The 144,179-nt window shown below is 40.4% G+C and overlaps 1 protein-coding gene across 1 annotated transcript; it reads left to right on the forward strand.

The window, feature by feature from the left end:
- The first annotated feature begins 4,505 nt into the window (after window positions 1-4,505).
- On the forward strand, window positions 4,506-96,112 carry IPMK (inositol polyphosphate multikinase). The gene is made up of 6 exons (XM_072628916.1): window positions 4,506-4,893; window positions 41,197-41,282; window positions 58,117-58,213; window positions 77,027-77,199; window positions 88,487-88,568; window positions 90,451-96,112. The coding sequence occupies exons 1-6, from the start codon at window positions 4,734-4,736 to the stop codon at window positions 91,071-91,073; spliced, it is 1,221 nt and encodes a 406-aa protein (XP_072485017.1). The 5' UTR covers window positions 4,506-4,733; the 3' UTR covers window positions 91,074-96,112.
- The last annotated feature ends 48,067 nt before the right edge of the window (window positions 96,113-144,179 follow it).

Below are 144,179 nucleotides of genomic sequence, written 5' to 3' on the forward strand. Positions count from 1 at the left end.
TCCCCTTAACTCATTGTATAATCAAGCCAAAAGGCCTTGCTGCTGTTCCTTGGATAAGAGGCTTCATCTCCTCTGTTTGTGACTTGGGCATAGCTCTTCTTTAGAATGTCCATGCTCTTTATCTTTTGGAATCTGTAGATTCTCTGAAAGCTCAGATCAAATATCACTGTTTACATGATGCCTTTGCTGATCCTTCTAGTACTATCATCTTGACTCGATGTATATGCTTATATATGTCCATAGAGTCACCCCTAAGAGAATGGAGACTCATTTTTTGGGGTACTTCTTTGGGATTTTTGGGATTCTTCTTGAGTTCCTCAGAGGCAAGGGTGGTCCATATCTTGCTGCCATACAGCAACATTGGTTAAATACTTTTATTATGTTCTTTGTATATTGAAATGATTATATATTTTGATGATTTTTTCTTTAATAATTTATTATTTTTTAATTTTAACATTCTTTTTAATTTTGAGTTCCTGATTCTCTTTCTCCCCTCTACCCATTCCTTACCCACTAAGAAGGCAAACAATTTATCAGTTATGCATGTGGAGTTATGCAAAACATATTTCCATATTAGCTGTATTGCAAAAAAATGCAAAAAATAAAGTAAGAAAATTTTACTTCAATTTGCATTCAGAGTTCATCAGTCCTGTCTATGGAAATAGCATTTTTCATCACAGGTCCTTTGGAATTGTCTTGGATCATTGTTTCATATCAGTCAGGGTAGCCAAGTCTTTCACAGCTGATCATCATCATGACATTGTTGTTACTGTGCACAATGATCTCCTGATTCTGCTTACTTCACTTTGCATCAATTCATTTAATCTTACCACATTTTTCTGACACCACTCCTTTCATCATTTCTTATAGCACAAGAGCATTCCATCATAGTCATATACCATAACTTGTTCAGCCATTTCCCAATCAATGGGCATCCCCTCAATTTCCAATTCTTTGCTACCACAAAAAGTGCTGGTATAACTATTTTGTATATTTTTCTTGGATTTCTTTGGGGTACAGATTTAGTAGTGGTATTACTGGATCAAAGTATATGCACGATTTTGTAGCCTTTTGGGCATAGTTCCAGATTGTTCTCCAAAAGGGTTGGACCAGTTCCACTACTCCGCCAGCATTTTATTAATGTACCTATTTTTCCTCTCTAACAAATGTCATTTTTGATAGTTGTGAGGTGGTACCTCAGAGTTGTTTTAATTTGCCTTTCTCTAACCAATAGTGATTTAGAGCATTTTTTAAATAAGGCAATAGATAGCTTTGATTTCTTCTTCTGAAAGTTGCCTGTTCATATCCTCTGACTACTTATTAATTCAGGAATGGCTCTTATTTTTATAAATTTGATTCAGTTTCCTATCTATTTGAGTAATGAAGCCTTTGTCAGAGAAATGTGTTGTAAAATTTTTGATATTACTTCATTGTCTGTGATACCTTTTAGCAAAATGTAGTTTCCTTAATTACCTCTTTTTATTAGGTCTATTTTTGCTTTATCTGGGATCATGATTGCTACCCCTGTCTTTTTTTTTTTTTTTTACTTCAGGTAAAGCATAATAGATTCTGCTCCAACCCTTTATTTTATGTGTATATCTTTCTGTTATGTACATATTTTTCTGTGTCAAACGTGTCTCTTATATATAGCATACTGTTGGATTCTAGTTTTTAATCCATTTTTCTATCTACTTCCTTTTTACGGGTTAGCTCTCATCCCATTTCCATTCTCAGTTATAATTACTGTGTATTTACTTGGATCCTATTTTCTTCTGTTTATCCCTCTCTCTTTTTATTCTATCCCTCCTCAAAACTCTTTTTTTTGCTTCTGACCAGTCCCTTAATATAACATTCCCGTTACCATTCCTCCCCACCCCCCAATCTCTTATTTCCTTCCCCTCCTATTACCCTGTTGGATAAAATAGATTTCTATTCCCAACCGAATGTCTATAGATACTCTTCCCTCTTTGAACCAATTCTGATGAGATTGAGGTTCAAGCCTTGCTCCCCTCCCCCACTCTGTTCACCTGCGCTATAAGAACTCTTCCTTGCACATCTATTTCACATGAGAAAAATTTTCCCCATTCTACGTCTCCCTTCCTTTTTCTCCCAGTGCATTGCACTTTATCACCTTGACATTTTATTTTTGGAGATTATCCCAACATAGTTGACTCACGTTGATGTCCTCTGTCTATGAAGACTCCTCTTAACTGCCCTAGTGATGACAAAGTTCTTAGGAGTTACATCTGTTTTCTTCCCACAGAGGAATGTAAACAGTTTAACTTTATTGAGTTCCTTATGATCACTCTTTCATGTTTACATTTTATGCTTCTCTTGAGTCTTCTTTTGTCAAATTTTCTATTCAGCTCTGGTATTCTCATCAGGAATGCATGGAACTCCTCTATTTCATTAAATATCAGTTTTTCCTCTGGAAGATTACAAATTCTCAGTTTTGCTGGGCAAGCTATCTTTGGTTGTAATCCTAACTCCTTTGCCTTCTAGAATGTCAGCCTTCTGCTCCTTTAAAATGGAAACTGATTTAAAATGGAATCTTGTGTGACACTGACTGTGGCCTACAATATTAAATTGCTTCTTTCTTGCTGCTTGCAAAATTTTCTCCTTGACCTGGAAGCTTTAGAATTTGCCAAAATATTCCTGGAAATTTTCATTTTGGGGAAGTGATCTTTTCAATTTCTGTTTTACCCTCTGGATCTACAATATCGGGGCAGTTTTCCTTTGTAATTCCTTGAAATATAACATCTATGCCCCTTTTAAAATTATGGCTTTTTAGGTAGTTCTAATAATTTTTAAGTTATCTGTCCTTGATCTGTTTTCCAGGTCAGTTGCTTTTCCAATGAGATATTTTACATTTTCTTCTATTTTTTCATCCTTTTGACTTTGTTTTGAGATGAATGAAAAGCTGGAGAGACAGAGTTTCTGTGTAATAAATAATCAATTTTTAAATTAAGCTAACTGATAATCAACAAGTTGATGGTAAGTGATTTCTCTTGGTAATCAAAGACCACCTAAAGGAGATACTTCAAAGGGGATACTCCTGACAGGTGAAAAATAACAATTAATGAGGGGTTGGGCATATTAATGAGAAGGTAGGCTAAAAGTCTTCAGCTCTTCCTGCTAAGAATGTGGCTTGATGGGGGAGATACCAGCAGTCTGGACAAAGGAATCCATTCCTCCCCAGCCCACTCTGGTTGGTTTTCTCCTTCATGAGTTGGGTTACCTTGTCTAATGGAAGGGTACAAGGACATGAGCTTAACGTTTTGGGGATGGAATTCATGTATATTAGATTCTGTTTACATCCTTAACAGAAGTAAGGTCTCCTAGTTGGGTGGGGTCCTGCCTAAGATTTCCAAGCATTTTTGCCAGGGCATTTTGGGCAGTATCATTTATTAGCAATGTCCTTCGGAGACTGACTGGGTGACTGTAAATCAGGGGCTGTTCCCTGAATGAGGAAGTAAAGAGAAAAAGCTTTAATCCTAATCCTTTATATTTGATTATTAATAGAAAAATAATTCACTCAGTTTTATTTTTTCATGCAGTCTCATGGAGTCCCTAGTTTCCATTTGCCAAATTCTAATTTTTAAAGAATTATTTTCTTCTGTGAACTTTTGAATCTCTTTTCCCATATGGCCAGTTCTTCTTTTTAAGAAGTTCTTTATTGAATTTTTGTGCCTCTTTTTACTAAGCTGTTAATTTTTTTCATAGTTTTCTTGCGTTCTTATTTCATTTCCCAGTTTTTCCTCTAGCACTCTTATCTCTTTAACTCCTTCAGAAATTCTGACTAGCCTTGGTTCAGTTAGTATTTTTCTTTGAGGCTTTGCTTGTAGGTTTTCATATTGTCTTCTGAGTTTGTCTTAGTCTTCCTGGCCCCATAGAAGCTTTTAATGGTCAAGTTCTTTTTTTGTTGTTTGCTCATTTTCAGTCTGTTTCTTTTTTGGCTATTTTTATTTATTAATAATAATTAGCAATAGTTGTTAGTAACAATCGATGTTTATTGATGAATTGACACCCTGCCACCCTTAGGGGCAGAGACTGCTACCTTCTGGGCATGCTTAGAAACCGCTAGTCGTCAGGGATGCTGTGGGAGGTTAGGCTGTCCCCTTCACTGGGGTGAGCCTTCCTGAGCATGCTCAGTAGCTGCGAGGTGGCTGGCTGGGAGTGTGTCCACAGAAGAGGGATTTTTTTTTCTGTCCCTTCGAGAAGGGGGAGGGGAGTTACAGGCGGCGGGGCTACTCCCTCAGGCATGCTCAGTGGCAGCATTCCACCCCTCCACCCCAGGGCATGCCCAGTAGCCGCAGGGCAGCTGCGCGAAGAGGCTGGGCCGGGACGCACACGCGACACACCTCCGTCCTCCCCACAACCGCCGAAGGGGCGGGGCCTGGGCCCGCACGCAGAGGGCGGAGCCGGACGGGGCGGGGTCAGGCCGGGCTAGGGGCGGGGCCTCCTCCGCGGCCCTGAGGGCTATCGTGGGGCCGCCCGAGCGGCCGCTTGTGTTCAGCTTTCCTCGCGGCGGCAGCAGCAGCTCCAGCAGCCGCCGGCGGACGCAGCCGGAGCCCCGCGGGTGCCGGGCGCGTCATGGGCGCCGGCCCCGCGCCCCAGCGTGCGCCCCAGGCAGCGGAGGCGGCAGCGGTCACGGTCACGGCCCCGGCGGGCTCCCCGGGGCCTGGGCGTCGGGCACCCCCGCGGCGCGGAGCCTGAGCCGCCCCCGGCACGCCATGGCCACCGAGCCCCCAGCCCTGCGGCTGCGCCAGGCCGCCCCGGCGCCCGCGCACCCCAGTCCGCCGCCCCCGCCGACCCCCCCGCCGCCGCTCCTCAACGGCTGCGTGCCCCTTTCGCACCAGGTGGCCGGGCACATGTACGGCAAGGACAAAGTGGGTGAGTCCGCCCCCGGCCCGCCACACGCCGCGCGGCGCCCCCTCTCCCGGGCCCAGGCTTCCGCCTCGGGGGCCTCGGGGCTGCGGAAGCCGGAGCCGCCCCTTGTGCCCAGCCCCGGGCTCCGCGGGAGGTCGGGCAGTGCCTCGGGCTGTGGCAGGCGCCGCGCCCCCTTGTCGGGGACCCCTGCGCCGCCACAACCGGATCTCCCTTTGTCACCTGCAGGGTTGGGGCTGTAAAAGGATGAAATGTTGGACCTGAGTCCGAAGGAGCTGATTGGGCCTCTCTGGACCAGTCACTCCTCGCCTGCCTCAGTTTCCTCCCCAGTAAATTGGGAATAGAGATAGCATCTACCTCCCAGGATCCTCGCCAGGCTAAAATGAGAATATATGTCAAGTGTCTTTCAGGCCTAAAAGTGCGCAATCAGTGCGATAGTCAGGGCAGCATCCCGGGCCTGGTGCGGGCCCCTTGGGGCCGGCAGCTCCTAGGGAAGGGCTGGGCCTTTGCCTTTACGCATCCAAGGTGCTCAGTACCACACCTGGCGAGTAGTAGGCGCTTAATAAATGCCCATGGACTGACAGCCCCGACCAGAGGAGGTTGCATCTGAGGACTCGGTGCAGGTGGACACTACTGACCTCCACCTCCCGGAGACTGAGACAGCAGCGCCTTCTCTTTGTGGCTGGGGAGCCGAGATCCAGACGGGATGGGGATTTCTGTGACCCACTTCTCAGAGAATAAGGATTCATAGAACACCTGCTTGCTCCCTGCCAGGCGCTGTGCTAAGCACTTTACAAGTTTTATCTCATGTGACCCACACAACGCTGTTGTGATCCCCATTGCACAGTTGAGGTAACTGAGACAGAGGAGGTGGCTTGCTCAGGTTCACACAACTTGTAAGTGTCTTGAGGCTGGATCTGAACTCAGTTCTTGACTCCAAACCCAGTGCTCTAAGCTGCTCCCCTTAAGTCATGTAGTCCAGACATTTTTACACAGAAGGAAACTGAGGCCCACAGAGGTAGAGAGTTTTGACTTGGAAAGTGGAGGTAACTCTCCAGGCCTGGGGTATCTGTGCATGAAGTGGGGGAGAGAATTGCCCAGCTGTCCCCCAGAGAGGAGGGGGTGGGGAATTGAAACTCTTGTCCTCCTTGTGACAGGCAGGAACTTCCCTTTCCTGGGCTGGGTAAGGAAGTAGGTTCTGTCCGAGCCCCGGAATGAGCCTGGGTTGGGAGGCCAGGGGCTGGGTTGGGAGGCCATTTGGCATCTGCAGAGCTGGAGAGGCCTTTTTTTTTTTGGTTTGTTTTTGTTTTTTAATTGCGGTGAGTCAGCCTTATCTTGACTCCTCCAGCTTTTCTCTTCCCCTCCACCTCCTCTTTCTTCAGGGTATTCTTAGCAAAGCCTTGATTTTCCTGGTAGGGATAGCGGAGGTGGTACTGAAGCCCCAGTTGGTAATACCCCTCCTTAGGTAGCATTGACCCCCTACCTATGGCCAGGAGGGAGAGGATGAACGTCTAATCAAAGAGTGTTCCGCTTCTGACAAGGCAGAAGAAGCACATTTCATTTAATTCTCCCTTTGTCTGACACTTTGACTTTCAGTCCAGAATTATACATTGTTGTTTCCTCTGGGGAAAGGTGGGAGTAGTAGGATTTAATGATGATTATTAAAAGAAACAATGTTGATGTATTTAAAAGTAGCATCTTTTTTTGCTACTCCTCCAAGTTCATTCCTTGGTTGGTGAGGGACTTTGAAGCCTGAATCAACTTGTGAATTTAAAACTTTTCTGTATGGCACGATTCAGCTTATTCCTTTTCCATATAGCCTTTTTTTTTTTTGTCAGAAAAAGCTGGATTTTGTAAAGGTTTTTCATTCTTGCTTTTCCCCACTAAGGTTGTCCCTGCCCTGAGGTGCCTGGGTACAAGGAGGGGCTTATTTAGAGAATGATTATGGATCTGGGGGAGTTACAGTATTGTAGAGTTGGACTCCTCTTGAGAGGTGACTTGCAGACACCTGTAGCAAACACCTCCAAGCCTGTGATCCTTGAGTGCAGGTCACAAGCAGTTTGCATGAGTGTCAGCCTTCCACTTCTAGGGTAGTCATGGAAAAGACAAACTTAAATGTCTGTTGCTCTTGGTCCTTAGCTCTGGAAGAGGCCAGGACTTTGGGAAGGTGATATCATGACTTGCAAGTGAATTGGATTTAAGTGAGGCAGGGCTGTGCAAACGCACTAGGCTTTCTTTCTCCTCAGAAGCTGTCTGGGTCCAGTGGCAGATAGAGATCACCAAGACTGGAGATGGCCCCAGATTTAGTGGGAGAGCTTGCAGTTTGTCTGAGTGTCAGCCTTCCACTTCAAGGGTGGTCATGGAAAAGAGAAACTAAGTGGCTCACAAGTGTTGAATCCCTGACCTTGATCCCTTTATGCAACTCGTTAAATCAGATAAGCTAATCAACTCAGGAGGAAGGCAGAAGCATGAAAAGCCCAATTGCAGATCATAATACCAAGTCAGATTTGGAAGGCAGCCTGCTGTTTTATGTGGGCTAATTAAACATTATTCCCTGAGTATGTACTGCCAGGTAATAGGGCAGGGTGGGGGAGATACTAGAAAGGTGTTGATTATAGAGGCTGTGCTAACTATCTCTCAAACGGCTGCTGAGAGTCCATATACAGGTGAACATTGACTACAATTTGACAGAAAAAACCCAAGACTTCTGGTTCAATTATTGTGGAATAAATCACTTATTAGTTTGATTCTTCTGTAAAAAGGGAGCTCTGTCTTACCCGGCTGGATCTTGTCATGATGGCCATTTTAGTCGTTTGTATATTGTCTCTCCCATTAAACTGTGCACTTCTTGAGATCAGGGACTATCTTTTGCCTTTGTATCCCTGGAGCTAGTGCAGTGCCTGGCATATATATAGTAGGTGCTTAGTAAATGCTTATTGACTTGACTTAGTCATTCAGTTTCAGAGTAAAGACTTGTGGTAGTCTGAGTGTAGCTGTGTCACCCAACCTTCGGGTCACCCAACCACATGCCTCCAGTTCATTATCTATAGAGAGAGGGAGAGTTGGACTTGATGACTTCGAAGATTCTACCTCCAAGTCAATATTCTATCCTTCTGAGGCAGCTGACTTCACATTTCAGTATGTGAACCCAAACTCTCCCTTTGTTCTTAGTTCTCCCCTTTGGCATTAAAGAAAGCTCTTCTCTCTTGAAGGCAGCTATCATGTCCCTTGTTAACGTTCTTCCTTAGGCTAAGCATTCCCAGTTGCTTGTATATAATATTTTAACCTCAGTTCATACCAAAATCAAATTACTGCAGCAGCTTTGGGATGTAGTGTGCTTTATTCACTTATATTAAAGAACTGCAAATGTGTTTCTACTTCATTTGAACTTTTGTACTTTAGACTAAAGTTCTCATATTTAGCCTGTGGATAGCTTGTATGTATTCAGTTATTTTTTATATGTTGGTAATCCCTTTCCCCACAAGCCCTTACCAAGCACCCTATAAAGCCAAACTTGTTGCCCATTATATAAAACTGTTTTGTCTTTGTTAGGGAGGCATCTTCATGAAGAATTGGAAGGCATTTGAAAAGCAGGACCTACTTTAATAGCTGGTTTTTTAGTGACTTGAGTTCAGGCCAGAGCAGTCTTAGTCTTTGATACATAATGGAGATTTTCCTTTGTTTCTGTCCTAAACTCTTATAGTTTTACTTGTGAAAAATGAAAATGGTATTATATCATTATGGAAATCTTTGTAAACAGTAGAAGCTTGTGTGAAAATCGTCCTTTATTTTATAATAATAGGTCTTCCATAGTCAGGTGTGTGTCATCCTTTTAAGCTGTGAAGAATCTTCTTAATGAGATGTCAGTGTAGCCTGAAACACAAATCTCAAACTTATACTTCAAGTGTACAAAGTGTGAAGCTGCAGCCAAATCCATGTGTCTTACATCCTCAAAGAACCCTTCATTGCTGCTTGCTGTGGTCCTGTTGGTCTTACTTCGGGGGCTCACCTCCTCTTCCTCACCTCTCCCTTTCTTAATTCTTTTCGGTCTGGCTTCCACCTTTATGCAACTGAAGCTACTCTTTCTAAAGTTACCAATGGTCTCCTAATTGACAAGTCTAAGATAAGAGCCTTTTCTTAATCTTCATCCTCCTTGACCCTCTCCGACTTTTGACATTGTCAGTCATCCTCTCTTCTTGATTCTCTCTTCTCCAGGATTTCAGGACACCACTTTCTGAATGGTAACTGTTTCTCTTTTGCCCAGGGACCTTGAGAGTCTTCTCTTCCCAATGTGATTTTTTTTTTTTAATTAAAGGTGCCATCCCTTGAGTAACCACTTAAAGAAGCCTATTCATTGAATGGGTGTTTCTCACTCAAAGGGAGAATCTGATAAGACCTTAGCCTAAAATGGCCAAGGTCCCACATTGCATCCTGGGCCATCTTTAGTCTTCCTGATGAATATCTGGCCACTAGACCCAGATGGTTCTGGAGGAGAAAGTTAGGCTGGTGACCTTCTACAGCCCTCCCTCTCTCAATCAAACTGCAAGTCATGTCATCATCTTGATGTCAGGGTCATCTTCAAGAATGAAGGACAAACACAAGGATACCACTCTCTCCTGGTTGTCTTCCTACTTATCAGATTGTTCCTTCTCTGTTTCCTTGGCTGGGTCTTCATCTAAAGTCATGCCTGCTAATAGTAGGGATTCTCCAAGGATTCATCCTGGAACCTCTTCTCTTCTCCCTCTCTGGTGATCTCATCAGCTCTCTCCTGGTTTAAATTACCATCTCATTCAGATGCCTCTCAATTTATTTGTCCGGCCCTCATCTCTCGCCCAAGCTTCAGTTTCCAGCTGTCTAGTAGATGTCTTGAATTAGTTGTCCCAATAGATATCTATAATTTCACATGTCCAAAACTGAGCTTTTTATCTTTATTCCAAAACCCTTCCTTCTTCCTAACTTGCATATTATTGTTGAGGGTGCCACTGTCCTTCTAATCAACCAAACTTATAACTCAGGCGTCATCTTTGACTTATGGGTCATGTCCCATAAACTTTTGTAATATCTTTTCTATGTTCCCTCTATTCTCCTTTGACACTGCCAGCATTCTAGTGTAGGCTCTCATCACCTCACACCTGAACTATCAAAGTAACCTATTGGTGGATTTCCCTGCCTCAAGTCTCTCCCTACATTTTATCTTCTAATCGTTTGTCAAATTAATATTCTTAAAGTGTAGATCTCAACATGTGACCCATTGCTCAGTAAATTCAAGTAGGTCCCAATTACACCAGGATCAATATAAAGTCTTAAATGCTTAGGTGGCACAGTGGAGTCAGAAAGACTAGAGTTCAAATTTTGCCTCAGAAACTTACCAACTGTATGACTCTTGGTAAATCACTTAACTTGTTTGCCTTAGTTTCCTCAGCTATAAAATGAAGATGATAATAGCACCTACTTTGTTAGGGTTCTTGTGAGAATCAAAGGAGATAACATTTCTAAAACACTTAACGCAGTTTCTGGCACATAGTAGGAGTTATATAAATGCTTATTTCCTTCCCCTACCTCTTTGCTGTTCCTCAGATGCAACATTCCATCTCTGGTCTCCAAGCGTTTTCACTGGCTGACCCCCGTGACTGGAACCCTTTCCTTCATTTCTACTCTTGGCTTCCTTCAAGTCTCAGCTAAAATCTGTCTTCTGCAAAAAGCCTTTCCAAGTCCTCCTTAATAATTAAAAAAAAAAAAAACAAACTTAAAAAAAAATTTAATGGTATTTTATTTTTTCCAATTACATGTGAAGATAATTTTTTATTTTTTAATTTTTTTTAATTTTTTTAATTCATTTTTTAATTCATTTTTTTATTAATTCATTTTTTAATAAGATTTTGAGTTTCAAATTTTTTCTCCCTTCATCCCATTCCTCCTTCCCAAGATGACAAGCAATATGATATAGGCTATACATGTGCAATAATGTAAAACGTATTTCCACATTAATCATGTTGTGAAAAAAGAAACAGAACAAAAGGAAAAACCAAAAAAAATAAAAACAAGTGAAAATAGTATACTTCTATCTGTACTCCGACTCCATAGTTCTTTCTGTGGATGTGAACAGCATTTTCCATCAGGAGTCTTTTGAAATTGTCTTAGATCATTGTATTGCTGAGAAGAGCTAAATCTACTAAAGGTGATCATCGAACAGTGTTGCTGTTACTATGTACAGTGTTCTCCCGGTTTCTCTCACTTCACTCAGTATCAGTTCGTATCAGTCTTTTCCAGGTTTTTCTGAAATCCACCTGCTCATCATTTCTCATAGCACCACAGTATTCCACTACATTTATATACCACATTTTCTTCAGCCATTCCCCAGTTGATGGGCATCCATCTCCCCAGTGTCCAATTCTTTGCCACTACAAAAAAGAGCTGCTCTAAATATTTTTGTACATTTAGGTCCTTTTCTCTTTTTTTATGATTTCTTTAGTCCTTCTTAATCTCAATACCTTTCCTCTGAGGCTACTCCCATTTTTCTTCCTGTCTATATTTTGTGTATGCTTAGTTCTTTGCATGTTGTTTCCTTTATTAGACTATATGTGCCTAAAGCAGGTCTTTTGCCTTTCTTGGTATCCCCCAGTGCCTTAACATAGTGCTTGGTACCTATTAGGCACTTAATAGATGCTAGTTGATTGGTATATTGATCTGGATGCAGGGGTCAATGTTTACTGAGAAAGTGACATAGGGAAAAAGCCCAGCTCTAAACTTGTCCAATGAGAGAACTCTCTTGGATTCAGTTGTCTGATAAGACACCTGGCTCAGCAATTTTTTATCTTCCTTATTTACTCCCAGAGTTTGAAGAGAAAATGAACTAGAAGGAACAGGCAAACCAGGGGGCAATCTATCTGGCTCTTGCACCATTGTCCCCTTCCTTCACTGGAGGATCGGTGGGAAAGTACAAGGCCATGCTGTGCATTTTTAAGCAGTCAGAGTTAACATTTGCACAACAATGGAGAAAGATGGTCAAAGGGCAATTTCTGAGTTTCTCTAAGTTTTCTTATGGTAAAGGATAAAAATTTCCTGCTGAGGATGTAAAGTGATCAGAATTTTGAAAAAGTCTGATTCTGAGCCTTATTTCCAGAAGAATCAGTCTTTTTTTATTTAGACGTGAATGGAATAGAAATGTTCTCATCAGTGATAATGATTCTTGGTAGCTTTTTGGAAATAAATATTTGGATATTTGAGGCCACAGTAAGCTGCTTCACTTAAAAAAAAATTACTGAAAGAATTAATGAAATAAAGTAGATGTGGTTTGTAGTATAGGAAACTATAACAGAAACCTTGCTTTTACTTGGACATATTGAATGGTTTTATTTATTTGAGAGTTGGTAACTTGAGTAAGAGTTTTGTTTGCACTCTTATTGAATACTGCCTTTGAGTTCTCCTTGCACTTTATTAAAATTTTACCTTTATCTTTGGAGTGCAAAACCCTTAAAAAGTTAAAATTTGCAGTAATTTTATGGTAATATTGACCATCCATAAAAATCCATTAAAACAGGCAATTTGTGTCTTTTGTATAGTGTGATTGGCTTAAAAAAAAGCCAGAGCATTCACCTATCACATTTTGACATCACTAAGACATTGTATGGTGGAGCTCTTCTCCTTAGGTAGTTAGTCTAAGCCAGTTATCCTAAAGAGAAGACCAAAATTAAGACAAGAAGAAATTTTCACGTGGGAGTTGAGTGTAGTGTACAGTTCTCTCACTTTTTGGTCCCAGGAATGATCCAAGACCCATATATACCCCTAAAAATTATTGAGACTGAGATAAATGATTATTAATAACCAGTGATTTGGGGAAATCCCAAGTTCCCCCCCTTTTTCTAAAGTCTTCATTTCAAAAATTCAGTCTCTTAAAGGACATTGCTGGTAACGAGATTGAATTAATTCTCCTCAATCTTGGTCTGACCCCACCCAAACTTTTACTCTGTTTTGGGTGGGGATAAGTTCTTTGAGTGAATTGCCCAAAGTTGGGTTGGTGGTTTGGTTGTTGTCCTTAATTCTTGAACAGGACCAAAGTGACATTACTGTGCTAGAGTCAAGTTTCAATGTGTCCAATTGATTGATCTGACCAGTATGAGCTCGGAATGCTCTACCACAGGTTAGGCACAAATAGTCTGTGTGAACATTTGGGGTGGTTTCTCTAAATTTATACATCCTATGTTTCCTTTGAGCTATCTCAATTCTGCTTTACTCATAGAGCACAGCACCTTCTCTAACGTGGGCACACCATGCTGAGTGGTTCTGTGCCAGTGTCTCTCATGTCACACAATCAATTTCAGAGTTCTTAAGAGAGACCTTGAGAGTGTCTTTGTATTGCTTCTTCTGACCATGTGAATGTTTGCCCTGTGTGAGTTCTCCACAAAATAGTCCTTTTGGCAAGTCGATTTTGCTTTCACACAATGTGGCCAGCCCATCGGAGTTGTGCTCTCTGAAGCAGAGTTTGAATGCTTGGCAGTTCAGTTCGAGTAAGGTCCTCAGTATCTGGTACTTTGTCCTGCCAGGTCTTCAGAATCTTCCCAAAGCAATTCAAATGGAAGCAATTCAGTTTCCTGGCATGGCACTGGTATGCAACAAAGTTTCACAAGCATACAACAGGTTGCACAGGCATACAACAATAAGGTCAGCACAAATGGCTTTATAGACCTTTAGTTTGGTAGTCAGTCTGATATATCTCTTCTCTTTCATATTCTCCCTTAGAGCCTCCCAAACACTGAGCTAGCTCTGGCAATGTGTGCATCAACCTCATTATCAATGTGTACATCCCTGTAAAGTATACTATAGAGGTCAGTGAACTTATCCACAGCATTCAAAACTTCTCCATTTGCTGTAACTGATAGTTACATGTATGGATGGTATGGTGCTGGCTGGTAGAGCCCCTGTGTTTTCTTGGTGTTAATTGTTAGGCCAAAATTAGCACAAGCAGTAGAGAATTGAGCCATACTCTGTTGCATCTCAGCTTCAGAGGCTGCACAATCATCTGCAAACAGAAAATCATGCACCAACATTCCCTCCACTTTTTTCTTGACTTGTAGCCTTTTCAAGTTGAAGAATTTACCATCAGTGCAGTAGGGTAATTTAGAAGTAAATGACAATCAAAATTCATTAGTAAGTCCAGCCCCTCATTGTAATATTTATTCTCACATTAATTGTTAGCCAATCAGAGTTGATTGCCACTCTCAGGAACATATAAGGTCATATAAGCTTTGAGCCCACCTCCATGAGGGTCTTTGGCCTTCGAGAGTGCCACTGACCTTTTATTAAAATTAATAAAATTACTAGTTGTTCAGAAATTATGTCTTTTGAACTTTTTAAATGCCACAAGACTCTCCTCTCCCTCCAAGTGTTTTTGTTTATGGGAATTGTATCTAGCAATATTTATTGTTTTAAAAATGAAAATATCTTAGTATTATGAGAATATTTTTTTATCTCAAGGATCTCCTGAAAAAGTCTTGGGAACCCCTCTGTACTTCTGAACCACACCTTGAGAACCAAGGCCTTAGATTATGAAAGTTCCCCTACTCTTGGTTGGACACTTTAGGATTTTGTTGGTACTAGATCAACACTAATGCTTCCAAACCATTGAAAGGGTATGGTGGGAGTCAAGGCCTTGTAGATTAGGTTCATGTTATTTGCCCTCACCATTATTTACCCTCACTGGATTTCTTGCATTGAGAGTTTGGGGGAAGATGATGAATTGAATGTTGGGTATGATGAGGTGGTTGATATATGATCAGGTAAAGATGCCCAGAAAAGATAGGATAGTGTGGAGGGGAATTAGGCCTTGATATAGACGTTTCATAGTCCTCTGTTTAGAGATGATGAGATGCCAAGTTTGCCATGACAGTCCTTTTCTTCAGATAATATGACTGACTCTTCACATGCCTGATCAAGAGCTTCTCTCTCCTGTCCTCAGGAGATGCCCTCTCTTTTACAGAGCAGATTGAGGTCATATCTTTTTGTGAATTTCTACTTCTTTCCTACTTGATTCCTCTAAACATTTTTGCCATTTTTCCCACTCTCATCGACAAAATGAATTGGCTCTGCTTGCCAGGGCTAATCCCTTTACTTGAGCCCTCAGTCTTATCTCCTCCATCCTCCCCAGGAGCTTACCCCAGAGATCATTCTGTCTCTTGATGAGATTTTCAGTCTCTTCTTCCAGCTATCACCCTACTTCCCTTTTACTGCTAAACTCTTGGCAGAGTTGTTTATACTCTTACTAGGAATTTTGACTTTACTACCCATTGTCTCTTCAGCTCCTCCCAGGTTTTCTGATTCTCCTTTGTCTTGCCTTTTAGATTAGCCCTTGTGGGTTTTCTTATTTGTGTGACATTTTTTAGTTTGCTTTGCCCTGTCTTCCACCTCCAGTTCCCTCAGTATTGGTTTCCCTAAGGCTCTGTCCTAGACCCTTTTTACTCTTTGCATTCTGTCTCTTGGAATTATCATTTACTCATTCAGATTCACCTCTAAGCAGATGACTCATAAATATATATTTCTAGATCTAATCTTCCTGAACTCTATCCGTGGTACTTCTGGACATGCCCATCTGACCATACGTCAAATGTGGTATATTTTAGGTATCATATCCAAAACCCAGTCCCTCCTCGTCCCTTCAGACCAGTCAGCTCTCCTATTTTCCTGTTCCTGTTGATGACCCTTTTCATTATTTCAGTCAATCAGGCTTAAAACCTTGCAATCATTTTTTACTTTTTTCTCTTTTTCATATTGCATATCCAGTCACTTGCCAAGTCCTGTTGATTAGGTGTCTGAGATCTGATTTGAACTCTGGAAGGGGAGCCTTCCTGACTCTGAGCCCAACTTTATCCACTACCCACCTAGCTACCCACAGACTCCTTTGCCTGGCATTTAAGACCTGGACAGCTAGGTGCCACAGTAGATGCAGCACCAGGCCTGGAGACAGCAAGACTCCTCTTTCAGAGTTCAAATCCGGCCTTAGATACTTAGTAGCTGTGTGACCCTGAAAAGTCTTTTAAACCCATTTGCCTCTATTTCCCTATCTGTAAAATGAGCTGGAGAAGGAACATGGCAAATGGCTCCATTGCCTTTGGTAAGAAAACCCCAAATGGGGTCACAGCGAGTCTGATGGGACTGAAAAAACAACTGAACAACAAAAATAGTCGGACTTTAATGTATGCTGTCTAATCCCTCAGCCATTGAAAGGTTCCTTGTTTTTGGTGTTCAATATTTTAACCTCACTTTCTAGTTAAATAAAAATTTTCACGTTACTTGTCTTCACACAGTATATGTTTCAGCCATATTAGATTATTAGTGGTTTCCTTAATTTCATCTGCCAGGAAAGGCAGCATTTTTCAGTGGAAGTAGTGCTAGCCCTAAGGTTAAAGGACCTGAGTTTAAATTGCCCCTTTTATGCTTAGCGCTCTTTTGACCTTGGACAAGTCACTAAACCTTTCTGGGTCTCCATTTTCCTCATCTACAAAATGAGACTGTTGGAATAGGTGGTCTTTGAAGTCCCTTGTTAGATCTATAATCCTCTCTAACTTCTTGCTCCAGACATTTATGCTGATTTTTCTCTATGAGTGGAATGGACTTGGTTCTCCTCAGAATCTGCCTCTTCCTTTAAGGCTCAGCATCTTCTCTTCCACGAAGCCTTTCATAACCTCCCTCCCTGCCCCTGCCCCCACCCTTAAATTGGATCCAGGGCCCTTTTCCTGGTCTCTCCCTTGTCTCCAATCACTCCCTTCCTTATGTTGTACTTAGATTACATAACTATTATATGTATCTGGCTCTCATGCAGTAGCACATAGTAGCAGGTGGAATCTGTGATACAGTTCTTGTGAGAATTATGTCCGGTGATACAGATTTTTCTTTTATACCCTTTGGTCTTGTGCTTTTCCCATAAATTCTTCATGGGCATCTATGCCCACTGGGCATCTACCCATTATTGGAATGGGGAGGCATCTTTCTCTAGTTCCCCTGATGTGATGTGGACAGGAATGGAGCATGTGGCTCTCTGTTGGTTATTCCTCTTGCCCACCATGTGGTCTGGACAGAGCCTGACTCTGGCCAGTGCCCTGGGAGTTTAGGCTTAATATTGAAGTGAAATGAAATTAAATGCTTGAAGATCATTCAGCTGTTAACAAAAGAAGAGTTTTTTACTTTCCCTTTGCAGGGGAAGGATTTTCATTAGGGACAGCCAGGAATTGTTCCAGCTGGATGAATCTCTCCTGCTTTAAAGTCCTTCCTTGTGATATATACTAGGCCAGCTTCACAGCATGGTGGCTGGAGCCCCTTCTGGCTGTTCTGGATTCAGGGGGCCAGGAAGTGACTGCAATAGCCTGAGCCAATCAAATCTCATGGACAATTTAAAGACCATTTTAGGGAAAAATCAGATTAATTTAACTTATGTGGGAGTGGGGGGCTAGGACACTGCTACCCCCCCTCCCCTTTCCAGTTCATGTCTCTCTGATGACATCCCCTGGGTACTTCTTTTGCACATTCTTTTCTGGTATTATGTGGATACCGTCCACCATAACCTTGTATTTCCCCAGGATGACCTTCAACTTTAATGTTTTGGACACTATAATCTTCATTACCCTGCAAAATCACTAGAAAAATATGGTTAAAAAGGTGGACTTTTGTTACAGGGAGAAGCTTGGGGTCATTAATATCACTGGTCACTTTTCCAGGGCAGTTGATGCTCTTCACCTCCAGGTCAGTTCTGGGACCAGCTAATTGTTCATTTGCACTTTCTGTCCTTGATGTGTGTGTGCTTACATGCTTGTGAGTTCATAGCTCACACACAAATACACATCTACTCATGTCATTTTCTGTACAACAGACACCCTTAATTTGCTTGTTTTTTCTCTTAGGAATAATTATGTCCCTTATTTTGAATGAATGTGGACTCATTTAGGATGTTCTTCAGAGCTCTCAAGCTTAATGCAGTGGCTTCTACAAACCAGAAATCTGGAGTGTCTTGCCATTTATAAGAATGGGGCAGGGTCTAGAGTCCTTGTCATGAGGATTGGTTACTTACCTTTCCAGTCTTATTTCTTTCCTCCTGTGTAGTTAGACTGTTACCGTTCTTGCCATTCCTCATGCATGGTACTCCAGTTCCCAGGTTGGTGTCCTGGTTTCTGGAATGAATTTTCTCCTGACTTCTTCCTTCAAAGCCAGGGTCAGCTGCTACCTTCTACATGAACCTTTCCTAGAACCGTATGACTCCCAACTGCTATCACTTGCCACCCCACAGTTACCTTCTCTCTGTATTGTAGGCACTGAGTCTATACCTGTCTGTGGATGTATTGTCTCCCTTTGCTAGACTGTAGGTGCCTTGGGAGCAGTAACTTTTCTTTAGTCTTTGTATCCCCAGTGCCTGGCACATAATACATACTTTGTTAATTGTTGATTGATTAGAAGAAAGGCTGGGATGGATGGGGACAGATGCCCCTTTTGTAATTTTGTGACCAGACCTGCTCTGCTTACAAGGGCAAAACCAGAAATAGTTGGTGGAAGTTGCCATGAATTAGGTATAAGTTTGATGTCAGAAAAGACATCTGTCCCAGAGTAGAACCTGCCACTGGGTTACTGGGTTCCTCAAGCAGAAGAGGGATATCAGAAGGATTCCTTTTGGGCTTGCGTTGGCTTAAATAACACCAAGATTCTTCAAACTTTAAAATTCTGTGATTCTGGAATCCCTCTTCCATTTAGATTCTAGAATGGACATCCTGACATTTTGGACATTTTGGAGGAGCATTTAAATCTTTGCTATTTTATTTATCACAAAAAAGGTATATAGAGTACAAGATCTCACCATGCACAATTTGACTTCAAATAGGAATTTGATTTGCTAGAATAATCACTGCTTTGAAGGTTTTGTTTCCCATGCAGATATGTTATCATATACCAGATTCCATGGAAGATGTAAGGAGCTTTTTTTGATGACAATCTTCCCTCAAGGGTCAGTTCAGTTGGCACTTCCTGCAGAAAGCTTTTTCTGGTCTTTTTTGTTATTAGAGCTCTCTTCCTCTATGCTGCGTCAGTTCTCTGGTAGAATGGAAAGCTAGGTCCGTTTTCCATTTTCCATTTGTATTCCTAGTGCCCGGTGTGGAAGAAAAATATCATATTTTGTATTTTGGACACAGACGTGCCACAGATGAATTTTATTTGTTGAATTAAATCTAATTCTCATTATGTCTGCTTAGAGAGAAAATACAAAGCAACAAAATTCATCCTGCCCTTGAGAATCTATCATACAAGCCATTTTAAAGTTATTTTATAGGGGGCAGAGCCAAGATGGCAGACCAGAAAGACACACTTAAGCAGGGTCCCCCCCACAGCCCATAAAATACCTGTAGAGAGGGACTGTCAACAAATTTTGGAGCAGCAGAAGTGGAGAATAACAGAGTAGAGGAGATTTCCAGCCCACAGTGACCTGAAAGGCCCACGGAAACATCGGTTGCACTGGACACAGAGCTGAGCACGGAGCTCAGCGCAGCCTTGGCCAAGCTGTGTGCACAAGACTCTGGAAGGAGGACACCTCAGGGGCGGAATCTCCAGTTGCAGTAGTGGGTCCTCAGATCCCTGGGCCCACAGGCACCAAAGGTCAGTGACGAGGTTTTATCAGCAGGCCAGGAAGGGAGAAGTGCCTTCCCATAGCTCCAGCAGCAGGCAGCGGCCACAGAGGGTGCACAGCAGCTCATAGGGAAGCTCCATTGTTGGAGTGTAAAAACCCCTGGGGGCATTGAAGAACTGAGTCTTACCTCAGCCCTGGGTGGAGGCCCTGGGTGAGTTGGTCTTTGTCTCAAACTGAATGGTGGCCCTGCCCATCCAGCTTATCTGAAAATCAGCCCCCAGTGCTGACTTGGGAACTGGAGGCCAGGTGGCTGTGGAGAGGTATCTGCTAAGATTCTGGGTACAAAAATCCCTCTCTGCATCCAGACCAGTACACGCTTGATTGTGCCACCTTGGAGGAAGTGAGATCTCACAGATTCCCAGAGTATACCCTACTCTTGACAAAGGACCCAAAAGTCAAGTAACTGGTTGGGAAAATGCCCAAAAAAGGGGAAAAAAATAAGACCATAGAAGATTACTTTCTTGGTGAACAGATATCTCTTCCCATCCTTTCAGAGGAGGAGGAACAATACTTACCATCAGGGAAAGACTTAGAAGTCAAGGCTTCTGTATCCCAAACACCCAGAATAAATATTCAATGGGCTCAGGCCGTGGAAGAGCTCAAAAAGGATTTTGAAAATCAGGTTAGAGAGGTGGAGGAAAAACTGGGAAGAGAAATGAAAGAGATGCAAGAAAAGCATGAATAGCAGGTCAACACCTTGCTAAAGGAGATCTAAAAAAGTGCTGAAGAAAATAACACCTTGAAAAATAGGCTAACTAAATTGGCAAAAGAGGTTCAAATTGCCAGTGAGGAGAAGAATGCTTTAAAAAGCAGAATTAGCCAAATGGAAAAGGAGGTCCAAAAGCTCAATGAAGAAAATAGTTCTTTCAAAATTAGAATAGAACAGATGGAGGCTAATGACTTTATGAGAAACCAAGAAATCACAAAACAAAACCACAAGAATGAAAAAATGGAAGATAATGTGAAATATCTCATTGGAAAAACAACTGACCTAGAAAATAGATCCAGGAGAGACAATTTAAAAATTATGGGACTACCTGAAAGCCATGATCAAAAAAAGAGCCTAGACATCATCTTACATGAAATTGTCAAGGAAAACTGCCCTGATATTCTAGAACCAGAGGGCAAAATAAATATTGAAAGAATCCACTGATCACCACCTGAAAGAGATCCAAAAAGAGAAACTCCTAGGAACATTGTGGCCAAATTCCAGAGTTTCCAGGTCAAGGAGAAAATATTGCAAGCAGCTAGAAAGAAACAATTCAAGTATTGTGGAAATACAATAAGGATAACACAAGATCTAGCAGCTTCTACATTAAGGGATTGAAGGGCATGGAATATGATATTCCAGAAGTCAAAGGACCTGGGACTAAAACCAAGAATCACCTACCCAGCAAAACTGAGTATAATACTTGAGGGGGAAAAAGTGGTCTTTCAATGAAATAGAGGACTTTCAAGCATTCTTGATAAAAAGACCAGAGCTGAAAAGAAAATTTGACCTTCAAACACAAGAATAAAGAGAAGCATGAAAAGGTAAACAGCAAAGAGAAGTCATAAGGGACTTACTAAAGTTGAACTGTTTACATTCCTACATAGAAAGACAATATTTGTAACTCTTGAAACTTTTCATTATCTGGGTAGTTGGGATTACACACACACACACACACACACACACACACACACACACAGCACAGAGTGAGTTGAATAGGATGGGATCATATCTTAAAAAAATGAAATTAAGCAGTGAGAGAGAAATATATTGGGAGGAGAAAGGGAGAAATGGAATGGGGCAAATTATCTCTCATAAAAGAAGCAAGCAGAAGACTTTTCAAGTGGAGGGAAAAAGAGGGGAGGTGAGAGAAAAACATGAGGCTTACTCTCATCACATTTGACTAAAGGAAAGAATAAAATGCACACTCATTTTGGTATGAAAACCTATCTTACAATACAGGAAAGTGGGGGAGAAGGGAATAGGAGGGGTGGGGGGGATGATGGAGGGGAGGGCAGTAGGAGGAGGGAGCAATTTGAGGTTAACACTCTTGGGGAGGGACAGGATCCAAAGAGAGAACAGAAGCAATGGGGGGCAGGATAGGATGGAGGGAAATACAGTTAGTCTCACACAACATGACTATTCTGGAAGTCATTTGCAAAACTACAGAGATATGGCCTATATTGAATTGCTTGCTTCCCAAAGGGAATGGGTGGGGAGGGAGGGTTGAAGAGAAGTTGGAAGTCAAAGTTTTAGGAACAACTGTCGAGTATTGTTCTTACTAGTAGGAAATAAGAAATACAGGTAATGGGGTATAGAAAGTTATCTTGCCCTACAGGACAAAAGAGAAGATGGGGACAAAGGAAGGGAGGGATGTTAGAAGAAAGGGCAGATCAGCGATAGGGGCAATTAGAATGCTCAGCGTTTTGGGGTGGGGGGAGGGGAGAAATGGGGAGAAAATTTGGAACCTAAAATTTTGTGAAAATGAATGTTAGAAGTTAAATAAATAAATTAAAATAAAAAAAACAACTAAAAAAAAGTTATTTTATAGTTTTCCCAAGGTGAAAAATTTGTATTAAGATAGAACATAGTTATAGAGCTTCCAAGTTCAATAAACAGTTTGATTCACCAAACAGAACCATGGTCACTGAAAATGTAGGCATGCCCCAGAGAATCATTTTCCCCAAACCATCCAAACCTCTTTTAACCATTACCTTTAAGCCTTAGAGTTAAAGTTCAAAGAACTTCTTTTTGATTTGGCCAAAAGGTGAACTCAGGAGATAAACCTTTATAGACAGTAAATAGAATTCATCCTTCTCGGTCTGATCATTAATCAGCTCCTAAAGAATCCTCTAGAAATTGGTTAAGGCTTCAATAAGAATTATGCAAAACAATTTCATTATTTCCGAATTAACATGGGATTTCAGACTAAAGTGTTCTAATTTTCTTTTGTTGTATGTCCTGTAAAGGAGGAAGTTAATTGGGAAGTAGGGCTCCATATGCTTCCATACTTTGCACAGTGCCTGTGTAAAGTAAGCACATGACAAATATAAATTGAATTGAACATTGGTCTAGTTTGGTGGGTCTTAATCAAGCTCTTTTTAGCTAATTCCTCTACAAAAGATACAGATAAATAAGTTGCAATTATTTTCATGGCAGCTTTTTGTAAATCCTTATTGTGTTAGGATATGATTGAGTGATTTATGGAGTGTTGAATCCCTCTGTCCTTGGTTGCATGGTGAAACCAGCTCCAACTCTGAGGAGAAATCATCAAACAACTTCTTGGCTGCATCTCCCTTTTGTCTGGGTGTAGCCCATGTTTGATTTAGAGCAGAACTGTCAAGATTGATAGGGTTCGAGTAGGATGCCTACTTGTTGGTCTCTGGGACAAGGATCTCAGAGTACCAGCCTGCATGTTAATGTCTATAGTCAGCTGAAAAAGCCAGGTAATTCTTGTAGTATTCGCTGTCCTTGGGACTGACACGGCTCACCCTGCAATCCCTGTGGGAGCAGAAGATGCCACTGTGTGTGTGTGTGTGTGTGTGTGTGTGTGTGTGTGTGTGTGTGTGTGTGTGTGTGTGTGTGTGTGTGCGTGTGTGAGAGTGTGTGTGTGTGTGTGTGTGAGAGAGAGAGAGAGAGAGAGAGAGAGAGAGAGAGAGAGAGAGAGAGAGAGAGAGAGAGAGAGAGAGAGACGCATTGGATTTTAGTTTAAAAAAAGAACTTGGATCTAAGAGATAAGTTGATCTCATTCAGAGTAGCTAGTAATAACTGCATCTGCTCTCAGAATGGATGCTAATTTCAAAAACTCTTAGGCCCCTACATCTCCCCACCCCTTACCCTTTTTGCTAATAGATGGCTCAATACTGATTTCTCTCAGAGAGAAAGTAGATCATAAATCTTAGACTTTTTATTCTTTATTTTTTCTGGTTTGTTTGAAGATCTAATAAAGGTGTTAAATTTGCTATTCTTCATTATTCACTATCTTTACCTACTTACTTGTTTTGTGATTGAGCATTAGACATTAATAACAGTACTGATTTTTTTTTTAGACAGTCATATGCTGGAGTAAGATTTCCTCCAAAGTGCCAAGTTTTGAGTTTACCTAGCCTAGGGTGGGGAGCCTGTGACCTCGAAGCCACACTGAATCCAAACTTCACAGAACAAATCCCTGCAATAAAAGGATTTGTTCTGTAAAACTTGAGACTCATTCAAAAAGCCATACCCAAGGACCCAGAAGGCCATATTTGGCCTTGAGGTCACAGGTTCCCCACCCTTGCAGGGTCTGCCATTCCTGGTAATGTTTTGTGAGGGGGACCCATAGACAGGAACTGTTTGTTGGCCAGTAGATTATAAAAGTTGCCTCCTCTGTTATATTACATTGCAGTGTGCTGAGCTTTGAGCCGAGTAGGTAGTAAAACTATTTAGTGATTGCATTTTTTAGCTGTAGATGTAGATTTCTGTATTTCCAATAAAAGCATACTTAGATAATGTTCACCTTTTTTATCAGATCATTGTTGATGATTAAACTGTCATGATTCAAAGTACAAAAATTATGGTATACTGTCATAAGCCACTCCTAGTTGTAAAGGATCTCATTCTACTTTACTTTGCTGTGGCAACTGAATTTATTTGAGTAAATTCTGTAGATGAGACTGATCATTCAGTAAATTGTTAAGAATGTTATTTTATTAATTTATTGAAGGTAATTTAAATATTAGTCATAGATTTTAATTTCCGTGTTTTTGAGGTAATACTTGGTGGTGAGATTTTTTTTTTTATACCTTTGAAGGAAGGAGAAAATTAATTTTTTAAAAAAGTCATTCATAAACTGCTTGGTCATAAACACAATTGTACTTATGTTCCAATTTACTAGCGTAGGATTATTAAAACAATCACTAGGTGGGGAAATGAAGTCTTGAAAATAAACCTCTCAGCTGCTTCAGATGAGTGATCTTCCATTCAGTGCCCCCTGACCCTCTGAAAAGTGTGGTGTGTCACAAAGGGTGCGGGGTGAACCATCAGTTATTTTAGAAGATTTTTTTTCAATAATTAGTTCTAGAACTCTTTTAGAAAGGGTACTAAAAAATTAATGTGATATTACTGTTGCAACAGTAGCTTCTGATGTCATTTCCTGTTCCCATTTGCTGAATAATTGGCTAGAAATAGTAAACATTTTAATGGAATTAGATTCCCGTTGATAACTATTCCATTTCTATTCTCAAAAGAGGCTTTTTACATGCTTTTTTTTTGGGTCTTCCCATCAGTCATTTCAAACCCTTGCACCTCCTCCTTTGTGAACAAATACAAATGATACACACATCAACCACATCTGATCCATCTATGTACAATTCTTTGTCCTACTCCTTTGTTGAATTGTCTGATTTCTGGAATCATCTCTATTTTTTTAGTTACTCAGCATAACTATGCCATATTATTATGATATTACTGTAGTTATTGTATTATTTATTAGAATCTTTGGAATTAGAATGAACAAAATCTAAAAATGTTTCCTTGATTTTGTTATTTTCTCTATAAAATCCTTTGCCAAATGCACATTATCCAATGCAGTGCTGTGCAGTAGAAAATGGTTAAAAAAAAATTGGAGTTTATATAAGAGAAAAATCTATGATTAGGAAGAATTTGTCTCAGTGGTTATAGTGGCAGCAGGAGCCCATCGCCATGTAAGAGTCTTCATTGATGCCATTGACATACCTAATAATGATGAACAGTTGAATTTATTGGCATTCAGGTGTCCCTCCCTCTGTAACCACTCTTAGCATCTCCCATTTTCTCTTATGTTCTGTAAGTGTATTACCTTTTATAGCCTTCCCTCCTTTTCTTCTCACCAATAAATAATCCCATCAGTTTAATTGTTGATATAGATTGAGAGATGCTCATTTTTATTATTATGTATTGTCTCAATCTCACCTTGCTCTTCTGTCAGCTACCTTGCTTTTATATACAGTTTATTCACTATGAATCCTGTTAATATTTCTTGAAAGGTTCAGAGTTTCAGTGAGAGCTGCTGGCCCTTTTTATAGTATTGGAGGTGTCAAGCAGGGTTCTTGTCTCCCTACAAAGGAGAGTTCCAAGGGAAATGAAATTGGCCAGTAATCTCATCTGGAAGCAAAAGTAAGGTCTTGGTGCCTAACGGTTTGGTGACTACTGTGCCCCCCAACAGTGAGGGATGGAAACAGAGGACCATGAAGAAAGGTTTAGGAAAAAGCATGACAGTATTGCTGACAAACAGATGTGATCATCTGCACCATCCTGGAAACAGAGCACTGTCCTGGTCCCCAGAAAGGGGAGGCTCGATCTTTGGAAACCTCTCACTCTGGGTAATAATGGCAACAACAGAACTGTAATTGACTGTGTAGTTACTTATGTATGTTCTCATTTATTTCTCATAACCACTTTGTGAGATGGGTACTAGAAGTGTAATTTATAGATGAAACTGGGGCATAGGTTCTAATTTCCCCATTTCAAGTCACATCGCCAGTAAATGTCAGTTGGAATTTGAACCCAGGTCTTGACTCAGGCTGCTTCTCTTTCACTCTCCATTACTGCTTAAACCATATTTTTTTGACCAATTGAGAGGCACTCATTTTGAGCCTAATTGTTTGCACCACAAAGAGCTGCCATAAATATGTTAGTAAGATATTGGACCTTTGTTGCCATCTTTGCCTTCGTTAGGGTTGATGTCCAATAGGGGGATTGTTGGATCACAGAGTGTGGACAATCTTAGGCACTTTATTTGCATAATACCTAAGTTATGTCCAGGATGTTTGGACCATTTCACAGTCTTGTAGCGTATCAATGTGCTTGTCTTTTCCATATCTTCTTCAACATTGTTTTTCCAGTTTGTTTGGTTTATGGTGAAATCTCCTTTGTTTTCGTTTTTATTTCTCTTGCTGACAGTTATTGGGAGTGCTTTAATATGATCATTTGTATATTATCAGTCTCCTTTGGAAAACCATTCATATTGTTCACACTTTTTTACGTTCCTTACTTTTCTCATCTGTTCCAGTGACCTCTTGTCCTTATAGTGGAAGGGTTTTCTGGGGCATTCATTTGGGTCAATTCTGTCAGTTCTGTAGGTTTCAGGCACTGCCATTTCAATTCTGTTTCTGTATTGATTTGATTTGTACAGAAGCTTTTCTCATATGTATTCAAAATTGTCTGTTTTATCTTTTAAATGTGTCCTTGTTTGGTTAAAATTATTCCCCCAACCATATCTGTGTGAGGTACCTGGCCTTGTTTCTTCTAACTTTTTCTATGGTTTGACCTTTTCTATTTCGATTGCATGACAGTTGGGAAGTTTTGTATTATGGGGCCTAAGGCACGTGTGCTAAACCACATTTCTGCCAAACTACTTTTTAATTTGACCAGTGATTCTCATGAAAAAGGGAGTCCTTTCATTGTCATGAAAAAGGAGCAGTAACTTAGGTTCTTCGGTTTATCAAACACTGGACTACTGTTTTGTGTTTTTAAAAACAAACTTTTATTACTATTTTTTCATTTTTCTATCACGCACATTTTCATTCTTATCCTTTCCTCTGCCAGAGAGTCACTCCTTTATAAGAAAAAATAGGAGGGGGAGAAAAGAGTTCATTGAAATTAACCAACATTTTATATGCATTTGTATGTAAAAATATGTAATTATATTCCATGTCCCCTACCTGTAGTTCCCCAACTCAATGAAGAATATGGGGAGACCTTCTTATATCTTTGAGGTCAAGCTTGATGTATTATATATACATTGTATCTATACATGCATACCTATAATATACACATGCATATATTAAATATGTACATGTGTACATATGTGTGTATATATATATCCATATAATGGTTTTTTTTATTCTGAACTTAACAGTAAACAAAATGAGCTTTTCCATATACTTAGGAGAAAAGAAAAAGAGGATTGAAACTTCAAACCTTGGTTATGTCCAATTCTCTTTTCTTTTTAAGTATAATTGAACACATACCTCAAAGCCATTCTGCTTGCCTGGGATTCCTTCTGGCCTGATGTTCTTTTCTGTGTGATTTTAAAAAAGCTCCAATGACCTTCTTTTCTTTTCTCTTTTTAAATTTTCTTTTTCCTCCTTCCTTTCCCATGAACCCTACCTTTAGCCTTCCTTTCCCTCCTATGTCTCTCCCCCAGTTGGAGAAAGAAAAAAAGAAAAAAAAATCTTGGTAACAAATATGCAGAGTAACTTTCTATTCTCATTTTTTTGGTTTCTTTCTTTTCTCGTCTGTTCCAATGACCTACTTTTCTGTTGTTTTTTTTTTTTTAACCAGTACTAAATAGTTTTGAGTGGGTACTTCTTTGTAGTCTAGTTTTAAATCTGATAATGCTATGTTCCCTTCATATATATTTTTCTTTAATCCCTTGAGATTCTAAGGCCATTGAATCTTCCAAATGAATTTTCTTATTCTTCTAATTGTGGCCTGAGTAGTGAGTAGCTCGTTAGCTATTTAAATCTCCCTTTATTTCTGTCAAGAGTATTTTGTAGTTGTATTTATATAATTATTGTATGTGTCTTGGTAATCTGACTTCCTCTTTTTTTTATTCAGTTTGTAATTATTTTGAAATTTGTCTTTCCGTTTTTGTTATTGCTATATAGAAATGCTGATGATTTGTGGATTAATTTTGTATCCTGATGTTATTAATCATCTAAGTTTCTCTTCTGATTGTTTTTGGGGGACTTTAATGTCAGCTGTAAATGTGGATAACTTTGTTGATTTTTATATCTTTGATTTTTTCCTTATTTTATTGACACAGCTAGCATTTCTATAACTATACCAAACAGCAGTAGGGAAATGGGGCATCAACGCTTTATCCTTATTTGTACTGGGAAAATTTCTATGGTAAACTTTTCCACACTGAAAAAAATGAGTTTTTGTTTTTAAATGGATGCTTTTGATCCCACTGGAGAAGGGCTTTTCCTTTAGGGGTTAAATAAGAGGCAGTGTGGTGGAGTGTGCAGAAAGCTGGCTTTGAAGCCAGTGCGATTTGGGTTCAAGCCCTGCCAGTGGCACCTAATGACTGTCCTTTTTTGTTTTGTTTTGTATTGAATTGAAGGGCAAGTCCTTTAGTTCTTAGTGCCCTAGTTTGTTTTGTATATCTTTACTTCTTGAAGAGGACCATGGCATCAGGAAGGCAATGCCATGGCTTGCAAGGAAATTGGATTTAATCGAGGGAAGGTTGTGCAGTCACCAGCCTCAGTTTCTCTTCAGGAGCCATCTGAGTCCAGTGGCAAGATAGAAATCAGGACAATTGGAGATGGCCCCCAGTGCCCTACGCCACTCCCAAGTTATAAACTGCATAGGAAATAAGTAAGCTTTAACCTATGCCAGTGAGGTTGTAGATCTCAATGCCCTACTTAGATTTTGTGAAAAGTTTTTCTCTATCTTTTGAAATAACTTTGTAGTTTTTATTATTTTTCTTGCTATACTATTTTCCTAATGTTGAACTATCCTTGTATCCCTGGTTTGAAACCAGCTTGGTCATAGTAAATTATTTTCTGGCCATATTGCTCTTGTCTCCTTAAATCAAATTCTGTACTGAGGATTCTATTTTAAAAATTTTTTTGCATCAATATTAGCGACTTTGATCTATACATCCCTTCATCTTTGTTTGCATATCAGATCTATATTTATTTGATGAAAGGACTTTGGAATACGTTCTCTATGTTCGATAATATTTTAGTATAGATATTATTATTTAAATATTTAATAGAATGCATTTGTAGATCCATGGCTGGAGATTCTCTAGGGTATTTTAATTTGCATTTCTCTGAGAAGCAACTTGGCATAATGGATAGAACACCAGATTTAGAGCCAGGGATGTACAGAATCAAATTCCGCCTCTATTTCCAGGGAAAGTCACAATCTCTGTGTTGCCCAATTTCCTCATTAGTAAATTGAGGATCACAGTTATCTGCAGTCTCTGTCTCCCAGGATTGTGAGGCTCAAATGTATGTAAAATTCTTGACAAACCTTAAAAGGCTCTTTCCAATCCATTTCCTTTTTTTTTAAATTAATAGGTATTTATTTTTGGTTTTCACTCCCTCTCCCACTGATGAAAAACCTTTGTAACAAACATGCAGTCAAGCAGAACAAATCCCTTTACTTCCAGTCCCTGCCAAATGGGTGATCCTAAAGCCTTAAGTGATAGACTTATTATCCCTCCTCTGCTCCAAATGCTTCAGTGTCTCCAGCTGTCTCTAGGATCAAACACAAACTTCTCTGTTATCACTTGAAATCCTTTGCATTCTAGCTGCAACCAGGATTTTCAGGCTGATAATAAATTACTCCTTCATGGCTACAGGCAGTTGGGTGACCTGGTGAATAGGAAATCTACCCTGGAGTCCAGAGTACTTGAGTTCCAAATTGACCTACTGATACTTACTAGCTGTCACTTTGGGCAAACCTTTTTCTGCCTCAGCTTCCTTATCTGTAAAATAAAGATAATAATACTATCTACCTTCCAGAAATTGTTGTGGGGATAAAATGAGGTAATATAAATGAAGTATTTTGCAAATCTTAAAGTACCATGTATGTGAGCTATCATCAGTATGAACTGTGCAGTCCAGACTATTTATAGTTTCTCCACTTAAGTGCCACCTTTTAAAAAAAATTAAAGTAAAATTCTTGTTATTAATATACATGATCAAACCAGATTCTTACATTGTCCTTTATCTAAAAATATTTCTCATTCTGTACTCTGCATCCAGAACCTCTTAGGCACAGGGGCAGGTAGCATGCTTTATTATGCATTCTCTGGAATAGTGTTGGTTCAGAGTTCTTATTGCTCTCAGTTATTTGTTTTTGCAGTGTTGTACAGATTGTGCTGCTGGTTCTCGTGACAATTCTCATCAGTTCAAAAAAGGCTTTCCAGGTTTCTTTGAAATTGCTTCCTTCATAATTTCTTATGTATTCCATTACATATAAATCATAATTTGTTTATCTATTGCCTAATTGTTGGGTACTCAGTTTCCAGTTCTTTTCCTACAAAAAAGCTGCTAAAAAGATATTTGTACATTTAGGTTTCTTTCCTCTTTTTTTCTCTTTTTCAGGCATATCTCTAGTGTTGGTATTACTGGTGGTAGTGGTATCTAAGCCCATTGCAAATTTTAAAGTACTATATAAATGCTGGCTATTGATTATTATTATTGATTATTATTGGATCAAAGTAACTTTTTGGGCCTAGTTGCAAATTGCTTTACAAAATGGCTAATGCATAGCTATACCAATAGTGCATTTGTACATCTTTTTTCCTGCAGCCTCTCCAGCATTTATCATATTCATTTTATCAGCTTTGTCAATCTGGTGGGCATAAGGTGTGGAACCTCAGAGTTTCTTTAACTTGCATTTCTGTAGTTATTAGTGATTAGAAGTATTTTTTCACATGGTTACTGATAACTTGAAATTCTTCCCTTGAAAACATCATGTTCATATCCTTTGGTCACTTGACAATTGAGAAAAGGCTCTTTTTCTTATAGATTTGAGTCAATTCCTTACATGTCTTGGAAATGAAACCTTTATTAGAGAAGCTTGTTGCAAAGATTTTTTCCCCAGTTGTTTCCCTTTGCTTTTTAGCTATACTAGTTTTTTATTTAAAAACCTTTAAAATTTTATATAATCAAAGCTGTCTGTTTTAACTTATGTAATCCTCTCCATCCCATCATGAACTCTTTCCCGCTTCATAGACCTCAAAGGTAATTTCTTACTTCCTTATTTTGTTAATGATGTTGCCCTTTATACCTAGGTCAGTGTACACCTGGAGCTTATCTTGATTGGTGTGAGGAGTTGGTATAAATCTAGTTTCTGCCAGACTGCTTTCCAGTTTGCCAGCAGGTTTTGTTGAATTGTGAGTTCTTACCCCAGGAACTCAGGGCATTGGATTTATCAGTCATAGGGCTACCAAGTTAATTTGCTTCTCTGTATTTTCTACTGATTGGATTGATTGAAATCTCCCATTTCTTAACCATACCAAATTGTTTTGATATTACTGCTTGAAGTCTGGTACTGTTAGGCTCCCTTCTTTCCCACTTTTTTCATTATTTTCCTTGAGATTTTTGATATTTTATTTTTCCATATGAATTTCATTTTTTTTCTAGCTCTCTAAGGTAATCTTTTGATAGTTTTATTGGTTTGGCTTTGAAATTTAGATCGTGTTAAGCTTTTTATAATTTTTCTGGGGCTGTCCATGAGCAATTAATATTTCTCTTGTTATTTAGATCTTCATTTCCATGGAAGTTGTTATATTTTATATGTTTTATAGTTATTTTAAATGCACTTTTTTTCTGTTCAGTTTTGTTAGTAAATAAATAGAAATTAAGTAGCATTTCGTGATTGCTTCAGTTGTTGTATACCCCATTCACTTACTCTGATCACTTAGTGTTTTGTTTTTTTTTTGGAAACATATCCTGTATGTACTTATATGCTATATGAAGGTGTAGGACTGTTTTCATTTTTCTCTTTTTATCCCTTGTGCTTAGCATTTAGTAGGTACTTAATAAATGCTTGTTGATTGTGTTGTAGCCTGCTCAGTGCCCATTGTGTGCTCACGTCTCTTCTTTTGGTTGATCTTCACTTTGAACTCTTTGAAGACTGTGGTATTCCGTGACCTATTGCTATATAACATTACTAAAAGAATATAGCATATGCAGAAGAATATGGTTCCTGGATTTGGTTGTTCTGGCCAGTAATGTACATTTCTATTTATTCATGCTTTCTCATCTATGCAACTCTTGCCATGTCCTTCCATTTAAGATTTACTCCCATTTAGAGTAAATGATCTACCCAACATTTTCTAGGCCTTCTTCCCCTTTACCAAATATCAAGAGAACAGTAATGGATTATTTGGGCTGCCCATGACATCTCTCTCCCTCTTCATGGTCAACCCATCTTTTCTTCCTATCGTACGTTTTTCTAATAGTTTTTATACCTAGGAGAGTATTATTAGCAATATGAACCTTTGTTACAGGGAGATCCTCAGGGTCATTAAAAGTCCGGAAGCCACCCAGCCTGCTTGTGTTTAGTGCACTGTCCATTTGCACTTAGGTGTTGATGATCCACTTGTGGGTTGTCTCTCTACCTGCATATTGTAGTCTGGACAATAAGTGTTCTTCATCTACTTCATTTATTCATCCTGAACAGATAGGTCAAACCCTTATGAGTTATTGTGATTCTTATTTACTGTGTTGTGCCATGTTCCTGAGTCTGAAGAACAAAGCCATCCATAAACAAGAGTAGCAGGAGGGGACTCAGCTTCTAGAAGAATTATTCTTCCATTATCTCTTTTATATCTATAAAGAGATTTTGTATTATTTAGATTTATGTGTGTGAGAGACACCTTGTTGAAGGAGAGCCTCAATCTAGTGGTTTGTTCTGCTGAATCAAATGCTTTTTTTGGTAGTCAGTATACAGAAAGCACAGTGGGTTCTTGTGTTCTCCACACCTGTAAGTCAGTTATATAACTATAAAGATGTGATTTGTTATAGAATTACATATTATTATTTCTTAGTAATGAAAGTATGCTTGCTTCATTTTGAGGGTAAGGTTTGAACTAATTTCTTGCCTTGACTGGTTATGGGAATTAGTGGCTAGATACTCTTTTTGTTGGTTGAACTAATTTCTTGTGTTGACTGGTTAAGGGAATTAGTGGCTAGACACTCTTTTCGTTGGTTGAAATTAGGCTGTTAATAATGTAGCTTCCATGTGGTGAATCATAAAGCTCCCCATAGCAAGTTTTTAAAAAAAATACATTTTATTGATGTCCTTTGTTTTAACATGGACAAAATTTCTTTTAGTCTCTCCCTTTCCTCTCGGAGAGCCACCCTACATAACAAATAATGTCAGTTGTATATGTGAAGTCATACAAAACATTTCCATATTAACCACATTGCAAGAAAAATAAAGAAAGTGAAAAAAGTATATTCAGTCTGCACTTAGAGTTCCTCAGTTCTCTCTGGAGGTAGATGGCATTTTTCATCATGTGTCTTTTGGAATTGTCTTAGATCATTGTCTTGAACAGAGTAGCTAAGTCTTTCATAGTTGATCTTTTTTTAAACATTTCTGTTACTACCTATAGTGTTCTCCTGGTTATGATTACTTTACTTTGCATCGGTTGATATATCTTCCCAGAGTTTTCTGAAACCGTACACCATTTCTTATAGCACAGCAGTATTCCATCACAATCATATAACACAACTTGTTCAGCCATTCCTCAGTTGATGGGCAGCCCCTCAATTTCCCATTCTTTGCTCCTACAAAAAGAGCTGCTATAAATATTTTGTATATATAGTTTCTTTTCCTTTTTCTTTGATCTCTTTGGGATACAGACCTAGGAGTGGTATTTCTGTATCAAAGGGTATGTATGCTCAGTTTGATGGCTCTTTGGATGTAGTTCCAAATTGATCTACAGAAGGGTTGGATAAGTTAATAACTCCACTAATAGTGTATTAGTTTCCCAATTTTTCCACATCCCGTATGGCAACAAATAATATTTTTTAAAGAAAAAAAAGAGAAAGAAATTAGTAAAGCTAATGCTACATCCAGTGCTCCATGTCTGTGGACCCTTCACCTTTGCAAAGGTGTGGACTTGGGTTTGTCTTCTTATTCCCAAAGGTATGCTTGTTCTTTGCAATTTTGCAACGTTCACTTTTTTTTTTATTTAGCTTTTAGTATTCATTTTCACAAAATTTTGGGTTACAAATTTTCTCCCCTTTTCTCCCCTCCCCCCCCAAACGCCAAGCATTCTAATTGCCCCTCTGACCAATCTGCTCTCTCTTCTATCATCCCTCTCTGCCCTTGTCTCTGTCTTCTCTTTTGTCCTGTAGGGCCAGATAGCTTTCTATACCCCTTTACCTGTATTTCTTATTTCCTAGTGGTAAGAACATTACAGTTGATCCTAACGCTTTGAGTTCCAACTTCTTTAGCTCCCTCCCTCTCCACCCCTTCCCTTTGGAAGGCAAGCAATTCAATATAGGCCAAATCTGTGTAGTTTTGCAAATGATAATAGTTGTGTTGTATAGGACTAACTATATTTCCCTCCATCCTATCCTGTCCCCCATTACTTCTATTCTCTTTTGATCCTATCCCTCCCCATGAGTGTTGACCTCAAATTGCACTCTCCTCCCCATGCCCTCGCTTCTATCATCCCCCCCCACTCTGCTTATCCCCTTATCCTCCACTTTCCTGTATTGTAAGATAGGTTTTCATACCAAAATGAGTAGGCATTTTATTCTTTCCTTTAGTGGAATGTGATGAGAGTAGACTTCATGTTTTTCTCTCACCTCCCCTCTTTATCCCTCCACTAATGAGTCTTTTGCTTGCCTCTTTTATGAGAGATAATTTGCCCCATTCAATTCTCCCTTTCTCCTCCCAATATCTTTCTCTCTCACTGCTTGATTTCATTTTTTTTAAGATATGATCCCATCCTCTTCAATTCACTCTGTGCACTCTGTCTCTCTGTGTGTGTGCGTGTGTGCATGTGTGTGTGTGTAATCCCACCCAGTACCCAGATACTGAAATGTTACAAGAGTTACAAATATTGTCTTTCCATGTAGGAATGTAAACAGTTAATCTTTAGTAAGTCCCTTATGACTTCTCTTTGCTGTTCACCTTTTCATGGTTCTCTTCATTCTTGTGTTTGGAAGTCAAATTTTCTTTTCAGCTCTGGTCTTTTCATCAAGAATGCTTGAAAGTCCTCTATTTCATTGAAAGACCAATTTTTCCCCTGAAGTATTATACTCAGTTTTGCTGGGTAGGTGATTCTTGGTTTTAGTCCTAGTTCCTTTGACTTCTGGAATATCCTATTCCATGCCCTTCGATCCCTTAATGTAGAAGCTGCTAGATCTTGTGTTATCCTGATTATATTTCCACAATACTTGAATTGTTTCTTTCTAGCTGCTTGCAATATTTTCTCTTTCACCTGGGAGTTCTGGAATTTGGCCACAATGTTCCTAGGAGTTTCTCTTTTTGGATCTCTTTCATGCGGTGTTCTGTGGATTCCTTGAATATTTATTTTGCCCTCTGGTTCTAGAATCTCAGGGCAGTTTTCATTGATAATTTCATGAAAGATGATGTCTAGGCTCTTCTTTTGATCATGGCTTTCAGGTAGTCCCATAATTTTTAAATTGTCTCTCCTGGATCTATTTTCCAGGTCTGTTGTTTTTCCAATGAGATATTTCACATTATCTTCCATTTTTCTATTCTTCTCTCTTTGTTCTGTGATTTCTTGGCTTCTCATAAAGTCATTAGCCTCCATCTGTGCCATTCTAATTTTGAAAGAACTATTTTCTTCAGTGAGCTTTTGAATCTCCTTTTCCATTTGGCTAATTCTGCTTTTGAAAGCATTCTTCTCCTCATTGGCTTTTTGAACCTCTTTTGCCAATTTAGTTAGGCTAGTTTTCAAGGTGTTGTTTTCTTCAACATTTTTTTGGGTCTCCTTTAGCAGGGAGCTGATTTGCTGTTCATGCTTTGACTTCATGTCACTCATTTCTCTTCTCAGCTTTTCCTCCACCTCTCTAACTTGATTTTCAAAATTCTTTTTGAGCTCTTCCATGGCCTGAGCCCATTGAGTGGGCTGAGACACAGAAGCCTTGATTTCTGTGTCTTTGCCTGATGGTAAGCATTGTTCTTCCTCATCAGAAAGAAAGGGAGGAAATGCCTGTTCACCAAGAAAGTAACCTTCTATAGTCTTATTTCTTTTCCCTTTTCTGGGCATTTTCCCAGCCAGTGACTTGACCTCTGAATATTTTCCTCACACCCACCTCACCTCCTGATCCTCCCAGCCAGTGTTTGGGGTCTGAGATTCAAATGCTGCTTCCAGCCTCAGGGCTTTGGGCGGGGGCAGGGCTGCTATTCAGTGTGAGATTAATTCAGATGCTCAGGTGAGGGCAGGGCTGCCTCTCAGGCTCAGTTCCCTCAGGGAGTTTATGCACAGACCTTCAACAATGGATCCAGGCTCCTGCCTGCTTGGGGAGCCCTGGTCTGCCGCTGCCCCTCAGCTTCTGTCTCCCGAGGGGGCCCGAGCCATGGGGGCACCCCACTCCCTCCTCGACCCGCCAAAGGGACTCTCTCACCGACCCCCGTCACCTGTGGGTGGAGGTACTTGTGCGGCCGCTGGAGATCCCGTCCCTGAAGCCCGCTCGGATCTGTTCCTCTCGGTGCCGCGGCCACGGCAGGGCTGCACTCAGCTCCCAGTCCCGGCGCCCAGTCCGCAGCACGAAGGACCTCCCACGAGAGGTCTGCAGGTCTCTCCGGAACAGAAATCTCCCTTGCCCCAATGCTCTGTGGCCTCTGGGTGCAGAATTCGCCGTGAGTTACTTCTTTGTAGTTGTTCTATGGGTTGTGGGTTCGGAGCTATGTGTATGTGCGTCTTTCTACTACGCCATCTTGGCTCTGCCCCGGTCCTTCATTTTCAAAGAAGACCATGACATCAGAGAGATGATGACATGATTTGCCCAACGTTCACTTTTGTGGTAATGATTTTCAGTTTACATCCATGTAGTCATTGCTTATGTTTTCTTCTTGTCTTACTGACTGCCCTCTTCATCAGTTTATGTCAGTTTTTCCATGCTTCGTCATATTTGTTGTTTATTACAGCACAGTGATAATTCCATTATATTCATGTGCCACAATTTGTTTAGCCATTATCCTAGTGTCATCTACTTTGTTTCCAATTCTTTGCTACCAGAAAGAGAAAAAGGGTGTATATGGGGTGTTCAGGGAGGACTAGCACTTCTGGTATGAGGGCTGTTCATTCACCTTTGGTGTCTACCTTTCTCCCAGCTCTCACTTGTGGCTCCAAGAAGCTGTAACATATAGTGGCCACACCCTGGGAAACCATCTTGACTGATGGGCTAAACCAAGTTGAGGATAATTGATGGGCTTCAGATCTGTTGATGAAGTTAGGGGGATGTCTACCTCAATCATGTGAAGACTTCGTCCAACTGAATAGGTGGATGAGAACAGCTTGTTCCAATGACTGTGAAGGTGGCTGAAGAAGGCTTTTTGGATCATTAGAACTTGGTCAGACATTGAAGAAGTGGAGGTCATTCACTGCCTCCTGGGCCATCAGTGGTTGTCTTGACTTTTGTCTTGCCACTGGACTTTGATGACTGGGAGAGTAAGGCTAATGACTTTGTGCAATTCTGCCTCACTTAAATCCAGTTCACAATGACCCATGATGTCATTGCCCTCTTCCAAAATGAAGGATAACACACCAAAGAAAAAAATACTGCTATAAATATTTTGGTGACTACGGGCTTCTCATAGCATTATATACATTTGTTGTGTTTCATATTAGTTCCTCAGACACACCTTATCTGTTCCTTGTTATCTCTTTCCTATTGCCCAGAGGAGCTAAGCATGCTGAAAAATGTGTAAAACAAAAAGTTTTGAAATGATTGCCTCCCTGATTCCTGTATTCTACCTGCATCAGTTATGGTAGATAAAGGGTAGAGGAATTGTATAAAGAATCTAGTAAGATCCTCCAGATTAAATCAACAGACACTTTCATTCTCTATGATTAATGCTTGATTTGAATAAGGTGGAAAACATGATTCAGACAGAAGGAATGAGAGAGTCCAAAGACTTGTAGACTACATAAAAGCCTCATGCCATCTTTATATACTTTCTGTGAAAAAATTAGTAGGCCCCTAGACCTAGTGCTTATTGAGAAAAACCAATAATATCACAAAGCATGAAATTCATCTCATTATTGTTATTGGAGTCATCTCTGATTCTGTTGCCTGTTTGTATTCAGACTACTCTGCTAAAGTAAAGATAAGTAGTTAAAAGCTATAAGAAGGAATAATAAAGAGAAAAAATATGGCTTGCAATTGAAACAGCTCATTCCTAAACTATTTAAATAGGTAGTTGACAATGAAAAGTAGGTAATTTGACAGCAGAAATGACATCAGCATCAATTATAATTTTATAAGGAAGTTTTAACTGATATGAATCAATTCTCATTACAAGGACTTCAAAAGAGCCTACGTCAGCAAATAGTTGATAGAGATGGCAGCCTGAGGCAACACCAGTTTTCAATATAAACTTCTTGATAAAATTTTAAAAGGAAGAATTGATAGATGATAAGATGTGTTGCTTCATAAGTCAGAATCTTTGAAAGAAAACCAGTTCAAAGAAAGTTTGGCAAGTGATCCAACTTAGCAGCCATCCTGAGCTGAAAATGGAAGGATGAAGATTTAAAGATTTTTGTAGCTGTTTTCATCATCAAGGACAGTAGAGCCTCCATATTTGGTCTCTAACATTTTTCTGGGTGTAGAAATGATACTGAAGTTAACAAGGGGACACACTGCAGAATTGTTGCCAGAACACCACCATGGAGGAGTCCAGTGATGGAAGAGGAGAAATTAATAGTGAAGGGATCAGTTCACAAGTATCTGATCACAAGCCAAAGGTATGGAAAAAAGCCTTGGGCCTTATTAATGCTGAAAAACTATGAAGGAGAAAGCATCTACAAGGTCTGGCCTATATGTTTTTATCCTTCTATACAAATCTTTGAGATTTATCTGCACCTGGATAGTTGGTGAATGATACTTTAAAGAAGTCACACCACCAGGGTGTGACCCCATCAGGGCAGGGACAGTCTCACTTATCTTTGTATCCTTATCACATAGCTGGCATGCTGACTCATTGGATGATAATTCCAGAGCTGGAAGAGGTCTTCTATCTCAAAGCCCTCTTTTAGACCTAGCAAGTTCTTGGTAAATACTTGTGGACTGATTCACTCCTCAGTCATCTTACTACTCCTGCCCTACTCCTTCCATTCTGCAGTGTAATGGACCCCTGTTTCTGTTACTGATGCCTTTTTTCTTTTATTTGGGAAGAGGACCATTGTCATCATGGGGTGATGTCTTGACTTGCATGTGAATGGATATGAGAGGCAGAGTTACATAAAGTCGTCAGCCTCACTCTCTCTTTCAGAGTCATTAAAGTCCAGTGACCAGATAGAAGTCAAGATGTTGAACAATAGCCAGGATGCAGTGGATGACCTTGGCATTTGACCAAGCTCTAAGACATAGTCACTGGAACAAATTATTCTCATCCACCCATTCAGCTGGGGAAAGTCTTCACCTGATTGGAGTAAATATCCCCTAACTCACCCACTGGTTTGAAATCTTTCAATTACCCTCAACCTAGTTTAGCCCGTCTGCCAAGATGGTTTACTAAGGTGTGGCCACTGCACATGCTGCAGTTTCTTGAAGCCATAGGTGAGAGTTGAGTGACAAGTAGACACCAAAGGTGGAAAGCAGCCCTGGAAAGGTTTTGGCAGGCCCTCACACCAGAGGTGTTAGTCCTCCCTGAATACCCCATATACTTGTTGATATCTTTTAGTTTTATAGCACCAGTCAGTTCTGTATTTATCCCTCATCATCCTGCCTTTGTACCCTCTTGTAACAAAGAAAAACATTTAAGTGAAAGAAATACAGGTCCTGTGCCCATGCCTGACAGTGTATGGTCCATTCAAACTTTCTGCCATTCTGCTTCCCCTCTGCTCTGCTGAGATGACTGAATTTCTTGGCTGAGAATAGAGGAGGAAGGAGATGTTTTGTTTTATTCCTGTCTTGATCTTCCTCCTATTCACCTCCAGTGGCTCGCCCAAAAGATTTTTCCTCCACTGTCTCTTCTCTTCACGCTCTCTTTATCTACTGGCTGACTTTTCTGAGGAAATCAGGAGGCCTACTGTAATAGAGTGCTGGACTTTGAGTTCAAATTCTGCCTGTGAAACTTCCTACGTGTGTGACCCTGCAAGAGTCACTTAACTTTTTTGTTTGCCTCTATTTCCTCATCTGCAAAATAGGGAATAATAGTATTTACCTCATAGGGTTGTTGTAAGAATCAAAGGAGAGTATGTGAAGCACTTTGTAATCCTTGAATTACTTTTAATATGCTAGCTATTAATTATAATAATAATACTAAGACTAAAGGGGAAGGGCTGCTATGATTATTAGCACTTACTAGCTGCCTCATCTTGAGCAAATCAGTTAAGTGTTTTAAATCTTCATTTGCTTCATCTGTAAAATGGCAAATCATACCAATTCACCCAAACGAGATTTTTATTACGTTCAAATGGGAAGTGTGTAAGAGGGCTTTGCAAACCTTAAAACCTTTATAAATGGAACATCCATTATTGATTTTTGAAAACATTCTACCTCCCTTAATGTATATGTTTATGAAAGTTTTTGTAATAGGAGGTTGGTATGCAAAAAAGACTCCAAATGAAATTACTTGGGGGTAAGACATTAATTCTGCTGTGGTGGATAAAATGCTGGGCCTGGAATTAGGAATATCTGCATTTAAATCCTGCCACTGACAGCAGTTGACTTGACCACAGTCTATTCCTTTAATATCTCAGTGCCTTAGGCCCCTTCTGTGTCTTTTAAGTTATGGACCACTTGCTGATGTGCTTGGGTGGAGAGAGTTTCTATATTGGATGCCATACAGTGATGAAGCCATAGTTCTGAACAAAAAAACCAGAAAAAAACAAAGTACAAATATATATTAGTGGGGGAAAAATGAGATTTATAAAAATGTTCCATTTACTTTTTCAGCAACAGATTTCTGCATGAAAGCAAAATGTATCTATATCAAAGTGTTGACAGCATTCCTTTTTGCCTCCTAGGTATCTTGCAGCATCCAGATGGCACAGTCTTGAAGCAGTTGCAGCCACCACCTCGAGGCCCAAGGGAGCTGGATTTCTACAGCACAGTAAGAGACCTTGAATGGGATGAATTTTGTAGTTTGGAGAGGATCATTCCAATTGCCCTTTCCTAGTCTGTTTGTGAGATGGTTCAAATCCTTTTGTTACTCTAGAACTCCAGTTATTTGGGCCACATATCAAGTAGTGATTCTACTTGAAAAGTAGTTCTTTTTTTTTTTTTTTTTTTTTATTATTAAATTTATTTATTTAACTTTTAACATTCATTTTCACAAAATTTTGGGTTACAAATTTTCTCCCCTTTTATCCCCTCCCCCCCCAAACACCAAGCATTCTAATTGCCCCTATGACCAATCTGCTCTCTCTTCTATCATCCCTCTCTGCCCTTGTCTCCATCTTCTCTTTTGTCCTGTAGGGGCAGATAGCTTTCTATACCCCTTTACCTGTTTTTCTTATTTCCTAGTGGCAAGAACATTACTCGACAGTTGATCCTAACACTTTGAGTTCCAACTTCTCTTCCTCCCTCCCTCCCCACCCCTTCCCTTTGGAAGGCAAGCAATTCAATATAGGCCATATCTGTGTAGTTTTGCAAATGACTTCCATAATAGTTGTGTTGTATAGGACTAACTATATTTCCCTCCATCCTATCCTGTCCCCCATTACTTCTATTCTCTTTTGATCCTATCCCTCCCCATGAGTGTCGACCTCGAATTGCACTCTCCTCCTCATGCCCTCCCTTCTATCATCCCCCCCACTCTGCTTGTCCCCTTATCCCCCACTTTCCTATATTGTGAGATAGGTTTTCCTACCAAAATGAGTGTGCACTTTATTCTTTTCTTTAGTGGAATGTGATGAGAGTAGACTTCATGTTTTTCTCTCACCTCCCCTCTTTATCCCTCCACTAATGAGTCTTTTGATTGCCTCTTTTATGAGAGATAATTTGCCCCATTCAATTTCTCCCTTTCTCTTCCCAATATATTTCTCTCTCACTGCTTGATTTCATTTTGTTTTAAAGATATGATCCCATCCTATTCAATTCACTCTGTGCACTCTGTCTCTATGTATGTGAGCGTGTGTACATGTGTAATCCCACCCAGTACCCAGATACTGAAATGTTTCAAGAGTTACAAATATTGTCTTTCCATGTAGGAATGTAAACAGTTCAGCTTTAGTAAGTCCCTTATGACTTCACTTTGCTGTTCACCTTTTCATGGTTCTCTTCATTCTTGTGTTTGAAAGTCAAATTTTCTTTTCAGCTCTGGTCTTTTCATCAAGAATACTTGAAAATCCTCTATTTCATTGAAAGACCATTTTTTCCCCTGAAGCATTATAGTCAGTTTTGCTGGGTAGGTGATTCTTGGTTTTAGTCCTAGTTCCTTTGACTTCTGGAATGAAAAGTAGTTCTTATCTTGTGTCAGGATTGTGCATTTGGCAGCTCACATCCAAGAGGAGAGCAAATTGGTTTGTTCTGTCAGACCACTGTCAGGAGATGCCTGGTAGGCTGTTTTGGCTGAGCCATTAATGATCTTTATGATCAGAAGTCAAGGAACCTTGGTTCCTCACTTCGTTTGGGAGGCAGTTGAACTTGAAGTGCTTTTCTCCAACAGCAGTAGTAGGAAGTAGTGTCGAATGGTAGTGATGTAAGGAAATTAATGATTGGAAAGACGCCTAGAAGCTCATCCTATCAATTCTCCTGGGCCACTTTTCTTTCAGTGCTGTAAAAAGGTTCAGAATTGACTTTTTGAGTGACCTATTTTTAGCTTAGGTTTATATTGTTTTATATATATATAGTAATTCTTGTAATATGGGAGGCTCTGCTCCTGGAGCTCTGGATGAGGAAACAGGTTCTCAGTCAAGCTCTGCTATTGCATGGGTTTCATTAGCTCATCTAAGGGCTGTGAATAAATGGCAGTTTGAGAATTAAAGTGAATAGAGAGGGTAAAATGCAGGGGCTGGGCATATGAGCACAGAATGAAACACTTCCTCCTCTTGAGAAGCTTCTTTCCGACAAGGACAGACGACGAGCCCTAGGTAGTGAAGAAGGATATTTTATTTCCAGTCTTAGATCTAGGATTCTGCTGCTTCTTCCCTGAAACTGGGAGGGGTTGGGGGAAGGGGCAGGTATGGAATACATGATCTCAGAGTTTTCTTTTGTCTCATTTTCTGAGCCAAGTGATTTTGCTGGTGTGACTGTTCTTTCCTTAGGTGGTCTTTGTGAGTTGCTTTGGTTAAATAACAAAACAAAATCTCAAACTCCCCTCCGGTGGTCAGATGTTGGTGACATATTTCTTCGAATATAGTTAAATTGATTCTCAGAATACATGTGATTCATCATGTCCTTTGAACTCTTTCGAACAGCTAGGGTGGCTAAAGCACTGGACCTGGAGTCAGGAAGACCTGAGTTTAAATGTAGTCTGAGACACTTATTAGCAAAGTCATTTAACCTGACCCTTGGCAAGTTATTAACTTCAATTTGCCTCAGTTTCCTCAACTATAAAATGGGGACAACAAAGTACTTACCTCCCATGGTTGTTGTGTGGATCAAATGAGGTAACATTTGGAAAGAGTTTAGCTGTGCTTGGCGCATAGTAGGTGCTATATAAATAGCTATCATCATCATCACCAATCATCATGGTTGTCATTGTTATTATTATTTCCACCTTGGTAGGAATCATTGTAGTTTGTATTTTCCATGTTTGAAAGTTTACCTTTGTGGCATTGGAATAGTTCTTGTGCTTGTCCATGTATCCATATCTATATATATAAATTTTCTATACGAATGACATAGATTAAATTTGACTAATGTCTAGGAGCCAGGAAGAAAAATGAGAAATTTCACAATGTACAGTTGTTTCTTGGGAGAAAGGTTTTCAAATATAATCCCTTGTTAGGTACAAAAATACCTTATTCCTTCATGACAAGGGTTGGTATTAAACAGTATTTACTGAGCCTTTATTCTTTCACGAAAATGGAAGGGCATATTCTTACATAACTCAAATTCCATTTGATTATTATTTATTCACTGGGGTTAAGAACTGTAATGAAGGCAGAAAACCTTTCATTTTTATTATGACTAATACTGAATTAATCTTGCCCCCTGCCAACTTGTTCAATAACTAACTGTGACATAAGAGTTTGTCCAGCTCAGGACCTGGACATTTGGAGTAGTATATCACACCTGCATTTAATTATTTAGTGATCCAGTATGTACTTAGCTTTTCCCACTTGGTTTTCTATTTTGATGCCTTTAGTATTCGTTAGGGTGTGTCTGGGTGCATGAATGATTAGATTGTTGGCAATGTCATGAGTGTTGATGTATTTCTGTGTCTTAGCATTGTTAATTTGTTTATATAGTTAAGACTGTGACGCCCATTTATCCTTAATAATTGAAGTGGATATTTCACAAAGGAACTAGGAATGACTACTCCTGCTTTTTTGGGATCTCAGTTATAGGGTTTGCTTCTCACAAATTTAAGAGATTTTAAAAACTCTTCTGTTTGGCATTTAAAGCCCTTCACAACCAAGTTCCAGCTCACCTTTTCAGGCTTATAATACACAATGTCCCTTCACTCAGCTCTCTGATCTTGCTCTTTGTTCACTCCCTTCTATATGCCTTTGCTCTGGTTGTCTGTCCCTGTGCTCTGTACTCACTTCTGACTCTTAGAATCTGGAATTTTCTTTCAAGTTCAGCTCAAGCACCATCTCCTGCAGGAGGCCTTTCTTCTCTCTCCCCACCTCCTCCTCAACTGCTAGGACCTTCTCTCCAGAATGACCTTGTATTATTTTGTATATATGTATATGTGTATGTGTGGTTGTATGATAGAATGAATGTAAACTCATCAAAGGCATTCATGTTTCATTTTGTTGCACTCAGTGATCAGCAGTGCCTGGTCCATGGTAGACATTTAATAAATCCTTCTTGGTTTATTGACTTACCTGAAGTGAGCATGAATGATATTGGGGAAGTTATTTAATAATTATTATAATAAGCACAATTTATAAAACCCTTTGAGATTTGTCCAGCATTTTGCCTACATTACAGGCATCATCACCACCTTTTACAGAAAGGAGACATAGAGTAAGAGAGGGCTGGTCTGGGAATCTCCATCTTGGGAATTCCCTGTTAATGAAATAATGGAGCTGAGTAATGGCTACTTCTAGGAGGCAAGCAAGTGAGTGAACTGAGAGCAGAGAGGGGGTTTTGCCTTTGATCACACAACTAGTAAGGGTCAGAGGTAATGTGAACCCATGTCTTTATGATTTCTGGTTCAGTCCCCATCTGTTACAGCCTCCTCAAGCCTCCTAACCACTCTGGTGCCCCATGTCCTCATTTTCAAAATGAAAGGATTTGGACACCATAGTGTGGAAGGAAGAGACCTTTTCTTTAGTTCCATGAGGCTTATTATAATGTTGGACAGTGACTTGGAAAGGTGGTGGTTGATGGATAGAGTCAGGATGAAAACCTCACCTTTTGGTGTTCTTCATGGAGCCACCCTCCCTCTCCAACACTGTCATTTATTTTGGTCTTTACAGTCTGAAAGCACTTGGCATGTATAATCTCATTTGGACCTCACACGAACCTTCCGACATAGGCATTATAGGCATTCTGCTCTGCCTTTTGTGGATGAGGAAGGAAGGTAATATGGAGTAGTGTGTAGACAGGTGACCTTCGAGTCAGGAAGACTTGGGTTCAAGTCCTGCCTCTGACACTTGTGGTTGTGAGGCCACAGTGAATCACTGAACCTCAGCTACTCGCAGACAAGTTATTGAAGGGCTACCAGTTGGCAATGTGGAAAGTGTCTGAATTGGGAATTCTTTCTACTGATGTGATCACAGTTCTGGAGCAAAACTGTCTTTACTGTACCTCTTCAATAAGGAGTCTGTCTGTATGTTTCGGGACCACACATGCAGTCTACGTCAGGTCCAGCCCTCAGGAGACTAACTGCCCAAAGGAAAAGGCAGAATTCTGTAAAGGTTAGATTTTAGCTCCTGACCCTGCTCTCCCCAAGGCAGTGAAGAGAAAGGAACTCATAATATAGTATAAATCAGACAGAACATGGATATTTATTCCACAGAAAGGAATTACTGGACATAAAGACCCACAGAAGTATACGCTGACATTAGGAAACATACCCCAATGGCAGTAATGGTTGCAGTGAGGCTCTCCTGGGAAGCTGAAATTTAAACATTGGAAAAGAAAGAAATTTTTTATGTTTCAACTTGCCTCCCTCCCCCCCCCCCCCCCCCCCCCCCCCCGCATTGTTATATTTTGGGAAGCCAGGCCAGGGATTGGCCATGTCTTCTGGGTACGAGGCATTTTCTGGAAGACCAAAACTCCTTGCCACCAGTCAGCTCTAACCGAGGGACCCAGTCTCTCCAGCAGGATCTCAAATTCACAGGGTTGCCACCATGACTGGACATGTCAAGCTTAGCATTTCTGTCTGTCACCTTTACTGTGTGGACCCTCTCTTCTAGCCGCTATGTGGCAGTGATGGCCATGGGGCCAGAATGGGGGAAAGGGGACTTCCATTCCTTGTCCCTCAAGGGGTAGAATTTTAATTGCTTCTGTATCCTAGAAGAGAAGAGGTGACTGAAGGCAGGTCACCCCACTGAGTCAGCAGCTCCTCCTAGCTGGGAGCAGGCAGGCCAGCTTTTGCTCATGCCTTGATATATATATATATATATATATATATATATATATATATATATATATATATATATATATATATATATATATATAGTGTTCCTAATTGGAATCAGCTCTGAAAAGGTAACATAAGTCAGAGCGTGAAGTGATTCACTGTATATATTCAGTTGCTTTATACAGAAATTCTTTTGGGGAATCTTAACTCATTTAGAAATCATCCTTGGTCAGTAAATAATATTAGTGCAAGCAGTTAGCTGCTACAAAATTATTCACGTAAAACACCAAAAGGAAGAGGCACAGGACATTATTTTATCACTGTTTATGAATTTCTTATCAGCAATTTGCAAAGCACTTCTCACTTGCAGATTTATCCTAAAAATTAAATGTGGAGAAGGGGAAGAAAGAACTGATTTTAGAGTTCTCTACTTTATTTCTTATCACTGTTATTTGCAGAACTAATTTTAGAGTTCTCTAATTTATTTCTTATCACTGTTATTTGCAATCTCTCTGTTCTTGAAGACATAGCGACATTTTCTGTTCTGTTAAAATTGCCTTGTCTTCCAACAGAGGTAAAACCAGAGGGGACTGGTTCACCATGCCCTTGGACGTCTAAGCAGGCCTTTGTGCTTTCCAGGGAATCTAACCTGGGAAGGATCTTGGTCATCTGCTTCCATGATTCTGACAATGTGACTGGCCCATCTGGGTTTGGGATTGCAGGTTGCCTGTGCTGCCTGATTCCTCCCAGAGTACTATCAGAATTCTCCATCCCAGATGGGATTCTTGAAGGAAAGGTGACATGGTTTCTCTTTTCTTGAACTTTTTGTTACTTGTTGCTGTGGCTAATGCTTTTGATTATCAGTCAACATGACATATTACAGATGGAAGGGTGGGGATTGTGGAAGGCCTTTCTTTTTATTGGCAGTTCGTTGTTATCAAGGCAGGGAAATTTAACAAATGCTACACTTCTATCTTCCTGTGTCTTCCTGAGCCTGGCATACCTCAGATATGTTAAAGGTCAATAAACACGCAAATGGTAGATGAGACAGTGGCCAACAGAGGACCTTCTTAGAGGTTAAACTTTTGTCATTGAAGACAAAATTTGGCTAAAGAGAAGCATTTAATGAGAATTATCAGGCACATGGGGAAATTGTTAGCTCAGTAACAAAAATATAAACAGATTGGAATAAATTCTTTTAGGAGGAATAGAATTAAACATTTTTTAATGTCTTTTGATTTTACTTTGCCATTCTTTGTGGCTATATTACATGTCATTTCCTCCCCCTCTTCACTAAGCTCTCTCTTGTAATAGAAAAAGTTAAGTAATGGAAATTGTGGCTGCTTCTGGCAGTATATGCAACATTTCAGTCTTACAGTTTCCTACTGCTCTATTGGAAAGAAAATAGAATTCTTAACAGTAACCATTTACTACCAGTATGAAACTTAACCCCTTTGGGCCTCAGCTTACCATCCATAAAGTGAGGAGTATTTGATTATAGAAGACTGTACTATGATATTGATCCTAAAAATAAGAGACAAGTAGTTATTCCTAAAAAGAGAGTGACAGTAGCTTACCACTCTTTTTTTTTTTTTTTACCACTCTGTATCTCTTTTAGCTTAGTGGGTCCTGCCATATTGCCACCCCAGAGAGTAAGAAGAGCCATTTCCCCTACCCACTGGGAAAAGAGGAGAATCAGAATGGGCCATCTCCCATAGTATAGCCCCTCTGGAAGGGGAGAGTGAAGGCCCTTTCAGAGCAAAGCCAGTGTTCTTCTGCTTGACCAAAGTTGCTGAATACCCAGGGTGCCAAAGGCCTCAGAAGAAGCCCTTGACACCCTGCCTGGTCATGTCAGATCCCATGCTATGCTAGAAGCCTGATCTCCTCAGATCCTCCCTCAGGGTCTCTCATCATTTCGATTTTAAGTCCTTCAGACTGTGAAGGACATGACTTTCTCTTTGCTCTCTTCTACTTGGTGATTCTTTTGCAGTTTCGTTTGCTGACTCATCTTCCCCTCATCCTGGGTCATCTCCAGTCATCCTGATGAATATCTGGTCACTGGATTCAGATGGCTCTAGAGAAGAAGTGAGGCTGGTGACCTGCACAGCCCTCCCTCACTCAAAGCAAAGTCAAGTGCAAGTCATGTCATTACTTCTCTGATGGCATGATCTTCTTTGGCAACGACGCTTGAACACACTCAGTTATCTCCGTGTAGATACAACCTTAGGATAGGAGTAGAAGCTGGGTCTATGTGTTTACTGGTTTGAGGAACTCATGTATAAGCAATCTCCCTCTATCCGGGCATCTTTTGTGTAACTCACAGTTTTAGAGATTTCTGTCGAGTTTCGCTATAACTTCCTAAGAGAGGCCTTTCTTGGGTCATTGCCACCTCTCCCTCACGTCCCTTATTACTTTGCATTTCCTTGTATGTATTTTATATTTAATTATCTGTATTCATGTGTTTTCATTCCTGTCAATATTCCCACCCCCGATCCTAGGATGTAAGCTCCTTGAGGGTAGGGCCTTTTGTTCTTTTTGTCTAACCCAAGTGCCTCACAGCGTGCTCAGGATGGAGTAAGTGCCTCATAGATCTTTGATGAATTAACTTTGAAATGCTTCTTTCTGATTACGGCCCATCCTTCTGTCTCAGTCTTACTCACATTAAACCTCCTTCTTGATCTTACTGTGATGCCCAGGCTCTTGATCTCTTCTCTGTTTTCTTCTAACTCTGTCATCTCTTTCCTTTCTACCTGTCTTTGACTCCATGATCTCTACTATTTGAATAATTCATTAGCGTCCTGTCCCCAACCAGGTTTCTTTGCTCCTTAATTTTCCATTGTTCTTGACATAATCTTTTTTATCTGTATATGAGGATTTCTGATCCCCAGATTACCTCAGATCCACCTTCTGATTTGACTCTTGCAGGTCTGATACATGTAGATGGGGAAAGGCCTAAATGGAGCTGATTTTACAGACTATCCATTGATGGGACATCATCTTAGCAGAATTCTTACTGCTGCTTTAGAGTCTTCTCTTTATACATTCGTTCCTATTTATTCTTCATGGAGGCTGGTGAAACATTTTCCTCTTTCCTCATGAGCTTATCCTTATCCCCATTCCTCCAGAAATTTAAAGCATATGACTTAGTCTGTTTCCCTGAGATTGAGACCATTTAGCTCTGATTTCCCCCACTTTTTCATTTCTCAAAACTCCCCAGCATCAGGATCCACTTTCTTGTTTTGTTTGCCAAGACTTTGCTCCAGGAGTTATGTGGATCCTAGGTTTCCCCTCTACCTGTAAAGGCAAGGAGGATGAGTAATGATAAAAGGCTGTTAGATCTAGCTGTTTAAGACATTGGTGACAAGTGAGAGAGCAGTTTTAGAATGGGAGCTTCAAAAATCGAATCACCAGGACTTGACTTGTAAGAGTGGGTAGCTAGGGAGAAAATTAAGTGTAGGATTTTCTGGGAATTTTAGCCATTAAAGTGAACTGGGAACTAGTATGATACTCTGTTATGAGGATGATGATAAGGCCAAGTTTAACATTTGTGTAGGCAGTGGTGAAGGATCCAGGAGGTACAGACAATGAAAGATGTGTGAGAGGAGGGAAAGTGATGGATGTGCTGGGTGTGGTGGAGCACATATGTAACCCCTGCTCCTGGGAGGCTGAAATTGGTGCATAATTGAACTTGGAAAGGCTGAGCTCCAGTGTTCTAGGCCCATTCGGTATCTGCAGGAAATCTTGCACCAGTGAGGTGAGCCCTGGAGAGCAGGGACCACCAGGTGATCTAAGGAGGGGTGAGCCAGCCCAGGTTGGAAAAGGGGCAGGTTGAAATGCCATGTTGATCAGCAGTAGGATTGGGCCCATGCGTGGCTGCTATACTTGTAGCTTGGGTGAGACGGGGAGGGAGATCTGGTTTCCCACAATTCCCCAAACCCAAGCCTAACAAACAGAAAAGGATGTGAAGCAAGCTTTCAAAGCATACTTGGGTGGATGGAATTAAGGCCACTTGTGGAAAGATTCCTCTTGTTAAAGAGAGTCTCTTTATCCAAGGAGGAGGTTGGAGAGGACAGCCAGAGGGCATCAGTTTTCTTCTTAAAATACGAAGATGTGTTCATCTTTGGAGAGCCCCCTGGGCTGTGGTGTTGGAAGCTGGAGGGGAGCTTGCTGGTAGGAATATGATAATTGGATGAATAAAAAGCCTGCTGTGCATTAGTCAGCAAGGGCTGGATTGATGTTAGAGAATGTGAATGTAATTTGTAATGGGATCATTGGCCTTCCTCACTGGCCTTACTGCCTTTGTTCTCTTCTCTCCTGGGGCTCTTTCACATTGTCACCACACTCATCTTCTCTCCCGCTTCAGTCATGCCCCTCCTCTACCCAGAAATCTTCAGTGCATTCGTTAAAATTCAGACTCTTTTCAAGGCATAATATGTTGAGCTATTTTGCCCTTAGACTCTGGCATGCATGTCATAGGGCCCTCTCTGGTGCCCTTTTTCTTTTTCCAGGGCTGACTATCATTCCTCGCTGCAGAGGATTTCCCTTTCTAGGCTCCCTAGGACATTTCATACTTTATTGCCTCTGTCTGCTGTTTCTGTGCCTGCTGTTCCCTTTGGAGGGATGGAATTAATATAGCACCTACTGTATGCCAGACGCTGTGCTAAGTGTTTTACAGATAGTATTTCATTGGATCCTAACAACAACTCTGCAAGCTAGATGCTATTATTATCCCCATTTTACAGATGAGGAAACTGAGTCAAGCAGAAGTTAAGTGACTTGTCCAAGGTCATACAACTAGTAAGTGTCTGAGACCAGATTTGAACTTGGGTCTTCTTGATATCCCAGCCCATGGCTCTTTCCACTAGACCATCTAGTTATAGTTATACCTTCAGGGCTTCTATCCTGTCAAAAAAAAAAAATGAAGCCATATTTTTACAGAAATGTTCTTGATACGAGTGGACAGTCTTTTATTTATAGAATTAACGTAGACAAACTTTTTTCTTGTTTTCATTTTTCTATTTCTTATATAACTTAATATATAATTGATATCTTGCTTTTTCAGGACATTTCTGCAAAGTTTTATGAGAAACACTGGTTCAGATTTTTTTTTTCTTCCTAAGATTTTATTAAAGACTCTATTGGACTGCTGTTACTCATAACAAAGACATCTGTAATTCCCTAGGAGAGTTCACCTGGCTTAACTTAAAGTGTTTTTATGTGAATTAATATTTCTTATACCTAGAATAGGACTTGAGCAAGGGAACCTGACTTTGCTTAGATAATAAACTATTTTAATGCTTTCTCATCAAAATATAAAGGGAAAATTTGTACTGTAGTGATATTTGACTTCTTTTATTTTCTATTTTGCTATAGATAGGAATTTCCTCTGCTCTTCTCATGCCTAAAGTAGAAAAAAAAATAATTGTGAAAAGCAGATTATATAGGCCAAGGCTTCCTCTGAAAATGGTTTTTTGAATGGGGCATGAGAGTCTAAGACCCAAGATGAAATGGAAAAGTCTAAGTGGCATATTAGACTGATAGTAATTTTGACATTTTTTGTTTCTCGTCAGAATTCTTCTAATTATATCTCTAGTCTTATTTCCTCAAGGCCAGGGGAGCTTGACTTTGATTCTTGTTACAGTTCCAGAAGGTGGCATTAAGGGAATAGTTAATAACATTTAGACAAGATGCTGTGATAACAAGGGACCAGAGAGGCCTGTCGAGTGCAGGTCATGGCTCTTTTTATTCTTCACAGTTATTAGACTGGAACATTGTACATAAACCAAATACTGTATGTTCGTTTGCCTAGATCTTAGCAAAATATTTGACAGTCATGTAATTCTTGTGAAAAAACTGGAGAAATGTGGGATGGGTTATGGTATAGTTAGGTGAATTTGGAACCTATGAAGAGATTTAGTGGAATGTTGTAGGTGTAGAACTGGAGGACTGGATTCAAATTCCAGATTAGATTTTTAACTGTCTGCATGACCCAAGGGAAGTACCTTTCCTTCTCTGGACCTCAGTTTCCTCATCTATAAAACGACGGGGTTGGATGGGATGATCTCTAGTACCTTCAAGTTCAGCATCTGTGAATATAAACCCTTATAAATGACAAGATCAGATAATTGTTCGTTAAGAGTCACTGCCACTTCACTAGTGTGTGGTCCAGAAGTCTTGTGCTTGGGAGCATTTTTATCAATGATGTGATAAAACTGTATTTCAGATTTGTAGTTGATAATTAATAGCACTTAAGGGAACTAATAGCACTGAATGACTGAATGCTTATTAAACATGTTCCCTTAAGCAAGGTAGATTTGGATCCCATGATCCTAGGCACACCTGCCCATCCTGTGCCATATTTATCCCTGTCTTCCCATAAATTTGCCACAGTGGGTCCTCCCATCGAGTTGGAGACTGTCTTCATTTTTCTCCTGAAATTGAGAATGTACCATTGAAGCACTGTGACTGGTCCTGGATCTTCGCTTACCATGTCATCTCATTTTGTGAGACATTTCCTAATGACAGAATTTCTCCTGTTCAGAGAACCTCACAGTAGTTTTGTGGTTCAGCCTGTCCATCTCCAACATACACCTGCCTATTGCCTTCTGTGGGCCTCTCATTTTCAGTTCTTTCAAAGCTGTAGTCTGGAAGAATGTTAGTGTTTCAAAGATGGGTCATGGTTTCTTGGAGAAGCTTATTAATGGAGCTCTGCAGTTTCCTGAAGGCAAATCAAGCCTGCTCTCCTTCTGTCAATTCAGTGCCCAACTTTTTGGCCATTTATACTTAGCTAGTATTTATGAAGTGCCTACTGTGTTCCAGGGCTTATGCTAAGTGTTAGGAATACAAAGAAAGGCAAAAAGAACTCAGGGAACTCACAGTCTAATGGGGAGAAAATATGCAAACAAATGAGAGAAATCATTATTTTCTATTAGCAACCAATTGTTAAATTAGGGTTCAGATTTTTCCCCTTTATTTCCTCATTTAGGGACAGCCCCTGTAGGTAGGTTGGTCAGTTTCTGAAGGACATGACTGATAGAAGAGATTGCCTAAATCCTACTGGACATGATCCTGTCTTAGGCAGGAGGATCTCACCCAACTAGATGACTTTCTATTTATAGTGTAGACAAAATGTAGTCTAAGTGAATTCCAGCCCTAAAGCACTGAGGGCCCCCCTTACCCCCCACATTGGAGTTTATGGTGATTGTAGTTTAGGGTAACTCAGCTCATGAAGGAGAAAACCAACCAGAGTGGTTTGGGTAGAGATGGATTCCTTTGTCCAGCTGGTCTCATCATCAAGTCACCTTCTTGTCAGGAGGAGCCAAAGGTCAGCTCCTCATTGGAAAGTCTCTCCTGTCACTAATTAATTGTTCACCAATCAAGATTGATTTTCATCTGCCAGAGGCACTCTCCTTTTCCAAAGGTATTTAGGCATTCACTGATCTCCATGGTTTTGTCTTTGATTGCCAGGAGAAGCCACTGACCATCAATTTATTGATTATCATCTTGCCTAATGAATTGATTATTAATTACCCAGAAACTCTGTCTCTCAGGCTTTTCATTTGTATCACAACTACGTACAAGTGATGTACAAATGAAATAACTTGGAGACAGTCATCAGGAGGAAGACACAGCATTAAGGGGAATCAGAAAAAGTTCCTCCTCCTAGAAGGTTAGGGTTTTAAATGGGGCTTTGGAAGGAAGCTAGGGCACACAGGAGGCATAGATGAAGAGGGAGGGAGAGCAGTCCAGGAGTGGGGGATAATATAATGTTAATGGGAGTTAAAGATCTTCCGTATCCATTAATAGATCTTATTTGGAGTCTTGCTTGGAGGGAAACTTGCTTAGAGGAGGTTTGCTTGCTTGAAGGCTTTCACACCTTATGATAATTAGGTGCTGAGGCACATGGGTTGTGATGCTTTCTGGCTCTCTATATATTCCGATGTTAGCATTTTGCTTGGGGCTCACTTATTGGAAGAATGTGTGATTTAGCCAGATGAGACTCTGGGTAGCCATTAAGGAGCCTCAGATTTTGAAAACACAGATATTGGTGCCTCTCTGGTAACTATGTGTAGTTTTTGTCTGACAGTTGGATCTGTTATCTATGCTAATTTCTCACTTAGAAGCTCTGTCTGTTAATCTGTGCTATTTTCTCTGCTTGTAATTTGTTTGTATTTTTTTATGAAGTTCAGGGTGTTGACTTTTCCCCTGAACTGAGTGAATGCTATATATGTTTAATTAAAATGATTGTTGACCCCTTTAAAGTTGCTTTCCTTCAAGAAAAGCAGATCCAAGAATCTGTGCTAGCAGGTCATCCTGGGTATGCTGGAGCGCTTACAGCCAGCCAGAGAAAATGCGTGCAGTCAGGAGATGGAAGGTCCTGTCTGTGGAATAGCCAGGAGGCTCTTGTCACTGGATGCAGAACAGGGAGGTAGGGAGTCAGGTGGAAGAAGACTAGAAAGGTGGGGAGGGGAGCTTTGAAAACCTAACCAAATACTTCACCTTGGGTCCTGGACGTGCTGGGACCCCAAGAATGGGTTCATCTCCATCACTTTGGAGAATATTGTCTACTTTGCTTTTATTCTACTTGCCCCTTATGGAGACTGAGTTCCTCCCCAGGTGAGCAGGCAGAGAGGACCAGGTGTCTGTGCCCTTTTCACCCATCCCTTACTTCCATCCTCTCCCAACTGCAGCACACAGTATGAATGTTTTGGGGCCCTGGGGGAGCTGTTGTAAGGAGGAGGGTGGAATTGGGTTGAGGGGAGGTGGGAGGAAGAAGGAAAGTGGGAAGAGAGTGAGGGAAAGAGAGAGGAAGAGAAAATTCATGCAGTAGCAGCAGCAATTCCAATAACAAATTGTTAAACCAAGATTTTTTTTAAAAGGTACATATTCAATTACATTGCTCTTATTAAAAAAAATTTAGCAAAAGCAAATTTTTTGATATTAAAAACAATACTTAAATTTTTTATCTTTATTTAGTATTATCCTGATTTCTTTTTTTATGTTTTATAATATGTAAAATATTGTAGAGCAGTAATTCTTGTATAGTATAGGGATATAGTATAGTATAGGATTCCTCCCAAGTGAGAAAATTCTCCTTATGCAGGCTGGAGCCCAGAGAGGTTAAAAGTACCTGATAGCTCCCATGATGCTGTGGCTTAAAAGAAAAGAAACACCAGAAAATACCTCAACTGGTTGAAATGATAGGACATATAATATCATTGGGTCTGGTTTCTTGGATAGCATGCATTTTTCTTGTTAATATTAAAAGATTTATATCTGTACTGTATGATACACATTGACCTCAACATTATTTTGTTCTGAAAATAAAACCTAAAGTTTCAAAATCTTTCTAGAAACCAATTTTGTCACCATATTAATGGAATTTGAACCCAAAATATTCTGTGACAAAATATTTCCAAAAGAAATTGGGGTTTTGGAAAAGTTAGCTACAGCCTAGCACAGTGCCAGGGTAAGTGTGTATTGAAGCAGGATTTGAACCCAGGTTTGAGGACTCCAGAGCCTCCCTTTCCCCATGATTTTCTGGCCCCTCTCTTGGATCTTTGGAAATAGCTTGGTTCTTTCCTGTTGTTCCAGCATTCCCTTGTAACATTTTGCAGGCTATGTTCCCAGTATCTTAATTAAAATAGCTTCTTTTGGGTTTTTGCCATCTCTGTTATGTTGCCAACACACAGAAGTCACAGTTGTGCTTTTTTGTAACTTGGTTCCATTCACCAAGCATTTGTGAAGTATCTGCTGTGGTCCAGGCATGGGTACTGGGCATAAAGACCGTGAACCCATTCCTTCCCTTCCCTGCCTTCAGGGAGTGTTAAAGCTAGCTAGCACTTCCCATATAACTTTATGGTTTGCCAAGCGCTTTACTAGGATTATCTTACTCAATCCTCACCATAACCCTGACAGGGAGTGTTCTTATTATCTGTTTTAGAGAGGAGGAAATTGAGGCAGCTAGAAGGTTTAGTGACTTGTCCAGGGTCACCCAGCTAGTACTGCCTGACTCTAGGAACAGTGCTTTTGTCATGGCACTACTCTGCTGCCAACTCTAACTGTCTGATGATATGACCTGGACCCAGAGGGGCATGATGGTGCAAGGTTGAGTGAGATGCCTGCAAAAGAGATCCAGAAAAACATGAGAAGGGAGAGAAGATTGAGCTGGGTGTCCACATACCTCAAATATTTGCGCAGAGGAGATGGCCCCTGGGCTGCACTGTGAAGGGAAAGGGTGGATTTTAATAGCTTTGGGAAAAGGATGGACCTTTTGGGCTGGCAGCAGAGGGTATGGAGGTATCTAGGAGGCTTGCCTGTAGCCAGAGGGTGCAGGTTCTTAAGTGAGCAGTTGGGAATTTGTTCTGTGGGCTATAGGAGCTGTTGGGGCCTTGAGTCTCAGTGACCTGGTCAGGCTGACTCCTCAGGAAGCTGATTTTGGCAGCTTTGCGGATTGTTGGATAGAGAGCAGAGAGACAGGCAGGGAAGCCAGTCAGGGGACCTACAACAGAAGGGCAAATGCGCTGGGAGGTTCAGTTTGTCCTTAACACTGCATGCTCTTTTGGGGGGGAATCAAGCGCATTTTTTTTCCGTCCTGCAAAGTACAGAATTTAGTAAGAAAGAATCAGTTGGACATTGAAGAGCTAATGAGCATGCTTAGTTTTCTTATGTGAGACTTGCTGTTGCTAGCTTGCCACTTTTCTAGTTTGTAGGTAATTAAGATTTGTTGGATTTTGTTTTTTAATTACTTCTGATCCTAGTACCTTCCAAACAGATCTTTTAAAACAATTTTGAAAATTAACGATAAATTCATCGTTAGTACTTTTGGATCTCCTCGTTGTCCAAGTGTAATATGAATTGATCTGCCAGTGAACTGTGATTAGCAAGGAATCTGAGGAATAATTAGGTTTTGGCTGCACTCGGAGGATGATAGGATCATTGAGGGAGAGTCAGAAGGTGAACTCTCTTATCTTACATTTGCCCCAACTGAGGAACAGAGAGATTAAAAGGTTCCTCAGGCACAAAGTGGCAGAACTGGGGGGTTGGGCCCATGCTCTCTAACCCCAAAAGTACTGCAGCACTGTGCCACACTTAGGTTTATGGATTAAGAGAGTTGCTGTCTCTGGCAGGCAAAGCTGGCAAGGAATTCTGGATTCATAACCTTATTCCCTTGGATTAAATGGCTGTTTTGATCTATTAGAAAGCAAGATTAAAAACCTGTTTTTTTCCTCTTGTTTTCTAGGTTTATGCTGCTGATTGTGGGGACAGTGTTCTCCTAGAGCTACGGAAATATTTGCCAAAATACTATGGCATCTGGTCACCACCTACTGCACCAAATGGTAATGCTTTTTTTCCCCTCTATTTTCTATTTATGATTGCTAAAAATAACTTTTGGAATTAACATGAAATTGAAGTCAAACCTGACAGCAGTAGAAAAGGAAAAGAAACTCAAAGAGCAAACTTAATCCTTAAGAACTAGGTTTCACAAATCCACTTAAAATTTCTTCAGTGACATACATAAAAGTAAATGACCACTTTTCTAATAATTGAACAAAAGGGCATATACTGGCTGTTCATTCCAGATTTACTTATTCATTTTCCATTTCTACTGCTATCTAATTCTGTCCCCTGTCTTGAGGGAGAATTGTTTGGTTAAGAGTACAGAAATTCCTAGTTTAATATACTTCCTAGTTTTCCCTTTAAGAATTATTTTCACAGAAAGCGATGTATGCATGAATATCTCTCAGCCATGAGGCTGGGGTATGTCCATGAATCTCTGTTTACTCCCCAGTAAGACTGGACGGAAGCAGGGATTGGGGATTAGGCACCTGGACTGGAGAGAGAAGTCAGGGGCTGGGCCATTCTTTTCTAAAGTTAACCATTGGTAAAAAGATAGGTACTCTTTGTCCTTGAATTCAACTGTGTGTCTGTCCTGGAAAGAACCCAATATACATTGCTTCCTGTGAAAAAAGTATTACCTAGTAGAAGAATAGATTTGTAACTAAAGCAAGTAAGTCATTGCTTTGTAACTTGGAATGAGTCATATTTACAGTAATAATAAAGTGCAGGCTATGTAGTGTTTTGTTAGATTAGCACTCAGTCATCAATTTAATGTTCCCCACCCAGAATGTCATTTTCAGAGTAAAAATATCTCATACAACATTGTGGGCAAATATAATATTATTGTCAATATTTTAATAAAACAAAAAAGAGCCTTATGAACCAAGAAGATGTTTTATTTCCTTATAATTAAGGGGGTTTGGTGACATTTCAGGATAGATACATTGGCCTGTGTTTAAAAATCAAAAAAAACTAGTCCCCTACCTAGATCAGCATCCTTTTTGACCCACACACCATTAGTAAGACTAAATCATCATATTTTGGTGCCCCTGGAAGCAGAGAGGAAGGGTAGATAGAGAAGGAAGAAAAAAAGTGTAGAAATAGAAGAGAGAGAGAATGAAGAATGTAGGAGAAAGTTATCAGGATTTATTAAGCACCTGTTGTGTGCTTGGTGCTGGGGGTAGGCAACCTGGTCTGGGGAGACAACAGGTACTTGCATAAGGATCTGCAAAATGTACATGCTATAGGTATAAGGTGATATTTTGGGGCAAGATCCTAATAGCTCTCAGAGGCCATATCAGGAGAGGTCCCTTGTGGGAGGTGGCCTGTGAAGGAAACTGGGGATTCAGTGAGATGGAGTTGAGAAGGGAATTCATTCCAGTCATGGAGGACAATCAGTACAAAGGCATGGAGGTGAGAAATGGAGTGCTATGTATGAGAAATGAGAGAAGACTAGTTTGACTGGACTGTAAGCAGTGTGAGGGAGGGGGATGTTAGAGCTGTGAATGTCAAGCAGAGGAGTTTTTATTTGCTTCTGGGGATAATAGGAAGCCCTAGAGTTTGAGCAGTGGAGTGATGCGTTCAGATTTGCGTTATTTAGGAAAATTGTTTTGGCCACTGTGTAAGACTGGATTGGAGAGGGAAGAGACTTGAGGTAGGGCCATCAGAGAGATGATGAGGGCCTGACCCGAGGATTGGATTGGAGAAATGATGGATATGAGATGTGGAGGGGTTTTCTGGTTGTTGTTTAGTTATTTTCAGTTGTGTTCAACTCTTTGTGACCTCATTTGGGGGTTTTCTTGGCAAAATACTGGAGTGATTTGCCGTTTTCTTCTCTAACTCCTTTACATGGAGGATGAAGCACCGAGGCAAACAAGGTTGACTGACTTGGCCAAGGTCAAATAGCTCTTAAGTGTCTGAGGCCACATTTGAACTGAGGAAGAGGGATCTTCCTAACACTGCTCATGTTGGGGGAGAAGTGACAGATTTTGGCAACTGAGCGTGTATCAGTAAGAGAGAATGAAGAGTTGCAGCTTGTGAGCTCGGGTGCCTGGAAGGCCAGTGGTGGCTTCTGTTGAATCTGGGAAGTTCAGAAGCTGAGAGTTTGGGATGGCTGTGGGGCATCCACTTTGAGATGTCCAGGAGGCAGCAGGTGATAGAGGGTTAGCACTCAGAAAGTTTCAGGTGAGTGGTGAGATTGGAGGTCAAAGCGTAGAGAGTTTTGAAGACAGTGAGACAAGGAAGCAGAGGCTCTAACTATTGACAACTTTTTAAGGAGTTGGGCTGAGAAAGGGAGGAGAGCTAGAAGCTGACAGCTTGTGGGGACACTGGCATCTGAGCATGAGGGGTATGGACATGGTGCTAGGCACCAGGGAAGGAACTGGTTGCTGGAGAGATTGGACTGAGATTAATGGGGGCACTGTGCTGGAGAAGATAGTAGGGGATGGGATCGAGAATACATGAGAGGAGCTGATTCTCCTTGTTATGTTAGCAGTCAGTTATTAAGTATTCAATGTGTGCCATTCATTAGGCAAACAAGGTAAAAAAAATCCCAGTCCCTGCCCTCATGGCGTGTTCATTCTATTGGGGGAGACAAGGTACATAGCAGACTTGATGTGTAGATGCTTGAGAGGATAAATGTGGAAGTGGACTATATTGTTGGGAGACCTTGTATACAAAGGAGATGAAAACTGATCTGAAAAGGGGAGATATTACCAGTTTGGGGGTGGAGGTGGGGTGCTTCCTGCATAAAATGACTTTGAGTGGAGTCTTGAAGAGAGCCAGAGGAGAGGGCATTCTAGGAGGCTACTGTGCCTGGATTGTAGTGGAGAGTACAGAGTTGAATAAGATAGAAGGAGACTGGCCAGGGTTGGAAGAGCTTTAAATGCCAAAGTGAGCCCTTCCTATTTGTTCCCAGAGGTATCAGGAGCCACTAGAGTCACTGAGAGCTGTGATAATTACCTGGGCAGCCGAGTTGAGGATGCATTGGAGTAAGAAGAGACTTGTAGGGAGTCCAGCAAGAAGACCATCCCAGCAGTGCAGTTGAAGGGCAATGAAGGTTTGGGAAGATAGAAATGACAAGATTTGGAAAAATATTCAATATGTAGAGTGAGTAAGAGTGAGGAGTCAAGGATGATGCTGAGATTGCTACTTAGGTGAATAGGAGGCGAGTTCTAATCTTAACAGTAATAGAGAAGTTAGGGAGAGCAGAAGGTTTGAGAGAAAGATAATGAGTTGTGCTTTGGAGCTGCTTGTGTACCGTTAGGCAGTTGGAGATGTGTGTCTGACTGACTGGCTGACCTCAGGATGTCTTCATCTGGGAAACATCTCATAGAGAGGAGAATTGAACCCATAGAGTTGATGAAATCACCAAGTGATATAGTGCAGAGAGAGAAAGGGTCCAAGAAAGAGCCTTGAGTGACAGATGGTTAGTGACTATGATGTGGATTGAGCTCTAGCAAAGGAGCCTGCGTCAGGGTGGTGAGAACCAAGAAAGGGCAGTGTCACAAAAGCCCACAAAGGAGAGTGTGTGGAGGAGTAGGCTGGCAGCCATGTCCATCAGCATGGTAAAATGGAGAAGCAGCAGTGCCTTTGGAGAAAGCAGGTGTTGGGAACCAAATGAAGGATATCAAGAAGAAAAGAAGCCAAGGCCCTGCATGTGGGTAATGTGTTCAGGGCTTTGTCATGAAGGAGAAGAGAGAAGAAAAGGAAGAGAGACTGGGAGATGATGAAGAGTTTCAAGGGGTGAAGAGATAGTTTATGGTGAATAACCTCACTGACTTTGTGCTTGAGGATGGCAGGAGGAGAGAAGAGAATATTGGGAACCTAGACTGTGGTGAGTGGGCTAGAGAATCAGTCATTGTGTGGTGGGGAGAGAGTCAACACTTGGCAGAGGGGTTTTTCCCTGACCCTCCACAGATCACTGCCCAACCGTGATGTAATATTCTGGCCAAGGGAGAGGATGGCCCCTGCCATAGTCTAGAGTTGAGAGACTTCTTTGCACCATGTGCTTTTTCCTTTTCATTGTTTTGAATTAGAATCATATTTATTTGCCATTTCACTTTTTAAGGATTGGTATTTCTCCATATATGCTTATAGCAGAGTTTTAAGAAGTAATTTATTGTCTAGGGCAATGTTTTAACTTGAGAAAGAAGCATAAAATGTGATGATTGAATCATTCTGTGAGATGATGGTGCAGGGTGTGCGTGTGTGTGTCTCGTGCGTGTGCACATGCACATGCACGTAACAGTCTTGTTATTCTCTCCTTTGCTTCATCTAACTCTACAGTGGAATATCCTTTATCTGGGTACCTGTCATTTCATCAGGTAGAAGTCAGAAAATGTCTTTATGTGGGGGTGTGGGGGTGGTGGTGGCATGTTTGTAAAGCCATGGATACCTCCAGGCTATTTAATATCACTTGTTACTCAAACATTTATTTATTCTTGGGTGTTGGAAGGATAAGAAAGTTTGTCATCAGGCAGGCCTGAGCTAAGTGAGTGTTCCTAATGCAGGTGCAGGGGCTAGTCAAGGACTGGAGACTTTGGTGAGTTAGGGCCTGAGCCCTGCCCTGACCATTGAGGTATGTCATTGACCTCATTTGTTGGTGAAAATTTCTTCCTTTGGAAAATTTTTATGGCTTGTAAGGTTGAGCCTGAAAAAGAATAGAATCTATGTCTTCATAGAATCACACCAGCCACACCAAGCTCTGATTTAATGAATATCTTTGCAAAAATGATGTCTAATGTAACCCTTTCTTGTCAATAGGACTTGTTAATTATTGGCACTTTAAGACTAAAATATGTTCATATGGTGAGTCCTTATCTTTGGAAAAAACGAATCGTTTTCAATGACCATTTAAAAGAATCAACTTCTCATCTCGAGGGAATAGAAGCAAAGTATAATCAGACTGTCATCTGTGTTAAGGATAGACTAAGTCTGTCCTTTTACATCTTCTCCATCTGATGACCAGCACAGGGCCAGGAATGGGCCCCTGGGGCACTCCTAATTTCTCTCTAGTTTGACTTCATCTAGTTAATGACTATTCTTTGGCTTTAGTCATCCAACCAATTCTAATCCATCTGTTACAATATCAACCACATCTCTTTACTTTTAGTTATCCCTTAGCACATTAATGTATATCATGTAAGTCCTAGATATTTTTGATGACTGTTTTTGCAGAGTAGTGAACTTGTGATGTTTGGGAGGGCCAGTAAACATCCTAAATGGCAGAGTTGGGATTCTTTAATAACTTTAACAGGATCTGTGCTGACTCAGTAAACTATTTGAATTTTTTTAAAAAAAGAATGCATTACATATGAGATTAGGGAGATGTGGTAGGTGGCATGGCGAATAGTGTGCCTGACTGGGATGCAGAAAGACAACCTGAATTCATATCTTGCCTCAGTCACTTACCAGCTATATAGGGCAAGTGACCTAACCTCTCTCAGCTTCAGGTTCCTCATCTGTAAAATAGGCTTAATAGTAGCACTTACATCACAAGATCAAAAGATAATTTATATAAAGCACTTTGTAGACCTTGAAACACTATACAAAAGTGATTATTATCATTATTAACGGACAGTTTCTAAAAATCTGGAGATTTTAGCAGAATGCCAGTTCATAAGCCAACAGTGAGACATAGTGATAACTAAGAAAGCCCATGTGACTTTAGGTGGCATTAAACAGTGTTCAGGATGAATGCCTTTTAGAGACCTTCTCTCCTTTGCCTTGGCTTGGTGCAACCCCTCTCTGTACTGTTGAGTTCAATTCAGGTCGGCAAGCATTCATTTAGTGAGATCTGAGTATGGCCTTTTCGGAGGATAGTGACAAGATGGAGGGTGACCTCTGAAGGAAAGCCACCTGAATGGGGACACTCCTAGATAAAAGAAGGATTAGCTTTGTTCCACTTTACTGAGGAGGGCAGAACGTGGGTAGTCAGTGGAAGCTGTAGAGGTACAATTTGGGTTGATAAGAGGAATACTTCCAAGTAACTAAGGTTTTCTTTCTAAAGTTTTATTGTATTTTTTTTAATATTGTATCTATTTATATATTACTTACAGTTTGTGAGAGGACTCTTGTAACAAAGTAAAACTTTTTTTGGGGGGGGGAAGCAATTGGGGTTAGGTGATTTGCCCAGGATCCTATAGCTAGGAAGTATCTGAGGCTGGATTTGAACTCCAGGTCCTCCTGATTCCAGGGCTGGTGCTCTGTCCATTGTACCACCTAGCTGCCCCCAAAGTAAAATATTTAAGTAAAACTAATAATACAGTGACTGTATCTGAAAAGTTCATGCAATATTTCACATCTGTCACACTCCTCTATTTTACTTTTTTAAATGAACTTGTCTTTTCTCTTCTTCTCTCATCCCACTGGGGAGGAAAATTAAGCAAAACAGATTCCCTCAGATCTATACAAAAATAGAGATGTCTCATTCTTCACCCTGTCATGACATCTCTCATGTCTCAGTAATGGAGAGCTTAATTCATCATGTTAAGGGGCCCCTTGAACTTGTTTTCAGTCTGTAGTCTGATTGAAGTTATTTAAAGTTGTAAAAAGTTGGTTGTTTTTACAGTGTTCATATATAAATTGTACAGTGTTATTGTATAAATTGACATAAAAAGTCACATTATAAACAAATTACCTATCAGATCTATGCATAAGAGAAATAGAGAAAGATCAAACAAGACATGGAGAGGATCACAGAAGAGAAAATGGAGACTTTTGGTTACATCAAATTTCAAAGTTTTTACATAAACAAAATGAGCAAAGCTAAGAATAGAAGGGAAACAATTAAGTGGGAAAAATCTTTACAATCAGTTTCTCTGACAGTGGTGTTACTTCCAAAATATGTAGCAAACTGACTCAAATTTATAAGAAAAAGATCCATTGCCTAATTGATAAATGGCCTAAAGATATGAATAGGAAGTTCTCAAGGGAGAAAATGTAGGTGATCGTAGCCATATAAAAAGTGTTCCAAGTCATTACCATTTAGAGAAATGCAAATTAAAGTGATTCTGAGATTGCACCTCACATCCTTCATAATGGCAAAGAGGATAAAAATGGAAGATGACAAATGTTGGAGGAATAGCTATTGGTGGAGCTTTGAATGGATCTGGAAAGCAATTTGGCATTATATGTGAGGGAGAGCTATGGCACAATGGGCCTAGGGTCAGGAATAATCAGTTCAAATTTTTCCTCAAACACTAACTTAGCTTTGTGACCCTGGGCAAGTCACTTAACTTCTGTTTCTCTCAGTTACTCCATCCATAAACAGGGGAGAATAATACCACCTACCTCCTAGGGTTGTTGGGAGAACCAAATTGGCTTAGCACAATGTCTGGCCCAAGGTAAGGGCTCTTATAAATGGTAGTTGGGATGATGATGATGGCCATGTATTGTTATTATTATTAAAAATGTGTGCTCTTTGATCCAACTTTACTATGGCTAGTCTTGTTCCCCAAAGAGACCAAAGAAAGAGAAGATTCTTTGTGTACAAAAATATCAACAGCATCTCTTTTTGTGGGAGCAAAAAACTGGGCAAAGGTCATTGCTCAGTTGAGGAATATCTAAAGAATTTGTGGCCTGTGGATGTGATGGAATACTATGTTGTGTTTTAAGACGTGAGGAAACATGATTTCCAAAAGATATGGAAAAACTTACGTGAACTAATGCAGAGTGAAGTGAGCAGAGCCAGAAGCATTTATAATCATAACATCAATAGTACAAACATTTTTCAAAAATGGAGTGAATGACTTCAGCTAGTAGTGAGCTCTCTATCAGTGGAGGTCTTCAAATAGAGGCTGGATGCTTGACTATAATGGGGCTATTATAGATGGGATCTCTGTTTCAGTATGAATTGGACTAGATGACTCCTGAGATTCTGAGAACTCCAAAACGTTGTATTTATGCTTAGGAACTTACAGATTTTATATAGCTTACTGCTGTGAGAGTGACATCAAGGCAAAGTTAATCCGTCTCCTCTTCCCTGCCTGCTTATCAGTAGTACGTTAGCCGCTGTGATGTGGCAGTGGCAGCACTCACAGTGGGTACCCGTCATTCTTCTTTCTGTTTCCAGGGTCTTTCTTCTCTTTCCTTGGACCTTTTCTTTTTCCTGATGAGGGAGATTGTGCATTGCAGCCACCCCCATAGCTGGATGTGGCAGGGGCATTTTCACATCCCATAGCTCTCTGACCACCTTGTTCCAACAAACTTTCTCTAAATATCTGAGGGAAAATAAAACAACTTCAGTATAGCTTATGTCTGCATAGCACATAGAGGCTTTATTGTGGATATCAGCTCACTTGATCCCCAAGTCAAGTATAGGTGGATGGCAGCTAGGTGGCACAGAGTACCAGGTATGAATTAAAATCTGGCCTCAGATGCTTATTGTCTGTGTGACCCTGGGCAAGTCATTTCACTCTATTTGTCTCAGTTTCCTCATCTGTAAAAAAGAGCTGGAGAAGGAAATGGCAAACCACTCCATTGTCTGCCAGGAAAACCCCAAATAGAGTCACAAAGAGTCAAATACAACTGAAAAAATGCCTTAACAACAAGTACAGATACAGCAAGCCAGTTTGCAGAGTACAGAATTGTGAGCTGTGTTGGGATCGGTGTCATTTCACCCAAGTGCCTCACCACAGATGGTTTTGACCAGTGCAGTTTCAGAATGTGGTCTTCAACACCATTGTTTGGACTTCGGCTCTGTCACTGTAATGTGTTCAATTGAACTGGAGTGAGGATTTTTTTTGGAAAAGAGAACAGAGGCTGAGCTTTGGGCACTAGATACAAAAAGCGTTTTGCTTAAGTACTGTGGTCTTGAGTATCCAGACAAGACTACTAGGTTTGAGTGGAGACACCTAGCTTCATATCCCAGCTCTTAACATTTATCGTCTTTGTGACAGGACTTCCTTTTTGTGAGCTTCACTTTCATCATTTGTAAAGTGGGGATAAAGTTTGTATTCCTACCCAGTACTTGTGAGGAAAAGTGCTTAGTAAACCTAAAAGTGCTACCTATTCCTCTTGGCCAGTTATCCTCTGTTTCCAAGGGAAGTGCGTAAGAGGTTCACTGGCTCTTAGGCATTCACATTGGACGTCCTTCAGGTTTCTTAGACTCTGAATGTCCAAAAGGGAACTTGTTTTCTCTGGCTGCCAAGCCTCACCCTCTTCCAAATGTCCTTATTTCTGTTGAAGGCACTACTAGCCTTCTGGTCACAGAGATTTGCCACCTTGGCATTACCTTTGACTTCTCACTGTCACTCATCCCCCTTAGTCACTTAAGTGCCAAATGTTGTTTCTACCTCCTTGAACCTCATCCTGTCTGACTTCTCCATGGCCACCATCTTGGGAATCTCTCATCTATCTTTCTACTATAGCCTTCTCATTGGTCTCCTGCCCCAAATCTCCCCTCTCCAGTCTAAGCCCAAGACACATGACTGAAATGCAGCTCTGACCATATTACCTCCTTAATCCATTCTCTTGGCTCCTTGTTGCCTCTTTGGTTTTTAAAAAGGTCTGCACTGGGCTTCACTCTACCTTTGCATTCTATAGTTCAAGCTAACTGGGCCATTCACTGTTCCTCACAATAGTGTGTCATCTCTGCACCTCTGCCCCAGCATTCTCATGGCCTGGAGTGCATTTCCACCTTATCCCACCCTTAGGATTCTTTGTTTCTTCTATCAGTACCTTCTGCATAAAGCCTTCTGGACCTCCCCACCCCAGCCCCCCAACTGCCTCTAGGGTAAGGCCCCTATTGTGGTTATGTCTCCAGCCCCTAATAAAAGTGCCCGGTGCTGAGCAGATGCTGAGGAATTTCATGCTTTTGACTTGATGAGTTCCTTCTGAACTATAGCTGCAATCTTGTAAATGTGATTCCTGCGAAGAAGAAAAGGAAAGTACAAATCAGCGGGCAGGGCAGAAAACTCAGAGCCATCATTAGGATCCAAACCAGGCATTCAGTTGGAAGATGTCAAGACCAGACCCACAGTTGCAATAAAACTGCCAGGACAAGCTGAGCTTGGGCTTGGAGCTATTTTTAGGTACTGCTTTCAGCTTAAAAATCATGACTTGTTTTCTTTAGCCTGATGATGCCCTAATGTACTTATTTCTGTAGTTCCTTCTTGTCATTAAACAAGTTGATCACTTTCTTGTTCAGAATAACTCTATGCCAGTTCCCAGTTCAGGAGTCCCTCTCAGGGCTTATGGTATTGGGGCCTTTTCCTTAGTGGAAGGGACTCCAGTGGCCATGATTAGGCAGCTCTGGATGACTCTGATGAGCAGGAAGTGAAGCTGCCCCTGAGCTGTCAATGCTAGCACCTCCGAGTTGGCCCTACACTTGTTCCTAGTGAAGATCCTGAAAACATTGCACAAAGTTAGCTCAAGGCTTGAAAGTAGCTGCACAAGCCATGCCAAGTTTCTTTACTTGAATATTTCATGAGGATGGTAAGACTTTTTCTAGAAATTTTCTTCTTTCTTCTCTTCCTCCTTCCTCCCTTCTCTTTCTCCTTCCCCTTCTCTTCCCCCTTTCTCCTCCACTCTTTTCCCCGTCTTATCCTTCCTTCCCTTTGCTCTCTTCCTTCCTCTCCCGCTTTTCCTCTCCTTTCTTTTTTCTTGCATCTCTAGCACTGTATCCCCACGACTCTCTTTCCCAAGTAAAAGCTCTCTTGTAACAAATAAGCATACAGTGACACGACCTCTTAGATCTTTATTATAAAAATTTTCTTTCTTTTTTTATCATAATGAAATTGACAAATACCCACATTCAGTGACAATTCCCGTCCTGGGAAGAACAGAAAATGAGTGTCTGGACTTCAGGAATCTTTATGCAGAGCTTGTTTTAAATGTATATATTAAATTGAACCCATTAGTGCCCCAACCGCCCTGCTTGTCTGGGTTTTCATCTGAACTCCTTCTATTCTTTTCTGTTTATTTATTTTTTAATGTTTTATTCACACTCTCCCCCTTTTTTTGGAGTATCATTATCATATCCCTCCTGTACCCCCTGTAATTCTTCAAAGAAAAAGACAAAATCCTTCCCTTATGACAAATACGTAACATGAACTTATTGTGTCTGAAGATATCTGTTTCATTCTGTACCCCTCTAGTGCATCCATCATTTCTTTTCCAAGAGGTAGGGATTCATTATGAGATCATAATTTGTAAGTCTCTCGTGGTTATTTTCCTTCATGATGTTGTAGTTATTGTATAAATTCTTCTCTTAGCTCAGGTGGCTTCACTCAGTTCATACAAGTCTTCCCAGGTTTTTCCGAATAATTCTCTTTTCTCAGTTCAGATAGTGTGCAATAATATTCTACTATGTTTCTAACCACAGCTTGTTCACTCGTTTCCCAGTTGGTGGGCACACTTTTTGCAGTTCTTTGCTACAACAAAGAGTTCTGCTTTTAGATATTTTTGTACACATAGAGCTCCCTTTCTCATCGTTCTCTTTGAGGTGACATTATTAGGTCTAAGGGTGTTCAGTGACTTTTTGGATATAGTTCAGAGCAATTGAACCAATTTATAGCCCCACCTATAGTGTGTTAGCGTGCCTCTCCTTTCATATGTCCTACAGTAATTGTCATTTCCCCTTTTTTGTCATCCAGGCCCTCAAGAGTTTTTTAAATTTTATTTCTCTTACTATTGATGATTTGGAACATATTTTAATTGCTTGTACCCAGCAGTTTGCTTGATGTTGAAAGTCACAGAGAGAACTAGAAGCCATTAATCGAGAGACTGGGAAGGTAGCTGTGACAGTAAGGAAAGGATAAGGCTAGAAGGGCCCAAGTCCTGCCTTGGCCTGAGATCTCTGAGGCTGTTTGCTTACCTGAATGGGGAATTGGAACTAGGTGATCCCTGAGGTACTTTCTGAAAGTTTTTAATGTTGTGACTTTTAGCTCATTATTTAAAACCAGAAGGACCAAAGATAAATGTTCTACAGTTCACTCTTCACAGGTTCATGACAGCTTTTTGTAGGAAGGCAGGATGCCTTTCCTTTTGCAAATGACTTGACCAGTATAATATACATGTATCATTACACACTTTCACACCTACCTCTCCCTGCTCTGCACATAAACCCTCTCAAAGCTTTCTAGTTTAAAAATCTTCAACAAAGTTACCTAGGCAGCATTTATAATATAAATTGCTAGTGGCCATACCTTAGGGATGTATTTGATCTTTTGATTTCTCTCACAGAATGATTGTCTTTTATCAAATCATCACCAACACAAATGATTTATCCAGCTTTGGCCTTTGGGAGGAGGCCAAGAACATCAGGTCACAATAACAGCCTGTATTGTATTTTACATGCCCTACATTTTATCTTGTTTGGATAATAAGTTTATAGAACATAAACTCTCTGAATTGGAAATGTCCTGTAGGGGGATCTGGACTAACCCATAAGATTAAATTTAATGGGTACAAATTCCTGAAGCAGACAGCTTTGGCATGACATATTTGACCTCTGCTTAAAGACCTCTAGCAAGGGGAGCTTGCGACCTGTCCATTCTTGGATAATTCTGATTATTGCAAAGTTTCTTTTATATTGGACCAAAATCCACCCCTGCAGTTTTCACCTCTGTTTTCAGTTCTGCTTCCTGAGGCAAGAAAAACCAATCTAATCTCCCTTTTGAATGATTGTCTTTCAGATTTTGGGGGGCAAATATTTCCGCCCTTCCTCCCACCAAAACCCTACACCCAAGCCAGCTAAAAACCTTAGTCTTGATTGAAGTCATTAATGTTGAACAGGACAGGAAAGTACAGAGACCTGACCTGCAGATAGGGATAGCCCACAATGGGGATGTATTTCTGAGATAGAAGTTGACAGTGATAACAGTGCTCAGCCTTCTTTTGATCCATTTGTGTGAAGAATTTTGAGTCCTTTTATCTATATTGTTATTTAGCTCATGAACTTTTTCATCTGCCCAACAAAGATTACATAAAGGCCTTCTCAAATTCCTGTCTGAAATCCAAGTATGTTCTGTCTTTAGCTTTTTGTGGATTTGTTGATCTTGTTACCTTGTCAGAAAAAACAAATTGGTTTGTCTGATTTGAGTTCTTCCTAATGAACGGGCTTCCAGATGATCTTTACAGTATTGCAATCTAGGATTTGGGGGAGGTGGGAGAAGTCAAAGTTAACATCTCTGGCCTAAACGGAATAAATTAAGAAGCCTTCTTTTAAAAGCATTATGAAGAACTGGAAATTTGATTCCCATCCATAAACATGTCCATTGCCATACACAAAAGTCAGAAGACTGCATGTGAAACCTTAAATCTATTTTATACAGTTTATTTAAAAGAAAAGGCATGTAACATGGTTCTTAGAGAATTGCTCTTCTTGTCTGTGGCTCTTCTTAACTTTCTTTGGTTCTAACCTGTGTGTTCTAAAAAGGTTCCATTCGTTTTCTTTTTTTTTTCTTGCATCACTATCATTCCCCTTTCTGCACTCCCATGACTTTTATTCCACCTTCATTTTGATACAAGGTACATGTGTGCTCCATCCACCCTGCCTGGGAACCCTTTTATGCTGCTATTTGCCCAGTTATGCCATCATGGATCGCATCCCTTTTTTTCTTGGTATCCCCCACACTCAGCACAAGGCTTGTCAAATGCCCAGCACTTAGAAGGTCTCTTTTCATTTGTTCATTCATTCCCCTAAGTTGAGGTTCCCCAGGATGAGAAGCCTTTTACCCTCTTATTCACTTGGTGCTCTTCTCCAGGCTTGTACTGTCACTTTTCTGCAGAGGATTGATTGCCAGATATTTGCTTTCAGATTCTCTCCTGAGCATCAGACCTGTCCTTCTCATTGACCCTCCTCAAAACCAGCCTGTACAAAATGGAGCTCGTTATCCCAATTAGATGCTTTCTTCCTGTTGATATCCCTGAAATGGTCACCACCATCCTATTTCCCTCATCCCAAGTCCTTAGTTCCCTTTTATTCCTTGTGTTCCTCGCTCCTTATACCTGTTGTTGTTTAGTTGTTTCTCAATCATGTCCAATTCTCCATGACCCCATTTAAGATTTTCTTGGCAGAGTTACTGGTATAGTTTGCCATTTCCTTCTCCAACTCATTTTTAGATGAGGAAACTGAAGCAACCAGGATTAAGTGACTTGCCAGGGTCACACAGCTAGTGTCTGAGGGTGTATTTGAACTCAGGTCCTCCTGACTCTCAAGCCGGTTCTCTATACACTGGCTGCCCTTCTTACATCTACTCAGTGCTTTGTATGTAGGGAAAGATGAGTGGGTGTGTCTTATAGATTTCATAGTCTTCCTCACTAGATGATATTTGTAAAGCACTTTGCAAACCTGAAATCATTATATAAATTCTAGCTATAGGATTAGTGGCAACAGCAGTAATTTGGCCTCTCAGGCAAACTTTGTGCCAGGATAGTAGGCACTTTTAGCCGTTGACTTTTTCATTTATCCCTTGCTCTAGTTCAGACTCTTCACTTTTGTATTCCTTCCATTGGTTGATTGATTGATTCTATCAAATTGATTGTTGGAAATCGACCAGTACACCCCAAGCCGAACTCATTATCCTTTCCCCAGTCCCTCTTAGCTTATTACTGTAGAGGGTATCGCCATTGTCCCAGTCCTTGTAAGTAGGAGTCATCCTGGACTCCTTACTCCCTCCTCTCCCCCATCCAAGCTATTGCCAAGGCCTTTTGATTTCACCTTTGCAGCATCTCTTGAATATCATCCCCTTCTCATCTCTGACCCAGCTGCTACTCTGTTTCAGGCTCTTCTGCTGGAGGGCTTGTCTACTTCTAGGCTTTCTCACTTCAGTTTATCCTCCATTCAACCACTAAAGTGATTTCCCTAAAATGCAAGTCTTCTGTTCATGTCATCTCTCCTACTCAGTAAGCTGTTTGATGTTCAAAACCCTTCATGACCCAGTCCCCTCCTACCTTTCTAGTCCAAATTGCTCTCTAGAATGGTTGGATCAGCTCACATCTCCACCAGCAATGAATTAGTGTTCCAACTCTCCCACATCTTCTCCAACATTTATCATCTCCCTTTTTTGTCATGTTAGCCAATCTGATAGGTGTGATCTCAGAGTTGTTTTGATTTGTATCTCTCTAATCAATAGTAATTTAGAGCATTTTTTCATATGACTATAGATATCTTTAATTTCTTCCTCTTAAAACTGTCTGTTCATATCTTTCGACCATTTATCAATTGGGGAATGACTTGTATTCTTGTACATTTGACTCAGTTCTCTATATATTTTAGAAATGAGGCCTTTTTCACAGACACTTGTTGCAAATATTCTTTCCCAGTTTTCTGCTTTCCTTCTAATCTTGGTTGCATTGGATTTGGTGGTGCAAAAACTTTTCAGTTTAATGTAATCAAAATTATCCATTTTGTACTTTATAATGCTTTCTATCTCTTTTTTAGTAAAAAATTCTTCCCTTCTCCATAAATCTGATAAATACACTATTGCTTGCTCCACTAATTTGTTTATAGTATCAGTCTTTATACCTAGATCATGTACCCATTTGGACTTTATTCTTGTGTACGGTGTCAGGCATTAAAAGTTAGCTTTCTTGAGGCATGAGTCTGACTGTGGTAATCTGTCGCTCCTCATAGCTCCTTAGATAATATACACAGTCTTTAGTCTGATATTTAGGCATTTCTACTTTCTGTCATTTGACCTTTTAAGCCTGTTTTTTCTATTCCATAGTTCAGCTAAACCATTAGCTGTTCTCAAATCGTACCCTAAGTTCAGGAAAAGAGAAGGACATTGTCTCTCTTCCTTCTCCAAATATATTGATGCTTATATATATCTAACATGTAGTGCCAGTGCTGTTCGTGGTTTGGCTACACTCCAGGTAAGACAGCTATTTCAGAATAATGTGGGAATCTCTCCACTCCTTATTACACTGTTTCAGTCAGAAAACTTGCTCTAATTTATGAGCAGCCAATTGACAAAGGAATGTACCAGCAGCTGCTGTATGTTTGCATTTGCAGAGGGTTTATGTCTACTAGTTTGTGCCTTGCAATGCCCCTCTTAAGGGGTCATATTTTTCCTCAGTTTACATTAGGGATAGAGAACGCCCAGGGTCTTTGAGACTCAGTTTCCTTATTTGACTTGATTAAGTTCAAACAGGTAGCAGAGTTAGGGTTGGTACTCATGTCGTCCTACTTTGCTGCTGTGTACTGAGAAAATAGGATCTTTAGCTTGTTGCTGTTTGGCCATCTTTATGCCATCTTCCCTACCCCCACCCTTATTGCATCTCTAGCTCTGGGGGCAATAGATCAACGTGACTATTCCTGGAAAGGACATAGTAGTCATTTGCTGTCTGACTTCATTCCCTGTACTAAATACTCCTGCTCTTTCTGGCCCCAATCCCCTGTCTATAAGCTTCTTGAGCTCTAGGATTATCTTATGTCATGTATTTGTATCCCAATTATTTACAATTATTTTGTAGTGCCTGGTACATCATAATTGCTGAATAAGTTTTTGTTGTTTTTTTCTCATTCATTTATTCTTTCATTCATTCTCCCTACAACTTTCAGTTTTGAAACCAGTGGCATACATAGAGATGTTTAACCAGAGCAATAACTGTGTCTGCCCTTGGCCTTCTCTTCTTGTTAGTGTATGAAGAGTAAATGACCTCCCTCCCTGGGCCTGCCATATTAGGAAGAACCTTAGCCATTCTTCCCCTCACCCTTTTGCCACTCTCCAGACTCTGGCCACATGCTCTTTGTTGGCCATATTGCCTCAGTGTAGGGCCCTTCTGACAGCCTTGTATGCGTTGTCTTCCCCATTGGAATGGAAACTCCTGCACAGAGCACAGGCCCCTGCATAGTAAGCTTTTAATAAATACCCCATTTATCCGTCTCTTCCTCTTTGTTGTTGTCTGTTAATGAGAATCAGTTCATTTATGTAACAGCGCTTAATTCAGAATCGATTCTGTTGCTTATTCCTCCTCTTCTTTCCCCTTAAAGAAGGTTCTAGTTTCTCTACCTCTTTTCTCTTTCTCTGTGGCTCATATTCTCTTCACTTCAATGAAGATGACTTTCACATCTCTAAAGAGATTGCCAGTCTCATATTTCAGCTGACTCAGGGACATCTTCACTTGTTTGTCCTGCTGGCATGCCAGGCTCAAGCCCCAAACTGAAATCACCTTTCTCACGCTCTGTGCCCCAGCATCTTTTCTGTCATTGATCCTTCTTTTTCATCTCCTGCAACTAATCAGCCCTGAGGATTCTGCCTCCACAATATCTTAGATAATGCCCCTCTTCTTTCTATTCCTATGATCACTGTTTCTAAGAGACTTTTCTGAAAGGTTTAATGGAAAGGCTACTGAATTTAGAGTTAAGACTAGCTATTACTTTCTAGTTATGTGATTATGGGCAAATAATTTCCCCTCACTGGGCCCCAATTTCCTCATGTAGAAAATGTGAGGATTAGACTAGATAATGTCTAAGATACTTTTCCAGCTCCACATGCTATGATTCTCTTGTTTCACCTAGACTATTATAATAGTATTCTTATCTATTCTAATATCTAGTCTAATATTAGTCTAATAATATCTAATATTCTAATATCTAGTCTAATAAATCTAATAAATAAGTAACCTCTTGTCTATTAAAACAGTATCTTAACTGAACTTCTTGTCTCCAGTTTCTCCCTTTTCCAACTTGCCCATTCTGTTGTTGCTGAAATGCTTTTCCTTGTGTGTGGATCCAGTGATGTCATGCCTCTGCTCAAAAGCCTTTGGTGGTTTTCTGTCATCTAATGAATCCAGTATCATTCCTTAATCCAAAAATTCAGGATCTCTCCCAGTTTTGCCTCATATTAGTCCTTGTCAAATTCCATGTTCTAGGCGAAACAGACAACTTACTGACCCTTGTTCTCTCCTCTGTTTTCCTGTCTCTGAGACTTTTCTTATTCTTCCTGAATCTGATATGAACCCCGCCCTCCCTTTCTCTTTCTTTGAGGTCCGTCTAACTCATGTGTTACTTTCTCTGAAGCCATTCCCCTTTCCTCCTCCTCATTCTTACATTGCCTGGGTCTTTCTCACTTAGTATGCTTTCTTTTGCATCACATTTACTTTTACAGTCTCTTTCCCCTACGTTATTAGATTCTGCATTCTTGAGAGATTTGTGTAGTGTATAAGTAACTAGGGTCCCTGGGGCTGATCACAAAACTGTTAAAATCCACTGCTAAAACATGGGTAGGTGCCTAGATGGTTTACTGTAGGTTTGCAGAGGAATGTGCCTAGCAACAGCTTTTTAAATGATCCCATTGCCTTAAAATGAAGCTGTTAGTGTCTTTTTCAGCCGTACAAGCTGTTGGATGCTTTTCACTTATGATTGAACATGATTTTATCCATCCTTGGCAAACAGCCAGCTTCTGAGTGTGCTCCTCCTGAGTAGACCTGCCATCGTGCTTGTATGATGGAAAACCAGCATTTTGGAAGTTTAGGGTTATTATGCCTGATTGTTGTTCAGTCGTTTTAGTTGTGTCTGACTCTTTATGACCTCATTTGGAGTTTTCTTGGCATAAATATTGGAGTGGCTTGCCATTTTCTTCTACAGTTGATTTTACAGATGAGGAAACTGAGGCAAACAATGTGAAGTGACTTGCTAAGGGTTGCACAGCTAGTAAGTATCTGAGGTCACATTTGAACTCAGGTCTTCCTGACTCCAGGCTTGGTGCTTTAGCCACTGTGCCACCTAGTGGCCCCATCATACTTGAGTGGTCTCATTAATTTCAGTACATACCTCTTTCTTTTGTTTTTCCCTCCAGCATCATTTATGTTGTAAAAAAAGTTTGTGCTTTGCTAACTAAAATTTGTTTTTAAAAAAACAGATTTATACCTAAAACTGGAAGATGTGACGCATAAATTTAACAAGCCCTGTATAATGGATGTAAAAATAGGGCGGAAAAGCTATGATCCATTCGCCTCTTCTGAGAAGATTCAGCAGCAAGTCAGCAAGTACCCATTAATGGAAGAGATTGGGTTCTTGGTGCTTGGCATGAGGGTAAGACATATTTGTTGGATTCAGATTAACAGTCTGACACATTTGTTTCTCTTATTTCTTTTCCTCATGTTGACAGTGGTATTGCCAAAGTGGTCTTGAAAGCAGCTCATTGGCATAGTTGTGGAAAAAGTGGACAAAGTATTTACTATGAACTCACAGTCATGGAAATGGAGGGAATTTAAGTGAGGATATATCAGTGCTTAGAAAGTTAAAATAAAATAAGATGGGTGAATTTGGTCTGTGTTTCAATAAGTTAAGGAGCTCATTATAAGGATCCACTCATGTGGGTATAGTGCTTCCTTCCGGATTATAAATGCTGTTGAAAGAGGTCAGCATGATCTGAAAAGGAACCCTAAATAGGAGACCCCATCTTTGTATCTGTAAACAATCATGCTTTTCTTCATGTGAAGCTTTGTGATTCCATAATTTCATTCCATCCTAAGCCCAGCTTTCTTAAAGACCCTTTTGAATCAGGTTTGAGTAGTGCTTATGCTAAATTGGAGATGGTAGGCCAGTCATACTGGTACCTGAAGATCAGATTGTAGCTTCCAGCACTGCCTTCTCCTTAAGAAATTCTCACAGGTGTTGAACATGTCACCAAGATATGGCCAGTCTCCCTTTTTTTACTCTGTCAATCACAGACCATGGTCAATTACAATGTACCCTAGATCTAAAGAGCACTCTTAGGGTCTCTCTCAAGAAATTTGGATTTTTCTGTGCAACATGGGAGACAGTGGCACAGGACTGCTCAGCCTGGGGTGCCCACATCAGAAAGGGTGCAGGGTGTTGTGCTGTATAAGCAAAGCAGAATTGGAACAGCACAAAGTAAACAGAGGATATGCAAATTTGGAGTATCCATCCCAAATATTCACACAAACTATCTGTGCCCAATCTGTGGTAGAGCATTCCAAGCATGTTCTGGTCTGATCAGCTACAGTCAGATACACTGAAATTTCACTTTATCATGGTGATGTATTTTGGTCCTCTTCGAAAACTGCAAATCTGAAGAACCATCTAAATATCAGACAAGAGGCATACTATAAAATGAATGTGGGCATACATTTCAAACTTTAATAATAAAAAATGCAAAGAATGTCACATAGATCACAAATAGGATAGATTTTATAGAAAGAGTTTCAAAGTATAGCTTTAGAGTGGTTTTGTGATTGCCTGGAAAACAGTAACAGTGAACATAATTTCATTTGAACAAACCTGCAGGGACCAAATAGATACATCTCACAAAGAGATAAACAAATGCTCAATGAAATGGAACCATTACCAGGCTCTTCTGAAGACTGACTTGTTTATGGAGATGTCTATTGATTTGTGTTCTGTTCCATGTTTAAGTCTGAAGCTTGGTTTAGTTCAGGAATCCCTGAACTGCTGGAGCAGCCCCCATATTGTCAAGTCTGTTATTGTTGGACCATTGATAACACGGCCTAAGACAGATCTTCCCCAATGTATAAGAGAGAGAGCCGTGGCTTGGTCCCCATCAAGGCTTACCTCTCCCATGCTATTTAGTTATGTTTTGTTCAGCATTTGCCAGCTTGTGTTTAACTTAATGCCAGCTTACAAATTATCCCAGTGTTTAGTTTAGTTAGTTACAGAACCTGTAATAGTAGAGGTAGATTTGGGGTGGAATTCTGTCCTTTGTATCTGATGGAGAATTTGTAATAATGCAATGCTGTTAGAGACAGAGTTAACTTTCAGTTTGGTAATCCTTAGGTAGTTAATAGTCTCCTGTTTTCAGTGATTCATAGAGACATCCCTGCTGTACAAACCTATCATTTCATTGACTCATCAACATCACGATCATTGACTTTGCCAATGAGCTCGTTGGCTTCTTGAAGAAGGTAGCATTTGATGTTGGTGCTAAAGAATCGGTAGGCTTTCAGCCGAAAGGATTGAGTGAGGGCTAACCAAACAAAGGAGGGAGGGAAAAGAAAGGGGACAATGTGAACAAAGACACTGAAGTAGGGGGTATCCATAGGGGATGGATGGCAGATGTTTCAGTTTAGCTGGAATGTAGACTGGGTCTAGAGAGTAACTGCAGCAAAATGTGTAATGCTTAAGTAATTTCAAACAGTCTGATGCTACTTAACTGTGACAAAGACATTCTTTTGACTGGGGAATAGCTATGGAAAATTTCAGATAAAAAGACTGATTCTAAATAGCCCCTTGTTAAATTTGTATATATAGTTCTACGGATTATAAACTATATCCAGTATCACCAAAAGCATATATTTAGAAAAGAATGATTTGCCCTTCAGTTGAGGCTGTTTTCACAACATAGTAATGAATGAATATTCTCATTTTTTTGTCTTTTTAGCCTCCTTGCTTAGTCCTGTACCTTTCACATGTTAAACACTTAATAAATGGTTGTTGACTGAGTTTCAGATGTTTTGGATGGAACTAGAAAAGTATACTTTGAAATTTACATGTAAAATGTGTATGTACCACAAATCAATGTCATAAAAAGAGAAGTCAAGTATATGAAATTACCAATTTCCAGTTATATATATATATGTGTGTGTGTGTGTGTGTGTGTGTGTGTGTGTGTGTATATATATATATATATATATGTATGTATCCCCAAATTATTTATAATGTGTTATATTAAATATTTTTTTATAGGATTTGTAGGTTCAAAGAAAGGTAGACTTGGAAGAAGAGACCTAGTTCTGTCTCTTAATTTTATAGCTAAAAACAGAGGCCAAGAGAATTCAAAAGATTTTAAGATTTAGAGCTGAAAAGAACCTTTGAGGTTGGTGGTGTAATGGCTAGAGCACTGGGCCTGGAGTCAGGAAGATCTAAGTTCAGAACTAGTCTTAGTTCATATCTTAGCTATGTGTTCCTGGGCAATTCACTTCACTTATGCCTCAGTTTTCTCATCTGTAAAATGAAGATCATAATACTATTTCTCAATGTTGGTATGTGGCTCAAATGAGAGGTAAAGTGCTTTGCAAACCTTAAAGAACTACAGAAATTTTGTTTGTTATTATTCTATAGCCCAACCTCCTCAATTTTTGAATAAAGGAACAGTCCCTTGAGGGTTAAAGTAACTTGTTGAAAAGTCACACCAATAGCAAATTGCAGAGCCTGAATTCTCATCCAGGGCCTGTGGTTCTAACCCCAGCACACTTCCCTCTGTGATCGTTGTAAAATAGAACATTTAGCTGTCATGTTTGCTCTCTCTTTTTTTTTTGTCATTACTGTTTCCTAGAAGGGGAATTCACTCGTTGATTCCTATATAATTTTTGACCTGTAAAATAACTTTGAATCTAGATGGAGTCTGATTTAGTTGGGTTCTTCCTGAAGACTGCTGGACATTGTGGGGACACAAGATAGAGATATAACACAAAGTGATCTTTCTTCTTATAATTGAGAGTTGAAGTTATGGGCATAGAAGACCAAAAGAAACAAACCTACCTATCTTATCATAAAATGTAGAAAAATAATTTATGTGGAAAACTGAGTTAGTAGAGTGTTGCAATTTGAAATGTTCATTTTCCCTTGGAGTTTAGAATCAACTCTTGATTTGGGGCGGGGTTTTTAGTTGAAAAAAGAAATCAAATAATTTAAAATTCTTTCCCTTTTGACTTGGAGCAACAATTAAATATCCATATGCAAATTAATCATTTCACAATTTGTAAAATATATTAAAAAATGCAGCTTTTAACAAATGAATTTTTATAGAGTAAGGCTGCCATAATGCAGTTCTCTGATCCCTTTATTTATTTACCTTTTACCCATTACCAAGTAAATGAAAGCACAGCCTCCCTGATCTTTAAATTCCTCCAGAGTTTGGTTCTTAGCTGCCCTTCTAGTATTTGGGTCTCTTCATGGGCTAAAACGTTCTCACTAATCTGGATTTCTTAGCCCTCCCTTTTTTCTTCCTTCATAACTGTAGTCAAAGACTGAGATTTTTCTTTTTGATCATACCATTCCCCATGCTTAGATTGGCTTCTCATCCCCACTTCCCTTTCTTTCATATAATAAAATCCTTCAAGGCCTAATTCAGATTCACCTCCCTATGAATCCTTCCCTGAATTTTCTCTCGCCCTTCCACAAACTAGATGTGAGTCTCCCCTTTCTCCTTGAATTTTTGATCGTTCTTTGGACATTTCTTTTATGTTAAAAAAAAAACCCAACATTTTTTTTCTCAGTTGCATGTAAAAACAGTTTTTAACATTCATTTTTAAAAATCTTGAATTCTGAATTCTCCCTTTCCCTCCCCTCACTCCTTCCTGAGAATATAAGTAATTTGATATAGGTTATAATGTGCAGTCATGGAAAATGTATTTCCATATTAGTTATGTTGTAAAAGAAAGCACAGGCTCCCCCTAAAATCACAGAAAAGTAAAGTAAAAAAAGTATACTTTGATCTACATTCAGACTTCATCTGTTCTTTTTGTGGAGGTGAATTGCATTTTTCATCATGAGTCCTTTGGAATTGTCTTGGGTAATTGTATTGCTGAGAATAGCTAAGTCACTCTCAGTTGATCATCATATGATATTTGCTGTGTACAATGTTCTGCTGGTTCTACTCTCTTGTACGTTAGGTCATGTAAATCATTCTAGGTTTTTCTGAAGGCATCCTGCTCTTCATTTCTTATAGCACAATAATATCGCATCACAAATCGTGTATCACAACTTGTTCAGCCATTCCTCAATTGATGGGCATCTCTTCAATTTCCAGTTCTTTGCCATCACAAAAAGAACTGCTATAAATATTTTTGTACAAATAGTTCTCTTCCTCCCCTCCCTCACTGCAGTCCCCTCGCTGCCTTTTTAAAAAAAATCTCTTTGGGATATAGACTTAGTAGTGATATTGCTGGATCAAAGGGTATGCACAGTTTTATATTCCTTTGCTCATAGTTCCAAATTGTTCCCCAGAATGGTTGGATCAGTTCACAACTCCACTAACAGTGTATTAGTGTTCCAGTTTTCCCACATCCCCTCTAATGTTTGTCATTTATCTTTTCTGTCATATTAGCAAATCTGATAGGTATAAAGTATCTCAGAGTAGTTTTAATTTGCATTTCTATAATCAGTAGTGATTTAGAGCATTTTTTATATGACTATAGATAGCTTTGATTTCTTTATCTTAAAACTGCTTATTCATATCCTTTGACCATTTGTTAATTGGTGAATGACTTGTGTTCTTATAAATTTGAACCAATTCTCTATATGTTTGAGAAATTAGACCTTTGTCAGAGACACTTGCTATGGTTTTCCCCAGTTTTATCCTTCTAATCTTGGTTGCATTGGTTTTGATTGTGTAAAACCTTTTTCATTTAATATAGTCAAAATTATCCATTTTATATTCCATAATGTTCTAGCTCTTGTTTGGTCATGAATTCTTCTCTTCTATGAATCTGGCAAGTCATTTATTCCTTGCTCTTCTAATTTCCTTGTGGTATCATCTTTATGTTTAAATCATGCATTCATTTTGTTCTTATCTTGGTATATGACATAAGATGTTGATATATACCTAGTTTCTGCCATTCTGTTTTCCAGTTCCCACCAGATTTTGTTAAATAGTGAGTTCTTGTCCCAGAAAAAAATTGGGTCTTTGGTTTTATCAAACACTGGAATGCTATGGTCATCTGCCTGCTACTGTGTCTTGTATACCTAATCTATTCCACTGATCTGCCACTCTATTTCTTCGCTAGTACCAGGTAGTTTTGATGATTTCCACTTCATAATAGTTTGAGGTCTGGTATGGGTACACCACCTTCCTTCACATTTGTTTTCATTAATTTCTTTGATATTCTTGACTTTTGCTTTTCCAGATGAATTTTTAAATGATTTTTTTCTAGCTCTATAATTTTTTTTAATTTTTAAAAATGTATTCATTTAGTTTTAGTTTTCAACATTCATTACCACAAGATTTTGAGTTCCAAATTTTGTCCCCATTTCTCCCCTCCCCCATTCCTAGACACCTCGCATTCTGATTACCCCTTCCCCCATTCTGCTCTCCCTTCTATCATACCCTTCCCTTATCCCCATTTCTTGTATTTTCCTGTAGGGCAAGATAGATTTTCTATACCCCATTACCTGTATTTCTTATTTCCCTATTGCACTGTAAAAATAATTTTTAACATTTGTTTTTAAAACTTTAGTTCTAACTTTTCTCCTTTCCTCCCTCCCCACCCCGCCCCACTGAGAAGGCAAGTAATTCAATATAGGTTATACATGTGTAGTTATGCCAAAGATTTCCATAGAAGTATGTTGTGAAAGACTAACTATATTTCCCTCCCTCCATCCTATCCTGCCCTCTACTGATTCTATTCTCTCTTTTGACCTTGTCCCTCCCCAAAAGTGTTTACTTCTAATTACCCCCTCCTCCCATTTGCCCTCTCTTTTATCATCCCCTCCCACACCCCACTTATCCCCTTCTCCCCTACTTTCCTGTAGTGTAAGATAAATTTTCATACCAAATTGAGTGTGCATGTTATTTCCTCCTTAAGCTAAATGTGATGAGAGTAAGCTTCACTTTTTTCCTCTCACCTCCCTCCATTGAAAAAGTTTTTTCTTGCTTCTTTTATGAGAGATAATTTGCCCCATTCCATTTCTCCCTTTATCCTCCCAATACATTCCTCTCTCACCCCTTAACTTTATTTTTGTAGCTATCATCCCTTCCTATTCAGTTCACCCTGTGCCCTCTGTCTATACGTATGTAATCCCTGTAACTACCCAATAACCAAGAAAAATCTCAAGAGTTACAAATATTATCTTTCCACCTAGGAATGTAAACAGTTCAACTTTAATAAGTCCCTAATGGTTTCTATTTACTGTTTATCTTTTCATGCTTTTCCGTATTCTTGTGTTTGAAAGTCACATTTTCTATTCAGTTCTGTTCTTTTTATCAAGAATGCTTGAAAATCCTGTATTTCATTGAATGACCATTTTTTCCCCTGAAGTATTATACTCAGTTTTGCTGGGTAGGTGATTCTTGGTTTTAATCCTAGGTCCTTTGACTTCTGGAATATCATATTCTAAGCCCTTTAATGCCTTAACATAGAAACTTTCAGATCTTGTGTTATCCTGATTGTATTTCCACAATACTCAAATTGTTTCTTTCCGGCTGCTTGCAATGTTTTCTCCTTTACCTGGGAGCTCTGGTATTTGTCTACAATATTCCTAGGAATTTTTCTTTTTGGATCTTTTTCAGGAAGTGATTGATGGATTCTTCCAATATTTATTTTACGTTCTGGTTCTAGAATATCAGGACAATTTTTCTTGATCATTTCGTGAATGATGGTATCTAGGCTCTTCTTTTGATCATGGCTTTCAGGTAGTCTCATAATTTTTAAATTGTGTCTCCTGGATCTATTTTTCAGGTCAGTTGTTTTTCCAATGAGGTGTTTTATATTGTCTGCTATTTTTTTATTCCTCTGGTTTTGTTTTATAATTTCTTGATTTTTCATAAAGTCATTAGCTTCTATCTGCTCCATTCTAATCTTTAAGGAATTATTTTCTTCAGTAAGCTTTTGGATCTCCTTTTTTATCTGGCCAATTTTGCTTTTTGGGGCATTCTTCTCCTCATTGGCTTTTTGGATATTTTTTGTCATTTGGGTTAGTCTATTTTTAAAAAGTGTTATTTTCTTCAGCTTTTTTTGGGGGGGGGGGGTCTCCTTTAGCAAGCTGTTGACTCATTTTTCATGATTTTCTTGCATCACTCTCATTTTTCTTCTCAATTTTTGCTCTACTTCTCTTACTTGATTTTCAAAATTCTTTTTGATCTCTTGCATGACCTGAGACCAATTTATATTTTTCTTGGAGGCTTTGAATGGAGGAGCTTTGACTTTGTTTTCTTCTGTTTGCATGCTTTGGTTTTCCTTGTCACCAAAGTAAGATTCTGTAGTCTCATTTTTTTTCCAATTTTTGCTCATTTCCCCAGCCATTCACTTGACTTTTGAGCTGTTTGTCAAGATAGTTCTCTGCTTCCAGTGGGAGTGGGGGGTGTACTGTCAGCCACTCAATCCCCCCACAATCTGTGAGCCTAGAGCTCCAGAAACAGTGGTTGCAGCTGCCTCTGCTGCTGCTGTGGTTGCCTTGGCTTCCTCTGTTCCTTCTTGCTCTGTTGGCCTGGGGCTGGGGCTGGACCACTGCACTCTCATACACTGGTCCCACAGGCTTTTGCCACTGACCTTCAGTAACTTATTATGTGCTTGCTGTGCTCTAGGCACTGAGCTTGGTGCTAGACACACTAAGACAAAAGTGACATAATCCTCATTTGTCAGAAGCTTGAATTCTAGAAAGGGATGCAACATGTCCATGTAAGCATATGCAGAATGAACACAAAGTAAAGATATGGTAGAATAGAGAAGGTAGGTACGGACACACACACACACACACACACACACTCATGCATGCACACGCATGGGCAGTTGTCTAGAAGCTGATAGGATCTTAAGAGGCTTTGTTCATATAGAAGATGGAGCTTGGGCAGAATTTTGAAGGGAGTGAGGGACTTTACCAGGTGGAAGTAAAGTGGGAGGGACTTAATGCTCTGTCTGTGGAAACGAAGGTGTGACACAGGAATCCTCCAGGGTTCGGGGGAAGCAATGCATCGGGTGCATCTGCCATCATTTTTAACCAATGGTGCCCATAAGTAATGGTGAAGTATAAAACACTATACATACTTCTAGAAAGAAGTCTATGTATCAGTAGCTTTGGTAATGATGCCACCTACAAAATTATATTGTATTTTGGAATGTATTTTGTTAAATATTTTAATTTTTCCCTTTTTTGGGACAATTTTGGGTAGCTTATAATATGTCAAATAACATCATTGACATTACGTCTTAGGAAACTTCTCTCTTCATACTCTTAACTTATTTTACTTCTGTGACTGGCCTTCTTCATTCTTCTTCTTTTATAATACGACAAGATTAGGTATGTGACCATGGTCAAATTTCTTAAATCCCCTGAGCCACAGTTTCCTCATTTGTATAATGGGCATAATACTTTGAATACTGATTGCACTGGGCTGTTAGAGATCAGATGAGTTAACCTGTAATGGTCTGTGTAAATGGTAGTGGTGACCTCAAAAGTCTCTTCCAGTTCTGTGCTCTGAGGTGGTGTGATGGTTCTGATCGTCCAGGGCAGGGTGATGAGGGCCTGCAGGAAGAGGGTGAGAAGGTGGGGAGGGGGCAGACAGCAGTGCATGCTGTGCAGGAGAGGATTACTTTTGCTAAGCACCTACTATGTGCTAGGCATAGTGCTAAGCACTGGGAGTAGTAAGAAGGCATAAGATGGGCCCGCCCCCCAGGAATTTCCTGTCCAATGAGCGAGACAAAAGGGAAACATACATGTGTAAGAGACAAGCTCTGTCTGCATGGGACAAGTTAGAAATTATTGACAGAGAGAAGGCATGAAAATTCAAGAGGGCTTGGGATTTTTGTTGGGACTTAAAGGAAGCCAGGGAAACCCATAGGCAGAGTCAGAGAGGGAGAGTGTTCAGGCAACAGCCAGAGAGAATGCCCAGAGCGAGAGATGGAAGTGTCTTATCTGTGCTGTAGTCAAGAGGCCAGGGGCCCTGGTCAAAGAGCATGTGATCTTAGGTGACTAAAAGTGATAGTGGTATGCTCTGTGTAAAGAGGGGAGTTAAGAAAGGGAGAAAGATGAGTTGTTTTGGAAATGTTGACTTGGAAATGTTTATGCAACATTTACGTTTGAACTGTTTGATAAGTAGTTGGCGATGTCAGTCCAGCCCTGGATGTGTCAGAGCATTCTAAGCCCAGGAAAGCTGATGAAGTCACCGAGAGAATGTAATGGGTGGAGAGCAAAGGGCCTAGAACAAAGGTTTGGGGAACATCTGCTGTTGGGTGGTGCTAGGGATACGCTTCCATGAAAGGAGACAGGAGAAGGCCCAAGGGAGAAGGGGCCCTGAAAACCCAGAAGTAGAGAAGAGGGGACTCTTTCTGATGCTGCACAGACCAAGGCACTTGACCAAAGGACACATGAGCTGCAGAGCCATGGTCCTAACCTGGTCCTCTGCCTCCACCATTTGGGGCCTTAATTTTCTCACTTGTAAAGTGAGATAGTTTGACTAGATGATCTCTTAGGTCCCTTTTCACTATGATTATTCAGTGCAGCAAATGCCTAGCAACATAGTAAGTGCTTAAAAGCAAATATTTTTGGAGTTGAATTGAATTCAACTTGAATTGAAGGAGAGATCTGTGGGGGAGAGATAAATATGTACAAGGTTATTTGAGATAGAAGAAAGAATGAACCAACTGGGGAAAGGAACGGGGGACAGTGAGAGTGATCATCCATGTCTTTGTGGAGGGTGTGACATCTGGGCTGCCTTTAAGGAAAGAAAGGATTTGGAGAGGTTAAAATGCATGGGTGCGTGCATGCGTGTGTGTGTTGTGAGGTGTGGGAGCAACAAGGTAGGCAGCTGTTGTAAACACAAGGAGACAGACAGAAAGACCCATTCAGCTAGTGCTCCAGGTTGGCTGGTCAGAGGGTGGGAAGATGAGTGGTGTCTCCTCCTCTATGTCCTGCCAGTTGTACAACTTGTTCTTGACATAACTCTGCCTACCCTTAAACTGTCCTGTGTACACTCTCAGCCTCTCCCTTTCTAAGCCAGCTTAGCCTGTCATGGTAGTTATGACCCTGCAGCAGAGGGCCAGTGCCTTTGGGAAGACCTCCTGCCTCTATATCCCACCCCTGCCCCTGTGTTACCCCTTCATGGCAGGTAGAGGAGCTCCTTGGAGAGCAGGCTCTGCACTGAGAACAGGAGTTAGTGAATAGGATCCCATACTCCCTTCATTGTTTTGGGTAAAACAGTGTGTCTCACAGCAGGGGCAGACATGATTATGATGGTTATGATCTTTATTGCAGATCTTATGACACTATTTTCTCCCTCAAACTCATTCCTCTTCCAACTTTTTCTTACTGTTGATAATACTATTATCCTGTGAGGCATTCTGAGTGATGTCCTTGTAACCTTAGTGCCATCTTTGATCCCTCACTTTTCCTTACCCCACATATACTTTCCCTCAATGCATCTCTTCTGTCTGCTTCCCTCCACTCTTACTGACACCAGATTTCAGACAGTCATCACCTTTCACCTGTGCAGTAATCACCTGATTGATCTTCCTGCCTTGTATTCACTGTATCCAAGACAGGACTTGATTACCTTTGAAAATATTCATTGACTCAGAGCACTGGAGAGTAATGTTGACCTCCTCATATGGAGAGGAGTTTAGCGTTTATGATTGAGAACTACCAAAATATTTATTCCTAATGTTCTCATTTTTTTTCTTGGCAGGTTTATCATGCCCATTCTGATAGTTATGAGACACAGAACCAGCACTATGGAAGAAGTTTGACTAAAGAAACAATCAAAGAGGGTAAGCAAGTGGTGATGTCTATGATTTAATTGACTTTTACGATATCCCAGTGTTCTTGAAGCTACGTGACTTATTGTCCTTCCTCAAGTGGGAGTTAGAAGTTATTGTCAAGATGGGTTTATAGTAGACGAGTGAGAGACTTTGAAAAATAAAACATGGATGGTCAGTGAATCTAACGAGGTGTAGAAGTTCGAATACAAGCTCTTCTACTTTTAGTAGCTGTAAGACCGTGGCCAAGTTATTATTATATACCTCTGACCCACTTTCCTCAGAGAGAAAAAATGAGGGCATTTCACCAGGTGACCTTTAAAGTTTCTATTGGCTCTAAACCAATAATCATCATGTATTTAGTGAGAGTACTTCTAATGTAATTTAAGATGCTTTAAGCAAATTTTCTTGGTGAGGGTAGGTTCTTCCTCCACTGAAGCTGATTTCAGCTCCTCTACAACTTGATAGACAGTTTTTGGGAGTTTTTGTGGCTGAAAAACTTTCAGCCTTCAGCCAACTGGGTAAACAATCAGAAATGCAGGCGTCATCAGGCCAGTTACTTGAAGACTTTTCCAAGTTGGGTAGGGCCTACTAGAGCTTATGCCTCTTGGGCATCACCTTTCAGAGCCCTTGATCCCAACTATACTATAATAATGAGCTAGAGTAGGACTTCAATGTGGAGGAACCACATAGTAAAAGTACCTTAAGGGTTTTTCCCCTGCCCTCTCGTGCCATATGTAATAACTTATTAAATGGATTTAAAGGTTTTTTTTTTTTTTAAGATAGGAAGTTGTGTTTGCAAGATACGTACATCAAGTTTTTGTGGCAAAAATGTTATGCATATATAGATTTCCTGATAAATTTTGTTGGGGATTCAATTATAGCCAAGCCTAAGGTGATGAAAACTGTATAGAATTAAAGGAATTTTTGTGAGAATTTTTCCTTGTATATGCGGGAAACATATATCCATATCTATGACCTTAAGAGTTAAGAATCCTGCTTGGTATGTTTTCTTCCTTGTACTACAGTGATAATATACTCAACATAAAGTTCAGACTGATTTTTGTTACAGTAGTTGACTAAAGTAATCCTCCAGGCTAAATAGGCAATTATTTGGATAGTTTATATTTTAGAATATAGGTGCTACTTAGTTTGTGTTAATGATGAGTACTGTGTGCCCCTTGAATCCCAAATGGGCATAGAAAGGGAACAGTAAAAAATCTTGAATGATCTGATGAGTCCTAACTTCAAATACTGCACAGGCCCTAAACAGTCCTTGAACATTAGCTAAACCTTCATGACACAGAATGTTGCTTTAGTTAGAATAAAGATGGAAATATCTGGAATGTTAACTGCATCTGTACAAGCATTTATTAAGTGCTATCCATGTATCAGGTACCACATTGAGTACTGGGATGCAGAGATACTAACTGGCTTTTGCATTATTTCATTTGAATTTAGTTTGGATGAATAGGTACTAAAAAGTAGAAATTTCAGTTTCTTCCAGATGTGAGATAAACTGCTGATCTTCACTCAAATTCTACTGGACAAATATCCCTTCTAGAGGTTGTCATAAGGGTGATTGAGATCAAATCCTCTAGGAAAGGAGGACAGTTGAAAGTTTGTGAATGAAACTGTTTCTGTGTTCAACCTCTTTGTCTCAATGTCACATTTCTGTTTGTGTGGCTCTGATTCTGACATTTTCCACTCTCACAGAATACTCTAAAATAGAAAACTATTATCTCAATGTTATTGTTGTTCTCCCTCAAAAATGAGGAAGCAGAGTAGGGAAGAGTGTCGCTAGCACCCTCTGTGGTATGGGAGGAGACTCGGCAAGGTGATCAACAGCTTTGTTTATCATTTCCCTGTAATGATCTTGTTTTCCTTTTCATAGGAGTGGCCAGATTTTTTCATAATGGTTACTGTTTGAGAAAAGATGCAATTGCTGCCAGCATTCAGAAGATTGAGAAAATTCTTCAGTGGTTTGAAAGCCAGAATCAACTTAACTTTTATGCAAGTTCCTTACTGTTTGTTTATGAAGGCTCATCTCTGCCAGCAACTAATAAACTGGGTGATGGAACTTCAGCAGAGAAGACCTTTTGGGCCAAAGGACAGCTGCCAGATGCCGGAGTGCTCGAATATAACAACAACATTCATTTACTGAATTCTGCAGAGAATGGAAAAGTAGGGGCCTCCGTAGGCAAAGTGTACGTGCGTCATAAAGAAGCATATTCCAAGAATCATCACAGTCAGATTTCATTGAAAGTTGAAAATAGGGAGCAAAGCAATGTATGGAAAAGCAACAGTTGTATGTCACAGGAACACTTGAATGGCAATGTTCTCTCTCAACTGGAAAAAGTCTTCTACCACCATCCCTCAGAGCTCCCAGAAAGTGCAGATGTGGAAGTGCGGATGATCGATTTTGCTCATGTGTTTCCTAGTAACACAAAAGATGAGGGATATGTTTATGGGCTGAAACATCTAATTACTGTACTGCAAAATATTTTAGATAATTAAATTCTTTGCTACATTCTTTTTATGGGGCCAATGATAATGAAGAGCAGCAACAAATCTCTGCCCTTGTAATGTTATGTAACGATTTGTATTGTGATTCAACTACATTTTATTTGTCTTTGTACTTTTTGGTAGAAGGGTTCACTTTTTTATACTCTTACTCAGGAAAACTAATTAATAGTTGTTCATTAGAAGATTATGAACAAAGAAAAAGGCATAGGAAATGTTAAGCAGGGGACATGGTGGTATATGACTTAGTCTATGTCTCTGGCCTAAGTTAAATAAAAGCTCTTGAGTTTGAAGGGTTCCGTTTTAGCTTCCTGTAACAAATTCATCAGTGCATCCTTGTCCACCTAACCTTGCCATTGAGCCATAGTGATTACAAAAGAGATGGAAAACTAGAAAGGACAAGTTGATGTCCTCAACCTCATCTGTGGCCCCAGACCAAGTTACTAAACTGGAGAAAGTCTGAGTTGAAGAAGAAGTAATGATAAAGTATAGATTCTCTCTTCCATGTTCAGACCAGCAGACACAGGTGCTAAGGGGCTTCTTTCTCAAAGTTGATAAAATTCTTGTTGCATTTTAAAAAGATAATCCTTTTTATTTCCAAAATAGTTTGTTTGAAAGATAACAGTAGACTTCCTATACTGTCTGTCTGAAATAATAAAAATGGTTTGGAATCTGAAGGGCGTTAATTGTTATTGCCCCAAGCAAAAAGAAAAAAATATTTTCCTCTTTTAAAAAAATCTTGCATTTCAAAGATGAATGCATTTTTTACAGCTTTCTTCCCTGAGAGAACCAAAATTCTTACTCAATGGAGGATTGAAGTTATGCCATTTATAACTTTTTTTAAATTTTAGTAGTGTATTTCCTCTTAGAGGCCATTTCATTTTATTACCATTTATTTGAGAGAAACCATATGGACTTGTTACTAAAGTAATGTCTGTTTTTCTAAGCAAGGACAGCTGTTATTAGTACGAGTGATTATTCGGAAGTAGATTTTTTTTTTTCCTTTGGTGTGTCGTACTAGAATTCAGAGTTTTTTTCATAAAATCCAACTTTCTACTTTGTATTCAAGCCAGTAGAGTTGAATTATAAGTACATATAGTCTTACATTTCAGATTACGTCTAATGATGACTTTCATCTTTAGAGCTGAATTTTATTGAGGGAATATGCCACTTTGCACACATTCTTAGTTATTTTTATATAAATTGAAAAATTGGATTCTTATGTATTTGCAGTAAGTGAACAAGAAGAAAAACCTTTCATGATGCCATAGCCTTTTTTTTGAAATTGCATACCTGAAATTTTTTTCACATTCATTTTTGGTAGGGGTAGGGCTACATTTTGTTATATTCTTTTGGTTCTAGTCAAGTCAATCATAATTTCCATCATAGTTCATGATGGAAAAATGTTATTGGGAGTTCATTTGAGTTTAATTTAGGTTTGCTTAAGGGTGAAAACATGAGACAAAACACATTTTAATTTTGACTTCAAGGTTAGTTCACATCTTGCAGACTGTGTAGTCAGAGGCTGTTGAAAATCAGTCAGAAATACTTGGGCCTTTTAGTTTTTAAGTCATAGACTAAGTTGAAGGGAAAATGTTGAATATTGTTTGGTTTTTATTATCTTTTCTATTGCAATCCATATATTTATTCTTGTCTTTTGATTCATTTCTAAATTTGCCACATTCCAGGAAAATATTTGCTTGGCTGTTGGTTGTTTTTTGGTCTTTCTACACAATAGATAGCTTTGAAAAGAAAAAAATATTTTTAAACCACTGGTAAGGGTAACAGTTATTTGTGCTTGTAAACCCCAGTCTCTCTCTCTCTCTCTCTCTCTCTCTCTCTCTCTCTTTCTCTCTCTTTCTCTCTTTTTCCCTCTTTTTCCCTCTTTTTCCTTCTTTCAGCTGGGAATGGAGGACGTTAGGGATGATCTTGACTTCTTTTCTAACTCAGAGACCAGGATCAAAATGCCTGAGTCTGAAAAAATAGAGCTGCTCTATAGGAGTTCATTTTGCGATTGAAATCTGGCTGCATTTTATAATTTTATAAGCAGGACAAAAATACAGTTTAGGAGTCAGTTTTGAGAATTGAGTTGAAATCCTCTGATAGCAATAATTGGGCTTTTGTCAATTTGTTCTAGGATGCCTCCCACCCTCCCTCCTTTACCCGTGTAGTACACCATGAGGCCAGCAGAATAATGGTGAAATCTTTGGGTTGAAAAAGAAAAGCAAAAAAAGACCAAATCCAAGAAAATTACCACTTTTTTCTCTTAAGAGAGGCCATTAATATTTTGAGTTCATTAAACCTGAAACTCAGAAGATTAACATTATTTTAAGTCTGATTTAACTATGCCAAGAGCTTTTGCATGGAATATCAGTTGTGTATCTACTGTGAGTTTAACACATTTGTGTTATTTGTGGACTGTTTTCTTTTTCTTTTCTTTTTTTTGTTTTGCACATTCTAGATCAGTAAAGTATGGAATAAGTATCCCAGAATTGTTTTCATCTGTCATTTCAGGTGTATTTTTGTGAAATCAGTATCCTATCTTTGCTAGTGAAATCCAATTTTTACATCAAAGCAATTACTCTATCTGTTTTTCAGGGATGGGATTAGAGTTTAATTCTTTTTGTTTACATTTTTACATCATTGTCATCTAAGGCCCCCTTTTTAAAGTTTCTTGTTTAGGAACTTAATGAATCAGACTAGACCTGGTTAAACAGCTATCCTCAAGTTAAAAAAATCACCACAACAAAACCTGTCATCATTTAGGGATTTGTGCTAAAATTAACCACTGTGGGGGGAGTCATGTTCACGGTTTATCAAACATTTAAGTGTGTAAGAGTTTTAATTTAAGCAATAAGCTTGACAAGGACCTTTTATGTTAACAGGGTTGTCATGGATGTCAAAGGAAGCATTTACAAATATTGGTTTTAGCATATTCCCTGTGAACACACCCACTCAGATGATTTTCTGAGAATTGTGATAACTGTAAACATTTCTCTAATAAAATTGAAATTGTATGATAGTTTTTATAACAAAGTATTTACATTAATTGGTATTTTTAATATGAATGGAAATTAGATTGAATCACAGACTATTAAGCAATTACAAAAATGTTCACTATTTTATCTAAATAGTTTTACAAAAAAAAATACTGAAAACATATATTAAATGGCTGTAACATGGAGCTTGTATTTTCAACTCAGTGTTGGTTAATTGTTATGCATGTACAGAAAGATTATTATTATTTTTCTTTTTTTTTACACATTACCGGGTCACCATTCCGGGTTTTAGATCACATTGAACGGAGTAAGGTATTTTCACCTCTCAACTTGGATACAGGTAGATGTTTAAGAGGATTGACATTACCCAAGGCCCTGACTTGCAAAGTTCTTTTTATGTATTTGGAGTACATTTTAAAAAAATAAATCAGAGTGGAGGAAAGAGCATGGAACCATTAAGAGATTTTTTGTCAAATAATATAGAGATCTAGTTTAAAATGTCCATTTGAAAGAGTTGCTATCACTTTGGTAGTAGCCTTTTGTCAAAACATTTGGTGATTAAAATTTTATTTGCTTCTCAAATTGTTTACATTGCTTTGCAATAACTTCCTCTTGAGTGCCTTCAAGCCTTGATTTGGTATCTTTGTAATCTTATTTATAGAATCTGTGATATCCCAGGATGCAGTTTTCAAGAGGCTAGTGTGTAAAAAATGCCAGATTTTCAAAAACATGAATCAGTTCAAATGCTTTATGTGATAACAGAAATGATAATTAGCCACCTTCTAAGAGAAAGTCATAATTTAAAAAAAAGAAAAACTTGATTATGTTCAGAGACCAAATTTAGTTTGATACTTAGAGGATATAAATTTTTTTTTTTAAATCATCTTTAAATATATTTGTGTGAAATGCAAATGTATCCAGTATTGAGTTGAGATGGCTCCTAATACCTAACTGGAAATGTTGTGAGTTACACAGCAGCATTACCCCTGCTCAATCCTGGAGTTTGTGTAATGATGATAGATGACATCCAAAGGCCTTAAGTTTGCTTATTTCTTGTCCAGATGGTACGTTTTACTTATAGTGTGCATTTAATGATACATAAAGTAGAATTATGTAGTCAAATGACTGTGAAGTACAATTCTATTACATATCCACAAGCAAAATACTACACATTTTTTCCTATAGGGCAATTTAATAATACTGTTGTACTGATTATTATTTTAGACCTGGATCCTATGTTTTCAAAGTGCGAATACTTTGAATATGATAATGAGGATAAAAGCTGTTTTTGCAATGTAGGCAAAATGACTACCTTGTAACAAACTGAATGTTTTGGAAGGATCGACGGCTCCTCTCTTTGGAGTTTACGTTAGAATCAGTTATTCCCCATAGACTCTCGTACAAGGGATCATGCTCAAGCGTTTAAACAGTAGTAATTAGAGTGCTTTAAAGTCTTTTCTTTGAAATTTTGTAGTTATTGGGGTTGTTTTAATATGGTGTTCACCTACAGTATGTATTAACAATTTTAATATGAAGTGAATATTCTATAAACAATGTATATTGCACCTGCTTATAAAAAGAAAATGGAGTGCACAAAGACACTTTATTACTCTGGGAACTGGACTGGAAAGTGTATGAGAACATATGAAATTGCACCTAAAGTTTTGTTATTAACTGATGATTATAAAACTGCAAAGCTTAAATTGATTGTACTTGAATGAATGTACTTAGTCTGGTCTTAGTTACTTTGATTTAAATGTCTAAATTATGTCTCCTTAAACATGTATTTGACTGTAATTCATGCTGTTGGGCTTTGGGGGCCATTACTGGATTTCAGGGGTTGTTGATATGTAACTTGTGTTCATTATTTTATAGAATCATCTATACCAGTTTTTATAATTTGTGATATTTAGATAATCCTAATAACTGTATATTTGGCAAACTATTAAAAATTTTCAGTGATGTTTCCCCCCCTTGATTTATAGCAAATACCTATTTCTCATTTTACAATAACATAATTTGATAATATTTGGACTTTGCATTTCCCTTGTACTTGTTTCCTGCTTTGTAGCAGGATTTTGTTTCCTTTTGAAAAATCACCACACAAAACATGGCACCCTATATATGTGTATCTTGAGAATACATATATCATGGAATGGTAGGCAGTCCAGTTGTACTTGAGTTTGAAAAAGCTATCATTTAAGAATTTATGCTAAAATTAATCACTGCAGGGACTCATGGTCACTATCATACATATTTGAGTGTACCAGAATTATAATTTTGACAACAAGCATGTCAACAGTGTTGTCAGAGGAAGCATTACACATACTGGTTTTAGTATATTCCCTATGAAACACACACAGGGGACTTGCAGAGAATTGTGAAAGCCATGTAAAAATTTCTCTAATAAAATTGAAATTGTACAGTAGTTTTTATAACAGTATAATATCAGCATCTTTCTGGCACCATCTTTTGGGACTTAGACCCCAGTATAGGATGATATAGTAAACACACTGTAATAATTCATTTGCTTTTTAAAATGCAGCAGGTTCTAAGACCTTTAAAAATGGTGTGAGTGTCCAGGGGGATGGCACATTTTAATAAATTAGAATCAATTTCAGAAATTAAAATTTAAGGTCCAGCCACAGCTAAGTATTTTAATTCTTTCTATCCAACTGATAACCCTTCCTTTGAAATCGAAGATAATTTCCAAAAATTCTCTTACAAAGTATTCAGTACCTATCATGTGATTAGGGGTTTGCTATTTATTGGGGAAATAGAGATATGGATGTCAGCACAGGTCTGGAAAGCCTTCTTTGCTGAGAATTAGGAGTGAGTATTAGGAAATATTCCCCCTCTCTCCAATGGAAGAGTCATGGGCAGCCATTGACTTATCCCATCTCCAGTTTGACTCTTGGAAAAAAAATCCTCCGCACTGAAACCATTGTCGATGTTGGTCACAGGTAATGAAATAAGTTCAAAAGGAGAGCAAATATTGGAAGTTCAGTTGAAGTCAGAGTCAGATATTCTCAGAAGAGAGACGATATCACAAAATGATCCACACCAGAGTCCTTGTCTACTTGTTCTTAGAGCTGAATGTGTAAAGTGAAGATGGTGGAGGATTTTCTGTTTTAGCAATGGAAAGCACCAATGATTCAAATCTTAGGAATGGAAAATGATGAATAGTGCAAGGGTGTGCGCATGTGTATTCTTTTTTCTCCAATCATTTTTCTGTTGTGTCTGACTCTTGTGACCCTATTTGGGGTTTTCTTGGAAAAGATCCTGGAATGGTTTGCCATTTCCTTCTCCAGCTCATTTTATAGATGAGAATTCTGAGGCAAACGGGGTGGAGTGACTTGCCCAGGGTTATGCAGCTACCAAGTGTCAGAGGCCATATTTGAACTCAAGAAGATGAGTCTGATTCCAGGCCCAGTGCTCTCTCCACTGCTCCACCTAGGTGTCCTCCCTACACATGCACACACATTTACATGTACACACATATTCATGTGTGTATGCACATTTGTACACACATTAATTTCTTTAAAGTCTTTAGTGATCTTTTCCTCTTAAGTCCCTTTTCAAAATCCTTGGAAAAAGTGACCTTTGACAAAAGACTCCTTTGGAAAATGAGTTAAGGGGGGCACCAAAACTGTTAAAAAAAAAACTAGCCCCCATTTGGGGCAGCTAGAGAACTCATCTCCCTGAGTTCAAAGGTGGCCTCAAAAACAAGCTGTGTGACCCTGGGAAAGTCATTTAAACCTTTTTGCCTCAGTTTCCTCATCTGTAAAATGAGCCGGAGAAGGAAATGGCAAGCAATTTCAATATCTCTGCCAGGAAAACTCCAAATAGGGTCACGAATGACTGGACGTAACTGGACAGCAACTGCATGATAACTATCTTGCAGGGAGGGGATGTTTACCTTGGAAATGTCTGGTTGTATGTGGATGAAGTTTACAATCCAGGTTTGCACTTTTACAACAGCAGGACAGAGGGAGGAGGAGGAAGTATCACATATTTCCACCTAGAGGGACGTGGTATAAAAGGAGAAAATGTTCAATGAAGGTGGGAAAAGGGCAAAACCCTTCCTGAAGGGGAAGGAGAAGAGAAGGCAAAAGCACCGTTCTTTTCCCTTGGGAGCTGCTAGGCTGTGAAGATGGGAGGGTCCTAGCTGCCTAGTTTGTCAGCCCTGGATAGACTGGCGCCTCGACTCCCAGGGAAGCTCAGGGAGTCCAACCTGGGATGCAAACAGCACATTATGTCGGGGGCGGGGGGGGGGGGAGGGGGGGAGTGCTTCATCCTTAACACATTCAGGCATTCAGGGCCTTTTGCATACTTTGGGTCCAGTGTTCTGGAAAATAGGGCAACTCAAAAAGACAAGTTCAGGGGCCACCTTAACATTCCCTAACATGGATAATTGGAACAAGTATGGGAATTGGGAGTCAGAGGACCCAGGTTCAAATCCCAGCTCATGCTACCCATGTGACCTTCGGCATACCACCTAACTTCTGGGCCTCAGTTTCCTCATCTATAAAATAAAGGGGTTAGACAAGATGACCCCTCAGCACTTTTTCCAGCTCTAAATCTGATCCTAGTTAATAAACATGAAACAACTCCCCGTGACCTTAGTTTTTTTCCTCCCATTGGGCAATAATACAAATTTAAGATCCATAGCTTCTCTTTAGCCTGGTTGCATATTTAGAAACTCACCTTTTCCCAAGCATTTTTATTTTTTATTTTTTTTTTCTTTTAACATTTATTTTCACACAATTTTGGGTTACAAATTTTCTCTCCTTTTATCCCCTCCCCCCCCCAAACCCAAGCTTTCTAATTGCCCCTGTGACCTATCTACTCTCTCCTCTATCCTCCCTCCCTGCCCTTGTCTCCGTCTTCTCTTTTGTCCTGTAGGGCCAGATAGCTTTCTTGACCCCTTAACCTGTATTTCTTGTTACCCAGTGGTAAGAACATTACATTTGGTCCTAATACTTTGAGTTCCAACTTCTTTAGCTCCCTCCCTCTCCACCCCTTCCCCTTGGAAGACAGGGAATTCAATATAGGCCATATCTATTTAGTTTTGCAAATGATTTCCATACTAGTTGTGTTGTATAGGACTAACTATATTTCCCTCCATTCTATCCTGTCCCCCATTACTTCTATTTTCTTATGGTCCTTTCCCTCCCCATGAGTGTTGACCTTGGATTGCATTCTCCTCCCCATGCCCTCCCCTCCATCCTCCCTCCCACCCTGCTTGTGCCCCTGTCCCCCACTCTCCTATATTATGAGATAGGTTTTCCTATCAAAATGAGTGTGCATTATATTCTTTCCTTTCGTGGAATGTGATGAGAGTAGACCTCATGTTTTTCTCTTGCCTCCCCTCTTTATCCCACCACTAATAAATCTTTTGCTTGCCTCTTTTATGAGAGATAATTTGCCCCATATAACTTCTCCCTTTCTCCTCCCAATATTTCTCTCTCACTGCTTGATTTCATTTTTTTTTTAAGATATGATCCCATCCTCTTCAATTCACTCTGTGCACTCTGTCTCTATGTATGTGTGCGTGTGTGCATGTGTGTGTGTGTGTACTCCCACCCAGTACCCAGATACTGAAATGTTTCAAGAGTTACAAATATTGTCTTTCCATGTAGGAATGTAAACAGTTCAGCTTTGGTAAGTCCCTTATGACTTCTCTTTGCTGTTCACCTTTTCATGGTTCTCTTCATTCTTGTGTTAGAAAGTCAAATTTTCTTTCCAGCTCTGGTCTTTTCATCAGGAAAATTTGAAAGTCCTCTATTTCATTGAAAGACCATTTTTTCTCCTGAAGGGTAGGTGATTCTTGGCTTCAGTCCTAGTTCCTTTGACTTCTGGAATATCCTATTCCATTCCCTTCTATCCCTCAATGTAGAGGGTGCCAGATCTTGTGCTATCCTGATTGTATTTCCACAATACTTGAATTGTTTCTTTCTAGCTGCTTGCAATATTTTCTCTTTCACCTGGGAATTCTGGATTTTGGCCACAATGCTCCTAGGAGTTTCTCTTTTTGGATCTTTTTCATGCGGTGTTCTGCGGATTCCTTGAATATTTATTTTGCCTTCTGGTTCTAGAATCTCAGGGCAGTTTTCCTTGATAATTTCGTGGAATATGATGTCTAGGCTCTTCTTTTGATCATGGTTTTCAGGTAGTCCCAGAATTTTTACATTGTCTCTCCTGATTCTACTTTTCCAGGTCAGTTGTTTTTCCAATAAGATATTTCACATTATCTTCCATTTTTCGAATCTGCGCGGTATGTTCTGAGATATCTGTCTTTCTCATAAAGTCCTTAGCGTCCATCCGTACCATTCCAGTTTTGAAAGATCTATTTTCTTCAGTGAGCTTTTGAATCTCCTTTTCCATTTGGTTGATTCTGCTTTTGAAAGCATTCTTCTCCTCATTGGCCCCTTGCACCTCCCTTGCCAGCTGAGTTAGGCTAATTCTCAAGGTGCCAATTTCTTCAAGATTTTTTTGGTTCTCCTTTAGCAGGGAGCTGATCTGCTTTTCATGCTTCTCCCTCATCCCTCTCATTTCCCTTCCCAGTCTTTCCTCCACCTCTCTAACTTGATTTTCAAAATTCCTCTTGAGCTCTTCCATGGCCTGAGCCCATTGGGTGGGCTGGGACACAGAATCCTCGATTTCTGTGTCTTTGCCTGATGGCAAGCATTGTTCCTCCCCATCAGAAAGGAAGGGAGGAAGTGTCTTTTCTCCGAGAAAGTACCCTTCAATAGTTTTATTTCTTTTCCCTTTTCTTGGCATTCTCCCCAACCAGTGACCTGACCTCTGAATGTTCTCCTCACACCCACCTCGCCTCCTGGTCCTCCCAGCCAGCGTTTGGGGACTGAGATTCAAATGCTGCTTCCAGCCTTAGGATTTTTGGCGGGGGCAGGGCTGCTATTCAGTGTGGGAATTAAGTACAGGTGGTCAGGGGCAGGGCTGCCTCTCTGGCTCAGTTCCCTCAGGGGGTTTATGCACAGACCTTCCACAATGGATCCAGGCTCCCACCCGTTTGGGGAGCCCCTGTCTGTAGCCGCCTCTCAGCTTCTATCTCCTGGGGGGGCCCGAGCCATGGGGGCACCCCACTCCCCTCTCAACCCGCCAAAGAGAGTCTCTCACCTACCCCCGTCAGTCACCTGTTGGTGGGGGGGCTTGTGCCACTGCTGGAGATCCCATCTCTGGAGCCTTCTCAGATCTGTGCCTCTCGGAGCCGCGGCCGCCGCCGCCGCAGGTCCGGGCTGGGCTCCACGTCTGCAGCGCGACGGACCTTTTGCGAGAGGTTTTCAGGTCCCTCTGTGGGTGGGGGGACCCGTGTGGCCGCTGGAGATCCCGTCCCCGTAGCCCTCTCAGATCTTTTCCTCACGGTGTCGTGGCAGCGGCAGGGCTGCCCTCTGCTCCCCGGCCCGGCGCCCAGTCCTCGGCGCGAAGGACCCCCCGCGAGAGGTTTGCAGGTCTCTCCAGAACAGAAATCTCCCTCGCTCCAATATTCCGTGGTCTCTGGGTGCAGAATTCGCCCTGGCTTAGTCCCCTCTAGCCGTTCTATGGTTTGTGGGTTCGGAGCTATGTGTATGTGCGTCTTTCTACTTTGCCATCTTGGCTCTGCCCCCCTCCCAAGCATTTTTAGACAGTTGTCAACGTGTGTGTACTTGCTTCATCATACAGTACTCTGGTTCATCCACCCAGGGGTAATGAGTGTTTCTAAATAAGTGATTCTAAATAATTTAAAAGAATCCCATAAAACTAATTCTATGCAAATCTTTCTCAAAATGCCATTTTTACCAGGTTCCCGAAAGCCTCTCAGTGACTCCATCCTAATTATGAGTATAAATTGTTAGGTAGTGCTATGAGACAAGGATGCCTGCTTTCTATTTAGTTTGTGAGATTATTTGTCTCTGAATTACAAGGCCTAACTGTGGGAATTCTTTGATCTTTCTTTGTGTTCTTTTTCTCTCTTCCCTTAGTGTGACTAAAATGTAAACATACTTGCTCCAGTTGCAATCCTTTTTATATAGGTTGCTTCCCTCCCAGGGGATCTGGAAAACCAGAAACCACATTTCTTAAAACTGTTGAAAATTCATTACATGTAGAGTAGTTGTGTTGATCAGTCACGTCCAACTCTTAGTGATCCGAAGCACCATCTGTCCATGGGGTTTTCTTGGCAAAGATACTGGAAGGGTTTACCATTTCCTTCAATAGATCCTTTTATCAGTCAATCAGAGATTAAATGGCTTGCCTGGGGTCATGTAGCTAGGAAGCGTCTAAGACTGAATTTGAACTCTGGTCTTCCTGACTCTAGGCTCAGTGCTCTATCCACTGGCTCAGCTGCCTCAATAAAACAACAAACACACCCTAGAACAGTGGTCTGAGGGAATCTTTCATGTTGATTTAGAGAACTTTTCCCCTTTATTTCCTGACCCTTCATTGTGATGGGGATAGTTAATGGGCCTTGAGTGAGCAATTAATACACTATGATTTCAAAAGAGGAGTTGATTACTTGATGAAAAAGTTAAGAAGTTGGCAAGTTCTGTTGCTAAAAATAAATGATTTTTTTGGGGGGTGGAAGGAGCGATAGATATTCTGTAATCATATTACATACTAAAAAAAAATACACTTCATATCTGGTATCTCCAAGACAAAGATTTTTAACATTGTGTAATGATTAGTTATATGAAAAAAGAAGTTATGAATTCTGGACAGTGAAGTGAAACAGTGGATAGAATTCTGGATTTGGAAGACCTGAGATCCAATTTAGCCTTAGACATTCACTGGGTGACCTTGAGCAAATCACTTATTCTGTCTCCCTTAGTTTCCTCATCTGTAAAATGGAGATAGCACCTATTCAGGATTGTTGTGAGGATAAAATAAGAACGTAAAGTCCTTTGTTAATCTCAAGTTGCTTTAAAAATGTTAGTTACTCTTAGCTACTATTATGTAATTTTAAGTAAATAGAAATCAGAGAAGCAAAAATAACGCTTTTAACGGGCAGGTTGCATGCCCAAACCCCTAAGCAGGGCATTAACTTCTGGGCACAGAATTGGGATTCATGAGTCCTGAAGATATTCTGTAAATATAAGGCAATACCTCGATTCTAGGGACTTGGCGACTTGCTTCCATCTTCTCCAACAAGGCCAAACGCTTGCACAGTGGACTTGTGCAATCAGTAGAGCCCAAGAGGGGTAGGGGGTGGGGAAGCCAAAAGGGAGTCTTTCCTTCCATATCTCCTTTCCCAGGATGACTGAAAAATAAACCTCTCAGCAAAATCTAAGCATCTATCTAGCCACTTGACATCAGCTTAGGTCACATATATGTATTTGATCAGCATGGGGAGCTCTGGGTGTGAACATTCCAATTCTGCAGATTGGTGGCAATCCAACAGGGCCCCTCATGGCTTGTGTGACCACAGGATGTCACCATTTCAGGCTTCTAAGTGAAGTGGTAAGACAACCCTCACCGCCAACCCAAACCCCAGTAAGAAACTTAGAGGTAGAAGGGATTTTTAGAGATCATCTGAGATCATAGATAAGATCATCCATTTAGAGCTGGAAGGAACTTCAGAATTAATCTAGTCCAACCTCTTTCCTTTATAGATAAGGAAACTGAGTCTCAGAGAAGAAAGTATCTTACCCAAGAATTGCCCGTTTGTGGGAGTTTCCACATGCAGATTTCATATATTACACTGCTGAAAGCTCAGGTTTGAATGTTCCCCTTCCCACTCTGTGTGTGTGTGTGGACAATGTATACACACACACACACACACACACATATTTTGCATATAACATAAAATAATATTTGCATATGACAGTGTTATAGACTCATTGTCAGTAGGACCTGAGAGCACTTAAGTTTTTCAAATAGTCCAAATGTACTTGCAATGATTTGTTCTTTCTCATCAAATGCTCTAATTTGGGAAGTGATTGGCTTGGTTTATGGGGGTACAATCTGGGGACATGGAACAAAGCTAAGTTGGTCTGCCTAGGCCCTGAACTAATCACCTTGATTCATATTAGATAGACTGAGTTCATCATCCATAATTGCCTGTTGTTTAGTCATTTCAGTTGTGTCTGACTTTCCGTGACCCCATTTGGGGTTTTCTTGGCAGAGATACTGGTGTAGTTCTCCATTTCCTTCTCCAGCTCATTTTATGGATGAGGAAACTGAGGCAAATGGGATTAAGTCCCTTGCTCAGCAAGTGAATATCTGAGGCCAGATTTGAACTCAGTCTTCTTGACTTCTGGCCCAGCTCTCTATTCACTGTACCATCTACTTGCTCATAGATGGTGCCAAATGCTCATACATATCAATTTTCAAGACTGATTAGTAAATCAGGAATATGGGTTTCTGCACTTTTATTACCAAATGGTTAGCTATTTAAGGGCTAGTGTCATGATGAGAAAGACCAGCCGGTCTTGGTTGTGATAGGAAATACAAAGATGTATAAAAATACAACAGTAACATTCTATTTTTCTTCATTCTGATTTTATTGACTTAAAATAGTTGATTATTTTGACAACTTGGCTGAAGTTTGCCTTTGCTTAAATGACCCTTTATGGCTAGCACAAATTTAATAGTATATTTTAAATGTGCGGCGGAGTGACCAAAGGCACATAGATAGGTGTGTGTGTATTAATTGAAGGGGACAGTAAAGGGACCAACCAGATTGGGACGGAAGGTTAACCTTGGGCTGTTGTGAACAGAGAAGTCAGAGGGGGTTTTGTAGTCTTGGTAATCCAATGCTTTACCCATCTGCCCTGAGGGCCAGTACTTTTCTATTGCCTAATGTTGCTTTGTGTTCCATTCTTATTTCTTGTTTATCTCTACTGGATTGTCCATAGATGGAGCTCAATACTGATTTGCTGAATTCGTGAATTTGTCGATCACAGTTGTGAGAAAAGTACTGGATTTGGAGTCAGAAGACCTGAGTTCAAAAACCAGTTCTGCTTCTACTCTCTGGGTAACTTTGGCTAAGACATTTCCCTTTTCTGAGCCTCAGTTTCCTATCTGAGATCCCTTCCTGCTGTATATCAACAATCCTATTTATGATCTTAGACGATCTCTAAAATCTCCTCTATCTCGGAGGTTCCTAGATGATATCTTTGTTGTGGTTTTTACCTTTGCACCCTCAGTGGTCTAGCATACAGTAAGCACTTAGTAAATACTTGTTAAATGACTGACTCATTAATTTATAAATTTTTTTTATTTCAAGATATATTTCTGAGCTTATGTTTTAGTCCCCTAATGGACATCAGGCTGCTAAGCAAATCCTTTCCACCTTGGCTGCATTGGCAGAGCCCTTATGAACCTAGGGTCAACTCCATGCTGATACAGCATTGGCAAAAGGACTGCGGTGGGTGGTCCAAGTCAATAATGAACATTCATTAAGCACTTACTATATGTAAATCACGGTACTAGAAACCACTTCTGTTTTTTTCATCATTATTATTTCTTGGTCTGCACCAATGAAGAGCAGGCTGGGACCCTGAGAGTTGAACTATTTGCTCATGCTCACCCCGCTAGCAGGTGTCCATATATATATGTATATATGCTGCATTTGAATCTAGATCTTCCTAATTAATGCCAAAGCATGACTTCTAAGTCATGCAGTCTCAAATCATTATTACTATTAATTATAATGATAACTTGGATTTCTATAATGTTCTACAGTTGTCTAAAAATAACAATAAGCACATTGTATTCTTGGTACTGTGGCTACAAAGCTAAAAACAAGAACAGTCTCTTCTCCCAAAGAGTTCACATGCTACTGCTCTGTGCAGTGTCTCCAAAGTCTTAGTTAATAGGTTATTAAAACTTAAAACTACACTAAGACTTTTGGGACGCTCTATATAGATGATGTCACTTCAACCCCACAGCCCTGTGAAGTATTCCAGGTTTTCTGTCATTTTTCAGCTGAAGGAAAGGGCTGAGAAGTTAAGTGATTTGCCACGACAGGACAAGAACTAGGTCAAAGCTGAGCCTACTTGATTTCGAGGCTAGCACTCTGTCTGTTAATGAACCATGTTGTCTCTATGAGGTAAGGGCTTTGGAAACCACTATCCCTGTTTTACAAATTTGAGAAACATTTCAGAGAAATGGTTGGTGACTTTCCCTTGGTCCTGTGGCTAACAAGGGCAAGGTGAGGGACTCAAACGGTGTTCTGAGATTACTTAATGCCTTTTGATTGAGTCTTCTGATCTTGGACTGTGCCTTGGGGGTGGGGAGGAGGCGTCTCTCATCAATTTTCATTTGGGTTGTTTACAATCTAAGGCATACATACAGTCTTTTTCTTGGATCTGAATAAGAGTTGATAAAGGGATGAACATACTAAGAATTTATGAGTGGTTTTTTTTCTCCTGATTTGCTTATCTCTCCTCTTTTTGGTTTAAAAAGGAAAAGACTAGGGGTACATGATAGCTGTCTTCAGTCGTTTGAAGAGCTGGGAAGATGACTGAGATTTGTTCTATTTTGTTCCGAAGTTCAGAACCAAAGTTCAGAGGCAGATTTGGCTTTATGTGAGGATAAAGATCCTAACAATTAGAACTGGTCCAAAGTAGAATGGATTGCTTCCAAAGGCTGTGAGATCTTCCTCCTTGGTGGTCTTCAGGCAGAGGCGGGGCAACCTTTTTTTATTTTGTATTTAGATAGTAGTTTTTTTTAAATTACATGTAAACATAATTTTTAGCATCCATTTTTAAAAAACTTGAGTTCCAAATTTTTCTCCCTCATTTCTTCCCCTCCCTTTCCTAAAATGGTAAGCAATTTGATATGAATTGTATGTGCACAATCATGTAAAATGCACTTCTATATTAGTCATGTGGATGACCATTCATCAGGGATGTCATAGTGAAAAGTCATTATTTTGGGAATAAGTTGGACCAAATGACTGCCGAGTTCTTTTTCCAACTCTCAAGTTCTGTGATTCCAGATAGCTTCCTTCTTTGCCAGCCTTTTCTGCGACTATGTTCAGGATACATGGAAAGACCTTGCTTCAGAAAATGTGGTGGGGTGGGGGATGAGGAGTGGAGGAGTGGAGAGTTAGCATGCCATCAGGGATCAGAGCAATGACCCCATAGAGCCCTCCGAGTTAGGGGGTAAGAGCTGGCCCAAGCCTGGGGTGGTGGAAATGAATTATTCAGGTTCTGGAATACAATGACTGTCTCTGGAGTCAGAGAAGCTAGGGACAAATCCTGCTATTTATGTGTGAGCTTTAGCAAGTTATTTAATCTCAAAGGACCTCAGTTTCCTCATTTGTAAGATGAAGGGGTTGTGGAAGATTACCACTGAGGCCCTTTCCAACTCTGAGTAGGACCCTATGATCCTGAACTCAAAATGTCAGATATCAAAATGAAGAAAAATACCTAGTGCCATCTAGTGGTAGGCATCCATGATCCACAAAAGGCCCATGGGATTTCCATATTAGAAAAAAGTTTTTGTTATTGTCTACTTAGACACTTCATGAAATTAACTCCACTGGGATTCAGATAATAAATACTAAAGGCTGGCATTTTGAGCTGTTCTCCCTGTGTCCATTTCCTCACTCAGAGATTAGTCAATCAACGAGCATTTATGAAGGACCTACTTCTTGCCAGGCTCTCTGTGAAACACTGGGATGTAAAGAAGGGCAAAAGTCAGTCCCTGCCCTCAAGGAACTCTTCATCCAACAGAGACAACGTGCAAACAGCTCAGTCCAAATAATGGATAGATCAGCGAGATTGGGGGTGATATCAGAGAGGAGGTGGTGGATGAAAGAGAACAGGTAGAGGCTTCTTACAGAGTGTAAGACTTTAGCTGAGACTCCAGGGAGGCCAGGGAAACCAGAAGGCAGAGGAGAGAAAGGAGAGAATTCCAAGCATGGAGGGCAGCCCATAGGAAGGCACAGAGTCAGGAGACAGTGTCATGGATGAGCAATAGTCAGGAGTACCGGTGATGATTATTGTCTACGTTGGATTGCTTTGGAGGGTGTTGTCAAGACTTTTGAAGAGTTTCTTTGCCTCATTCTTTGCAAGAGATGTTAGTGCATAAGCCATATCGAAGGCGTCACAGTACTGTGAAGAAGATGCTTGTTTGGAGTCAGAGAATCAGGGTTCAAATCCTATCTCTGCTGCTTTACCATCCTTGTGATTTTGGACAAGTCATGTAATTACTCTGAGCCTCCATTTCCTTTGTACAATGAGGGTGTTGACTAGATGACTTCTAAGACCTCTTCCGTCTCTATAGCTGTAATCTGTTTCTGTTCTTTTAGAGCATCAGAAGACATATCTCATTGAATTATTATTTTTGCTTCCAGTTTTGCCAGAATGGCTAGGTGGCTCCATAGTGCACAGAGTGTTGGACCTGGAGTCAGGAAGACTCATCTTCCTGAGTTCAAATCTAGCCTCAGACATTTACCAGTTGTGTGACCCTGGGCAAGTCATTTAACCCCGTTGGTCTCAGTTTCCTCATCTGTGAAATGAACTGGAAAAGGAAATGGCAATCGCTCCAGTATCTTTGCCAAGAAAATGGGTTCACAGAGTCAGACATAGCTGAACAGCAACAGTTTTGGTAAATCCTTTTTTTATTTGTCTTTCTAAAGTGAATCATAGGATCACAGATGTACATATACACACATATATGTACATATACACAGGTGTCATTCAACATCTTCATTTTACAATTGGGGAAACTGAGGCCCAGAGATGTTAAGATCACACAGTTATTCAATAGCAGAGCCCAAATTTGAACGGAGATCCTCAGACTCTTGAACCAAGACAGGAGTGGGGCTCATGCTGTATTTCCTTTGTTTCATAAACTGCCAAATAATTCACCACTGGGTGACCAAGCCATGGATGATGAGCCTCTCCATATTCAGTAAAGCTAGTTTTTGGATATCAGTGAAGTCAGTCATCAGGACCATATATGAAGCCTTTCTATGCTAATGCAGAACCTGCTGGATTCCACGCTCCTCTGGGATGGCCTCCAATGACCAGCTGTCACATCTACACCATGATGAGCACTTGGAGTAAGACCTCAGTGAGTTGTTACTAGAGTATTTAGACATCCTCAACAACGACAGAATGACACATCAGCACCTTCTCAAGCACCTGTGCCTTTAACTCCCGGACAAAATCCTTTCCTCCTCCCACCCCCAGGGCACTCTCCAGCACAAACTAACATCACATGCTTCCCTCAACGGATCTTTCTCCAAACTGTGCAAACTGTACTCCCCAGCCCCAACTTCCCAATCCCCTTACTCCCATCCATTTCAACCCCCCTCCCATAAGGTGCCGCTGGAGATATGCGGGCCCTTCCATTGCTCTCTTTGGAACACCTGCTTGCTCTAGAACGAACAAGTTTACTTTTATCTTAAACTCCTTTGTCTCATTCTTTATGTCTATTGGCACTTAGTGACTTCACTAGTGTGACTGTTTCCCTCCTCACCTTTTCCAGACTACCCTTCTACTCATGCCTGCCCCAGGGTTGTCTTATCACACTGGGGAGGTGAATTCTCCTCCTTCCCTGTGGCCACTTCCAGTGTCTCCCTCTACTCAGGTGCCTCTCTTCTAAGGTCTGAGCTATCCACCTTTGTCCCCTAGATCTTGGTGACCATTATCTTTTGAGCCTAAGATCTCTTCCTTTCTTAATAAGTGTGGTGCCTGGTTGCTGGTATTTCTCTCCTCCTCAGTGCTTACATCACCCTGGGGGACTTCAGCACACATACTGAAGCTCCCTCCAAGGCCCACACTTCCTAGTTCCTCCATCTATCGAATTACCATGACTTATTCCTCCACTCCAGTCAGACACTTCTATGTCTTTAAGTATAAGCCACAGGTGCTGGAGTTCCATTTTCATAAAATTTGAAATTCTTTTTCTGATAATCTTTTATCATTCCATATTCACAGAATAGGATTAGTTGAGGATATTTCTCTGTGGAAGCCCTCCATAATAATGAAATTGTAGGTCTGGTTTTCAAAAAATCATATATATATATATATATATATATATATACACACACACACAAATATATGAATACATATATACATATATCTAGATATGTACAGATGTATACATGTGCCTATACATATGTACATATATAAACATTTGTGCACACATATATTTATATACATACATACATACACACACACCTGATACCGTGCTAGGTATTGGGAAAATGAAGGAAAGAATGAGCTAGTCTCTGCCCTCAAGGACTTTGTGTTCTGCAGGGGGATCCCATGTACTCACATCAGCACATGTACAATAAATGCTAAGGTTGGCTCATGGGAGAGGGGGATGAGGGAAGGCTTCAGGGAGGTCAGGGCGTCTGAGTTGAGCTTTGAAGGGAGATCCAGACTGTTGGAGCCAGGGAGACTTCAGGATTGGCCAAGCCTCCAAAGGGGTTGTTTGGTACCCTCAAACTGTCATGGGCTAATTTTCCATTGGTGACACATGACACCCCAATGCAGGTGCTCTGCAGCTGTCCCATGGCCACCTCTGTGCTTTTCTGTGTCCGACATCTGTTGCTCCTGTAACTTCTTAGTAATATGTGCCAACCATGGATAAAATTCCACCTCTTCTAGGGTAACAGTATCACACTGATGATGTTCTACAGGAGATCCATGTAGGGTCCCACTGTAATCTCCATCTTAGGATGATCCCTCTTGTTTCTGGTGACAGCCATGCTCAGATCTTTGAAGGCCATCCCTCTTTCCTTCCCATTAACACAGTATCTGTGCATAGTAGGTGCCTCATCAGTGATTGTTGATTGATCATCATTTTCTTGGATTGAATCGAATAAAAGAAACTTTTTATAAAAGAAAGTGTAGCTGATTTAATGCAGCAAAGTTCCCCTGGCAGGTGGTGCTTCCTTGGGAGATGAGTCACAGGCCTTGATGCCAAGTAAACCTCTCTGGACAGGGGATGGAGGTGTCTTGAATGATCAGCTCCAGGACTAAGCAAACTCTGCTTTGGCCTAAGTTCATAGGATCATAGGCTTCAGGATGAAAGCAGTCATTTATTAAATCCCTTCATTTTACAGATGAAAAAACTGAGGTACAGAAAGGGAAAGTGATTTGTGTTTTGAGGCTAAAGAGGAGTGAATCAATAGAATAAGCAGCTCTACCTGGAGGAGAAGAATTTATCTCATGTGGTCAGTATCTCAGGGCAAGGAAGACTGAATATGGAGCCATCTGGAAAGCCACTACTCATCTCTCCTGGTCTTCAACCTTCCTTCTTGGATTGGGATGGTGTCTGAAGGATTCAGTGACCTTGTATGTCTTATTGCTAGTCACTTTCTAGTGTGGGGGAGCCTTCCTTCTCATGGTTCCACCTTCACTATGTAGCACCATGATGCCTTCTCTGGGCACCCCAGTTGAAGGCAGATTTCAGCTTGAGACAAAGTTTTGTGAAGGGCAGATTTCTACTTCCAGAAAAAAGATAGGTGTGATCTCACTACTCTGCCATCATATGATGTTAGCTCATTCCTAGTTATATCAGAACAATCATGATCTTCTGTGCTCCCTGTTGCTTTTAGGATAAAACACAGATTCCTCAGCTTGGCATTTCAAACCTTCCCGGCACTCCCCTTCATCTTCCCAGTTCCCTTTGACTTTTCTAGTCTTCTTTCGTATTTTTATCTTTCACGTATTTTTCATTCCAGTCAAATGGCCTTGCCCCTTGTTCCTTGAACATGATATTCTGTTTCCAGCCTTTGCACAGATTATGTCTCATGCCAGTAATGTTTTCCCCCTTACAACTTATCTGAGAATCCCCACTTTTCTTCTGTAATGGCTGCAACACCCTGATTCGCTGGGTTGAGGCATCTCATGGAACTTGCATGGGAATGGGCCTACGTCTTGGTCCCTTGCTAAAGTATAAGCATAACCAGGGGCTTCTGGTTGGTTGCCGTGGTCACCATCAGTGATGATGGTGGGGCTGTGTCAGAGGATTGACTACTAAGTCAGAAAGAACAGCACAGTTATGTAGACTTTAAGAAGAGTGATTAACCCTTCCTCCCTTCCCAGGACATGCCCTTTGGGAGGCTGGAACCTTCTCTTGGACTCTTTATAGGGTGAGGATAATAGGAATTTCTTTCTTTTCCCTCACCCCTATCCTCGGGCCCTGGGCAGCCATGGCAATTATGAATATGTGGCATTAAGAATGTGTGCTGTTGGCCTGCGTTTCCAATCCCTGGCTGCTTCTTCTACTTTGTGTTTCTGTCCCCACCATAGGTGACCAAACAATGATCCTGAGATGCATGCTTCTAGCTTTATCAGAGCAACCTCATGGTTTTGAGAGACTGAGAGAGTCCTTGGTTTGGTATTGGTTGTTCAGAAAGAGATGATCTCTGCAATAACTTCTCAGGGAAGAGGATGACCACCACTAGAAGAAAGTTAGAGATAAGAGGACTAAGACAGCCCTAGCCAAGACATGACATGCCAGGGAATTCACACTTGTGAGTGGTGCTGATAACACACAGAAGTGAAAATGAAATAGCTATGTAGAGATCTCACAGATCTGAGAGCCTTTACCTCTTGGGAGAGTAAGGTGGGAGGGATAGGTTATGTTTTATCCTCTAATCACTTGTCAGTGCATATACATTGATAAGATTTTTGAGCTTTAAGCATTTCTTTTGTGGTAGAGGAAATAAATAACCATCCTGGGCCAGATGTCTAACATTTGTGTAATGTGTATAATTGTATAAATAATATACCGTTTGTACAATGAATAGCTTCCTGGATTGGCCCCATTGATTCATTTTGGTAGACTTTAAACACAAAACATATGTAAGCTTCATTGAAGGACTTCCCCTGGACTTCTTCTCTGGGGTGGGGGCGTAATGAACAAGAGTTTTAGAAAAGCTGGTTGTCCTTCCTTGGTGCCATGTTCCTTCCAGGACTGAACTTGGTTCCTGGGAACCTAGAGCTGGATCTCATGGCAGGAGGCCCGCAGGCTTCACACACACAGTGCAGGTAACATGTTTTTTCAAGGCCTTTCTTTGTCTTCTCCTCTTCCCCTTCCCCCAAGTCATTTGAGCTGTCACCGCTTGAAATGATTTTGGATATAGCTTTTCTTTACATATCTGCTTGTGTGTTGTATCCTCCCAGGGGAATGTCCTTTGAGGGCTAGGGCCAGCTTTCATGTTTTGCCTTTGTATTTCCTCCCTCCTCCCCACCTGCAGCACCTGGTCTGGCCCATAGCCCTTAATAAACGTTTGAAGAATTGAATTGAACTAAAATCTGCCCAGAAGTTTGTGTTCTCTTTGCCTTGATTCACTGTCTCCCGTCAGCTTCGGAGGAGGAGAGCAATGGGCTGGGGTGCTCACTGGGGTGCTCTCTTGCTGGGGCCATTGGCAACAGCTACTGCACTGATTGTGGAGATACTGAAAATGCTTCTGGATTTGGGGTACGAAGAGAGCTCTTAATAGATGACCTTGAATTTGACCCAGATGAAACTTCTCCCATCAAACTTCTGGGTTTATATTTATCCAGCACTTCCACTTTACTAATGTACTTAGACAGGATTGCTCCCAAAGTGTGAGGAAGTAACAAGGCAACATCTTCAATATTGAGCAATTAGAGGCTGGATTAATTAGTGGCGGCGTTATTAGAGTTCCCAGAAGGAAAATTGTTCAAGTATAGATTGCTTTGTTTTTGCAAAGCCACTCTGGCTCATTCTGAAATTAAAAAAAAAAATTATGTTATAACAATATCAAGGTCATGTCCCTTGGGCAACAAAGGGAGAATTTTGGGAAGCCTTTGAGTGAGTCAGAATAATCTGAGGAGGGTGCTCCTGTTGGTAGGCAGCCCCCTTGCTGCCTTGGGTTTGGGTCTGGATCAGTTCTTTTTGCATGGATGCTGCTCTTTACTATCATAAAGTAAAGGGATATTAAGGAAAGGTAGTGCTGTGTAGTGCATAGGGACCTTGGATTGGGTTTAAATCTGGTCTCAAATACTTACTAGCTGTGTGACCCCAACCAAGTCACTTAACCTCTGTTTGCCTCAATTTCCTCAATTGTAAAGTAGGGATAGGGTGATGTTAGGAAAGATTGCAGGCAAGAGAAGGGGACAGCAGAGGATGAGATGGATAGTGTCATGGAAACAATGAACTTGAACTTGGACAGACTTGGGGAGAAAGTGGAGGCTAGAAAGGCCTGGCAGGCTGTAGTCCATGGGGTCACAAAGAGTTAGACATGACTGAAAGACTGAACAACAGCAGCGACAATGACAAAGTGGATAGAATAATATCACTTACCTTCCAATGATTGTATGTGGATTAAGTGAGATAAAATTTGTCAAATACTTAGCATAGTGCTAGGTATATAGTAGGTGCCTAATATATGCTTGTTTTCTTCCTAAATGTGTCCTTTCCTCTTGTAGTCATCAAGACATTTTTTGTAACAAAAAAATGAAAAAGCAGAAAAGAAGAAGTGCCATTAAACTAAACAACATTATCAACCAAGCACTCCCAACTAAAATCCCTCCTTCTACAGGAAACTTTCCCCAACCTCTTAATTCTAGTGCCTTCCTTCTGTTAATTATCTCCTATTTATCCTGTACAGAGCTTATTGTATAGATTGGTTTACATTGTCTCCTCCATTAGATCGTAAGCTCCTTGACGTGGGACTGTTTCTTATCTCTTTTTGTATCCCCAGTTCTTAGTACAGTACCTGGCACAAAGGAGGTGCTTAATAAACGTTCAGTGATTGATTGATAAGCATAATATTCCTCAAAGAAGAGAGGAAGTTGTATTATCCCATGCCATCTTTAGGGATAAGCTTGGTCGTTATCATTACACAAGGTTAAGTTCCACCCCGCCCCTTTCCAATTACACTGTTGTAGTTATTGTTCTTATTATTTTTTAGGTTCTTTTTACTTCTCTCTACACGTTTCTCTTTATTCTTTATAGTCACCATGTCTTATTGCCCAGTAATAGTCCATTACATTTATGTACCATAATTTCTTTATTTATTCCCCAATTGATGGGCATGGATTTTGTTTCCAGTTCTTTGTTACCACAAAAAGTGTATATTTTGGTGTATGCTGGATCTTTCCTTTTGTCTTTGATCTCTTTGGAGTATATGCCTGCATGTGAAAATTTAAAGCTAAAGGTAATAGGAATTTTAACCACTTTCTTAACATAGATCAAAATTGTTTTCCAGAATGCTTGGACTAATTCCCAGCTTCTCCAATGGCATATTAGTGTGCCTCTTTTTCCCATCTATTCCAACATTGAATTTTCCTATCGTTTATCATTTTTGCCAGTTTGCTGAATGTGATATAAAACCTTAGAGTTGTTTTGCTTTGCATTTCTATTATTATTAGTCAGAGCAATCTTTCATAAGGTTCTTCATTTTCAAAAAGACTTCCAATCCCTCTATTCTCAATTGTTTTCCAGTCTGTCACCCCATACACTGGCTACACTCTCCTCTGTTCCCTATTTCAACCCCTCAGTGAATTAGTTTTATATTCTATAAATTCTATATTCAAATTCCTTGCCCCCTTGTCCTATCATAAATCATGCCTTGCCAACACCCAACTTTAGTTTACTATTGTACTCAGCCCCGTTAAATCTTCTTCACCTGTTGCTAATTGATACTGAAGAAAATAATGAAACTACTCACTGGGCCCACTAACATTTATGTTGCATAAAGTCTAATGGGCTCTTCCTGAAGCAAGGCAATCCTTTTACATTTTATGAATCAATTGGCTGTCCCACTCACCACAGCAGCTATTTCAACCTCTTTGATCCCTCCTCAAACCTCTTATAGCATCCTCTCCTCTCACCCTCTTACCCTCTCAGTTGATCACTTTGCTTCATATATCACTGAAAAAATAGAGGCCCTCTTCCCTCCTCTTTCTCTTCTCCCATCACTCAGGTATCTTCCTCCACCATTTCCTCCTTCACCCCTCTCTTATGAAGAAGTGTTCTTTCTCCTTGCCAAGGCAAACCTCTCTCCATGCACCCCTGATTTTACCCCTCTTCTCCAGCAGATCACCCCCATTGCATCTCTACTCTCTCTCTAATCTTCAACCTTTCTCTATCTATTGGGTCCTTTCTGTTGCTAGAAACATGCCCATGTCGCCATCACTCTCTAAATGCCACCACCACCACCACCACTACCACCACCACCACCAGCAGCAGTAGTTACTTCATCGATCAACCTCCGTAACCAATTGTCCTTTAGCTCTCTCCTCCCCTTCTTGGTTAACCTCTTTGAGGATGCTGTCTATACTATGTGCCTCCACTTTTGTTCACACTTGCTTCTACACTCAACTGAAATTGCTTTCTCCAAAGCTAACAATGATCTTTGTTCGTATCTTTTGGTCACTTATCCATTGGGGAATGGCTCTTGGTTTTCTGTGTTTGTATTAGTTCTCTCTGTGTTCTGTATACCAGATCCTTATCAAAAAGTTCTTTTTCTGCATTAACCTCTTCCCTTGTGATCCTAGGTTCACTGACTTTCTTAGTTCAAAAGCTTTTCAATTGCACATAATCAAAATGATTAATTTTATCTTTTGCTAGCACCTCCGTTCCTTGTTTATGAACTCTCCTCATAGCCACAGCCGTGAAAGGTACTTGATCTGGTAACTTGGACAAATGCCACGAATGAACCATGAGCTGGGCCTAGAATTTTTTTTTTTTATTAATTTTTAACATTTATTTTCACACAATTTTGGGTTACAAATTTTCTCCCCTTTTGTCCCCTCCCCCCCCCAAACCCGAGCTTTCTAATTGCCCCTGTGACCTATCTGCTCTCTCCTCTATCCTCCCTCCCTGCCCTTGTCTCCGTCTTCTCTTTTGTCCTGTAGGACCAGATAGCTTTCTTGACCCCTTAACCTGTATTTCTTGTTACCCAGTGGTAAGAACATTACATTTGGTCCTAACACTTTGAGTTCCAACCTCCTTAGTTCCCTCCCTCTCCACCCCTTCCCCTTGAAAGACAGGCAATTCAATATAGGCCATATCTGTTTAGTTTTGCAAATGATTTCCATACTAGTCGTGTTGTATAGGACTAACTATATTTCCCTCCATCCTATCCTGTCCCCCTTTACTTCTATTTTCTTATGGTCCTTTCCCTCCCCATGAGTGTCGACCTCGTATTGCATTCTCCTCCCCATGCCCTCCCCTCCATCCTCCCCCCCACCCTGCTTGTGCCCCTGTCCCCCACTCTCCTGTATTATGAGATAGGTTTTCCTATCAAAATGAATGTGCATTATATTCTTTCCTTTAGTGGAATGTGATGAGAGTAGACCTCATGTTTTTCTCTTGCCTCCCCTCTTTATCCCACCACTAATAAGTCTTTTGCTTGCCTCTTTTATGAGAGATAATTTGCCCCATATAACTTCTCCCTTTCTCCTCCCAATATTTCTCTTTCACTGCTTGATTTCATTTTTTTTTTTAAGATATGATCCCATCCTCTTCAATTCACTCTGTGCACTCTGTCTCTATGTATGTGTGCGTGTGTGCATGTGTGTGTGTGTGTACTCCCACCCAGTGCCCAGATACTGAAATGTTTCAAGAGTTATAAATATTGTCTTTCCATGTAGGAATGTAAACAGTTCAGCTTTAGTAAGTCCCTTATGACTTCTCTTTGCTGTTCACCTTTTCATGGTTCTCTTCATTCTTGTGTTAGAAAGTCAAATTTTCTTTCCAGCTCTGGTCTTTTCATCAGGAAAATTTGAAAGTCTTCTATTTCATTGAAAGACCATTTTTTCTCCTGAAGTATTATACTCAGTTTTGCTGGTTAGGTGATTCTTGGCTTCAGTCCTAGTTCCTTTGACTTCTGGAATATCCTATTCCATTCCCTTCTATCCCTCAATGTAGAAGGTGCCAGATCTTGTGCTATCCCGATTGTATTTCCACAATACTTGAATTGTTTCTTTCTAGCTGCTTGCAATATTTTCTCTTTCACCTGGGAATTCTGGATTTTGGCCACAATGCTCCTAGGAGTTTCTCTTTTTGGATCTTTTTCATGCGGTGTTCTGTGGATTCCTTGAATATTTATTTTGCCTTCTGGTTCTAGAATCTCAGGGCAGTTTTCCTTGATAATTTCGTGGAATATGATGTCTAGGCTCTTCTTTTGATCATGGTTTTCAGGTAGTCCCAGAATTTTTACATTGTCTCTCCTGATTCTATTTTCCAGGTCAGTTGTTTTTCCAATAAGATATTTCACATTATCTTCCATTTTTCGAATCTGTGCGGTATGTTCTGAGATATCTGTCTTTCTCGAAAAGTCCTTAGCGTCCATCCGTACCATTCCAGTTTTGAAAAATCTATTTTCTTCAGTGAGCTTTTGAATCTCCTTTTCCATTTGGTTAATTCTGCTTTTGAAAGCATTCTTCTCCTCATTGGCCCCTTGCACCTCCCTTGCCAGCTGAGTTAGGCTAGTTCTCAAGGTGCCAATTTCTTCAAGATTTTTTTGGTTCTCCTTTAGCAGGGAGCTGATCTGCTTTTCATGCTTCTCCCTCATCCCTCTCATTTCCCTTCCCAGTCTTTCCTCCACCTCTCTAACTTGATTTTCAAAATTCCTCTTGAGCTCTTCCATGGCCTGAGCCCATTGGGTGGGCTGGGACACAGAATCCTCGATTTCTGTGTCTTTGCCTGATGGCAAGCATTGTTCCTCCCCATCAGAAAGGAAGGGAGGAAGTGTCTTTCTCCGGTAAAGTACCCTTCAATAGTTTTATTTCTTTTCCCTTTTCTTGGCATTTTCTCCAACCAGTGGCCTGACCTCTGATTGTTCTCCTCACACCCACCTCGCCTCCTGGTCCTCCCAGCCAGCATTTGGGGACTGAGATTCAAATGCTGCTTCCAGCCTTAGGATTTTTGGCGGGGGCAGGGCTGCTATTCAGTGTGAGAATTAAGTTCAGGTGGTCAGGGGCAGGGCCGCCTCTCAGGCATAGTTCCCTCTGGGGGTTTATGCACAGACCTTCCACAATGGATCCAGGCTCCTGCCCGTTTGGGGAGCCCCCGTCCGCAGCCACCTCTCAGCCCCCACCTCCCTGGGGGGCCCGAGCCTTGGGGGCACCCCACTCCCCTCTCAACCCGCCAAAGAGACTCTCTCACCCACCCCCGTCAGTCACCTGTTGGTGGGGGGGGCCCGTGCCACTGCTGAAGATCCCGCCTCCGGAGCCCTCTCAGATCTGTGCCTCTCGGAGCCGTGGCACAGGGCTCCATAGTGCTGTTTCCTCCATAAGGTCCGGGCTGGGCTCCGCGTCTGCAGCGCGACGGACCTTTTGCAGGAGGTTTGCAGGTCCCTCTGTGGGTGGGGGGACCCGTGTGGCCGCTGGAGATCCCGTCCCCGTAGCCCTCTCGGATCTCCTCCCCTCAGTGTCGCGGCCGTGGCAGGGCCGCACTCCGCTCCCCGTCCTGGCGCCCAGTCCGAGGCGCGAAGGACCCCCCACGAGAGGTCCGCAGGTCTCTCCCGAGCAGGAATCTCCCTCGCTCCAATACTCCGTGGTCTCTGGGTGCAGAATTCGCCCTGGCTTGGTCCCCTCTAGCTGTTCTGTGGTTTGTGTGTTCGGAGCTATGTGTATGTGTGTCTTTCTACTTCGCCATCTTGGCTCCGCCCCCCTGGGCCTAGAATTGAATGAGAAGAGAAGGAGACTTGGGGGAATACCTGAAATTAGGGGCTAGGAGGAGGAAGATGAACCAGAAGGAGATTAAGGAGAAGTCAGATTGGTGGAAGAGAGAGAAAGAAGCCAAGGAAGGAAAGCTTTATTGAGAACAGGATGTTCAGTAATGGCAAATGCTACAGAAAGTTCCAGGAGGATGAGGACTGAGAAAAGGCCATTGGAATGGGCAGTTCTGAGGTCACCTGAGACCTGGAACAAGCAGATTCAGTTGAGTGACACAGTCAGAAACATTATAAAGGGTTGAGGACTGAATTGTTGGTAAGGAGGCAGCAACTTTCTAGGAATTTACTGGGGAAAGGAACGTGAGATAACAAATGAGAGTTAGAGTGGGTTACTGGGTTCAAATATCATTCTATTATATTCATATACCACAAACTTGGTCAGTTCTCCAATCATTGGAACATGGAATATATATATATATATATATATATATATATATATATATATATATAATGTTATATATGTATATATATATAATGTTATATATGTATACACATATATAATATTCCATAATATAATATTAATATACACCCATATATTCTATTGCTAACAAAACAGTTGTGAATATATTTGTAGCAGGTCCTTCGGTCCCTTGAGTTATAGTCCTAGTCATGGGAGGGCTGGGTATAAATAGTTTGGTATCTCTAATTCCTTTGGCACGATACCATTCTCTGCAGCAGCTGATTTCTGGTTCCTTTTCCTCACACACTCTACATTCCAAGGGATGACTTGCTGGTCTTCACATTCCTCTCATCTCCTTCCTCTGTGGCACTGCCTAGCCTGTCTTCTTAGTGACTCTCTCCCTACTCATTCCTCTCTAAGTCCCCTCATGCCCTGGCTCCATAGTGCTGTTTCCTCCATAAGGCCTTTTCTGATCTTCCACTGTTTTTTAGGGCTGCCCTCCCCAAAGTTCTTTGTCTTTACTTTGTACAGATTTTGTATTAACTTCTTATGTGCATGTAAACTCCTTGAGCACAGGGAGTAGTTTCATTTTTGTCTTTATATTCCTAGCTCCTGGCAAATATTAGGTGCTTAATAAATGCTTGTTGAATGAATGAATGAAGATATGGATATGTTTTTTTCTGACAGCTGGATCTGTTCTTCTCTCCTAAATCAGTTGGAAGAACTGAGAGCTGACATGACTTGAACTAAGCCTTGAGACCCTTGGCATTTGGTCCTGGTTGGGTAATCTTGGACAAGTCACCTCAGCTGCCTGAAATCCAGATGTCTCATCTATCAAATAAGGGGGTTGGGTTAGATTATTGCCAGCATACTTTCTAGCCATAATAATCAATAATTTTAAGGAATCAGTACTCTCATTACAAATAGAGGGTTGAGTATCTCTAATGAGAATTCAGAAACAAATAATAGATTTCACAATTCTTCTGTCACTTTGAAAAGAGAATCTATGCAATGGGGTCTCTCATGATAATTAGTGAGAACATTGATGTCCTTTTATTTCCCCTGAGCAAATTAACATGCTAGATGGGCTTCTATTTCCCCCCCACCCCCCATCTTCACTGCAGGCCCTCAGTGGCCTGATTTCTTGCTGAGTCTAACTCTTAAATAACAAATCTCCCAGAGCTAGAGTTTTGCCCTTTACCATTTATTCCTTCTCATCTTATTCCTGCTGACGAAGATTTATCGTCTCTTTCCTTTACTATTGTAATAGACTCCTCATTTGACTTTCTGCTTCCAGTCTCTCTCCTGTCCACTTCATCCTACCCACAGCGGTCAAAATAATCTGCTTCAAGTGTAGGTCTGACCGTGGCACCGGCTCCGTCTTCTTAAGGGTGTTAGCCAGCTCCCTGGTGTCTCTGGGATGAGATTCCTTGGCCCTCTGTTTAAAGTCCATTTGTGGTCTGCTTACCTTTCCAAACTTCCCTGTCAAAAACTCTGTGTTCTGATTGGACTGTTCTCATTGTTATTCCTTGACTTTGACATTCCCTCTCCATCCTTTAGGTCCATGTGCTGGCTGTTCCCCCAATTTAAGCAGTCTTTTTCTACCCTCTGACCTTGCATCTCATATAATGCTTAGTGTTTTTTAAGCCCAGTTCAGACAGAATCTCCCAGGAATTCCCTTCAGATTTCCCTGGATATTGGTGTTCTCTCTCTCCTAACATGAGCTTATATCCATTATTATATATTATTTGTGTGCCAGCAGAATGTGAGCCACTTGAGGACAGGAACCCTTATTGGCTTTGTTTTTACATCTCCTTTACCTAGTGCAGGGTCTCACTCAGAATAGGAATTTACTGAGTTCCACTAAGTTAAGGAAGCTTAACTTCCTTCTGCCAATGGGATGTCAGCTTCCTTATTAGAGACAAGTTTATCAGAAGTCAGATATTCCTTGGGATTACCTTCTCTGCCTTTTTTTGCCTGTTTTCATAAAAGAATAAAAAGTTCATTGTTTCTTTCCTTCCCTTCAGATGTGACTAAAGGATTCCTTGCTACCCGTTTTGATTAAGAGGGTGTAGAAGAGCTAAACACATTTTGCGTTGCCTCATCAGACTGTCCAGTGACACATGATTGGTGCTAAAGTGAGAAGCTTGGATGGAAGAATGAATTTATTTAAACTCCTTGCAAGGAGGTGATTTTCAAGTGTGGGGAATTATATGGCAAGAGAGGCCCCGAGCAAGATAGTTTTCCTAATAAAGTGTAGGGCTGTTGATCTCATATCCATATTGTCCAATTAATATTTTCTGCAAGTTATAATATATTTCCCTCCGCGTGAATGGGCTTTTCCCCTGCATTAGTGAAGTATAGCCTAATGATTCCTAAGTATTTGGGTAGATATCCTGCAGGAGGCCTGATCTCACCAGAAGACTTGGGAACATCCGTATCTTTGAGGTGAGGAATGAGGAAAAAGGATTGGGACTTTTGATTTGTAAATTTCTGGACATGTGATTTCATTGAGAGGTGCTTGGAGGTACTGAGAAGGCAGAACAGGAACCCAGGACTTCCTAACTCTGAGGCTAAATTGACCATTTTATACATATAATAAATGAATTGACCATAATGCTTTAGGGAATGAACCTGGAAGTAACCTTAGAGCTCATCAAGCTCATCATGATGAAACAGGCTCAGAGAGAAGTGACTTACTAGGGTCATGTACCTACCTGGTTGCCGTTTTCTTCATATATCAAATGAGGGAGTGAGATTTAGTTTGGTCATTTCTGTCCTGCTTCTTTGTAATCCTATTTGGGGTTTTCTTGGCAAAGATATTGGGGTGGTTAACCATTTTCTTCTTCAACTCATTTTACAGATTAGGAAACTGAGACAAACAGGGTTAAGTGACTTGCCCAGGGTCACTCAGCTAGTAAGTATCTAAGGTCATATTTGAACTCAGGATTTCCTGACTCCAAGCCCTGCACTCTATCCAGTGCACCACATAACTGCCCTAATGTATCTTCCAAGTTACACTCTTCCATAATTCTAAATAACTGTAAGTTTTAGTACATTGTAATATAGTGAATTTAGTAGTTAGGAAATAGCAGAGAGAATATCCAAATCTGGGCCTCTTAATCACAAAGTTGTTCTTCCCCCTTCCCCCTTTTATGATATAAAAGTACAACCACAAATATTCACCCTCAAGTCGAAAATGTTAATTTTTTAAGGACAGTGCAGCAGAGTGCTGCTGTGACTTGCCTCCTTACAGGAGATTCTCTCTACTATATATCAGAGAATGTCCCCCAGAACCCAATGGCTATGGTTCAAACTCACCAACTGGGACTAAGTAAAGGAATGCCATTTCTGATGCCCCTCTCAGAGGCTAGTGATTTACTCCTATCTTTTTTTTTTTAAAAAAAAATGAATTGAATTTTATTTTCATCTCTGAATTTTTTCTCTCCCAGTCTCCTCCCTCTTGGAAAAAAGCAAGAAAAACAAATCACATTGCAAATGTGTATAGTCAAGTGAAAAAACCTCCCATATTAGCCATCCCTCTCCCCCAATATGATTTAAATGCACTATTAATTACTTTTCTATCTGGAGGTGGGGAGCATATTTCCTCATGAGTTGTCTGGAATTGTGCTTAGTCATTGTGTTGATCAGAGTTCTAGGTGTTTCAAAGTTATTTATCTTTACGATGTTGTTACCGTGTAGTTTATTCTCCTGGTGCTGTTCAATTCATTCTGCATCCGTTCATACAAGTCTTTCCAGGTTTCTCTGAAATGATCTCCTTCATAATTTTCTGACAGCACAATAGTATTTCCTCATATTCATAAACCACAGCTTGTTTAGCCATTTCCCAATGGATGGACATCTCCTCAGTTTCTGATTTTTTGAAACCACAGAAAGGTTCAGTTCAAGTGCTACTTTCTCAGCCAAATCTCCCCCAATCATTTTAGTTGTTAGAGCTTCCCCCTCGTCCCTCAGTTTTCCTTGTGTTAGGTTTATTTGGGTACAGGCATATTTCTTTCAATGGGATATAACCTCCTTGAAGGTCAGGTCTATTTCATGTGGAGGAATCCTTTCTGGTTGTTGGAATGTGTTTCTTCATCCTCCATCTCTGCTCCTTGGCACTGGAATACTCTCCTTCCTCACCTCCACCTGTTTCCTGACTTTCTTTGACACTCAGATCAAATTCCATATTCTGCAGGAGGTCTTTTCTGGTCTCCTCAGCTGCTAAAGCTTTCTTCTTTCCAATTACCTTCACCTATTCCAAATCCATCCATCCATCCATCCATCCATCCATCCATCCATCCATCCACCCATCCATCCATCCATCCATCCATCCACCCGCCTGCCCATCTATCTATCTATCTATCTATCTATCTATCTATCTATCTATCTATCTATCTATCTATCTATCTATCTATCTATCTATCTATCTATCTACCTGTCTGTCTGTCTGTCTGTCTGTCTGTCTATCTGTCTATCTGTATCTCTTGTATCCACCTAGTAGGGTACATGTTTTCAACCACATTAGAATATAAGCTTCTTGAGGGAAAGGGCTATGTTTTTACCCTTCTTGTTATCCTTGGCACTAAGCATAGTGCTTGGTACTAGGGAATGCTTAATAAATGTTTCTTGACTTGGCTTGACCTGGAATCCTCAGTGCCTTAAATGTCGCAGGTTTTTCATAGGTTTAAAAAAATGAAATTGGAGCTAAATAAAGATAAATATATTCATTTTGAGTGCACACAGTGGCTTACAGAGTTAGGATCCATGGCCTACAGGCTGGAATCCCCTGGCACAGACAATGGGTGGCATGTGAGTTTGGTTCCCTTTTCAGATGTCTTTGAAGCTTGTGTTGCAAACTGTACCATCACTAAGATGGTTTCCCAGTGTCTCCCCTTGTTATAGAACGACCTTGGGTTCTGGAAGGTGATGCCTGTGGGGCACAAGTTCTAGCCAGTCTGACCCAGCTGGAAAAGCCCAGTGGTAGACTCTGTTGTTAGAGATCAGCCCTGGATAACTTCAGAGGGGCTCAGTAAAAGGTTGCCCACAGGATGGTAGATTTTTTTTGGTCCTGCAGTTTATCAAGTCTGTCTACTATACCACAGAGCATTTTGAGATCTCTATTGTTGGAAGTAGCACTTACAATAAAACCTCAGGTCTCTGAAGTGACTTCTTTAAACTTCAGATAAATCAAATCAAGTCAGCAAGCATTTATTTTGGGGGATTTTTTCATCAGACAATTTTATTTGGTACATAGCATAACATCCTTTTCACCAATCCTACTATCTGATAGAATAAACATTTATTCAGCACCTACTATATGCTAGGTATAACTAAGTTGGAAAATATTTCAATAAGATAATGTAGCTATTTACCTAATATCCTTCATAACTCCTTAATGGACTTCTAATCACCTTTGTCTTAATTTTTTTTTGGAAATTCAATTTTTTTTTTAAATTTTCAGTTCCAAATTCTCCCTCCTTCTAGCCCCTCTCCCATGTCATTGAGGGGGCAAGAACTACAATATCCATTATACATATGAAGTCACGGAAACATTTTTACATTAGTCATGTTCCAAAACAAACAAACCAAGAAAAATAAAGAGAAAAGTTGTTAAATATTAACTGTGATTTCATCATTTCTTTCTCTGGAGGTGAATTACATTTTTCATAATGAGCCCTTTGGAATTGTGGTGAATCATTGTATTAATCAGAGTAGCTAAGTCTTTCACTACTAACTCTACAACACTGCTATTACTCTGCATCAGTTCATACAGGTCTTTCCAGGATTTTTCTGAAATTCATCATTTCTTACATCACAATTCCATCACATTCCTATACCATAACTTGTTCAGCCATTCATTCTCCAGTTGATAAGCATCCCCTCAGTTTCCAATTTTTTGCCACAACCAAAAGAGGTGCTTTAAGTATTTTTGTGCATATAGGTCCATTTCCTCTTTCTTTGATCCCTTTAATGTACAGACCTAGTTGTGTTATTGCTGCGTCATAGAGTATACATGGTTTTATAGCTCCAAATTAATGCTTGGACCAGTTCACAACTACATCAACAGTAAAATAATGTACACATTTTACCATATCCCCTCCAACATTTGTCATTTTCCTTTTCTGTCATCTTAGCCTATCTGATGGGTTTGAGGTGGTACTTCAGAGTCATTTTAATTTGCATTTTGTCAACAAACGTATTAAGCAGTAACTATGTGGTAGGCACTGGACTAAGTTCTGGAAATACAAACACAAATGAAAAGAGGGTCTCTGCACTCAAGGAAATTATATACTAATGGAGAAAAACAACATGCTAAAAGGATCTAAAAAATGAGGAGCAAAAAAGGTACATTTATAGATTAGCCATAAGTAGATGAAGTTGTTGAAATTTGCAACCACTTAAATGATAACACATATTGTATGGCCTAGTATAGCCAAGGTGGTTCTTGGAAGCAGAACGGAAAATAAAAGGATCACAATCACAGGATTATAGCTTTCTATATTTTGCACATTTATATTTTATATTATAGCTTTAGAATTGGAAGGGACCTTAGAGGTAATTGATTCTAACACTCTCATTTTATAGATGAAGAAATTGAGGGCTAGAGAGGCTAAAGAATTTGGGATTGTAGGACCCTAGACTCAAAGCTGAAAGAGATAGTAGAGGTCATCAAGTATGGCCTCATCATTCTACAAAGATGGAAATTGAGGTTCTGGGAGGTGAAGTAATTTGCCCTGGGTCACTTGTCTGGGGCATCTTCTTGACTCTTAAGGCCAGAAAGTCCTGAAGTCCTGCCTCTTAAGCATACCACATGGCTTGGATTCAAATCCTGATTTTGGATTCTACCACTTTTTTGGACATTAGGTTTTTTGCTTATGAAATGAAAGGGATGTATTGGTTATGACCTCTCACAACCTCTCCAGCACTAAATGTATGGCCCAATGTCTGTTTGTAGAGCTGTGGAAATGTTATCATCAAGGAGGTTGGAGACTTGAACTTTAGTCCTAGAACTGCCACCATTTTTGTGATCTTATACATCCCTTAAACTCTCAATCTCAGTCTCCTCATCTGTAAGCACCAGAAGAGCTCTTCCTTTCCAGCTGGAACATGCTATGAGCCTATGATTCTATCCAGGCAGAAATTACTGTAATTAGGGTATATTAGAATCATAACTGCTTGTACTGACATTCTTAAAATGATAATGAGGACAGGAATTACAGTTATTAAAGGGACCTGGTAGTTTTTCATTTATTTTCCCCATAATCACAGACTCTGAGTTAGAAGAGGTCTTAGTGGCCGAAAAAAAAAAAAAAGCCCAACCTTTATCTGAAAGCATTTTTCTTCCTCAATATCCCCGTATGTGGTCACCTAGCCTTTGACTGAAGACTTCCCACAAGGGTGAGCCCCCCAGAGAGCCTACTCTCTCCAGAGGCAGTCTATCCCACTTTTGGGCAGCTCCAATTATTAGGGAGTTTCCCCTGATAACAAGCCTCACTTTGCTTCTCTGCCAGTTCCACTTGTGCTTCCACTCTTTGGGGACAAACAGAAGAACTTGACTATGACAGTCCTTTGATCCTTGAAGATGGCTACCATGTGTCCTCTGGGGCTTCTGTTTTCCCAGGCTAAAAAGCTATGGTGCCTTGAACTCAGTGTCCTAGGGCTTGAACTTCAGGCCTTTCACCATTTTTCTTGCCCTCCATGGACTCTCTGCTATTCATCAATGTCTTTCTTCAAACATGGTGCCCAGAACTGATCACAATATTTTAAGTGTGACTTGACTAGAGCAGAGGACCTTCACCTCCTTATTCCAAGAAGCTATGTCTCTCAATAATGCTGATATATTATACTTTGCCAGAGTTACTGAGTCAAGGGCTCTGAATCTGGTTTGGGATCAAGGATGTCTTGGGTAGGCTGGTGAATTTCTCTCAAGAATAGTTTTAAGTGCACAAAATAAAACATATGAAGTACATGCTCTAATCCTTTCACCAAGTCATTATTGCCATCATTAATTAGAATGGTCCCTTATGCCATGGATGGATCTCCATCCAATTCTGTATCTTGGGATCTTCTTGGAGAGTCCATAGATAGAAGTAATTTGTGTTTATGATTATGTGGGTTTTTGTTTGTTTGGCATTATTGTTGAATTCAGCTTCAATTGGAAGTAGCTTTTCTTTCTGATCCTGGCACTAAATTAATTACTGTGTGGGACTTCTTTGTCATTTTAATAGTATTTCACCATGGCTCCAAGAATCTGTAGCATGAACAGCAGTCACTCCTCAGTGAACTCTTTCAGCCAACAGACTAAACTAGGTTAAGGGTAACCAACAGGTCTCAAGTTCATCCGTGAGTTTGGGGGGGTGTTTATCCCAAGCATGCGAAGACTCCCCTGGCTGAATGGATGGATGAAAACAATTTGCTCCAATGACTACGAAGGTGACTGAAGTAGTCACTGTGGAATATTTAGAACTTGGTCAGACATCAGATATGCCAAGGTCATCCACTGCAGCCAGGGCCATTGTCTGCCGTCTTGACTTTTGTCTTGCATTGGACTTTGATGACTCTGGAAGAGAGAATGAGGCTAACAATTTTGTGCAAGTTTGCCTCACTTAAATCCAATTCATGCTTGAGTCAAGACATCACCCCATGATGTCACTGGTCCTCTTTGAAAATGAAGGATGAACAGCCACTATTAGAATCACAGAGAATCAGAGAGAAAAGGCAATCAGCAAGGATGATCCCTTTCTTTTCCTTCAACTTTCTAGTTTATATCAGTCGGTCAACAAGCATTTATTAAGTACCTACTGTTTTTCTTTGTATCCTCAATGCTTGGCACATAGTAGGTGCTAAATAAATGTTTATTGACTGACTGTTAGATGCTGGTGATTCAGATATGAAAGTGAACTAGTCCCTGCCTTCAAAGAATTTAGCTTTTTATAGGGGGTCAGAGGTTTTGCTGAGATTGTTAATGGAACCTTATGTTCCCTTTCATCACTATGTGCCAAAGATCAGCGCCTCTTATAGTGTTAAAAATGGAAATGCACCCTTTTGGTTTGTTAGGTGCCCTTTAGGGTAAACAATTAAAATTCTTCCCAGTAGAATGGATTGTCTTGGTAAGTATGAGAATCTGAATAGATTTGACCTCCAAGGCCATCCAGTCAGACCCATATCTGAATGAGGATTCCCTCTGAGATGTAGCAGCAGAGTGATTACCCAGTTTGCATGAAGAACACTGCTACTGCTGGAGGCAGATGGTTCCTGACATCAAGCCTAAATCAACTTCTCTTCACCTTGCACCCACTGCTCCAAATTCTGCCCCGGGACCAAACAGAACAAATTCTGATCTTCTTTCATGTACCAGCTATCCTATCCTTCCTGAATCATCTTCTTTATTCTCAACAACCTCAGTTTCTCCAAGTGATTCTCACAGAACATGATCATATACAATCTGTTTGCTTAGAAATAGGATTCTAAGTCCATGGGGTAAGATCTAGAGCAGAAAGCTGCTATACTGGATCTCAGGGGAAGCTTGATTCAAACTAGAATGGGGTATGTGGCCATAGTTATAAACTGCTATCTGGTGACAACATACCTGAAAGCCCAACCATGGTAAGTAGAAGGGGGAAAATGTATCAGCTCCTTAGATCCTGAACATCCAAAAGGAATATGGCGGACAACAGTTTTCCTGTGAGTAAATGTTAATATTTTCTCTTTTCTTAAAATAGCAGCAGGACTGGCTTCACATATAAGTGGAGTGGGCAAGCTACCTGCCTAATGGGATTGGAGTAATACCAGCCACAAAATATTATCAGCAAAGGTCCACATGACATTTCCGTCACTGAAAACCAAGACTTTATTCAAATATGGATGGAATCTTGAATAGGTCACACATGCTCCCGAGTCTCTTAGGATATAGTAGCCTAAATTATTTCATTCTATCTTTAGTCAATTAATCAGGTCTCAAGACAATGGTACCCAGGATAGGTAGACTGTGATGATGATGAGGGTCTGTGAAGGAGCAAAGTGAAAATGAATGCATCGGAGGGTCAAGAGTGTGTAGGCCTGCTGAAGGGAAGGTGGATTCAGGGAGAGGACCCCAATAGGAGCCCTTAGGATCCAGGGTTTTGTGGCATCCTCCGGGGAACATAAGCACAAAAGGAAAGGATTGTTTTATTTTCATCCTATCATTTTGTACACCGTAAAGCACTGTATAAATGCTAGCTGTTGTTATACAAATCTGAATAAATGTTCATAGAATTAAAATGTGAACAATGGCTCTTGGGCCATAGGGAGAGCAAAAGGAAGGGTAAAGAAAGGGGGATGAAGGGATGCTGAAAATGAACTTGAGAATTTGGCTAGCTGCAACTTTCTACACAGAAATTACAAACATTTCTAACAAGGCAGATTCACAGAATCAGCAAAACTGTTTTTACTCTTCTCCTAGGTGTAGGTAGTACAATGGTTAGAGCTTCCGGTCTGGAATCAGGAACACTCATCTTCGTGAGCTCAAATTTGGCCTCAGGCACTTACTAGCTGTGTGACCCCGGGCAAGTCACTTCACCCTGTTTGCCTCAGTTTCCTCATCTGTAAAATGAGCTGGAGAAGAAAATGGCAACTACTCCAGTTTCTTTACTCACAGGAAGAGTTGAACATAACTGAAAAATGACTGAACAAAAATCCCTTAGATTTAGAAAAGTTCATTGGAGGAAACAAGAGTTGGTGGAAAGGAATGTAGTAATGCCATATAATGAACTTTGGAAGATTGACCAGCACAGAGATATTAGCTTAAATCTCAATAAATGTACTTAAGAAGTAACTGAATTTAAAAAAAAAATTTAAGTTATATTTTACACAATTTATTTAAAAGTGTTTCTCTTGGCAAAAAGACTCATCTGAATGATGTTTCTAAAATAAGCCTGGTTTCAATGACTTACCTTTGTCATTTTAAAATCAAAAGTGACTCGCTGTAGTTTCTACAGTAATCATATTTAATGTGTTTATAGTACACAGAGAAGTTCAAGAAATAACATAGCAGTTAAAGAATCCTCAGGCAGCAAATGTTTCTTTAGCTCTTACTAGGAGCCAGGCACTGAGCTAAGCCCTGGGCATAGAAAGCCAAAAGGAAACAATGCCTGCCCTCTAGGAGCTTATATTCTAATGAGGAAGACAATATGGGCACATACAAAAATATACCAAACACACACAAAAGGAATACAAGTCAATCTTGTGATGGGAGGCACTGGCACCTGGTGGATGGACCAAAAAAGACTGAAGAAGGTGGTGTTTGCACTGAGTCTTAAAGGAAAATGGGAATTCCAAAAGGCAGAGGTGAGGAAGGTGTACGTTCCAGGAATGGGATACAATCAGGGCAAAGGCCTGGAGGTGAGAGATGGGGAATCAGCACACTGAGTAGGTCAATGTGACCAGATCATGGCATGTGAAGAAGGAAATAAAGTGGAAGAAGATTGGAAGTGTAGGGAAGAGCCAGTTTGTGAAGAGGCTTCAGTGTCCAATTTATATTCATATAATTGATATTTGTTGATATTTGCATTTAGATTTGATCCTTGAGGCATTAAGGCATCACTGGATTGTGTGTGTGTGTGTAACAACTTTATTTTTTTAATGTATTGATGTATTTTGTTTGGACACAAAAGGCACAAAAATTTACCCAATAAATATTAAATAAAGAGGACAGGATAGCAAAACTGCCTGATAGAATGATTACACATGGTGATATAGGTCACAGTTTCAGGTATGTATATACCACAAATAATTTGGTTCTTTGATGGCTGCCAGATAAAGCTGCTAAGACTTTTAACAAAGATAAAGGATGTGTGCTTTAACTTTGACCATGTGGCCCCGGTTTATCCATTGCATTTTTGCCAAGTGTGGGTGTCCTTGGTGTGCCTTGCCTAGTCTTTTCCTTTTCCTTTGAATTCTTCCTATTTGTCATTCCTCTGAGCACAATAATATTCCATCATGTTCATACAATGCAGGTCCTTCAGCCTTTCCCCAATCCCATGGCACAAATTTTGCTTTTTGTCTTCACAGATGATGCAGCTGTGAATATTTTTTGCACACGAGTCTTTTTTTATTGTCAGTCATCTTCTTGGGGATAGAGTCCTAGGAGTGATATCTTTGAATTGAAACATATGAATAATTTATTAACTTTTCTTGCATAATTCTAAATTTTTCTCCAGAATGAGTGATCATGCTCATCTTTCCCTGACCATTACAATAATGAATTTTTCCATTTTTAAATTGTCTTTGTTGGAATGATCCTCAGTGGTGGTGGCTTGATTTCAAAAAATAAGGAAATGCTAAGGCCATTACTTCCCCTCCCTTCTCTTCTAGGGTAATTCGTTCATTCTTTTTAAAGGAATTTGCCAACTATTAACAAAGTGAACAACCCAATAAACTAAGAACAGAAAAAGAAGATTGTATATAAAGCTACGAATCCGTCATGGACAGCTTGTTTTGTTTTTGTTTTTTAATATAAGTGTATGTCAACTTTAACGCTGCCTTTTTCATCTCTATCCCCTTCTGAACTTCTGCTCTCTTCCATGTATTTTTTTACAAGTTTCATTGATGTAATTTTCTTCTTTTTGGTTGGATCAATATCACTATTCTACTCCCCAACATTTACCCTTCCTCCAATAAAAGAAAACCCTCCCTTGTAACATACAAGTATAGTCAATTAAAACAAACTGCATCGGAAAAATGTATGTCTCATTCCTTCCCTACAGTCCATCACTCCTTAACCAAGAAAAGTAGGAAGCCCGCTTCATTATGTCTTGTGGAGTTATAATTGTTTATTGCATTGATATGAGTTCTCAGTCTTTCAAAGCTAGTTCCACTCACTTCACTCTGCATCAGTTAATACAAGTCTTCCCAGGTTTCTCTGAATCAATTCCTTTTGTTGTTTCTTTCAGCAAAATAATATTCCATTCCATTTATTCACCATAATTTGTTCAACCATTCCTTAATTTATGAGCACCCAATTTGTTTTCAGTTCTTTGTTATAACAAAAAGTACTGCTATAAATATTTTTGTACACAATTCCCCTTTCCTTCTGTTTTTGATTTCTTTGGGTATAAGTCTAATATTACTAGGTCAGAGGGTAAGCACAGTATAGTGACTTTTGTGGTATAGTTATAAACTGTTTTCTAGCTTGTCTGGACCATTCTCCAGCTCCACCATCACCATATCCTCTGGAAAAATGGGGGAGTTAGACTAGAAAGCTCCCAAATGCCCCTCCATCTCTAAATCCATGGACCTTCAATCCCATTACCTACTATAAAAAACAAACTATTTGAAAGACAAGTTGGGAAGAGATAATTTAAAAATCATTAGACTCAGAAACACTATGGCTAGAGAAAAGACCTGGGTACCATATTTCAAAAACACCTATTTCACAGGGTTGTTGAGAAACTCAGAGAAGATAATGTCTGTAAAGTGCTCTGCTAACTTTCAAGCCCATGTAAATATCAGCTATTATTTTCTCACATTCTACCTCTGTTTAGTTTTAGAAAACAGTTTTAAGCACATATAAACAATTTAAATACATTTCTGAAAGAGATGTAAGCAGTCTACTTTTCCTCATTTCCCCCTTGTCTTAGAAGGTAACCTTTTTAGATTGTTGGTATTTTTTCAGTGCAGTGATTTGGAACAGCAAAAAGGGTTTTCCATTTCTCCTCATTTCATGCAATTTCAAACCTGAGGGAAGCTGCAGAGAGAGAATTAGAGAGAAATATATCCAGAGACAGAATTAGAGAGAAATACACCCAGTTCAGAAATTAGTTTAAAATGTCGGTTGCACCATGACATCTGTGTTTGGTGAGTGGATGCTACAGTGGCATGTGGCTCACGTGGGATCTTAGCTGAGGACCTTTCCTTTTGGGAGTGAGGGGATGACATGTTTCCTAGTTGATCTGTCTCTTTTACTGCCAAACAGATTCCAGGAAAATGTTCTCAGATAAAAGCCTAACAGATTAATCTGAAGTCAGTTATCATCAGTGGTCCCTGGTAATTTAACTAGTTCAGAACCAACCTCAGAAAATATCTAGCTCCACATGGTTATACATAGATTATCAGAGACTTTTAAGGAAAAAATGCTCATCCAGGGACAAAAAAGACTGGATTTCAAGAGGCAGCCTAGTGAGGTAAACAGAGCAAATTACTTGGAGTTATAGGACCTGGGTTCAAATCTAGCATCTGATACTCCCTATGTGACCTTGGCAAACTCCCAGGGCCTCAATTTTCTCACCTGTAAAATGAAGGTGTTGAACTAGATGACTTCTTTAGATCTCCAGTTCCCTATGATGGTACTCAGGTTAGTGGACCAGGAGGGAGCACTGATATTCACAGTTTAGGTGATTAGGGACCAGACCCTTGTTGGTGAAAAGAGTGAGTTCCAGAGTGGATTAGATTCCATAGGAGTCCCCTAGAGCTCACAGGCGAGCTGTTTCCACAGTGTGATAGTGGCTAGATTTTTATCACTTGCATAGGTGCTTTTCTCACTCAAGGTTTTATTGTTGTTACTTTACAGCTGCTTCTGGACAGGAGGGGCAGTAACCCTGTAGTGGATCTGTAATGATGGAGCAAGGGCCCTTGGGTGGGGTGTGAATGGTTCTGGCTGCTCCTGGGCTTGTTGAACAGTCAGTCAGTCACCACACATTTATCAGACATTGATTATGTGCTGATTGTACAAAGAGAGGCAAAATCATGCCCCCTCCCCTCATGGAGCTCATTCTAATGGGGGGGGTCAACATACAACTATATACATGTAAGATATATATAGGATAAATGGGAGGCCATCTCACAGGGAAAACACTAGCAGCTGGACAGGGGAAGGACCATGAAGAGCCTCTTGCTGAAGGCAGGATTTGACATGAAAGAAGCCAGAGAAACTGAGGTAGAGGTGAGGGCGGCAGAGCATTCTAGGCATGGGGCACAGTCAGGGTAAAGACAGGGAGATCCAACTTGCTGTATGCCTGAGAGGCATTGGGCAGGTTGGCATGAACCAGTGAAAATATTTCCCCCAGGAAAATCTAGGGTAGATTCATTCAATCATCTGGTAATTCCTGAGCATCACATATGTGCCTGAAGTGATGCTAGGAGCCCCAGGGGATATAAAGATGTGGAAATTACTGTCTTTCCCCTTAGGGAATTTTCAGTGTGATGGGGAAACAAGACTGTTACAACAGTGAATCTCAGGGTTGAAAGATCTCTCAGGTATGAGCAATAATCCCCTTGACTACCTACCTGACAGGTGGTAATCCATCTTTGCATGGAGAACTCCAGTGATGGAGGACCCGCCATTTCCTATGGCAACCTACTCCACTTTTGGATAACATTAATCGTTAGGAAGTTTTTTTTTTATCATGTTAAGCCTAAATTTATCTTTTTTTTCAAGCTCCCACTCCTTGCTCCTGGCTCTGCTCTCCCAGCTTTCTGCTGTCTGCTCATTTGAGAAGCATTCTAGAAATAAACAACATTGAACTATATACTGCCTTGTTTGATAGTGGGTGTAGAGTTGGAGTTTAGATCTGGGATTAGGGGAGGCTGGCATAGGGGGAGTTGGGCTTCAGCTGAATCATGAATCAATCAGTCAGTCAGTCAACAAACATTTATTAAGTATTTGCTGGGTGCCAGGCACTATACTAATGGTTGGGGATACGAAGAAAGTCAAAACAGGCAGAGAGGATGGAGAAGAGTATATTAAACCAAAACAATGATATCTCTGTACTGGCTGTCTTCCATGCCTGGAATGCAATCCTTCCTCACCTCCTTCCCTTGGAACTCCAGGTCTCCTTACTTAGCTTAAACAGTTTCTTCTGGATGAGGACTTTCCTGGACCCCAAGGCCACTGCTTTCCACCCCATGGTTACCTTGTACCTAATATATACAAATTTTCTAGGTATTTATACGTGCATACTGTCTCCTCTGCTAGAATGTCGGGGATTGTGTGGCTTTTGTCTCCAGGTTCTCAGTCCCTAGCTTGCTGTGTGGCATATAGCAGGCCCATAATGAGTACCTGACTGTTGATTACTTGGAGCAAAAATGAGCAGACACATGCTCCAGGCACAGAAAGTAGCTAGAGTAAGTAACTAGCTACAGAGAAAGTGTTATATAAAGGAATAATACTGACGATGATGATAGCTAGCATTTACATAGCACTTTAAGATTTGCAAGCCCTTTATATGTTGTTTCATCCTTACAATAACCTTGACAGGGGGATACTCTTATCATCCTAATTTTTCAAATGAGGAAACGCAGACTGAGAGAGCCTGAATGACTTGTCCTACATCGCATAGCTAGTAATTGTCTGAGGCAGCCTTTCAACTCAGGTCTTCCTGATTCCAAGTTCAATACTCTACCCCTTATGTCACCTAGCTCTCCCCTAGTAAGAGAGGAGGATGGACTGGTGATTGGGCTGATTATGCATCACCTGGAAATTTAAGACTCTTCCTAAGCTAAGGAGTTTGAATTTTAAGCAGCAAGCAATGGGGAGCTAGTGGGGGTTTTTGAGCAACAGAGTGACAGGGGACAATTGGTTTACTTGGCAGTTCAGAAGGAGAAGACTACAGGGCTATTAACAAGTCATATTTAAATAGTAGTCCAGAGAGCTTTCCTCACAGTGATACTATAAAGTAGTTACTGAATTATTTTCTACCTTTTACGGATGAGGAGCCTGAAATGGCTTGCCTGAGGTCACATAGCTACTGTCAGAGTTAGGATTCAAGGACAGTTGTGTGAGAATCCAAATCCACTGTTCATTGTACAGTTGTAGAGACAAGAACCAAGCGGCTGCCACAAAGGAGATGGCAGTCCTCATAATGCGAAAATTTAGCACTCTAAGCCCAGGTCTCATCTGACTCTTAGTATTTTGTGTTTTTAATTATTCCACGTGAGAAGAATGAACAGAGTTGCATGGGTGGAGGTGGAGAATACTGGTTTGACATGTGGAAAGGCTTTCCTCCCAATTAAAACTAAATCTAAATGGGATGGGCTGCTTTATTTCCCTTCATTACAAACTTTGAAACAAACACTGAAGGCCTTCTTCTCAGTAATGTGGTAGAGGGGATGCCTAGTCAGTTACAGATGGAATTAGGAGGACTTTGAGATCTTTTCCAACTCTGGGAGTTTCAGTCTGTGATTTCCTATGAATTGTAGCCAGGGGTGGGGAACCCACGGTCTCAAAGCCACATGTGACCCTCTAGGTCCTCAAATGTGGCTCTAGTTTCAGTCAAAGGGCCACACCTGAGGACCTAGAGGGCCACATGTGGCCTCCAGGCTGCAGGTCCCCCATCCCTGCATAGGCCTTTTCTTTCCTTCCCTATCTGCTGTGGGATTTTTGCTTCTGCTCATATTATTTTGGTGCTGACCTCTGGGGGAAAAGCTATTTGTATTACTTCTACTTTATTGAAGTGTGGGAAGGCCTTAGAGAAATCAGGTCATGATGTGTTGTTTAGGGGAAAGGGGACAAAGGACAAGAGCCTTCTAGCTATTTTCTAGCAAGAACAGCTGCTGCCATTTTGATAGAGTTGATAGAATGTGGATAGAATAGTTTCTTTAGCACAAATGTTATTCCATCCTTTCTCTGTTGAGTATACTGGTCAAACTGGTTGAGGGGAAGACTTGCTAGCCACTGACTTACAGTAATGGGTGAGGGGGCTGTTACTCTTTCTTCAGGGAAAAGCTTACTGCTCATAGCATCTCTAGAAGGACAGAAGAACGTGGATGGTGAAGCTGGGTTGAATACTGTAGCTTAGACCTAGTAGGAAGTTGGAAAGAATTCTGAAAGACCCATAGCCACTCTTATACAGTGGAGTTTGCCAAGTGTAGTGTCCCTAATATGGTATTAGCTGAAGCTATGGTAGCATCCAGTTGGAAGCAATGGTGACTCACTTTTCAGGGAGTACCTAGTGTCTGTTGGGGATCAGTAGGTTGTCAGCTGCCTCATAAGACAGCAGTATAATGACATAAACTCAATATTTGGGGTTTTGCATCATTAGAGGTTTAAGTCATCCCTCTACATGTGTGACAGGCCACATAAGTTTCTTGGGTGTACATCCTTTCACATTGGTGCCCTTTGTCACAGGGGGTCCCCACATGAAGATGCATTTTGTGATCCATGAGTAGGTCTACTCACTCCATGGAGTGTGTGAATATATTGAAAATAAGCTCAAGCTCTGTTGGAAGCAGCTAGGTGTCACAGAGGATAGAGTGGGGGCCTGAAATAAAGAAAACTTATTTTCCTAGCCTCAGGTACTTACTAGCTGTGTGACCCTGGACAAGCAGTTAACCCTATTTGCCTCAATTTCTTCATTTGTAAAATGATCTAGAGAATGAAATGGCAAACCATTCCAGTATCCTTGCCAAGAAAACCCCAAATAAGGTCACAGAGTCTGACATGACTGAAAACAACTGAACAACAACAGTTCAAGTTCTGTAGGAAAGAACATTTTGTCTTCACTTACATTGCCATTTAATGAAATGTATTTGTTGTGAATTAAAAATATCATCTGGCTTACTAGGAAAAGTAAACACACTGCTGGGGGCTCCTAAGCTATCATTTAAAGAGGATTCTGATGTACAAAGTATCTAGAACCTTAGGGCGTTGAACAGAAATCCAAGTAAGGAGGTGTTCAAAAGCTTTCTGCCCTCATTTTATAAAAATGCATTTTTTTGTTGATGTTTTCCTATAAGGATATGTCATACTTATCCCCAGGATCACTCTCTTCTCTCTCCCAGACAAAAAGAGAGAGAAAAAAATGAGTAAAATTGATTGATACTTTGAAAAAGTCTGAAAGCATGTGCAACACTTGTGTAACCTTGTGTACCTCCCTCCTTTAGGAAGGGATGGGTCAAGGATGTCCTCTCACAGCTCTTCATTTAAGCCCTGGTTAGTTTTTACAATTTTGTTACAGTTACTTTTGATTTTTTTGGCGCATCTTTTTTTTCATGTACATCATCGTAGTTCTTTTCTTGGCTCTGCTGACTTTCCTGTGCAAACATTCACATAAATCTTCCTCTGCTTCTCTGTATTCATCACAATATAGCATAATAATACTCCATTACATTCATGCACTATAGTTTGTTTAGCCAGACTCCAATTGGTGGGCATCCACTTTGTTTCAAATTCATTACTATAACAAAAAATGCTGCTGTAATGGTTTTTGGTGCATATGGGGATGTTTTTCTTATCAATGGCTTCCTTGAGGAATAAATCCAGTAATGGAATCTCTGGTTCAAATGGAATGGATGTTTTAGTCATTTTATTTTCAGTCCTCACTTTAATAGTGGTTTTTGCCCACCTCCTCAGCAGGAAGTTCAGGCTTCTTGTTTTTACAGCTGAAGAAACTGAGGTGAAAGCTGAAGTGTCTGACTGTCTCAGAAGGAGATAAAGTTCTTGGCTCACCGAGCTGTACTAAGCCTATGCCTCAGTGGATCAGAAGAATTTCAAAGTAGAATCATAGTTTAGCAGAAGTGAATTTCAGTCCAAATATGAAGGAAGTCCAGCTGTTTCCCTTGTTGAAAATTAAATCAATTAAGTGCCACTGGGCTCATTCAATTCTAACCCTACAGGAATATTAATACTGTTTCCCTAGGTTTATAACATTTCAGTTTGAAATCACATCCCAGTGCTTTATATGTGGAAGAGCTAAGCAGACAGCTTATGTTCATGTAGCAAGTTTGATGGAATTCATTTAATTGGGGGACAACCAGAAGGGTATCTAGAGAGATCTTTTATAAACAGGTCACTGTCCTTTCTTGATCTGTTTCTCAAGGAAGTTATTTCTCCCCTCTCAACTTTAAAGCCTTTGCCTAGCCAGCTGCATTCTTTTGACCTCAGTTCAGGATAATAAAAAACTTAATTAGAGCAAATGAAAAAGACTTCGTGAGCTGAGCACCTGGAATGGAGAGCTGCATGTCAGGCTTTGGGCACTAGATGGCAGCAGTGCACTTGGTAACGCATCAGAAGAGTCTGGAACCACGTGGAGAATTCAGAGTGCCCGGAGAAGCCTGGCGTTGATGGGACAGGTCTTTTTAATTAAAGAGTCACCAAGACATGTAAATGCCACATGTTGGGCTATTGTTGAGCAGGGCCTCTCCTGTGCACATTATCAGTGGTTGGTTTGGTCCAAGAGTTCTCTTTGGGGTCCATAAATGCATTGCAGGGATAGAGTGCTCTGTACAGCTATGGCTCTAGCTTCTCATCCATCATTGGTGAGCTCTGGGAGGAAAATGCAATCTAGGACTGAGGCCCTGACAACACAATCGTGTTTTGATCCTGGGAAGCGCACCTATCTTCTGAGCTATGAGGGTTGGGTCCAGGGAAGGAACAATGTTGGCAATGTTGGGATATGACCTTTCATCTGCTGGAATGATCTGCCAAAGACCCACGGCAGCCAACTTGAGCTTCCAATCAATAAACGAAGGAATGACTCCAGTGGGCTCTGAATCTGAATCTGGCACGTCACTTCTCTCTGGGCCTTAATTTCCTCGTCTGTAGAATGGGGAGATTAGATTAATTGACCTATAAAATCCATCTACCTCCTAAACTCTTATGATCCTACAATCTTGGGTGGGTCTCAGTTCTCTAATAATCATAAATTCAGGTATCTATACCATCGTTTATATTCATTATCTCATTTAAGCAACATAGCAGTCCTCGGAAATGGGAACCACCGGCATTAACCCCGTGTATCAGAGGAAGAAATAGAGATGCAGAGACATCATTTGCCCACACGTTAGAGGCAGGGTTTACGCTCATGTTCCTTTTTCCTCCAGATCCCATATGCTCTCTGTTTATGTCCAAGGACATTTCCAGCTCCTTAAGGTCAGTCTGTGACTTTGTGATTCCAGATACTTTAAGTATCTTCCAAGCCCAAGGCATAAAGTGAGAGGGAGTGTTTAATTGTGGACTAAGGGTATGTCCTGAAGGCAGAAGAACTAGGTTCAAATACTACTTTTCATATAGACTAGTTGTTAGATCCTGGGCAACTACTCTGTGTTCCAGGCTACTCTGAGACTATAAGGTACAGAGGAACTATCAATCTGTATCAGTGGAGGAAATTTACGTATGAAAAAGTTCCCATGAGCTTAGACAGCTTGAATACAGCATAGGGTCTAGAGTCAGGAAAACCTGAGTTCAAATCCAGCCTCAGATGTTTATTTATTGTATGACCTTGATCAAGTCACTGTACCCTGGTCTGCTTCAGTTTCTTCATTTGTAAAATGAGAGCAATATGAGTACCTATCTCCCTGGGTTGTTGTGAGTACCAAATGAGACATTTGTAAACTAGTAGGAATTATATAAATGTTGGCTATTATTATTATTTTTTAAAAAATGTGTCATGAAATATGTGTGGTCTGCTTCCAGATCTAACTTAATACGTAGGCAGAGCAAAGGCTGTCTGTCTGCTGGATGATTTGAGGAAAGAAGTCCAAGGTCTAAAATTCTAGGTTGCTGTGATGTCTTAAATCCTCATCATTGCTTGCTCCTTTGGATTAAGGTGTTGGGAACTTTGTAAAGACGCAAATATTATGTATCAGGCCTTATAAGCTTTCGTTTGTCCTTTGTTTTCAATGAGAGCCAGTGATCTCCCCAGTGATGTCTTGACTTGGATGTGAATTAGATTTAAGTGAGGCAGAGTCATACCAAGTCATCAACCTCATTCTCTCTTCCAGAGTCATGGAAGTCCAGTAGTAAGACCAAAATCAGGATGGCTGTACATGGTCTGGGATGCAGGGGATGACCTTAGCATCTGACCAAGCACTCCATGGTGCCTGCTTCATTGCTGTTGGAACAATCACCCGCCCATTCCCCTGGGAGAAGTCTTCACGTGCTTGAGATAGACACCCCTAACTCACTGACAGGTTTGAAGTTTGGTGGTTATCTTCAACCTGGTTTAGTCCATCTGCTGAGATGATTTACCAGGGTGTGTCTGCTACACGTGCTACAGCTTCTTCTCATACTTAGTGGAGTGTCAGAGTAGCATGGGACAGAGGATAGGCATGTTTTGAAGGACGTTTTGCGGCCATGACTTTGAACTAACCCCTTCAGTTCTCTTTTGCACAATGAAGGAGTCAGAATAGTTGAACTCCAAGGCCTTTTCCAGCTTGAAATTTCCTGATCCATAATTCTATAAATCCAGATACTGTTGGGGTGGTTGGATCTGAAGAGGGTGTTGGGGTGGGACAGGGGATTCTGACAGCTTAACCACAGTGTCACTTGATTCTTTTTTGTGAAGCTTGGCTGAGGGGGAGAGCTCAGGGCCATTGACTCAGGTGAGCTTCTCTGCAGAGGACTGACAGACATCGAGCAGATAAGAGGAGAGAATAGCAGCTCTGAAGATAGTGTCTTAGCAGAGGATTATGGCTGAGACACAGTTAAAAGCCTGAAGGATCAGGCTAAGAGAGCTATTAGATCTTTGCAGGGAGAGCTTCATTCACTGGCCCGTTCAACAGTGGCTAGTTTCTGAAAGAAGAGGTAAAGAGTTGAGTAGGTCTCCTTGCAGGGAGATGCTTCTCAACCACAACATTCCTGGTAAGTTTTGGACAGGGGGTTGGATGACAACTCAATGATTTTACTCCTTGGGTGACTACAGCAGTAAGGGACTGCTGCTTTGTGGGGGAGGGATCACAAATAGCAACAAATATGTCCCAAACTTAGTACGTCCTAGAGATTGTGTTAAGCAACTGAGGACGCAAACATGAGCAGAGACAATGCGGTCTGCTGATCCTGAGTGCCTTGCTTTGGGGCAGTCACTTGAAGTCAGTGCAAGTAGAGACTATGTCAGAAAGATGTCCCTCAGGGAATGACTTGTGACTTAGCCTTGTGGCACCTCCCTTCCCATCCCATTCACTCTTTCTCATCCTGTGCAAGTCTTGCTCATGTCCTTGCATAGAGTATAGGCACATTTTTGTTTCTATATCCCCAGTACCTGGCATAGTACCTGGCACATAGTAGATGCTTAATAAATAATAATAACAGCTAGCATTTCAATAGCACTTTAAGACTTACAAGAGATATAGGAGGTGTTCAGGGAGAAGCAGCACCTCTGGTGGGAGGACCCCCAAGCCCTTTTCGGGGCAACTCATCCACCTTTGATGTTCACCTGCTACCCAACTCTCACTGGTGGCTCCAAGAAGCTGTAGCATGTGCATTGGTCATACCCCATTCACCTCTAGATGAAATTTAGCATTTTCTTCAATTATGAACTAAAAAATACACTGAGAAGGGGTCCAAAAAGGGGAAAGAACCCCATATGAACAGAATGGATTAGAGAGCATAGAGCCTAGAATTGTGATGTCCCAGACAACAGAATGAGAGTCTGATCTAGGGTAATGGACTGTGAGTGAAGAGAAGGGGATGGGCATGGAGGATATAATGGAGGCAGAATTGAGAAGGTTTGGTACCTTACTGGACACAGAGGAGTGAGGGAAGGGGAAGGTTTGAGGATGGCTCAGGAGAATGTAAGTTCCTTGAAGACAGGGAATGTTTTGTTTTTGTCTTGACTTTCCTAGTACCAAGCTCAGTGCCTGGCTTATAGTAGGTGCTTAATAAATGCTCATTGACTTGAATTGACTCTGAGGAGATATATCCAGCTAGAATACAAGTGGTTGGTGGCATGTGTTTGAAGTTCAGGAGAGACATTAGGATAAAGATGCAGTTGGCAGAGTAGAAAGAAAACTGACTCTGAAGCCAGAGGGCCTGGATTAAAATCCCGACTCTGGGGTTTACATACACCAGAGTGATTCTGGGCAAGCCCCTTAATCTCCCTGAATCTCAGTTTCCTCATCTGTAAAGTGATGGAATTGATGAACATTGTTTCTGATCTACGTGGGAGTCACCTGCAAAGTGCAAAGATGTAATAACTGAATTCCTGGAGCTGCTAAGATCACTTAGTGTACAGAGAGTAGAGCCCAGGACAGAGCCTTGGGGGACAGCTCAGGACTTGTGAAAGCACTCAGACAACTAATGATTTTGATTCTAACTGAACAATTAGTGGATCCCATTGACTGATCAGCTCTAGCTTTTATCTGGCAACACATATTTAACAATTCTG

The sequence above is a fragment of the Notamacropus eugenii genome, chromosome 1 (assembly GCF_028372415.1).
Source record: "Notamacropus eugenii isolate mMacEug1 chromosome 1, mMacEug1.pri_v2, whole genome shotgun sequence".
In the NCBI taxonomy this organism is placed as follows: domain Eukaryota; kingdom Metazoa; phylum Chordata; class Mammalia; order Diprotodontia; family Macropodidae; genus Notamacropus; species Notamacropus eugenii.

Bases quoted from the DNA above. Each gene is read 5' to 3' on its own strand.
- IPMK (XM_072628916.1), top strand. From the start codon at position 4,734: ATGGCCACCGAGCCCCCAGCCCTGCGGCTGCGCCAGGCCGCCCCGGCG. The intron at 41,283-58,116 runs GTAAGAGACCTT...CTTGTTTTCTAG, and splicing joins AGCTGGATTTCTACAGCACA to GTTTATGCTGCTGATTGTGG. The intron at 77,200-88,486 runs GTAAGACATATT...TTTTCTTGGCAG, and splicing joins TCTTGGTGCTTGGCATGAGG to GTTTATCATGCCCATTCTGA.